The 122,634-nt window shown below is 45.5% G+C and overlaps 4 protein-coding genes across 12 annotated transcripts in view; 2 read left to right on the top strand and 2 right to left on the bottom strand.

Annotated features, from left to right (window-relative positions):
* Nucleotides 1-941, top strand: part of TNNI2 (troponin I2, fast skeletal type) — a 5,215-nt gene extending 4,274 nt beyond the window's left edge. The window contains exon 5 of the mRNA XM_090032472.1: nt 482-941. Coding sequence (XP_089888598.1) covers nt 482-577 — 96 coding nt within the window. The 3' untranslated portion in view covers nt 578-941. The remainder of the gene's footprint in view (nt 1-481) is intronic.
* A 5,561-nt stretch (nt 942-6,502) lies between these two features.
* On the top strand, nt 6,503-99,457 carry LSP1 (lymphocyte specific protein 1). 4 transcript variants are annotated; one of them, XM_090032481.1, is made up of 11 exons: nt 6,504-6,668; nt 61,020-61,172; nt 68,904-68,993; nt 76,870-77,110; nt 78,168-78,290; nt 82,122-82,165; nt 82,460-82,541; nt 83,018-83,155; nt 84,080-84,160; nt 85,107-85,218; nt 97,926-99,457. In XM_090032481.1, exons 1-10 carry the CDS (start codon nt 6,589-6,591, stop codon nt 85,191-85,193), a joined length of 1,119 nt encoding a protein of 372 aa, XP_089888607.1. In that variant the 5' UTR covers nt 6,504-6,588; the 3' UTR covers nt 85,194-85,218; nt 97,926-99,457. The 4 variants fall into 4 exon arrangements, with proteins under 4 accessions (XP_089888609.1, XP_089888607.1, XP_089888610.1 ...); XM_090032482.1 differs by lacking the exon at nt 6,504-6,668 and adding an exon at nt 38,380-38,647; XM_090032483.1 differs by lacking the exon at nt 61,020-61,172 and having other exon boundaries at nt 6,503-6,668.
* Nucleotides 15,879-39,499, bottom strand: LOC149871417 (endogenous retrovirus group 3 member 1 Env polyprotein-like). 5 transcript variants are annotated; one of them, XM_090032476.1, is made up of 4 exons: nt 39,060-39,499; nt 33,012-33,183; nt 32,816-32,927; nt 15,879-18,470 (listed from the first exon to the last, which is right to left on the bottom strand). In XM_090032476.1, the coding sequence occupies exon 4, from the start codon at nt 18,056-18,058 to the stop codon at nt 16,520-16,522; it is 1,539 nt and encodes a 512-aa protein (XP_089888602.1). In that variant the 5' UTR covers nt 18,059-18,470; nt 32,816-32,927; nt 33,012-33,183; nt 39,060-39,499; the 3' UTR covers nt 15,879-16,519. The 5 variants fall into 5 exon arrangements, with proteins under 5 accessions (XP_089888602.1, XP_089888603.1, XP_089888605.1 ...); XM_090032477.1 differs by having other exon boundaries at nt 15,879-18,493; XM_090032479.1 differs by lacking the exon at nt 33,012-33,183.
* Nucleotides 91,854-116,695, bottom strand: PRR33 (proline rich 33). Of its 2 annotated transcripts, none has more exons than XM_090032475.1 (3): nt 116,673-116,695; nt 116,195-116,295; nt 91,854-93,637 (listed from the first exon to the last, which is right to left on the bottom strand). In XM_090032475.1, exon 3 carries the CDS (start codon nt 93,626-93,628, stop codon nt 92,021-92,023), a length of 1,608 nt encoding a protein of 535 aa, XP_089888601.1. In that variant the 5' UTR covers nt 93,629-93,637; nt 116,195-116,295; nt 116,673-116,695; the 3' UTR covers nt 91,854-92,020. The 2 variants fall into 2 exon arrangements, with proteins under 2 accessions (XP_089888601.1, XP_089888600.1); XM_090032474.1 differs by lacking the exon at nt 116,673-116,695 and adding an exon at nt 116,378-116,407.
* Nucleotides 116,696-122,634: the final 5,939 nt, after the last annotated feature.

A 122,634-nucleotide genomic window follows, 5' to 3' on the forward strand; every position in this document is an offset into this window, starting at 1 on the left:
ATTACTTCCAGTGTGGACTAATGTGTTTAGCCCACTTATATTCCTCTTGATGGATAGGCTACTTCCAATCCAAAACTGTTGTTCAGTGTTGTTGTCCACTGCCAAGCAGCTGCCTGGTCCCACCTCAAAGATGGATGCATTGTAGCAGGGGGTGCCTCTGCATGTACAATATGGAAAGCACTCAGGGCTGAAAGGGTTGCATTTCGCCTCTGTGCTAAGAGCAAGCACAAGGCCTATACACCACTGAAGTATCACCAGTCTTCAAAGTTAGAGTTGTTGGGCATACGTCTTGAGTTAGCCTTCTGCACAGGGATGAATTCCTCTCTTTAAGAATGTGAGAAAAGCATGCTACCTGCCAAAGGGACTGCACTTCTTCTTTGCCCCACTGGGATGGAGGTTTGATTAAAGAATTGACAGTTGGTTTTGAGCACTGCATAGCACTCCAAGCACATTCACGTTTCCTTTTCTTTCTCATCTACAGGAGAAGGATCTGCGTGACGTGGGTGACTGGAGAAAGAACATTGAGGAGAAGTCTGGCATGGAGGGCCGGAAGAAGATGTTTGAGGCTGAATCCTAAGTCCCATGGAGCTGGTCACTGCAAACCTTCTGTCTATCCAACTTCCAAATTACTCCTCCTCCTTTCCTGCCACCTATATTATTTTTCCAGTCAGCTCATTAGTATCCTTGTTTAGGGCTAAATTTCCTGAGGCCACAGTCACTTTTCATAAAGCAATGCAAGATACAAGACCTACTTGCCATCCCACCCCCTACTGTTGCTATGGAAACAAGAGTCTTAAACCGCAAAATGTCTTAACTACATTCTGAAACAATGGTAGTGGCATGAACTCAAATCAAATGCAATTTAATCCAGCAATTTTGTAAGATCTGTTGTTTCAAAGTGATCTTAATGGTGTAAATAAAGCTTTGAAAGTATAGTTGAATTTTTACGCTTCGGAGAACCAGGCATGCCTTGACTTTGTGTCACATGGCCACTTATTTCTTGGAGAGGGTGGGGCTATGAAACTTTCTTGCAGAGATAATCAAATGATCAAGACACATACATTAAGGCCTTGGTGACTAGTGGGGCCATATCAGCAAGGTAGATCCTTGATGATTACCTAATGAGGAAGTAATTAGGCATTGTAACCTAACAGATAGAGCACCACACTGCAACGGATCTGGGTTCTGTTCCCAGGTCTGCCACTGGCCTGCTCTAATTGATCTCAGGCAAGTCACTGTGTCCGTCTGCAAAATTGCACTAATGCTACTTTTCCTCACCCTCTATAAGACACTGAGAAATCTGTGGCTGAACAAATGCTCTATATAAAGTGGATCAAAGGCAACTGAGATCCTTGTCTTGTATGTCAATCTGTCTGATATCAGAACTTGGCCCATGGTGCATTCCCCCCTTGCATGCAGGTGAAGCATGAGCTGCATTTTGTTGTGTTTAATCCATCCAGGACAGAAGCAACTCCCTGATTTCTAATCCCAGACTCTCTGTCATTGAATATAGCTACCAGACAACAAACAACAGGAGAGTCACCTTAAATTAAGTGGTGATCTTACACTAACGAGGTGGTTAGCTTTGTTAGTCTGAAGTTTATGCCTCTCGCAGCACTCTTCCTCCCCCTCCTCCCCTCCTTTCCCTCCTACTGGTAGCTATATTCAATGAGATGGCAGTAACTTAGTGAAATTGCAGCTGAGGTGGGTAGGAACTGAAAAAAACACCTTTTATATTGAATGTAAATGAAGGTATTGATTGAAATCAAGAGTAGATTCCTAGACCACTAAGAACAGCAGTCCTAGGAGGCAATACCTGGGCATTTTCATCTAAAAAGAAAAACTTGAATATCCCTCCTCTCATATAGAGCCCTTCCTCTGAGGATTTCGAAGTGTTTTCTAAACATTCAAATATTCAACCTCACAGCAGCCCATTTTCCAAAGGTACACACAGATTTTCAGTGCTATAGCCAAGGCATCATAAGAAATCTGTAGCAAGGCCATCAAGCTCGGGTAGTCTTTATAACCCTAACTGGAAGAGCATGCCAATAATTTGTTGCTGGGTGTCCAGAACCAGAACAAAATCCTACTGTTTGGCTAGGGCTGCCCATCCTGATAAACAACACAAAGGAATAGTGTAAGCTAAACTAGTCTTCTTCTGCAGTCCCTTGCAGTCGAGGATGATTATCTTCCATGACTGTCTTATCTGTGTGTCTGATACTGTGTTAGACAGGCTGTTTAGGGCACCTTTTCTATCCCCCTCTCAAGCTGGGGTGAGCAGAGTGGATCCTGAGGAGGGCTGCTCAGTCACAGTTACAGCTGCTGAACTGAACTCCTGTCTCATCCAAGTGCTAGACAACTTTGTTGTAGCTGCCGCCTTCATTCTAGTTCATGACTAGGAGCTTCCAGACCTCACAATCCTGCTCCTGTTGCCATTAGCTGGTCACCAGATGGTTTGAGTAATGTGCTGGCATGGAAGACATCTGTACATGACTTCTTTTGTTGTGGAGAAGCTGGTGCACACCAACTTCTGCATGGCTCTTGACAGAATGGGACCTTGGTCCAATGGCAAGGAGGCCAAGACAACTGGGGCTCTTGTTCTGCTGCAGCCTTCATCCACCTTCACAGCCACTGAGATTCTAACATCTTCTTCCACCTGCTCTGCCACTGGGGACTTGTAGACCCATAGCTTGGGGATGGGCGGGCTTAATATAATGGTGACCTGTACTCTACTCACCATGTCATAGGATATATGTGGCTTTTCAAGAGGGAAACCATTGCCATCTGCTGTCCTCACCACATCCTGGTAGTGCTGCTGCTGGTGCTTGGTGCATGACTGCTTATTCATCAGAGTTCCTCCTGCTAATTTCACAGCTAACCATCCTTGAAGGTCATTCCACTATCCACCACCTGTGGACGTGCTGGGTAGCAGCCCTACAGGCGAAACTAGTATCTGGGCTCTGTATCTGACAGGAGCACGAACTGAAGCCATCTTTTTTTCTCACTTGAGGAGCAATTCATCTCTGTGAAGAGAGCCAGGGGCCTTATTTTTGCTTTATCTGGGGGACTTAAGTGGCCCCCCGTGTATGCTGAATTTCACCCTCAAGAACTACACAACACTTGTAGCCAAAAACAGTGGACACTGAGCTCTTTAGAAAATCTGGTCCCTAACTGCAGCTGAAACAGCACGCTAAGGTGCCAGCGCCTGAGGCAGTTTTATGAGAACTGAACTCAGCTAACCACCAGGAGGTGACAGCTTTCAGGTGTTACTAACACAATGGATTAGATTTGACCTGGTGACTTCATGAAAAGGTTTATTTAGTCTCTTCTGATCAATCGCCTGAGCCAATTTATAAGGCACCTGTTGAACCAAACTGCAGTTTGACACATATGTAAGCTAGGAAAGGCAAAATAATACTCCAAGCATTCCACTTGCAGTAGGAATCTGTATAAGACAACTCAATTAATTCAAGGCCTGATCAAAGAACCATGTGCTCATTAAGGCTTGCAACTAGGGAAAAAAACAGGTTTTACCACTACCCAAATGATGGCAGCACCCTGAGAATATAGCACCAAGCACCAGGCAGGGGCATTGCTTCAATATTGGTTTGGAAGGCAGAGTGACACCAGTTGAGTAGTGAGTCCTCTTCAGAGAGAAGATATAGCTGGTCTTGTGTTGTTATGACAAGAGCAGTCTGAGGATTTCGAGAGATCCAGAAATCAGCTATATTCAGCCAACCCCCTTTTCTGGCTGGGTGCCCCTCTTGGCTGTACTGGGCAGCAAACACTGGCAGGTTTCTAGCAGCAACTAACTGCGGTTAGGTAAAGGGTGCTCAATGCCTCTGTCTCATGAAGCATAGAGAGACACAGATCAAGATCGCTTTATGGACCTGAGTCATTTGATGAGCCACAGCCTCAGCTACTGTTAACTGGTATAGATCGACTGGCATTTATGGGCCAATGCTGATTTAGGCCAGGTGGAAATCCATCCTGTGCATTCCCAGCCAGAGATCCTAGAGTAGTATAGCCACCAGTATGGAACAAGAAGAAGGGGGAACCCTAAGGAGCAGTTATTTTATTATCAGAATCAACCCCACAGCAGACAAGAAGGTTTGCATGCATCCTCTGCCTATACAGCTACAGTATTTGTCTTGTTAAATTGCTTGCTGTCATGGTGAAAAACTATGGTGAGAAGGGTGCATGGTGGGGAGGTCTAGGAGCTTCTTTGCCAGGACAGTGTCTTGGGACACTTCTCCAGACCCCCAGAGTATGAATTGCCCTTGGAGAATCCAGGGTGCTTGCTAGAGCCTTAGTACATGGCGTCTGCTTTGCACTTGCTTGTATCATGTACCACAGTCAATAAACATCACGCATGTCACTAGTGTGTCCACAGGGCTCCTGACTTGAGCCTTCCATTTACAAGAGGCCTTCCAGAGATACCCGAGGAGGGTGGAGATATTTTCTAAGTTGTTATATATTCCTATGTTAGAGGGAAGGTGCTCAAGCTCTGTTGCCGTTGCACAGTCCCCCATCAACCATCACCTCTCACTTTCAGGGCAAATGGCAGAAAGAATGAAGTGAGCTGCCTTAGATGAAGCCCTAGTTGTGGCCTTCTCCTGCACCCTGTTAGTTCCTCTGCAGAATGGGCCTTAGTGACTGCCATGTGGCTTGAGCTGTTTTGCAGCTGCAGGGCAGGATGCTTCTTGCACAAGCAGTGCTCAGAAATAGTGCAGGATATTTATGCACAGAGAGAAGCCACAGGAAGGAAAAGGGTGTGGTGTGAGCTACCAGTGCTGCCCCATCACTTCTTCCTCAGAAGCAGCTTAACCTGGCATGTCCCCTCCAAAAATCTGTTCCACTTTTCCCCCTTGCAGAGATTGAACTCGGGGCCCACATCCAGTGGGGAGAGTCAGCTCGGCCGCCTGGAATGTCCCGTCACTCCATCTCTGGCAGTGGCCTGGTCTTGGTTTTGTGGAGATGATGTTTGGGCAAGAGGGATGTCAAGAACCTGGCACAGCCAGCCTCTTTTTTGGAAGCTGTTCTTGCTGCTCCAAGGAATGAGGCAGTGAGGGTTTTCTTCCCCTTTTCCACTCCTTGTTGGGTCTGGGGGCTGGGCTGTCTCCTAGGTTCTGGAAAGAGCACAAGCTGAACTTCTCTCTCATCCTTTTGCCGCTTCAGCTAAGTACAGCTGCCACATGGTCTGAATCCCAAACAGCTTCTGGACAGATACCAGAGTTTTTTGTCTTCCCATTGCTAGAGGTTCTGGGTTGTATCCCAGACCATGTGGAACGAGAAGGGAGGGTTCAGGTTGTCCTTTGTTGTTGCTTATGGAGGACAATGGAGATCAGCATCCTAAGACTTCTGATTCCCTATCCCTCTCCTCCCAGGGAGTCTCTTCTGAAGAGCTTGGAAGATGGCTACTCAGATAGGAGAATGACAGGGAGGAGACAAGAAGGCCTTGCTGTAGGCATTGAGATCCATTGGAAGGAGACTCACTCTGATGCAGGGGAGGTAGGGGCCACTTAAGATGTGCCCGTTGCCTTGAAGGTTTGAACTTACTGAACTTGAACCTCTGGGTGGCAACTGCCAATTCTCCTTGCAAGCCATCACAGGGCTTGATCACTCACAGTGTTATTATCTGAACCCTGTGGGATGCATGCAGAATGTCCCAGGCAACCATGTCTCCCTCCAGCAACATTTTGACTGCAAACAGAAATTTGGTTCAGGTTCCTCATCCCTAGTGGTCAGTCCCAGAGTCACGCCAGAGCCATTTGGTTTATTTCTTTACCTGTCCACAAGATCGAAAGCAGAGGTACTCCCAGTTTCAGTTAGCCTTGGCTCTATTGGAGAGAAGGTATCATCTGTGCTTGTTGAAGAAAAATCCTGACATGGACTTTCAGGACCACAAGGAACAAAACTGCTCAGTGGCTTCTGTACATTGTCCAGGTTCCTTTTTTAAATAATCCTTCCTCTTTTGGTGAGTGCACCACACAAACAAGCACATCCACCTAGCACTATTGCCCCTTTGCTGGTAACCAGAATTTGCAAGCCAAAGCAGGAAGCTGTTGGGCAGGGAAGCAGGAGCAGGCAGTGTACAAGGGCTGTAAGAGAGCATGGTTATAGCTTTGGAAAACCTGTGCTTCTGCAGTGGCAACCGGGGCAAAAATTAGAGCAGCCTTCAGGGCATCCTTCACCTGTGGCAGGGGCATAAGAGGAAATGCTGCAGTCTCATCGTAGCACAGTGCCCACTGCACTGCAAATAGCTGTGATCTCTTATAAGACATCTTTCTGTACTCCCAGCCACTGTGAGCTGCTATTGCCCCACACTTCCTTTCTGTCTTGGGCCACCACTTCCAGATTTTGAGACAGAGGACTATGGCAAATACTTAGAAATTATCTAAGGGTGAAAAAAAATAATCTTGCATCTCCTCCCCCACCCGCACTCCCTCAGCCCCATGAGGCTTCCGGCACGGCTCGTTTCTGTGCTAGTACAGGAAGAGTGATGTGAAAGTGAGCCCACACACCAAACACTTGCAGAGCTGTCTGCAGGGCTCCTCCATTCTGCAAGGTTGTTAACAAGGAAAAGCAATGTCAGACTCTGAGGAGTGCCAGGGAGGTCCCGAGGGCGAGGACCAGGTGGGGGAAGAGCCCCTGACAGAGCCTGAAAGGTAAGGCCCTTGGGACTGGCTGAGGTTCCCTTCACATTTTGGTGTTTAACCCTAGGGTGGCTACAGGACGACCGGGGAAGTTGGGGTGGGGGACAAAAGCAAGGTGGAAATAGTTGTGGCTCCATGAGGCCAAGACAAGGGTATGTTAAAGGGCACTTTAGTCGAACATACATGAGGAGAGGGAAACACTGGAAGGGACCTGTCCTTGGGAGCTCTGGAAAGATCCTGACTGGTCTTATCAGCTCTGGCCTCACTCATTGACACAGCCATGGGGTCAGGATCTTTAGTGTTCCCACCACTTTGATCTTTGGCATCATAAACATCCTGGGACAAACAGGAGAACAGAAAACTTTTCCTCCGGTGCTTCTGGGGACTCCCATAGCAGGGGCCTGGCTTGTTGTAAAGAGATGAACTTAAAAGTCAGGTGTCCTGCGGGCTGTGTGGGTGTCCAGTGTCAGGGGATGTGGTGGCTTTTAGGTGCTGGGTGGCTCTTGCATCCAGTTTTCCAGCTCCCTGTGGAAATTTTTTGGCACAATGGAGCATGACAGCTGCTTAGACTGCATGCTGTTGGTGAGGGGGAGTTCCACGTTTCCCTCCATCATTCCCCCTAAAGTGTTTTGACTCTGTATTCATATTGCCCATACATTGAGTACAGGCAGCACCTCTTGGGGTCCAGTTAGGCATGGGAGACCTATGGGACAAGTGGCAAAAGACCTGGGGAAACATGTCCTTTCTTGAGGGCATGATCCACAGACCGAAGGTCAGAGGGAAAGTCCCTCGTTGCTACTTCATACCGTGACCATACCTTGCCATTTTTGTCACTCTTAGAATGACTGCTGGTACATGTATCTGTAAATGCAGTTTAACAGCTCTCACATGTGGTTTGAAGGGGGTGGGAGGAGAGATGGTAAATTCTGCAATTTCACAGAAACCATTTTTTTCTTGTCCATCTGAATTAGACTGGTAACTTTTCAGAGCAGAGATGATGTCTTTCAGGGGTTTGCCCACACTCTGCTCATTTAACCCCTCTGGTGGCTTTATTGACAGTGACTTTCAACATTGGAACTTCAGCTCCAAATCAGAATCAGTAGTCTCCCTTGTGGATTTAAGGATTAAATCCATTAGCAAAAAAAAATTAGCAAGGGTGAAGTTACACATTACATTTGGCCCATCCTAAAATTTAATTCAATGGTTAAACACCCACACGATCTAGAGTCATCAGGAAATCTAGGGTCATCTGGCTACAGGGTTTCAGCTCTGGTGTGTCTAAAGATAAAAGAAGTAATTATATTATTCACCAGATTCCATCCAATTTATATTTAAAATATCTTACCCTTGCCACACAAAACTTATATGACAGTCAGTAAAATTTCCAGTTGTAATATCTGAGGATTTTGGGGTGATAGGGAAAGCAGGGCTCTTGTTTGATTTGTGCTTTGTCATATCCCATGATTAAAGGGTAAATGCTCCCAAAGCAGGTGCATCTGGGCTGCACTGATATCCTTGTAGATTGGTGTGCTGCTGTTGCCTGGAAGCACCTGGGAACAGGTAAATGGTTGCAAAAGATAATCTAGGTGACAGCTGTAGGCAGTTATTCAGGCAATGGAACAACCTTGGTTTTAAGCTTAATTAGCAGCTGGAAAGAACATGAAGCTCCTGCAGGGTGTTTTCTGATCTTTTGACATACACCAACAGATTCTCCACACCACGGTACCTCTGCTATGTCTACATCACCCAGAGCAGGTCTTGCAAAGCAATGGGGACTTTGTGGCCTCGCTCTTTCAATAGCTGAGTTAGCTTTCTTCCTCCACAAAACTCTCGGCCCTCTCTCCCCTACGGGGAGTAAGAACAAGCAAAGGTATGTCTCCCACACAAGATCATTGGGCTGGCCCTGCAAACTACAGGTTCCCCATTCTTTTCTCTCTTCCACATTTTTGGTTTGTGTAGGTAGGTCTGTCTGGTTGGGATGCTTGGCGCGAGTATTTTGCCAAGCAGAGTAATACTGATTTCTCCTGTGTCCCTGATCAAGGCTTTGAAATGATTGAAGAGGCTAGCTGCTGCTACTTCTGCCCCCACCCCGCCAAGTGCTTCACCATGACATTAATACGTGCTGGGCCTTGTTTTGCAAATGTAAGCAGTGCATTGAGGATAATCATGTGGTGTAGACCTGATTAGTTCATGTTTTGCTTCACTGAGCCTCAGGGCCTTGGGCTAAGGCCTTTCAGGCTGACTGGAGGCTCAAGCATTTTTTCCTAAAGTATTTTGGCCTCTTTGCTGCCTGGTATGGCTAAAGCTGCTCAAATATTACAGATAAGAATGCTACAAACTGCTCAAATCCAGAGTTTTGGTTTAAAAAAAAATGGGAAGCAAACTGAGTAAAATGGCAGAACTCCTTCTCACCCTGGTTGAATTTATTTATTTATTTATTTATTGGCGAAACTTTTTTAAATTTCAAAATTTTAAGGGAGAGAAAAGGGGAAGGGAGTTTTTAATTTTGCTTGTTAAATATTAGAAGAGAATGTTGCCTTCTCCCTCTCTCCCTGAAACTGCTGAATAGGTTCAATTCAATTATCCTGGTGTTACCTGTACTTTACCAAATTCTGACACCTTAGCATGAACCAAAGTCTCACTGGACTTTCCTACCAGAATATTGGAAGAAGGAGTTTGCTCACGATCTGGGGTGTTTCTTTTCCTATGCGGTGGTCAGGACTGCTAGCTCAGTTCCTTGGTTGTTCTCCCTGTATATAGTTCAAGCAAAAGATAGGTAAGGTTCTTTGGGTAGATGTGATATCTTCAGTTAGACTAACTTACTTGGAAAAATGTTCTTTGCAAGTTTTCTGGCACAAGCATTCTTCTTCAGGCATAGGGAGTCTTTGCTGTTGTTCTGAGATCTCCAAGATGAAAGAAGCTAAAAGTGTTACAGGACTCTGTCAATAGGTGGAAATTAAGAGAACAATGGGTAGAGTAGGGGGGCCGGTAAAGGGGAAATAATGCCAAAGGTAAGTTCTCCAAGGTAGAAGAAGCAATCAAGACTTGTCATAGCAATGATATCTTTTATTAGATAAACAAGATTTTCACAAAAAAATTATTTAATTGCAAGCTTTCAGGCACAAACACCCTTTACCAGGCATTGGAGAAAAGATGGTAAAAGTTCTCCTGAGTAGAAATGAAAGTTCATATTTCATAGGATTTCAAAAGGTAGAAGAGGCAGTCTGTGGAAAAACCCACCACTGATCAAGTTACAGCAGTGTTCCTAAGACAATTCATCAGGGCAAAGGGTGGGGACAGAGCCAAAGAGCATGGAGAGAGAGGCTTAGAATGGTTGACTATGGGCCTTATTACATGGTAATTTGGGAGCAACTCCTGGAGCTCTTAATACTCAGACAATCCAGTGGTTAATACCTTAAAGTAGTTTTAAGCACTCATTATACAGCTGAAAGTTATGCCACTCGGGGCAGGATTGTCTCTGATTTGTACTACCCAGCTCCTGCTCCATTAATATGGGCTGCCCAAGCTGAAATCCTCCAGCATCCCAAGATCTCTCATACCCCCACCCATACAGCAGGCATAGAAGCCTGTCTTGGCTCACCAGCCCTGTAGTGACAACTCAGAACTAGAGCTCCTAGTTCTGCCCCTGCTTGCCAGGCCACTAGGCTAGGGACAGACATTAAAAAAACCTGAGCCTGAATTGGTCCAATCTTTGCAGGTTAGTCTAACCTGGCTAGGCTGAAACAGTTTGTAACCACACAGACATCTGCTCTGGACTGAAGAAATGCAGGCACATGCCTGGAGTGGCTTGGGCTAGAAGCTGGGAGGGGGGACACTAGAGCAGCCCTCCCTTCCCTTCCACAATAGTGGAGGGGGGAGGGGGGACATGACCAGGCCAAGCCAGGCCCTGGCACAATGCTGTGATTAGGGAGGGTGTTCAGTACTGTTCCTGACCAGTGAGGGAGCCAGCAAGGAGTTCACAGTTTTTAGCACCCTATCAAGAAAACAAAAGCCTCTCATTTGTTCAAGCTCTTCTGAAACAACTTTTTCCAAGGAAGGAATGCAGGGAGATTACCAGCTGACCTGTTGTTTAGCTCCAAAAAGCCCTAAGTGGACATGGACATCTCTCATCATTAGCTAGTATACCACATGCTGGCTATGGTCCATGCTTGGGAAGGGGAGAATCCCTCCTTGAGCAGGTGGTAAGGCAGAAGGGGGAAGCCAGGCAGATACTGATGTGCCTGCAAGTCTCTGCAGGAGCTCCAGCTAGGGAGCAGAAGGTCAGGGCCAGCCTAGCTCTCTGGAGCAGAGAGCCCCACCCAGGCCTGCAAAGCATCTGGGATGCTGGGGGACTCTGGTTTAACTTAAACCAGGAAGGGATCTGGGACAGACATTGCATAAAACAGTTTGATCCAAATCAGTGAAGTCTGATACTACATTCAGCCAGGTTTATCTCAAACTGGTTTCAGCAATTTTCTAACTGGTTTATGTGCACTGAACATCTGTTCTGTTACAGGTTAAAACCAGTTTCTGATCACTTAAACTGGTTTATGTGTAATGCCTGTCCTAGCCTTAGTGGCAAGTCACACCTGTGCAGGTGGAAGATAGTCAGAGAAGGTTTCTAGACTAAGCATGTGACTACTCCAAACTCCAAGCTAGCACTAACACTAACACCCGCAAATATTTACGCAGCTCACAGCATAAGGTATAACAAGACTGTAAATGACAAACTGACTTGAGGTGAGGGTGGGGCTGAGTTGGGTCATGGAGGAAGAGCATTAGTTAGAAAACTGACTACTGGTTCCCTTATTAGCAACATGAGGCTCGTTTAATGCTTCCAAACATGCTGTCCAGCAAGGTTGCTACTGGAACTCTGCATCTCCTCTTGGAGATGGTCATATAAATAAAGCTGGTGTTGAATCACCCTGCCTATCTGCTTCCTGAAGTGCTACCAGTACAGAGGTACCAAAGCCTCCTCTAGACTAGCAAAATATAGACCCCAGGCCAGCAGCTCCAGAAGCCTGAGTGTTGATGGGAGTTAGGCAGCATTTGATGACACAGCGACGTGTCCTGAGAGCCCTGCTGTTCCTGCCAGCTGCAGGGAACTAGAAGTGGCTTTTGTGGTCAGAGCGACACTGGGGCAGTACAACCCATGCAATTTCATGGGGCCCCCATTGTACGCTGGTTATGTTAGGTGCTCATACTCCATACTTATTATGGTTTGTTGTGGAGGCCAGACACCAAAACTTTGCATGGGGCCCCCCAAATATAAAGGTGCCCATTGTTTGTGTTGTGAGATGGAAGGAAGGAGGTAGGGGTCCACATAAACTATCATTAGTCTGTGTATGTGTAACTTTCCTGTTTATGCTATGCCCTAGTCACCAAAGAGTTTTTTATTGCATTTCCATGGTCATGGCAGGGCAGGGGGACTTGCTACCCCAGGAGGATGGCCTGTGCAATCAGTGGTTAGGAACCTATGTTTTGGGGAGGGCACAGCTTATATAAACAAAGTCTTCCAAGGGCTGTTCTCTCTCAGCAATACCCTGTAACCACATTGTGGCAGTGTGTATGATGACCCTCTCCCCATTGCTGCCTAAGTGTACAGAGAGCTTTACGCAGCCTGCATCCTAAAGGGCATTTTCATGTGTGTAGGAATGTGGTATGCAAGGTAGGTGCTCCTCTTGTTAGGGAGTCACAGGGTGAGAAAATAGCTCCTTACAGACACAATTAGCCATGCTGCCTCATCCTCCCATGCCCCCTTCCTTCCCTGGCCTCCTGTTCCTGGTACTGCAGGGAGTCCTGTGCTGCCCATGTATGGTCACTGGCTCAGGATGGCTTTGCTGTGCCAGCAAGCCCTGTCCCTTCTTTTACCACATCCATCCCCAGCTGCCTTGAATTCTCCAGATCCCGTAGAGGAGACTTGGAGAGTCCTCAGGAAGATTACTGCTGTTGCTAAGTTTACCCAATGCTGGAAGGAGCTTGTCTGAGAAAACTGATACTTGGTGAGGTTTTGCTGGACTACTTAGCACTGAATTCTTGGGGAGGGGGCGGAGGAGCATGTGGTCCATGCTCAAAGGGACTGTTCAAAATATAACTCAACTCACTCAACCCTGAGCTGTTCCATCAAAGAAAAGGGCTGAGGTGCGGGGAAAGAATAGGTTCCAGTTGAATGAACCAGAAAAGCAGCTGGAAAATACTCTGACCTTGGCAAAGGAATAGGGAAGATGCCAACAGTCGGAGAATAGTCCTCTGAAATTGAGTTACCTTATTTGAAGGTCGCCGGGGGGATGGACTAGAGTGGTGGCCTGCTCTTGCTTCTTTCTGGTTTAAAAAAGGCCAGGAGATGTGTATGTGTTCTGAAGGAGAAGATTGTCTAAATCTTCTGTCTTGCTTCATATTCCACAGTAGGAACTCAGGCCTCATCTGAGATGGGACACTATTTTGACAAAATAATGAGCTAAAAGATGATATAATACTGGACTGGAGGGAGTGAAAGCCAGTTCATTGATAAGAGGTGGGGATTTGTTGGTAGGTAAAATCTTAGCAAGGGGTGTTTTGCCATTGATTTCAGTGGATTTTGCCTTTTGCTGTCTGTTTCTGGTGAAACCTAACGAATGTCAATGATTCATTTTGAATAAAGGAAATCTCTAAAGATGTAAATGCCTTGTTCCACTTGGCATTGCCAGGAGATGCACCTAGATCTTTCCTCAGGAACAGTAAAGAAAACCCAGAGGAGAACAGACTTTTGGGGTATTTTTATGGGAATGAACCACCTTTCTTCCTTTAAAGCAAATATCAATGTGGGTCCTTTCTATGCATCCCAAAGAAACAGAAAAGCATCACTGTAATCTATGGACAGACCTCCTTTAATATATAGACTAAGCCATTTGTTAAACAATGAGCAATAATCATTCTAAATTAAAATTAAATTAAATTTAGCAGATCCCAGCCAGGGCTCATGTTGAGGAGGTGAAAGAAATGGAAACATCTATCTTCCAGAAGATGGGATAACATTTAGAAGGCTTCATTTTAAAATGTTTTTTTCCTATGGATGAAAACTATTGAGACTTGAATGCAGGAATCTACTGAGAGGCAGGCTGAGACCCAGAAGGGTTTGTGTCATGGGTATACTAGATAGGAATCCAACGTTCAGGCAGCAAGACCCTGCAGGCCCAATTGAACATATACATCCCTGTTCTGAATCCAGGCAGAAAATAACAGGGTAAAACCAAGCAGGATGCACTGACGTTGGCAGTCTTAAGTCTGAATCCATCCATCCAGGGCTGGAAAAAAGATGCAATGGGACTCATTTTACGTCCACATCTCAGCAAGCTCTTTCTGCTGAGAGATGGGCTGAGGCCCAGTGTAAACTCATTTCATATGTGGGTGGGGAATCCAATACCAGGCTCCAGGACTGCTAAGGTACCTGTTTTACTTACTATGGCCTAAGAGCCTGGTGTCTCTGCAAACATATGGTCCTATCCTACGTGCGAGGAGGTGGGAAATATTCCTAAATTCTGTGGATTTCATATTCAGTGGTTTGAAGAACTTTCCACCCCCTCTCCTCCCACTGTTGTTCTTTAGAGATGTACAGTATAATCTGAACCCTCTGAGTTTAGCCTGCAGGCAGTTTACTGTGTTCCCTGGGTTTGCCATGTTCCTGAAACCTGGTGATAATTGCAATTCTGCCACCTTTGTCAGGAAAAAGAGGTGATATCCCCATCAACCACCAGCAAAAAGGGGATCATGGTCTCCCAACTACCAGCTGCAGAGGTGGATCTGGTTTTCCAAGTCAAGAAGCAGCTCTGGCCCTAGCATGGCATAGCTTCAGCCACTTTTGCTCCTTTGAACTGCATCAGGCAATGGTCCAGGGGCTGCTGGGACAAGAAGGGAGTCAGCTAAGCTGGGGCCCACCTAGGATGCCAGGGCTCCTCTCTCTCTATCTCTCTCTCCCTCTCCCTTCCCCGCCCTCTCCATAAATGCTTGCAGCTGGACTGCAAACAATTTCCTAGTACATACATCATCTTCCGTTTTAGCAGCTGTGGGTCACAGCGATGCTCTTTTCCCATCACACTGTCTAATAAAATGAAGCCTCGGAAGGAAGAGGGGAGGGTGAGAACACAGACAAAGTGAGGTGGCTTGATGGGAAAAATGAGGAGCAAAGCTAGGCCCAAACCAAACCCTGGATCCCGGTGCCAGGACTCTGTAGTTTCAGTTTCCTCTTGAGGAGGGATGAGGAGTTAAGAGGCAAAGCACTGGCAAAAGCTGGGTTGCTGCCCCGTGCATGGAACGTGCTAGGTAGAAAGTAGCAGAGCTATCATGGCTTGCAGGCTGCAAAGGTAGCGCCAGACCTGGGGACAGCTGAATAGTCATGGTGGTATTCTGTGGATGAAACGAGAACACGCAGTGCTGTGATATTTCACACGCTGCTAAATGGTTGTGGCTTTGCTCAGGCAAGGTGGGAGTTGAAAAAGCCTTGCACAAATGATCACAGAGTTTAGACACGTATCGGAAAAACTGTGCTGACAATGGATAGAAACCTGCCCTAGCACCAAACTATAGGGCGTGGTGGCTGCTGGCTTGGAAACATCCTACAAAATGGGAGAGCTACCACCTGCTCTAATCCCCATCAGAAAAGCACCGGAGCTGTGCACAGTGCCCACAAGAGGGCATGCTCTCCTCACGCTTCTTTTACAAGGCAGGACCAGCCCCGGAGCTAAGACGAAAAAAAGTTGATACTTCAAGGCAAGGGCATTTTTGTGGGGGAAGTGGAAGTTTTAGCCCATGTAAAGCAAAGACTGTCCTTCTGGCCCAAAGGCCAATCTCCAAGAAGCTTTAATTTATGGCAGCAGTGGCTCTGCCCATTGCTCTCATGGTTTAAGCACAGATGCAAGACCAGGAGATCTCTGGGTTTTGTTTTCAGTTCTGCTACTTGCTGGCCATGTCACCTTGGTCAAGTCACGCAATCATGCTGTGCCTCAGGTTTCTCATTGTTAAAACGGGGCCAACACTGCTCCCAGGGGTGCTGTGAGCCTAGTTCATGTTTGTAAAGCACTGATCCTCAGCTTGAAGGGGTGAGGATCACCCCTTCTGGCTTCATGTGTTCTTTGTAGTTTATGATCCGTTGTGCTGCAGACTTCCATAACCCCCCATGTTGCCTCAGAATATGCCCGTGGTCCTGATGTAAAAATCATGGTTCGTTTCTTTGGAGGCTCATTGAATAATAATCCTTAGGCACACATTGTTGGTGAGACAAAAGGTATATATTTGCAAATAGGGTCAGAGAGAGAAGACAAAAGATCAAAACCCTCTGCCCCCGGGCACAATCATTAGCAGGCTTTTATCCCCTCTCTTCTGGCACGTGTACAGAAGCAGGAACTCTTACAACTCATTTCCGGTTCATACAAACATGCATGTGAATATGTCAGATCATGCATCCCATGTGTATTATTATTAACTACTTAAGTATGCGGGGCGGATAGGCTTAATATGTATTAGGTTATTGCGCTTGCCCAGAAAGCACTCGAGGTTATGAAGGGTTTAACTTCAAGGCTAAGATTGCAATTATTCTTATCTTAGCCTAAGAATGTGGGAGCCATGAAAGAAAGTGTGATTTAGTGTAACAAAGAGATAGTAAATTTGCAGAACAAAGAGAGAGTGATACCTTAGTACAAAGAGCTCTTGGAGTTTTTCCTTCAGTTTCCAACCCCCCCTTCCCTCTCTCATTAAGGAGACAAGGAGGGCTGGCAGCCGTGCTTATTCAGAGGACAACACTATTGATGGGAGCTAACAGCTATTGATAATGCATTTTTAATAATATTTCTAACAATATTCCCCCCTCAAGATGCTTTCTGATCTTTACTTCATTTGGGCATATCAAGATAATTACGAGGAATTTTTCTGAGGACCATGACTTTTGCTACAGTCTGTGCTTTTAGAGGGACTGCTGCGACCTGCATTCCTTCTACCGTGGTGGTTATCAATCTAGTAAGACAAGGAATGAGACAAGGGATAAAAATCAAACCAGTTAGAGCACACAAAAGCACAAACCCTACTTTTTTCCACCAGAGTCCTCCAAATAATTGAAACCACCAGTCCTTATTCCATGTGGTTTCCCACGTTTGTATTGGTACATGGGCTATTTTCCTAATCTCTTTGGCAATCTCTAAGACCGCTTTCCCGTTGTCATCTATTTGGAGGCAACAATTAGAAAGGTTGAGCTTTCCGCAGACTCCGCCATCCTCTGCAAGTAAATAGTCTAAGGCCATCCGATTTTGGTATATGGCTGCTCTCATCTGAGAACTCTGTCGGGCCAATAACTCGAGAGCAGTGGCGGTCTGGTTAGTAATTACTTCCAAGACTGCCTGCAACCGGATGATTCTATTCAGCATATATATTGGTGTCCGGTATCCCCAACTCCCATCATTAGCCCATGTGGCTGGTCCATAATACTCAATAATCCTCTGAGGAGGCCACTCATCCTCCTTCCACTTTTGGGAGCTACCCTGTGTCAAACTTACATCAATACTTCTCTTGGCCCTTTTCCAATCATCATACAAAGAGACTCCCAGCTTATTTCCAACCTCAGACGGTAACAAAAAGAAAGCTGGTACAATTACTCCCATATAGCAAGTTCCTGTCCACCCCTGTGGTAGTATTGTATAGGCCCGTCGTCCACAAATCCAATAGTATCCTCTTAAGGCCCTATTTTCTTTATTGGTGGCATTTGGAGGGGCCCAACCATAGGGCATCTCGGGAAACCCCAAGCCTCCTTCTGGACCCAAAGGACCAGCAACTGCGTGGCCTCCTTTCATGGAACATTCCCATACCCCATCTTGGTTCTTGTCTGTACAATCTGTCCGATCATCACTTCGATTTGTGGCACTCCAATACTTATTAAACCACACAATTGTTCCATTAGGATGCTGCCACACTAGCCGATTATACCCTGGGCTATTGGGGTAATAAAGCCGTTCTAATTTTGTAAGGTTCATCCACCTTACTTTTAAAGTCCATATGCAATGGCTGTGTCCCAACCTCTTTCCTGTACCATTATTACTGATGCAATACTCTCCCAACGCCACTTGGGAAAGTTCCCAACTGTGGTTCTCATCCCATTTTTGACTAGTACTTTTAACATCTGCCTTACTACTTACTAGCCATTTCGGGGCCAAAGGAAAAGCCCTCCAAGGCCACTGGCCTCCGGCCTCCCGAAGCCCCCCACAGGCCCAGCAGTTGGTAAGATTAAAAGTACCTGCAATTCTTTCCATCATGTCAACATACAAATTTGTCCCTGGGGAAACAATTGGGGAAAGCGGGGGCATAGGCCAGTGGCTAAGGCTACGCAATCCTGCTTCTTTCATTATGCAGATAACAACAAGGCACATTAAGATTCCCACCATATTTTCCCTTTTATGAGATCAAACACAGCCTAAATGTTTTCCTTTTACTTTCTAGTCTAATTTTTTTGAACTTTGATTCAGCCGTCTCAGGCGCACTTGGAGATCACCAGTAGGTTCACAGCTCCACTTGCTGGCTTTTTGTTCCGAAGACGACTCAGCTTCTGGAGTGAGTTCGTCTTGGGAGTTGATGTCCTCTGATGCTTGTGGATGTCGTTTCACACGGGTATGGTGTATCCAACGGTCATGGCCAGCAATCTTTACAGCGGTGTGGGTTGTTAGAAGTACCTGGAAAGGGCCACTCCACCTCTCAGTCAGAGGTTCCTTTTTCCACCGCTGCACCGAGACCCAGTCTCCCGGGGAGAAGTCATGTACCGGTACGTCTAAAGGCAGGCGCTGAAAGGAGGCTGCATACCTGTGAAGAGAAAACAAGACAGACTGCAAAGCAATAACGTACATATGAAGCTCACTATTATCTAATTCAAAAGTTACATTTTCTCGCATCCCAGGAGGTAAGACTCGAGGGGGCTTGCCAAACATAATTTCATATGGGGTCAATTTAAGGCCCCGTCGGGGAGTGTTTCGAATGCAAGTAAGAGCGAGCGGCAATGCTTGAGGCCACTTAAGACGTGTTTCAATACAGATTTTGGTGAGCAAAGTCTTTAAAGTCCTATTTATGCGTTCCACTTGTCCTGAACTCTGTGGTCTCCATGGTGTGTGTAATTTCCAAGTAACCTTGAGAGTTTGCGCGACTTCTTGAACCACCTTTCCCACGAAGTGTTGTCCTTGATCCGACTCAATGGACTCAGGCAGGGAATACCGGGGAATGATCTCCTGCAACAAATACTTCACTACTGTAGCTGCAGTGGCAGTCCTGGTGGGCCAGGCCTCGACCCAACCAGAGAGCTGGTCTACCATGACAAGTAAAAACCCGTGATGTCCGGACCGTGGGAGCTCGGCAAAATCAATCTGCCATGCCTGTCTGCTGCCCAGGGTCTACCTCCCATTGGCACAGGGGGTTTCCTTCGGGGGTTTACTTTCTGGCATGTGATGCACTTGGTAGCAATGCGCTGAGCTTCTACATATAGCCCTGGAGCTACTGCTTGGCGGATCACTAGATCACCCATGGCCAAACCTCCCATATGGGTTCTTGCATGGAGCTGTTGCAGCACCTCCCGAAGCAATGACCTGGGTATCATGACTTTCCCTCCTGGTACTATCCACCACCCCTGGGAGTTCTTTTCTGCACAAGCTCTTTGTGCAAATTTATCTTCTTCAGGGGAATACTGTGGGACTAAATCTTGGATGTCTGGCCATATGGCATGGGACATGGCCTGCTTGGATACCTCCTCCGCTTCTCCCCCAATAAATGCAGCTTCCTTTGCTGCTGAAACAGCCTTTGCATTTCCAAGCTTATGCTTTTCCTCAGCAGCCTTCCCATGGGCCCGCACATGAATGACTGCTACCTCTTTAGGCTGGTGGAGTGCCTCTAGTAGCTTGATAATCTGGGGGCCATTAGCAATTTTATTCCCAGAGGCCGTAATGAAACCCCTTTCTTTCCACAATAGTCCGTGTGCATGGACTGTAGAAAAAGCATAGCGAGAGTCAGTGTATATATTAACCCGCTGGTCTGTCCCCAGCTGTAACGCTCGGGTGAGCGCAGTGAGTTCTGCGGCCTGTGCCGACCATGAGCTTGGCAATGACTCCCTCCATACTACCTTATCCAAGGTTACCACTGCACATCCTGTTCGTCTTTTTCCATTGATGACAGAGCTGGAGCCGTCTACGAAGTATTCAACATCTGGGTCCTCAATTGGGTCCTCAGCAAGATCAGGTCGCACCTGCGTAGTTTGATTCAGGACCTCAAGGCAGTCATGCGTCGGTTTCCCTGGCTCCGGCAGCAAGGTTGCAGGGTTTAAGGCTGTAGTATGTTTGAAAGTAAGTCCTGGATTAGAGAGCAAAAATATCTCATACCGTGATTGTCTGGAGGGGTTAAGAAATTTCCCTCCCTCAGTCCCTAGGATCTGGGGAACTCCATGAGGAGTGAGTATTTCCATATCCGCACCCATGACTATCTTCTGGGCTTCTTCAACAACCACTGCTGTGGCTGCCACAGCCCGAAGACAGGCTGGCCACCCGAGTGCAACTGGATCTAGAACCTTTGAGTAATATCCCATGGGTCTCCAGGTCGGGCCCGATGGCTGTGTCAGCACCCCTGATGCAACCCCTCGATTCTCATGAACATACAGTCGATATGGCTTTTTACTGTTTGGAATGGCCAGGGCAGGGGGCTGGGTTAATGCTGCTTTAAGCAGATCAAAGGCATGCTGCATTTCTTTATTCCATTTCCATTTAGTGAGACTCTCCTTAGTCAGTGAGTCATACAGTGGTCTAGCCTTCCCACCATAATCTGGTATCCATAGTCGACAGAACCCAGTTAGCCCTAGGAATGCCCGCAGCTCCTTGGGTGACTTAGGTGGGGTTAGACCTTGGATTGCCTGTATGCGATCTGCACTCAGGGCTCTGACTCCTTTTGAGAGCTTATATCCCAAAAATGTGACTTCAGGCTGACATATCTGGGCTTTCTCTCTAGAAACTTTATATCCTTTTTCCCCCAGAGTGTTTAGGAGTGACCTGGTGGCTTCCTCGCAGAGCTGCAAGTTTGGGCTTGCAACTAGCAGGTCATCCACATACTGGAGGAGAGTCACTGCGGGGTGTGATCCCTTCCACTCCTCCAAGTCCTTCTGAAGGGCAAGTCCGAAAATATGAGGGGCTGCTACGAATCCTTGTGGGAGAACTGTCCACATGAGTTGGGCTTTATGGAAGGTGTCTGGATCCTCCCATTCAAAAGCAAACAATTTTTGACTCTCTCGGTGAAGGGGAATAGAGAAGAAAGCATCTTTCAAATCTAGCACTGAAAATATTTCAGCTTCCCCCGGTACTTGTGTCAAAATCGTGTGAGGGTTCGGGACTACAGGATGGTCTGAAAGGACCTTCTTATTTACTGCCCGTAGGTCTTGGGCCAGTCTGTATGAGACCCCATCTGCCTTCGGCACTCCAAGGATGGGGGTGTTATAGGGTGAAGACCCTTCCACTAGCCATCCGTACCTCTTGTATTTCTCTATTAACGGCTTGAGTCCAGCTCTGGTCGCTCGGCTGAGTGGGTACTGCTTTACCCGAACGGGCCCCTCCCCATCCTTGAGTACGATCCTTACCGGGGAGACGAACTTAGCTCGCGCAGGGGTTCCATCAGCCCATACCGAGGGGGTCTACTCCGGTCATGTGATCTTCTGGACTTACTGCAGGGCATCGGTCCTCCAGGAGAGCCATCTGATAGTTCGAGCTCTGCTTGACAGGTAGCTGGACCACCATCTGATCGTCTCTGAAAAAGATCTCAGCTTGCAATTTTGTGAGTAAGTCCCGCCCAAGGAGTGCAACCGGGCAACTTGGAGAATACACAAAGGAGTGCTCAAGCAAATGATCCCCCACTTTGGTGAGGAGTGGTTTACAAACAGGGAGTCGGGATTGTGTTCCCTCAATCCCTTCTACAAGTACATGCTGGTCACTAGTTCCTGCACAGGGGGGTTTTTCTGGAATCATTGAAAATGTAGCCCCAGTATCCACCAAGGCTTCAAAGTTTTTGCCACCAACCCTAATGGTTACCATGGGATCTTCTCGGGCTCCAACCCGAAGGGTAGTGGTCTTAGATCCCTGTCCCCTTCATTCTGAATCCTCACCCTTGTCTTCTGCCCGCATGAGGTGACCTCTCGGTTCCCTCTCTCTCTTCTCCTTCAGCTTCGGGCATTCCCTTTTCCAGTGTCCTTTCTCTTTGCAATAAGCACAAACGTCTGCTCCCACTCTTTCTCCTTTCCCCTTCTGCATCCCAGCCTTTCCAGAGTTCCCTCCAGTTATAGCAGCTGCTAGTGCTGCCATCTGTCGCTGAGCCTTTTTATCCTCCTTGCGCTCCTGCACTTGCTCACGATTCCCATACACCTTATATGCAATTTCCACCAGCTCTGAAATCGGTTTCCCAGCACCTCCCTCAGTTTTCTGTAACTTCTTACGGATATCAGCAGCAGATTGACCAATAAACATAAGATTTACCATGCGCTGGTTATCTGGGGCTTCTGGATCCAGATCCGAAAACCTGCGAAACGCCTCATACAGCCTCCCAAGGAAAGCTGAGGGATCCTCCTCTTTTCCCTGTCTCACTTCATACAACTTAGACAGATTGGTAACCCGAGGCACTGCCTTTCCCATTGCTTCCACTATAATTCCCAGATACCGTGCACTCAGCTCTCTGCCTTCGGCAGTGTGATTGTCCCATCTCGGCTCTTCTACAGGGAAGGTATCATGCAGAGTACGACCAGCAGCACCCTCTGACTCAACTCTGGCTGTCGCAATACGCTCTGCTGTACCTAACACTAATCTCCTCTCCTCCGGGGTTAGGAGGGTCTGGAGCATCATCTGGACATCAGCCCAAGTGGGTCGATGAGTCTGCCCAATAGATCGAAACAAATCCCTCATCTTTTCAGGGTCTTCACGAAAAGAGGGGCTCTGATTTTTCCAGTTAAATAAATCTGAAGTGCTAAATGGGGTGTAGACAAAAGTTGCAGTGCCTCCTTCTCCAATAACCTCTCGCATCGGACAGTTCAACACCGGCTGTGACTCTACAGGCTTGCGCAAATAATAACCCTTATTTCCTGATTCAGATGAGGCACTTGGCTGAGGCTCACGCTCTAACTCATTAGGTATGCCTTGGTACTTCGGTGGTGGTCTCTCTAAGGGAGGGGGCGGTGGTGCAGAAGGACTGGATGCCGAGGAGGCGTCTGACTCATCTTCGCTACCCGACAGGGCAACCGGAGCACGGGTCCGGTACTCAGCCAATTCAGAATCCCCCCCCTCATTAGACTCAGGAAGTACAGGCGCCCCCCCCCCGAGTCTTTTTCTTAACAAGCATCACATGAGACTTTACTAAGTAATTCTTAATCCAAGGTGGCTGATTTTGAACCACCCACAACCAACAATCAATATAAGGAAACTGATTCCAATACCCATTTTGCATAACAATTTCATGGATAGCTATCACTTCTTTTAGCACAAAGGATCCTTTCGGGGTCCAGTGGACCCCAAATGTTGGCCACTCGAGTTGACAAAACTTAGTTAAATCACCTTTTTTCATTTTTACTCCGTAATCGGCCGGCTTTGCAAATTTATTAAAATGACGTAATAAGCACTTTAGAGGGGTATCCGTGTTTTCTACACGGGAGCTAACCGTACCCACTTTGCCCACAAAAGTGCACCCAAGGCACACCAAATACCAAAAAGTCCCTTACAGCAGATGATTTACCATGAGAACATGCACACCTCCTGCTCCGGACCCAGAACCAAATTGGGCAAAGGGAATTCGTATACTCACTCAGATACCCCAGAGATCTCGATCCAAATCCAAAAATGTGTACCTGGAGACTCCAAAAAAACCCAAAATTTGCATAGGAGCCCTTAGTGTTCCGGATGTCCCGGCTCACGCCTCAAGCCCCCCCTCAGGGCGAGCCAAAAAGAAAGGCTCGGCGCGCAACCCCCCCGGGGGGGCAGAGACGATGCGCCGACGAACTCCGGAGTCAACCAAAGAAAGCCCCACGTTGGGCGCCAAATTCTGATGTAAAAATCATGGTTCGTTTCTTTGGAGGCTCATTGAATAATAATCCTTAGGCACACATTGTTGGTGAGACAAAAGGTATATATTTGCAAATAGGGTCAGAGAGAGAAGACAAAAGATCAAAACCCTCTGCCCCCGGGCACAATCATTAGCAGGCTTTTATCCCCTCTCTTCTGGCACGTGTACAGAAGCAGGAACTCTTACAACTCATTTCCGGTTCATACAAACATGCATGTGAATACGTCAGATCATGCATCCCATGTGTATTATTATTAACTACTTAAGTATGCGGGGCGGATAGGCTTAATATGTATTAGGTTATTGCGCTTGCCCAGAAAGCACTCGAGGTTATGAAGGGTTTAACTTCAAGGCTAAGATTGCAATTATTCTTATCTTAGCCTAAGAATGTGGGAGCCATGAAAGAAAGTGTGATTTAGTGTAACAAAGAGATAGTAAATTTGCAGAACAAAGAGAAAGTGATACCTTAGTACAAAGAGCTCTTGGAGTTTTTCCTTCAGTTTCCAACCCCCCCTTCCCTCTCTCATTAAGGAGACAAGGAGGGCTGGCAGCCGTGCTTATTCAGAGGACAACACTATTGATGGGAACTAACAGCTATTGATAATGCATTTTTAATAATATTTCTAACAGTCCTGCCAGCAGATTCCCAAAAGCTGAATGCGCTTCCTTTTGTCATAACCGAAACATCAGGATTTATCACAGCTGCCTGCCAGGAGCACTGGTGGTGCCTCACTTTCTCAGCTAGATCTGGCAATGATGTGGCAACTAAGGGGCTAAAATGTGCCTTTCCCCCTGCATATGTTCCTTGAGATTCTGGTCCCACGGGGTCCCAACATTTCTGGCCCTCAGTCTTGACCCTCCGCTAATCCAAGGCCTCCCACCCCTCGTGGCCAAACCTTTGTTCCTGTAATTCCCACCTCCCAGCTTTGCCAGTGCATTCATAACAATTCTGTCTGATGACTCTGCATCGGGGTTCCTACCTCCAAAGTGTGGCACAAGCACTGGGTAATGTTTAAATAATTATGCTTAATTTAGGTGCCCTACTTTTCCTAGCAGGTGCTTCAGTGAACAGCTAAGGAGCTGAAACAGTCACCTTCAATACTAGCCTGCAAAGATGCATGATAGTTCATTATCAGGGCTGACACCAAGTTTTTCTTAAACTGCTGTGGCTTATTTTGGGCCTGTTCTGTGGGGAACTAAAGGACTTCAGTGGAAAGGTGTAACCAGCAGAGTTGATGCCCAGGGAAAACCCTGTGGGAGACTGGGAGGGGGTGAAGGGAAAGGCACCTGGCTTCTGAGAGTGAGAGGGGCATGGTTTGCAGAGCAGGGGGTGCATGGTTGCAGAGGGAGGGGATGGGCTCCAATAATAGGGGCATGGCACCACAGTCTTACTCATACTGGGAACTCCTAGCAGTCCCTGGCAGAGTTGCTGCTGCTGCCACCACCACCATATGCTCTCCCTGAAGCCAATGGTACTTGCATTCTTCAGCCCCAGGAGGCTGCGGGGCTGGAAGCATGGCATGCCATGCTGTCACTGTGTGCGGTAACAGGGGCTGGCCTCTAGACAGCTCAGAATTCATCAGTCTCCTCAGCCAGGCTAATCCCCCGCACCTGGGCACCCCCCCACCCATGGGCTGCCATCTCCTTTGCTTGTTCCTCCTGCACCTGCCTTCCACCTCAGGGCACGCGACCTCCCAAAAACACTTGGCCTAAGAGGAAAATGTGTTGGTGGCAAGAGCTTGGAGCAGGCTGCTCCTTCCTCTGAAGCTCACCACGGTCTGTCACGTGAATAGCAGCGGGTGGGTCCTCCACTCTTCTGCCACTTGGAGGCTTGGTCTGATGTTTTCCAAGGAGCCAGTGGGTGGTAGGTGACCAGATCCCAATGAAGTTCAGAGGGATTTGGGTACCTGACCTTGCAGGTCCTTCCGACATTCCCCACCTTTTGGTAGTAATGGATCCCATGCTCTGAAAGAGCCATGTGGGTCCAAGTCTCATCTGCTCCACAGCTCTGCTTGGTGCAGACACAGAATGCCCAAGCCAAGATGGTTTGGGGCCTGTCTTGTACAGGTTGCTTGGGTATGACAACTGTTTTTACTTGCAGCCATCTGCCACCAACCCCTGCAGGCTTTCTGAGCAGTTGCAGGTAGAGGAAGGGCCTGGCCAGGCCTCCTTCCCTGTGGGTAATCCTTTGGCAAACCTTGTGGCCCCAAAGTCACTGACAGGGGTGGTATAGGGTTGAGAACATATGGCTTATGCCGCGTATGAGAAGCATTTCCAAGGGGACTTTATCATGACTTCCGGTTTCCTGTACACCAGCTCCCATCAAGGAACAGTAGGGTAGCTAGGACATCGGCTCTCTATCTTGGAGAGAGTAGCAGCTTCTGTTTGGCCTGAGCTCTACCCTCAGAAAGGGGCTCTAAGCTCTGGGAATGGTGCCTTCCACCAGGATTGAACCCCATGTTTTCAGCTGCCTTCTACCTAGCCACATTTCCAGCTTTTAATCCACCCTTCCTCAGAATTTCTCTTTTTCCTTAACTCTCATCTGCCCTTTCCTGCATTTGGCAAGCGAAATCAGTGTGACCCTTAAGGAACCTCAACATTGTAAAGTGACATACTGCAAATCTCTGTTGCCTTTCATTTTTCATTTTTGCATGCAGCCCTCTGTGTTTTCTGCAGCATGAGCTTCCCCATGCAGCAGGGCCCAGTAGAAGCCTGCTAGGATTCCAGCAGCACTAGTCACAACCCCAGCAGCATGAGCTTCCTCATAGTGGCACTCTGTTATGGCCAGACCTCTCTGTTTTTTGAGAACAATGGAGGCTGTTCTCATGTCATGCAAGGGGAGGGTTCTGCTTTCCCTGAAAATAACTGACATACACGCTTTGACTTCAAAGAGCTTTGGCCTGGATCTCTGTGCCATTGGCCATTGTGAGCCCGTCGCTCTCCTAAAAGGATCCCATGTCCCACCCTGCTGAAAATGTGCTGGTTTTTAGTGTACTCCCTCAATATCAGTTGCCTGGGGGAAGGGGCTCTTGCATCCTTGTCCTCTTAGAAACATGCCAAGAGCCTGAAATAATGGGGATGACTGGCTGTTTCTCAGGAACATACTGGGGTGGATGTGACATAGTACGAATGGGATACGGAGGTTTACTCTACCTAATGTCTCAAGCCATCCACATGTACCATTGCTGTAGCTGGAGATGCCAAGCCAGTAGCTTGCTCTAGACAAATGTACCTAGTCTATGGGTCACAGCCTTGCATGCTAAGTGCTGCTGGTATGTTTTGAGGTAAAACTCCTTGGATGGACAAGGGTGTAGGAAGTCAGTACTATTAGTGTTAGCATTACAGTAGAATCAAGAGGCCCCATCACAGGTCAGTAGCCCCTTATGCTGGGCACTGTATAAGAGACTACATCCATCCCAAGTAGCCTGGTATCTCAATATACAAGGCAGTCAAAGAATGGGGGAGAGGCTATATTATCCAGGTGAGGGACAGCAGCTCCTAAACTCCAGGTAATTTGCCAGGATCACCAAAGAAGGGAGGTGTTTTGCTGGACTTGAACCCAGGTCCTCTAAACCTCTTCACGTCAACTTAACCAAAGACCAGCTTCTCTCTCGCCTCTTTTTCTCACCCCAACCCCCCGCCTCCCCAAAGCCTTGACTTTGCCTACGTTCTGTGCGGGATGGCAACTGGGAAACAGCTCTGTGGTGGACCCAGCAGTGAATGGGTTAACTATTCTTGCCTGGAATCTGAGTGTATTTTCTTTGCCAGTGTATCCATCTTAATACACACCAGATGTGCGAGACAGCCGCCTGAGTGTCTTAATCCTAGGCTTCAGCAGTCTGAGTTGTCTCTCTTGCAAGAGGCAGGTCCACTCCAGACTCATTGGGGATTTCATCTAGTGCAAAGCAGGGGCAGTGTGGCTGGCAGCTTCCCTCCCCCACAGGAAAAAGTTTGCAAAGGTCCTGACTGCTGAATATTTTTTTTTAGAAAGGCTTTTTACTAAGATAAGAAGTTGGGTCTGGGGGTGGGATGGTAACAGTTGTTGACTCAGCAGTAACAGGGTTGTGGGGAGCAAGAAACAACTATTCTGGACTAGAAAGGATCAATGTCAGCATTACGGAGATGTGTACACTGAACCCAATTCACAGCTGGGGCGAACCTAAGGAGTTCTGACTTCAGGGCAGTTGTATCAGGTTATCAGATAAGAATCTAGCTTTCTAACTCTCATAACCAGCCTGGGATTGTCAGGAAAAAGAGAAAAATCTCTGAGCCAAGGGTCATAATTAATAAAGTCAATGGATTTTTGCACTAGCTGAAGATGGCCCAAAACAACAGCCAGACCTGACCATTCCTTGGTGAGTTGAATTATCTGAATGTTGCATCTGTGACTATAAGCTGGCATAAATCAGTGATGCCTTTGGAAGCTATGCCAATTTATACCAGCTGAATATTTGGTCCTCTTCCCTAACAGCCCTGATTTACCTCCTGACAAATGCACGCTTTGCTGCTGGCATATTCTCGCATAATCCATGAAGCTTTCCCCCTCTCTGCTTTAAATGCGAGTTGTTTGCTGTTGCTAAATAGGCAGTATGTGTGATTCCTCTTATCAGGCACATGCCAGATGGCATGGAAAATATGATCTGCTCTCTCTCGCTCCCTGTACATGAGAAGGAGAGCAAGCACTGCTATGCTACAAAAGCCCCTTCCACTGCAGTCAGAGATGATGACAACTACTTCAAAGCCACTAACATGGGCAAACTGTAAGTTGCTGACAAACTTTAAACAATCCACAACTTCTGACCCATTAGAAAAGGGGAAGCCCTGCTCCAGCTTAACTGTGCGGGGTTACCAGGCTAGCAAAAGTTGTCTGCTGCTTAAATTTTCCAGTAGCCCCTATCCCACCCCGCTGCCTCATCAGGCCCACATTGTGACCCTTTTTTCACAGGAAGAGCTCTGATGAGGAAAGAGAAATAACTGGGGCTGGGAGACGATATGTTTCAGTTCATCTCCACCATGCCTGTTCCCCACTTCTTTTTGACTGAGGTATGGCTCGTTATGCTTGCTTCCTCTAAGAGCATCAGCTCCTTTCTGAATATCTACCTCTTGCTGCTTTTCTCAGGGTCTGCAGAGCACATGAACAGGCCCTTTCTCTCCGAGTTCCTGGGCTCCTTTGTCTCCTGTAAGCTCCAAGCTGTTCCAGTTTGATTGCAGACTTGGGCGCTTTTCAACTGGGGCCTGTTTCAAAGCCCACAAGGAGTCAGCAAAGAGACTCCCACCGACTGCATATCTTGCTTGGTTTGTCACACATGCTTGGCTTGTCCATGCCCGCTTCCTCTGTTAGAAGTCAATGCGTCTCTCTCTTTCTGTCCTTAATTTTTGTGGGAAGCCTCATTTCTCATTGGCGTCGCCAGCCCTTCTTGCTGAGTTCCCATCATGTCCCATGACACAGTGAGCAGGAGTTTCAGGCCAAGTTATAGTCTGAAACAGGCTGTAGTTCACACTGGCCATATCTATATCACGAAGGGACCACATTGGAGAGCACTGCAGCAAGGCACGGCATGCCTGCTCTTCATAGGCTACACCCTGACACAGATGCAACGTAGCCTCTTTAGAGCAGTGATGGGTGCATGCCAGAAATTGCTCCCAAGATAGTGAGCTTATTAGCACGTTCCCAGAGTAGCTCTCCAACAGCCATATTACCTCAGTCTTGGGATGTAGCGCTCGCTGAGTGGGTGAACTGTGCTGCTCTGTGGTGCCCCCAGCATGGTCTCTTGAGGATTCAGAGGTGCTCTCAAGGGTTCTGGGCTTGATGCCTCACATAGGTGGTCCTACTGGTCCTTCCTGGCTTTCAAACCCATGGTTCTCCATCTTAGAGTAACTGGCACTATTATATTAGCCCTGGTTTCCCTTGGTGGGTTTTAACTTGCTCCAGGAAGGGGAATGGAAAATGGAGGGGAAATTTTCACCGCCATGTCAAAGCTTAATGCTTCTGGGCCTGCAGCTGGAGCTCAGCAGTTTCACGGAGGCTTTCACTCCAGTATGGAGGAGCTCACAACTGGAATGAATTTGCTGGTCTCAGCAGATGCATGCGCATGTCTCTTACATGGATGCCTTTTGATAGGGTAAGGTCAGGGATCATCTGGATCTGCCTACAAGAGTGAAAAGGCTGAGGGTGTCTTTTTTGATGACCTGCACTCAGTAGCCAAGTTTCTCTGCCATTGTGGAAAAAAGGGGCAACAAATACATTCTCTTGCTCGCTTTTCTAATTCCCACCCTACCAAATTTATCTCATTTAAGGGTGAGGTTTGTAATATGTACATGGATTTGGATGTTCAATTCCTGTTTGTTTTCATGGAAATTGGTTGCCCACGTCTTCAGCAGCTTTGTAAACCTCAGTCTTGGACAGTTCTCTGGGCTGTTGTCCAAGGACTGTCTTCACTGTGGTCAGCCTAGATGGCAACCCTCTTCCTTCTGGCTTTTTGGCCCCACTGTTCTAATCCCATTCAGTGGTCTGGAGTAAGTCCCCTCAGAGCCACTGGCTTTCCTTATTGTCCGGTCATGACTCTCCAGGAGATTCTGGAGAATGTCTAATCTAGAGTTAGTGTTTTGCCTTCCTGTCTGTTTCCCATCCACCCCATTGATTTAATTGAGTATATTTATATAGCAAACACCTGGATGACTAAGGTACTGTGCAGTGTCTATGAAGTATTACAGAACAGCCCCCATTCCAGCCATGCTGGGGCAACTCACATGTGCTTGCGTGATCACTGACATAGGTGCTGTCTCTGATTATATGCACATAAAACACCTAGCACAGTGGGACCCTGGTCTCAGTGAGGGCCTTTGTAATGTAAATGATAATGGTCATATCATCTGTCTCAGATTCATAGAGAAGTAAGGATGGAAGGGATCTTTAGAGGTCATCTGGTCCAACCCCCTGCCTAAGGCAGGATCATCTCTAGCCAGACCATTGTATACAAATCCACTATCTAGCCTATTAGCAAGACTACAGTCAGCAATGACAAAACCACAAGACATAACTCCCTAACCTGCTACAGGTGAAGCAGGGGGACCATGGCAGCCAACACCCTGCTGCTGTAAAGGTTGTTAATATATGCACCAGAGATCCCAGGAAGAGGGGCATGGCCCCAGATAGTTAGGAAGGCAAAATCCCCCCACAATCCATGCCAATCTGACCATGGGGTAAAATTCCTTCCTGACCCCAAATATGGTGATTGGTCTGACCCTGACTGGAGGGGCAAGACCCTGTAGCCAGGAACCTCCGGCTTTAAGTCCCAGCAAGAAGCATTCATGCACCCCAGTCAAAATCCTTAAGCTTGGCTGCAGCCAACACCCAGTGGTTCTAGAAAAGCTTAAAAAAGAGGAAAAAAAAACCCCTCTCTGATGCAGGAGGGGAAAGAAATTCCTTCCTGGCCCTGCTCCTTTTCCCCCACTGCTCACTCTCCTACAACATCTTCTTTTGTCTGTCACCCTGAACTTATACAACCTGTCTGGCCTCTTCGGTTGGGGAAAGGAGACAGGTCTTGCCCTGTAGGAATGCTTTGGGCCAGAAGAGGACAGGTTCTTCCTGCAGTTTTGGGGAGCAAAGGGAAGCAGGCCAGGACTGGGAGGAAGGAGCAGAGGCCATTCCTTCTGACCCTGGCTGTCTTTCCTGCCTGGTTCCCTGTTTTTATTTCATGATAATAAAACAAATCTTGGCACCCAGGCTGTGCTGTTCAGATACACTTACAAAAAATATTGTGTAGTGTTTGCTGACTGCCTGGGCCCTTGTTACAGAGTGATGTTTCCTCCTCTGTTCTCATATATTGGCCTAGATGTGAACCATCCTGTTGACTATAGCTCCCCACCCCTGAGGCTGGTCCTGTTCCTCTCCCTTGTTCTGTCACACAGGAGGCCTAGTTACCTACTTTTGGAGCAGGGGGCTTTACTACATGACCTTTTGAGGCCCCTTCCAGCCCTGTTTTCTGTGGCACTAATGACTCTTTGTGAGCATCTCTTAGGTGCTTCCTCCTGTCTCCCTGGTGCTATTCCTGTCATGTGGACTCTGCAAAACCTTGCAACTGACTGATCCTGCCTGCAGCACCACTCTGCAAGTGCCTGTGGGATACATGGGTTTTTTGCCTTGGGAGCTTCCTCTGTCATGTTTAACCCAACTGAAGCCAGAAGAAGGTTAGCCTGGCAAAAGGTTGCAGGATTGTGTGCTTTTCCAGTCATTGTCCTCTCCGTGGCCTTGGCCCATCACAGCTGTGGCATGCGTTCCCATTTGCTGTGATGGGCTCTCAGTCTGGCCCTTCGCAAGTTCTTTCAATTCCCAGCTTCTCTTGCCTCTCTGTCTCCCCCTTGCCATAAAAATGATAAAACTGCTGCGCACTTTGATTTAGAGTCATGTATAACTCAAGGCATGTAACATGCCTGTGAGCTAGGTAAGCAATTTTATTTCTATTTTACATCAGAGGAAATGGAAGGAGCAGGGTAGTTAAGTGATTCGTTCTGCCCAGCAAGTAGAAGAGTCAAGACTATCATTCAATTTCCCAACTCCAAATCATCTCCTCTAACAAGCGGACCACACTTCCCCCCGCCCTTCTCAGTCTCCCACATTCACACCTACCTATCCATCTGTTGGCTCTTCTCTTTCTTATGAGAAAAAAAAATCACGTAAGCCCTAAAATATTCTCACAGTACAAGCCACCCTCTTCTAAAATCCTGACTCTGCATTTGATGAGTCTATTTGATGAAGTCTTGGTGAAATGAAATGGGACATATTCATTGGGATTCTGATGCGATGGAAACATGCATAACCGATGCATTCCTCACATGCTAGTTGTCAGTCCATTAGAACAGCATTCCAGTTAACATGTCCCCTCTTATTTAGCCACACCTGAACATGGCTGAGCATGCATTTAAGAAATAATCCTAAAGACCAACTTCTGTTAGACTTTCCTGAAGGTATGGTTTGTGCTTTGTCTGTGCGTGTGTAAGAGTGTAAGGCTAGGACGAGTAGAATGGGCTTGATGGTGGTTTATATAGAGAGGATGATGCTAGGTAGGAAAGATGGCACCTACCTGCCATGTTATCACCGCCATGCTTCTTGAGGTTGGTTCTGTTAAATGATGCAGTACCATGGTTTGCTAGTTGGATGGTGTGTAAGCGATCCCTTCAGGATGGGTCCCCGTGCTGGAATATTGCAGATAGGTTAATTCTAATCCTTTCTGATGGGAGGATTCCTGAAAGTGTCCTTCTTCAGTTGGGCTGCCTTACCTAGACATGAGCAAGTGGTGTCACTCATGTGGATTGCCAGTGTACAGGGAATCTGAGAAGGGAACCAAGATATCCAGTGCAAGTAGAATATTTGAGCTGGTATCCAACATAAGAACCAAGGGTCCTGTTGAAGATGCAATTTGGAGGATAATTCCTTATTCAGGGGGCAGTTCTACAAGGAAAAGGAGTCAGTGCAGTAAACAAGGAGGTGAGACACAAGATTGAGGAGCTTTTTAAAAAAATGAGCCATGGGAAGGAAAAGTATCACAGAAGATATCTTCCAATCTATCATGAAGGAACACAACAAATGAGCCACCGTCCCTGTCCATCTAAATGAAGCACTTTTCAGTTCATCCGTCTGTTTTCTAGTCCTGCTAAAGCACACTATGCTACTTCACTGGTAATGCCACACAGGCTGAAAGTCACTACCATCCTCCACAGCCCTGGAAGTGATCCAAAGTGTATTGAAGCCAATGGAAACACTCCCCTTAGCGTGATGGGCAAGGCAGAGTGCAGATGATCTTACTGGGGGAAGGCTTTGTCATCTCACAGAGTTTGGCATCTTCATAGGTCTGCATGATAGAAAACGTCTCAAGAACGTTCTGCAAGTGCTGGACCCAGTCCTGCTAGAGGTAGAGCACCCTCTACTCCCTTCTGTTAAAATCTCAAGAAGCAGAAGGTACTCAGGCTCTTCAAGGACCAGGCTCAGGGTTGTCACTAGACATGTTACTGGCCTAGCTGGAGCCAAGCCAGGGCTGTGGCTTCTGGGTACAGGTACAGACAGTCGTGGATAGAAAGGGCATTTAAAGCAACTGGACCCTGCTAAAAACTCTGGTGCGAGGTAGGTCACATAGCATGGAAAACCACTCTTCTGGTGATTGGTGTGTAGGATGCACATAAAGGGAGAGACTCCTTGTAACTATGCTGAGGGGGCACAGGGGAAGGGACCTGGGATGAAGTCGACCCTAAACAACTAAAAGCCAGGGCAGCCAAATTATGTGGCTTATGCCCAACATGGTCCCTGACAATGACTTTTTAATTGAAGTGGTGTTGGAACAAGTCACTGGCTGCATTTCTTTGCTAGAGTCTTGGTATTTTGGGGGTTTTTTTGCTAGACATATTTTAGCTTCCTGATGATTTTGCAACCAGTGCTACATAGCAAAGTGATTGTGTAATTAATGAGAATTGGTGCAGCCCTATCTCACTGGGACTCCTTCCCTCCTTCCCACAGCAAGAGAATTGAGTCACTTCCTCCCTACGCATCTCACCTTCACTTTTTGTCTGGAGCTGAAGAGCAACTTTCTCCTCCTGGCATTGCAAGCACGTGTCTTAAAGGGGGCTACAGAGCAACAGACTGCCCACTGGCCTTGAGCTTCTTCTGCAGGGAGGCAGTACCTTCAGCACTCTTTAATTCTGATTGTAAAATTGCAGCAGGAAAATTTATCCCATTAGCGCTGCAATTTTTTTATTTGGTTACCATGGCTGTTCCTGAGGCTTGTCCCTGCAGTGGACTGTGGGTATCTGCATGGCTGATGCTAACCCCTAGCTGCCCTTGAATGCCTGGTATAAATCACGCTGAAACAGCTGTGCTCCATCACAGATTAAAAAGTAGGGAAGTGGAGAGAGGAAATGAAAGACCACCCCCCCCAGTCCTACCCCTTTAGCAGTAAGGGCTTTCCCTGCTTCCCAAGGATCAAACCATTTTCAGCTGCAAAGAGAGGCAGAAGGGCAGTAAGTGGGGATCTCACTAGGCTCAGCTGCTATGATTTTTTTTTTTTTTTTTGGTTGACATTCAGATACAATTCAGCAGGGGCATTTCAACTGTATCTGGAGGAGCAAATCGGCGCCAATGCCATGATGAGCATTTGTGCTCCAGCAAGAGGAGTTGGGATGCAGGCGTTTAAATAGGAGCACTCCCCTCACTCAAATCCCCTGGATCCTGCAGGCCCCTCCCTGGTTTGGAGGAAGCCCTTCCTTCCCTCAATCTCCATTCATGCTGTGACAGAGATGGAAGAGGGGGTAGAGATAGCAATTGGCCTGTGCTCTGCGGGCAGTATGCAGGGGGCTTGGCAGGTACCTGGGAATTCCCTTCCCCCAAGGAATGCAGTGAGAAGTGAAACCCCTGCCCTGTCACACACCTTTGACTCACCCTCTCTTTGTTCCACAGGGTTTTAGCCTCTGCCCATCTTATCAGTAAAACAGCTTACCCCCCTGACTTTTCCGCGGTGCTAAATGCCCTGCTGGACTGGGAAAGCCGTCAGCCAGACGCAGCAAGCACCCTTGCCAATCCTCCAGGGTGTTGTGGGTTGTGTGTGGGCTGAGGGCAAGCGGTACATATAGAAGGGCTCTGGACTCTACATCAGTGATTCGCAACGAGGGTGTCAGGATCCTTTCAAGGGATCCATGTAATGTTAGCACTGTGAAGTCTGCAAGCATGATTCACAAGATAAACCCAGAGATTCCCAATAGAAATCCCTAGGTGTGGTCTTTCTGCGTTCTTTGCAGTCCTCATGATCCTGCAACAGAAAAACTTCTCTGTTTTTTTGCTGGGGAAAAAAAAAAAGAGTGGAAACTAAGGGCTGCTATTTTCTGAGGGGTGCTGCAGATCTATCTGGGGGTGTCACAAGTCTACAAAGGTTGAGAACCACTGCTCTTCACAGACCTGTCCAGTGTCCACAGTCCCAGAGCTCAACTTGACTGGACGTTTTGCTTTTGTTCTGAGCTAAAGGTTTGCTGTGAGCCCAGTGGAGCCTAGCTCATCTGGCAAGAAAGTGGTTCTGCAGATTTACAACAGCTGAGGATCTAGCCTCTCAGACGGGGCTAGGTGATGGCACTGCCTGTCACCACCCCATGGTGAGCCCATGCTAGCCTCCCCAGTACTACCAAAGCCTCAGCTTTCACATTCCTCCCTGAATTTCCTCTGGATTGTGTGGCATCTCTGGCTATAATAAGAGCCCTGTGACCATGAGGCTGCAACAGTAGTCGGCAGCAGTTGTCATTGGTAATGCCATGAGCATTAGCTTCCTTCCTGACTATTTTTTCCCCATCTGTGTTCCCCCTGGCCCTTTACACACCCACACCTAGAACCACATTGTGTGGACTGTCTGTGCCTGGTCCTACCCTCCCTGAAGGTGACAGCAGTTGAGAGGTCCTAGTAAAGTCTTTGGCAAGTTGGGTCTGACTTCCATAGATGCCCTTCCCTTGCCAACATGACACCATGTGCTCAAGTGTAAGCGTGTAGCAGGCCCAATGAAGTCAATGGGTATTTTCATGTGCATCATGTGTTGGCAGTAGCATGGTTGGAATCATTATCTTTTTGAACATAACAGCCCTGTTTTGGTTGCTTTACTACATTATGGTGTTTGGGTCATCAATTATACCAGAACAGGATAGCTATGCTTTGGCTACTTTTACTATATTTCTTATCATTTATAATTCCTTAAAGAAGAAGAATAACAAAGAAACCTATTTTTCAACATTTTACGTCTTTGCAGTTTTGTTTAAACCTACTCTCTCGATAGATATTCCTTCATTTATTACAGGGACAATTGGCAACCATCTGCATGCCAAGCGACAGAGTTACGGTAAACAGCTCGGCATTACTGATGATCACATGCAAATAAGTGACGGACTGAGAGAGTAAAGTGAAAATTTCAGATCACATGAAACCTGATCATAATCGTAATGCCTTGAAGTTCTCACTAGTGAGGCAAATGGTAACAGTCCCATTGAACAGATGGGAAAGCTGAGGTAACAACTTGGCCACCAAGTAAATGTAAAAGTTGGGATTAGACTTCACCACTTCTTGGCTCCTTGGCTCAGTCCATTAGACCAGTGGGAGCTACCCTTTTTGGCAAGCTTGCCATAAATTAGCCCCACACTCTCTCCAAATGCCACTCCTATCCTCTTCCTCTGCTTAATTTGCTGCTCTGCTTTCTGCCCAGCCCTGTGCTCCCTGCTTGATCTCCTGCTTTACTTTCTGCTTCCTGCCCTATCTACCAATGTGCTTCCTATTCTGTACCCGTCTGCTGTGTGCCACACATGGAAACTGCTCGCTCCACCTTTGGCACCGGTGGCACAGGTTAGCCAACTCTGCACTAGACAATACTCCTCCTTTTCTTTCAGGGATACTGGTTGTAGCCGTGTTTGTCTAAGGGCATAGCCAGATAAAACTCTTGGGGTAGAAGTGATATCTTTCAAATATTTTATTGGTTTAAGAAAAGACATCATCTCTACCCCAAGGGTTTTGTCTGCCTCTTTTTCTTTGCCTTTTCGTGGCATCTAGAGGCTTGAGCCCAAGAACTGTCCCTGCCTACAAAGAGAGAGAATCCCTGCCCCAAAGAGTCTGCAGTCAAAATGGACAAGGGAGGATGGGAGAGGAAACAGAGGTCAGAGTCATTCACCATGTCGAGGCAGCAATGGCACAAGAACATAGGTCCTGTGATCCCTAGTCCAGGGTCATGTCTATTAGACCACAGAGGCTTTCTGCCATAGCAGAGGAAGTAATAATAATGCCAGCCCTTCATCCACTACTTGGCAAAGTCAGTCAGTTTCATTATCTGCATTTCACAGATGAAGAAACTGAGGCAGAGTTGCAGTGACTTGTCCAAGATCATTTTAGCAGGTCAGTGGCTGAGACTATAACCCAGGTCATCCTAACCCAGCACAGTAGCAGCTCTCTCACCTCCTCACAGTCTACCCTGTCACATGCAAATTGTTTCCATTAAATTTTCGGTGTCGATACAGCACTTTTAACCACTGTATTCCTATGGCAGAATGCAGACTCTCTTTGCAAATTGGCCAGTCTCATAATTTACTTGCATGGGCAAATTCATGTACTGGGGGTCAGATTCTCAGCTGGAGGAGCTACATTGACTTGCCTGGATTGAAGCTGATTTACATCGGGTCCCAATCTCAAGCTAGCTCTGTAGCTGTAAAGCCACGGTGTGCTATCTTTCCAGCTTTTTGAGCAAGCGCCTCTAATCTGGTTTTGTGTCCCTGAGTGGCTTTTGTTCCTAATTTGTGCAATTAGGAAAGAATTGGTTAATAGGGAAAGAAACAGACCAGAAAGTGAAGAAGACAGACAACAAATAGGGAATGGGGAAGTAGAGGAAAAGAAAAGAAAGCAAAGCATAAGATTGAAGGAGAGTTAAGAAGGAAGAGACTGAAACAGATATCAATATATAAGAATAGTCTATTGCTTGTAGAGCTCAAGGCTTCACACTGAGCTCACTCAGCAATCAGATGCATGCAGGGAGGGGACCTTGCTTGCCTCTAACTACAAAGCTTCTCTCTGAAAGATTTTTTTCTCTGACATTTCCACTAGGCTGAGAAGGAGGAGGTAGAGGTGGAGGAGACAAGAGGGGGGTGGAACAGGGGGGCTTAGGGAAACAAAAGGAAACCAGCTGCAGAACTTCCTGAAGAGAGAGAGAGGGGAGAGGGAGAGAGAACTAACAGGATTATTTATATTTTAAAAAAAAGAAGCAAAAGAGAAAAGGGAAGGGTGGGGGAAAGTGAGGAAAAGAAGGTTTAGCAGCTAGGATCTGTGAGCCTGCCCTGAGTTCAACCTCTCCCACCATGACCAGTGCAATCCTGAGGAGGAATTCCAGTAAACAGGGCTTAGAAAACCTCTTAAGGTAAGTCTTTACCTGCCTAGCCCAGGCTGAGTGAAGGCAGGGAGGAGGGGTTCTTTGTTACACGGAGCTCAGTTCATTAACTCTCCACCATAGATATTTAGCTAATTCCAAACACCACGGGCTGTTTATTTCCCAGAGGGGCATTTGCTCATACCATGGGGAGAAGAGTAATATTGTTCTGTTGCACAGTGTGTGTGTGTGTGTGTGTGTGTGTGTGTGTGTGCACATATATTTAAATCAGTTGAATGCATTAGTGAGCAGGGCTCTGAGGCAGACAGAACATATTGGAAGCCAGGAAAAGAAATGAAATTCAAATAATAAAATAAGGAAGGCAGATTTGAACTTACTGGTAGTGGCTTTCACAAAAGCACATAGCAAAAATAGCTTAACGCGACTGTATTGCGATACTTACCTGAACCTGCTGGTTTGAACTGTTGGCTCAGAGAGTTTGTGGATGTGCGTGCCTCTCGACTGGAGGAGAGGGACTTTGCCTAGCAAAGTTTTCTTGTGACTCATGTTATGGGCAATTCATGTGCAGCTGCAGGTCCGTAGAGGGTCAGCTCCTCTGCTGCTATAAAGTCAGCCTGGATCTACTGATTTCCTCTTCACAGCAATGCTGATATACACCCACTGAGTGTCTTGGGCTGTAATCCTAGGGTAGTTCATTGGGCAGCCTCAACGTGCTGGGTTCCTTTTTGTTGCTAAATGCTGAGCCCAAAACTGTCCAGAGAGGATCACTACACTGTACGCTCCACATGTTTACTGGAGATGGGATTTCCCTTCTCTGCTGACATGCTGCTTTTTAATGTGAACTGGAAATGCCAGTTTAGCTCTTTGCTCTTTGCCTCAGTGTTCCAGCTCCCCAGTAGCTACTGGAACTAGAGAGGCTTTTTATACCCCATGCCGGAGGATGTGGCAAGCTCACATTTGACAGGGGAAATGTATTACTCTGTCATCGCTAAGTTTGACTTGGTGTGAAGAAGGGGAAATAGAACGAGTTGGAGATGAAAGTTAGGTGCTTTAGTGCTCCTTGCATAACATCTGACTTCGCCAGAGGATGCTAAGCCCAAGGTCTGGGTTGGAGGAGGCCATCTGGAGCATGCGGTTTTGGGAAGCTGGGATTCCTGTTCCCAGGCTCCATTCAGCTTCAGCATTTTCACATACAGTAATGCAGCCTTCAGCTTCTCCTCAGAAGGGTTTCTCACTCTATAGGTGCAAAGGGAATTATACAGATTAAAACTTCCTTCACCCACCCACTCTTCAGCCCAATCCAGTATGTGTTGGCATCAATAGAAAGACTCCGGGTGACTTCATCAGGCATTGAATCAGTCCCTGGGAGAGATGGGAGGATGTTCGACTCTCTTTTGACCCCTTGCTGGTGTTCCCACTGGCCGGATCCAAGGCGGCCACTCCATTTTTGGAAATATCCAGTCAGAATGATGCTGCTTGAGACTGGGTTGAAAGGTTTAGGAAACTGCAAGTGAAATAAAACTGCTGAACGAATTTCAGTAAGTTGACAAATAATGGTATAGGACATGGGACTAAGAGAACTGGTGAGGATTGGGTGGGGCTGATGATGGCAATGCAAGTAAGAGGACAGATACCCTGTCTGTCTTCCCCAAAACACAAATCTGGAGTGAAACTTTTTGCAGGAAATCAAAGTAATGAGCATGGTGCAAATCATAGATGGACAGAGAAGTGTAGAGAGAGTCTCATATGCCTCCATGCCTGGATTCAGTACAAGGGCCCTGATTCAGTATAGCATACCTGGAGGTATATTCTTTTATTACCTGTTCAAAGCTCCTTTTAATACCAATAGGGATTACAGGTGCCAACTGGGAAGAGGACTTGCCTACTATAATTGTACTAGGATAGAGAGTTTTTAGGAATTATACAGATTAAAACTGCAGTTGAGTTGGGTCGTTTGTAAATTTATGTTGAATTCGGTTTAAGTTTAGGTGTTTATTCTATGGGTGGCAATGGGGTGGGGGGAGTGATGAATTTCACTGCTAGTTACATCCACATAACCCACGGAAGACCAGAGAAATCAATAGGGTTGCACAGTATGGATAAACTTTGGTCCCTGCACTGGTGTGCTTTTCTTTATATGCAGTGAAACCCTCTAGGAAGGAGGTCAACTTCTCCACAGGACAGTGCCGGCCTAAGTTTCACCATGAGTAAAATTGCTGATTGCACGTTGCTAGCCAACTAAACAATCCCAGGCCTTCTTTTTGCAACTGTTTTCTGGGGCTAATATGGCATTATCTCATTTAGGTTTGTGAGGTGCTTGGAGATGCCTTGCCTCAAGACATTGCGCCAGTGCAAAGGATGATTGTTATTCTCCTGCTTTCCACTATGAATGGAGATACCAGGCTCACTGTAATCACACTGGCTGCACTGCAGCCGTGTCCAAAGTATATGTGCCTTTTGGCTGTCAAATTTAGAAGAGGTGATATCGGTACAGAGTCACATTGGTGGCAATACAGTGTGAGTGCTAGTGATGTCAGTTTGATGCAGGCACTGTTGGACTGCTAAGCTCTTTCCCACCCTGCTTACTTGAGGCAAGGGTTGCTGAAAGCTTCCTCCTGTGTACTCCTGACACTAGGGCACTTTATCTTTGTTCAATCAAGTGACCCCCAGGCAGCTTGCCAGATGCCTCAGATTTGCACCTCATTTGCTGAAAATAATTAGATTGCATGCATCCTCATTTTTAGGAGGGAGGCATAGCCTGTGGGAGTTGCTGCTTCTACTAAAATGCTGCATATGAATTCAAGCAGCCCAGTGGTACTGTGCAGGGCAGGAGTGTGTGTGTGTGTGGGTGTGTGGGTGGGATGGGGGAGGGGAGGGGAGTTTGGACCAGTAGAGAGAAGGTCAGCCTTGCACTGGCTTTAGAGTCCTCCAGAGACTAGGCTGCATTTGGGGCTCTCATTGCCCGCTGCCCCGGGTCCCACACAACCTCTTTACAGCCATGTTCCTGTGTGGAGTTGCACCTAGGATGAAAGGTCATATGTAATGTATGTATAACTTAATGTGCCAAATATATTCAGCAGTCCTTGGTGAATTACTCTTCTCTAGGCATCATTTAATACCTCCCAGAATGAAGTAAAGTACAGGAACAGTGATATTTCCAAATTATACAAGAAAACTTTTTTCCCACTACACTGGTTTGAGGACCTTGTCCAAAGCACCCTGATGTCAACACAGTGCCTTTTGAATTCCATGGGTTTTGACTGAAGCCTTTTTGTGCTTTTTGGCCTGATTGCCTATGTGAAGATGAGTGCTCTCTGAGAACACCGACTGGCTGCTGTTCCTTGAGAATCGTGGACCCCATCCCTCTACAGCCTAGACATGGATTGTACAGTAAACCCTTCCTGCTCCTTTCTGTCCACCCACAGAAAGAGTGAATGGTAGCTTAGCATGAAAATGCTTGACAACAGCATGCCTCTTACATCAGAAAGGTTGGGGGCTGAGCTAACAGAGTGCAAGGATGCACCTTGCAATGGCAGGGAATGCACATCACGAGGGACTGTGTAATTACCTAGAAGGACATCAGGAAGGAATGAGCAACCTCTCTTTGGAGCTCCCACTGTGGAGCAGGGGTCTCCATCAGGCAAAACATTTTGAAAGAGCATCCATCAGACATCAGGCTTCTTTGTTCTGCTCACAATAAGTTCCCGGTGATAATACCAAGCCCTTCTGCAAGGTCTTATGTTTTGAAATCACTCTCCAAACATTAACTAGTTTATCTTTCTTCCTGACTCACTATATCTTTTTCCTTGCTCTTCTAATGCATTCCTATAAATAAGATAGGCAGCTATTGCCAGTCATTCCAATTCATTCATCAGCCACCCCTGCTGGAAGTTTACCCCCCATGCGTTTATTGAACCTTGTGTGTTTTGCAACAGAATATTGCGATTTAATTGACCCACAAATCAACCTCTTTGTAAATTTGTATGTGCTTCTGTTTTGAGCTTCTTAAAAATGCTTTTTTCATTGATGCAGCTTCCGCTACTTCCAGAATAGAAGCAGTGTCCTTGAGATGATTTCATATAATCAGATTTCCTTACTCACTTGATTCATTATTGTAGTTGGCTGGGTGTGTGTGTGAGAGTGTGTGTGTGTGTAAAAGAAGTTAACCCTTTTATAGAAATTCATATGAGTTTTCTCCCTTCTCTTTGTGGATGGACTCCAAAACTGATGTTTGAAAAGACAGTACTCTGGAACACGAACAGTTTCTGTTCTGTTTGTATATTGCCTAGCACAATGTGATCCTAGTCTATAACAGGGCAGTAAGCTATACTGCTGAATGAACAAAAAATGGTGATCATCATGTTCAAGTCATCAGAATCTGAAATAACAATTTCATCACAGGAATTGGGGCAGGGGGCAGGTGAAGACTTTCAGTGGAGGGAGAACTTGAAGATATTTCTTTGACTATGCAAAATGATTACTCTCAGTCTCTTATCAGTCAGCAGAATCATTAGTATGGAAAACCGATGCATGGTTTAAACCAGGCTTATTCTATGGGTCAAACATAGATGAAGCCTTCATATGGAACTACAGCCTGAGGAAACTGCATGTCCTTCATGCACTGTAGAAGTGGTATGTCCTATATACAATACTCCATCTTAATCTGAGTCACCTTGTTCCCAGCATTGGCAGGCTCCGTGTCTTGTGCCTCTTCCTAAAGTTGAGGGACTTTTTGTTGTAGAAACCCGGGAACCAATTCAGCCCCTGCCATGTGGTCTAAATTCTCTTAGTTTGGGGGGCATTTTCCTCCAAATCTCCTGGGAGGTGGTGTTTTTTATTGCTCCTGTGTGGAGCGTTTGGTTTGATGAAGGCTCAGGCTGCTTTGTGTTCTTCCCCACCCTCTTAAATTGCCTTACTTTCCTTCCTAAGTTTCCTAGAGCTTCCTACGTTTCCCAGAGCTCACAATAGTTTGTCTAGATGGGAGAAACCTGCCCTGAATTTCTTTTCCATTAGAATAATGAGCTGTCCAGGCAGGAGCGGAGATCAGTGTATCCTAAGGGCTGGAAAGTGGCTGGAGCGGGCATGCAATTTTGGCCTGGGGAGGGAAATGACATTAGGAAGGGGATCTGGGGTTGTAGCTTTCCAGGGAGTGTCGTTGTGGTGCCTGGGTTGTCATAGTAGCAAGAGGGGAAAAGAGTTGAGCCTATTGCACCTAAAGAGACTCGAAACAAGGAGGTGAATAATAAGAATTGGTCTTCCTCAATATTGTAAACCAGTATTTAAGCAATAATCCTTTCTGTTAGTGGGTATAGGCCAACGGAGGCCAGAGTTACTCACCCTGGGAGCCACATCCGTTCTTCCACCGAAGTTCAAGAGCCAGAGAGCGGAGGGTGCTGCGTAACCCAGAGTGGAGGTGATCCCCTCCCCCACCAAGCCGAGCCACTCTGGCTTTCCCCATGGGCAGTGTGCCCTGGGGTAGGTGGCATGGCTGCAGCCCCCCACCCTAGCAGCCTAGCACTTGAGCTGGCAGTCCCAAAGGGAAGAGGGTGAGCTTGGGGCATGCTCCCCACAGGGAAAGCCAGAGTGGCAGGAGGTGCTGGGCTGCACTGTCCCCCGGAGCCACCTTGGGGAGAAGTGGGCAGGGCTTTGGCCAATTTGCAGAGAGCCTCGGTTTGGCCACCACTGGTCTAGGTACTCAATTGATAGGGAAGGGAGGAGGAGAACTTGTAGTGCGGAAGTGGGACAGATGAAAGCAGGTGTCTGTTGGACTGAAAAGGGAGCTAGGAAGAGGGAGGGGAAGCAGTCTGAGGCAGCAGAGCTACTGCAGTGGGCAGGAGACAAGTGAAGGGGTACAGCTGCTTGGGCGCGCGCCCAGAGGAAGAGATCAGCTGTTGCTGTGGGAGGCTCAGATTCCTTTCCAGGGAGACGTCATAGGAAGGAGGCATTGCAGCCGAGTGCCATTGACTGAGGGTAACTACAGTTATTCACAAGGGTTAAAGTAGCCACCTTCTTGCCTTGCCTCACTTTCCCACCACCAGTCTGAAGACCCACAGTGGTGTTCGGTACACTTCTGGTTCCTCCCTGGTTGTGTGATTTGCCCCCCCACACACATTCCCCATTTACACTATAACTTTCTGTTGCCACTTGTTTAGAGCATAGCTGACTGGCAACTTAGCAAGTTCAGTGAGGCAGAGGAATAAGCAGGCAGCAGTGGGAATGAATGTCCATATGCCATTTGTTGGGGCAGGGGTGCGAGATCAGCTTTCCACCAGGACTCAGCGGGGCTTGCAGGACACCAGCAGGCCTGGTGTGCTGGGCTGATGATGGATTGTACAGCCCTGGATGGCCCCATCCAGGGAGTTGTCCCAGCTCTACCTCCACTTTAGTGCTGTATTGTATGCAGGCAGCACTGCTGTGTTCAGAGCCATGTGTCAATATTAGGCCTGCAAACCTCATTGTTTAGGTGGGAGGGCTGGATGTTGTCTGGGAAGCCGATAGCCCTTCCTGTCTGCCATTGTCTGGTTGTGCAATGCATATGTCTCTCTCATTGCCCGTCCCTGGATAGGAAGCTGTGAAAACAAGAAGGGGGTGGCAGTCTGCAATGCAGTCCAGCTCTGGAGCTAATGCGCTCAGATACATGTTCTAGCACTGAGCTGTCTCTTGGCCTTGAACAAAACCTGGCCTTATGGTAACTGGGCATTGTTTCAGGCTGAGGAAATTAGTTCGCCTCCTCCTCAACTCCGAATAAGAGTGGGAAGAAAGGCAGAGCTGATATAGAAAATCTGCTCCGCAGAATTGTCTGTCTGCATCTTTGTACCTACCCATCAACCTACCTGCCTTGCCTACCTTACTGCTCTTGTCCAACACCTTTTATCCAAGGACCTCATAAAAGCACTTGGCATCTGTGAATGAGTTAATCTTGGCAATACCACTGGGAGGCAGGTAAGTATAATTCATTCCCATTTCACCCATGGAGGCACAGACCAATTAAGCCACTTGGCAAAGCTCACCCAGTGAACCAGCAGCTGAGCCAGGAATTAGATCCCACAGCCTTGACTCCCATGAAGCTGTCTTCCTCCCCAGAACAGATAAATACACAAGTGCTTGTAGTGTGCCGATAAGTGGATTTGGAGCATGAAGCCAGATGCTCGCAAGCAGAGTTGTCCTGGTCTGTGGCCTGCACCTCACACCCACCTCCTCAGAGGCTTGCGTGCAGTGCCTCTGCTCTGTGCAGTGTGTGCTCATCCTCGGCTTTGCAAGGCAGCCACCCCCTTCTCTGGAGCCTCTCTACATGCATAAGATCTCCACGTCCCACTCTTCCGGTCCACCTGTCTCCCTGAAGTGTGGTGACTAATTCTCCTTTCTCCAGAGCAAGAATGCGAGCTGTCCCCCCTGAATACCTTATGGATTCATTCCCAGAATTTCCTCGTGCTATGGATGGTTATATCAGAAGCTCCACAGCTGCCCTGTGTCTAGCATTAACTATAATGTTACTCTTCCATAAAGAGAGGTGCTTCCTACAGAGTGGAAGCAGGAAAAATGGTGATAGATAGGGTTGGGAGCAGAAAGTAGAGCAACAGATCAAGCAGGAAGCATGGGGCAAGGAGAAGAAAAGAGAGCAACCAATAGGGCAAGGGAACAAAGCTGAATAACTGAGCAGGCAAGGGAAGGGGATCACTTGGAGAGGATGTGGGGTTTACCTGGTGATATACCTGCCAGGAAGGTTGGCCCCCACCAGTTTAGACTGTACATGCTTTGGAGCTGTCACTGTCTCATGTAGTATGTGTACACTACCAGGAGACCCCAACTGTGGCTGCATGACTGTGATACAAATCATAATAGTAACATGGAAAGAAAACCTTACATCACACAGATCTGAGGTGCACATTCTCATGCCTGATCTGCATTCCCCTCTTCCACACCTTGGTCTGTGCTGTAGGTGGCAAGTTTTCAGGGGAATTAGATAGCACTGGGTGTTGGAAAATGAGTGAGTTCTGAACTCCGGCCCAGTGACTGGAATCTCATATCTCTGCTCCACTGTGCTATAAAAAGCAACAGGCCTGATTTTGATCTCTGACACCAGTATTAAACTAGTGTAACAGTATCATCAACTGCTGTATGGTCAATCAGGCTTTGTATACCATGAGAAAACCAAGGCAAAATCGTAGAAATCGTGGTGGGGAGGACATGGGAGCAAGTCCCATTCCACCCTCCACCCACCCAAAATTAATTCTCTTTGTTTTGTGAAGTAGTCAGAACCATCCTGACAAGCTCTTACCTCAGAAATGTCTTTCCTAGTTTATAAGGTGGAAATCTATCCTGCCTTCTACAAGTCTTTCCTAGCAAAAGATTAGAATCATCTTAATTCTCTGTCTCTCATCCTCTAACAAGTGAAACCAATACCACAGCATTTCTAAGAAGTTCTGAATTCTAGGACATTTGATCTAAAAGGACTTAAGATCCAACACTTTTCCAAAGGACCTAGACTTCATGACATAAATGGTAATGAATGGGTTTTCCTTCTACTGCCTGCTGAACATAAGGAAATGCATAGGGGCCAAAAGAGTTTGTTATCTAGAACAAGCCTATGCAAATATCTGTGCTCTATAACACATCCTATTACACCACAGTGCTAATCAAGCTCTGTATCATAGCAGCCATGAAGTGCAGAGAGACTTCATAAACCACAATGCCTACAGCATTAACCAAAGTCTGTCTGCTAGAATCCATATGTTACTATGGTTCTGCAATATCATGGTATTATTTGTTTCAGGTCTAAAAATCTCATTAGGTTCTTGAAAAGCAAGTTTGGGTTTTTTTTTGTGATATCTTTTATGGACCAACTAAATAATTGTGAGAACTGGTGGATATGCTGCTGGGCACCATTTGCTCTTCTTTAGGGCTTGGACCTATACAGTTGGTCCAAGATATCACAAAAAATCCTTGCCTCTTAGGGCACCTGTATGCACCAAGGGTTTTATCCTCATTAAATTAAATAGGTTTATAAAATTTAAACTTGTTTATTTTGGAACGTTGTGTCTGTGTTTATACATGCTAGATGTTCAAATGAGTTAATCCTTGCAGCATCGCATCTGTATTTACACGCACTAGGTTTTTAAATGAATTAAGCCAGGTCCCCGGCTCACCCCGCAGGAGAGTGGGACAGTCCAGCACTGCCCCCCTGGCCAGGACCTCCCACCCACCCTGTGCCCATGTCCTGTCACGCAGCTGTGCAAGCAGGGAGCCAGTAAACCACACAAGAAAAAACAAGCAAAAGCAATTCAAAAGTAAAAGCAATTCCAAGGGGTGAACTACAAAAAAGTTGCAGTGCCATGTGGTGGACAAAAAAGCTCATTAGATATCTTTGAGTGCCTTTGTATGCAACAAATCCATGGACGCAACGCTTTAATTCCCGGTGAGCCAAACTAAACTACGTCAGAGGAGTTTTAATTTAATGCACAAGACCTTCAAAGTATTGGGAAATCCCACTTGTGCAAACAGACATGCAATTGCAGCACATGAAAGGGCAAAAATCGTAGCATGTACATGAGCCCTTAGACATTTCCTGGACCATCACAGTTACAACACAACTCCAACTCTATTACATTAGGTTTCCAGAAATTGGACCTCTTTTTCCCCAGTGTTGCTTATACTGGGTGTATGTTAAAGTCATGTGCTGCAGTGAAAGGTACGTTCTTATCAGCTGCTATTGCTTCAGGGCTACTGAGTCAAGAAACCAATGTCAACCTCCTACTCAGGACAGTGACCACAGGTTTAAAGTTCCTCTTTGAGATAAGGAACCCAGTACTGTTGCCAGTAGAATGATTTTGGAATAGCAACACAGGTAGGGGGCCCTGCTGGCAGTATTTGCATCAGACTATCGAGCTATGTCTAAAGAGCACTCAGGAAAGTACCTGCAAAACATACATGGTGTCTGCAATTGGAGTGATTTTTAAAATGCTCTTGCTTGCTGCCTCCCAGACTGAGCTAGGTGGATAAATCCAAAGCATAGAGTACCGTAATATTCATGAGCATCTCCCGCCGGGAAGGAAATCCAATCCAGATTGCTAAATGCTCCCTATCTGTTTTTGGCTTTTTGCACAGATGTTGTCTGAATTGATGTGCAATTCCAGTGCCCTGCAGAGCAAGTTCTGAGTTTAAAAGATCGCCATAGTGAGCTACATTCTCTTGCATCTGAGCCACTCCCACTGGCTTCAGAAAGCAGAATGTGGCCTAATGCATCAGAAAGAAATACTGGAGTCTCTCCATGGTTAATTCTGAAGGGAGCTTTGCCATCAAAGCCCCGTGCTGGAGAGAGAGACAGACAGAGGGAGGGAGAGAGAAATCTAAACTGATCAGCAGGGCTGGGGTCTTTCCCCCAAGGGCTGCTCCTGCCAGTCATTGTCAGCACTCTGAAATATGTTTCGTTTTGCCTCAGATGTTTATGAAACATGCAAATTACCAGCTCTGGGTTTCAACTGCCCATCATACCATGCACTGACAGGTCATCTTCTCAGAAGAATGGAATGAAACATAGCCCTGGCAAATCATTTTAAAAAAAAATCAATGCAGGGTTCAATGGTATTCATATACATAGCAGAATAATTTCTGCTGCTGCCAGAAATACTAGATGAAGTTCACTGACCTGTGGTACACAGGTCAGATGTGATTCTCATAGTAATCTGCTCTGGCCTGAAAACCTAGGAACCCAAAGGCAATATCTTCCCTGGACTCCCTGCCCCCCCCTCCCCAACCCCTTCTTTGTTGTGGCTTGTAATGTGATATCAGGGATAACAACCCCACGACTGCCATCTGTCCTGCCAAGTGGGAGACTTTCAACCAACCCAGGCTTTTGGGCCCTATCTGCATTTTGTAGATACAGATGACTATCCAGATATTCATGTGTTCATTCTAACAGAACCAATTGTATTAATCATTAGTACCTTACCATATTACTAGACAACAGAGTGTAGAGAATAGACTGCGTGTCACAACCCGGAGTTGTGAAAAGGAGAAAGGGTTTGCATCCAAGTTCCTCAATAGCTGCCCAACGAAGGGAGTGAAAGATGGTTTGATAAAAGCACAGTGCAGTGGCTAGCCTACCTCTAGGCTGAGCCAACACAGAGATGGTGTCTGTGGGGCTTGGACCGTCTGCAGAGTTTAGAGTCAACAGCTTCAGGACAGTGCTGGGTTTGTAGGCACTGATGCAACACTGTTAATATTAATACTTCCTTTCTCCCACTCTTTGACTGTCTTGTTCATTTATAGTGTAAGTTCTTTGGGGAATAAAATGAATAGATAATGCCTGACACAGTGGGGTTCCACACTGTTGTCTAGTAGTAGTATTATAATGTAACAATGAGGAACACAATTGGTTCTGTTAGGATGACAGTTTGAATATCTGGATAGTATCTACAAAATAGAGCTTGAAATCAAGCCAGACACTTTTCTTGTGAGACCTTATTTCATTAGGTTTCAGATTGATGTATCCCAAACTTGGTGTCTATGAACCAGCTGAACTTCCCACTTCTGAGAAGAACTGAGATGTGCTATGGAGCCCAAAAAAGAAGGATCATTTACAAAAATGAAGACAGTTTGTTAAGTTGTGTATAGTTTGGTTCACTTCCTATTCAGGAAGGTTTGAGCTATATCTTGTTTTCACTGAGGCTGCTTGGCTTACCCCTATCTGAACATACACTTCATTGTCCTTTGCTTTCTTTGTAAGCAAGTAATGAGCTCCACAGAGTTCCCAACACCAAATGTCAGCAGGGACTGGAATAATTCAAGGGGTATGTATGTGTGGAGCTCAGCCTTACCCTGTGGTCTGAATCCTGTAGACAAAGAGTGATTTCTAGGAGGGGCGGGGGAGCATGGCTAAGAGAGGCATGGCAGTGAAGCAATGTATGGGAAAACAGGCATGGCAGTGAAGCAGTGTATGAGAAGAAGCACAGACATCGTTTCTCCCCTCTGTGTTCTTCTAGTCTAAACTTTGTAGCATAAACTCCCAACTGAGCTCTGCAGCAGCTGAGGAATGAAACCAATGCACATGGGCAGCATCTTTATCTGCCCTTGAACAGGAAACTGATGCTTTTTGAACTGGGGGAGTGGGGGAGGTACAACCTTTTTGGTAGGCATGCTACAAATTAGCCCTATACCCTCCCTTCCCGAGGCCACCCCCTTCCCCTGCCAGATCGGCTGCTCTGCTTTCTGTCCCATGTCTTGTGCTCCTCTTCTGCTTCCTGTCTGATTTGCTGCTCTGTTTTCTGCTCCCTGCCCTACCTGCCCCTGTTTTGCCTGTTCTATCCTGGGTCGGCTATGTGCCACACACAGGGGCTGTACCACTTGTGGCACGCGTCACAGGTTGACTACCCCTGCTTTAGAGCTAGGATAAAGATTTCTTCCACTGAGGACTAGGTTGCAAGACAAACCTTCTGGAAGCACAGACTGAAAGGCACCCTCTTCCTGACCTGCACTGGAGCTGAGTCATGTTGCTCTTCCCAGGGAAATCCTGGGCTAGAATTAATTCATTGGGAAGGGGAAGATCTCACGTACAGGTCTATGGGATGTTTCCCTCCCTCCCTACTCTTTCTCTCCCTCCCCTTTCACCAAAAACAGATGACTGAGCAATGGGAGGATCCTGAAGAAGAGTCACAGGGTAGCCAGGTCCATCTCTAACAGCTTTGTTCAGGAGTCTACTTCCGTGGTATTTTTTCAGAGGTGTTCAGTATTGGTTTAGCTCTATTCCCATTGAAGTCCGTGGGACTTTTACTACCGACTTCAATGGGAGCAGAATGCTTTGGACAATATCAGTGACAGTGCAAAGCTGCTCAAATGAGGAGTTCCTGCTGTTACTGGCAGTCCATGCTCCCAAAGCCTCCTCCATTGCCTCCCACCTATCCTGGTCCTTGTACATGCTGGGGAGAATGACCTATATGCAGTAGGACCATGATGACACCTTCCTGGCACTTGCAGCCAGGGCTAGCTCAGGAGACAGGAATGCTAAATTCACATGTGTAGCAGTATTGGGCTCTGGCAGAGATCCTTGAAGTCTAGGCCCTCCTGGGAGGTTGTTCATTTTCCTTTCTGGAATTAACTTTAGTGCTGAGGGTTGGTTTTGTGCCAGCAAAACTTCCTTTTAGCTGTGAACCATGCAAAAGGCTCCCAGAGTCTGGTGGATTTGCTTTAAACACAGCAGAAGCTTTGCCAGAAATTCTCCTGCCTGGCAAATATCACTTCCTTGATTGAGGGTGAGGAATATGTCAAGAAGAAGATGACCTTTCTTGAAACCCTAGTTTGCTGGGAGTGGGCATTAACAGCCCTGATGCCTCAGAAGAGCAGAATTAGAGAATTAATGTGCATGCCTTTCACTATCAGTGGGACATAAAAGCAGGGAGTGGGGGAAATGAAACTTCACCTCTAAGCAGACCATAAATGCTGGGCAAATCAAGATCAGACATCAAGCATGGCATTTAGCCCAACTCAGACCTTGAGGTGTGAGCACCACTGGATTTTGGCAGAGTTCGAATCTTGAGCCTCCCTCTAGGTTTTAGCATTTTTCAGCGTTGTAGAAAGAGAGAGTTCCTTCTGCAAAGGTATTGGCAGTCAAAAATACAAGGGAATAACCTGCCTATGCTACGTGACAGAGTTTAGTACCCAGGACTAGTCTTGGTTTAGCATCTTGCTCACTGGACCACCCAATCCCTTCCGCTTCAGGATTTGCTCATTCAAATATGTTTTTTTAGTGTTGCTTGCATGGTTTGCTTTTTGACCCTCATCATGCAGATCTGCTTGCTGGCTGTCCTGAGAGGCAATAGGATGCTTTTGCTGGACGGGAACATACATCAACAATTCCATCCAGCTTTGGGAAAAAGAGAGTTAAAGCTGACATGAACTCATAGTTGGGGAGTGTTACTGCAGCCCACAAGAACCCCAAACTCTCTGTAAATGGCAATATGTGGTAGCTGGCGCATGATGATCATAGGAAGGGACAAGATCATCCCTTGAAGAGCGTATGTGCTGCAGAATAGCTCTGTAACCACCAGAACCCTGTGGGCTGCAGCAAAGGCTTTAGTCAGACTACTTGGAATGACTGCAATCCCTCCTCCAATCACTCCCTTCTTCGGTCCTTCTCTCTCAGCTTATTAGCTCCACGCACAGGGATCTATCATGTAACAATGCAGGCTCAGCCTTCTGTTCTCTTATCCACCCCATGGAAAGCGTGTGAGGAAGAAAATGGAGGGGGGAGGAAGGAGCCAGAGAATAGGGTGTGGTGGTGAAATCTTGGATTCTGCTCTGGAAGGGGAAGTCCATGTTCTCCCCTTGTCCCGCTATGAGAGAGCTCTGGGCAGGCAGGCAAAGGGAGGGATGTAGACTGTAGGTCAGATGTGGTAAACAGCTGTTGTAGCTGTAACAACTTTTTTTTTTGGCCCCAGTTCCCCAGGGGAGAGCACATCCAGTGGAGCTTTTAGGGAAGAATGGGGAAAGGACTAGACTCTGTCCCAGTCAGATAAAACATAGCCATTCCTGGGCCATGGAGTGTCTGGTCCATTCTAATATGCTTAACCATGCCTTTTGATGGGGTGGTGTCTGGGGCCCACTCACACTCGCTTCAGTCCCCTGCAAGGCAGCTTACAGTATAAGGAAGTTCAAAATCAGACCCATTGCATGAATGTGGGTGCCCAGATTTCCCTTTTCCTCCACCTCCTTTGCCTTTTTACAGTCACCATGAACTCCCCATCATGTGCTCAGGGTATGTTCACAGCTGTCTCTGCAGCAAAAAGTTAGGGTGTAACAAAAGTTAGGAGTTCAGAGCATAAGGGCAGACTGAGAAACATAAGGGCTGGAGCCAGAGGAGGGTGGGGTGTGCAACGGAAGAGATTTTACATTACCCCGTGACAGACTGCTTTTAAAGCAAACAAGCCCTCTGCGGTGGGGGGTATCATAAGAAATGAATATCAAATGGACTCTAACATCAGTGCAGTTTCTAGACCTATTGCATATTCATACATTAGTAACAGAGCATAGATTCCTGTCCCCTCATGCTTGCAAACTATAGATAGTGGGGAGGTGACAACTGTAGACAAGTTGGTTCCTCAAGAGCATTAACTCACCAGTGAAACAAATGTGGGTCTAGTTCCTCGTGCATAATGCTCTGCTTCTTCCAAAAGCTCCTGGATAGGATGACAATAGCAGTGCGTGGTGAGTGCAGTCAGTCTTGAGTTACATGGGTAGGGATAGAGCCTCCTTCTGTAGTATGCAGGTCTACTCTGCACCACCAACTACAGCTGGGTGTAAATTTTCCAGCACACAGTACATTTGCTGGAAAACACATCTGTGAAGTGACCAAAGCAATTCACCAAATCTGACGTGTTTGATCTGGAAACACAAGGAATGAAACGTTGGAAAAGCACGAACATTTTGTTTAATTGTTTTCAGAATCAAGCATTGTAAGTTTCTATGATCCTAACTTCCGGTTTTGAAATGGTGAGTGGGTTTCAGGATTGACTAAATCAGGACTTTTCAACCTTTTTTGGATCAGTGTACCCCTGGCAGCCAGACGCGAAGCAGTGTACTGACAGCAGTTGGACATGGAGTGGGGGGAGAAGGGGGTGGCACATGGTTGGACATGGAGCAGGGGTGGCAGTGTGCGGCTGAATGCCAAGCAGCAGCAGCTGCCACGTGGGCTTTACCCACTCCCCTGTGTCCAGCCAGGTGGGTGGCTCCTGCGCAGCAGCATGGGATGGTGTGTGGCAGCGCTCTATCCCTGCCTGCGCATACCCCCTAGGGCCTTCTCGCGTACCCCCGTTTGACAACCCTTGACCTAAATGTTCAAATAAATAAATAAAGCTATAAATGATGACATCACCCCAAAACTGAAATAAAACATTTAATTTTGGGTCAGACAAAGTATTTTAGATGATCCAAAATGAATAGTTATTGTTTGAATTTTACTGTGGAAAAAACAAATGTTTTCCTTTTGCATCAACCCGAAATGATTTTTTGGGGGATTTTTTTGTTTGCCTGCCAAAAAAAATCCATTACTCCCACGGCTCTACTGCTGCCAGCCCTCTGAATTGCTTAAGCACTGAAATTAATCCAGGCCGTTCCAAAGTTTTGGTAAAAAAGTGTACCCTTTAGAGGTTCTGTTTGTGACATCCGGGGAAACCACTGACTGGGGATCATCTGGGGCTCTCCTCTGTGGCCCTTATTCCCAAGGGAAGCATGACCGAGGCCTTCAGCGTGATGGCATTTCCCTACTGCTGGAAGGACTTCTGAGGCAATGGTGCTGCGCAATAGAAAGTTTCCATCTGCATATTTATGGCAAGCAGTCTATAGGGGTGTTTGGCGAGCTGTGATGCTGTTCAGTTGCCGTGCTGTTCAGTTGCCGGAGAGTCCTGTTTGCCGGGTTACAGGGCAAGCTTGCATAGTATCTTTTCATTGAACAGAGAAGTCGTATCAAACAGAGAAGTCATTTTAGCTCGTTTTCCCCGAAACAGTTGCTCTTGGTGTTACTGTCCTCTGCTCACATTCCACACAGCTGGTTCAGAAGATGTAGCGACAGAATAGCGAGCCGGTGAGGTCATGGAGAGAGAATTAGTCACATCCAACTGGGAAACGGAGAAGGCTACGAATCCAAGTTACTTGGCAATGGAGCAGACTGTCGCACCATTCCTACTGCAGCCCTTCTGAGATCCCCTAGAGTCCCGTTGTAATTCTTCCCAACTGGAGTCCCCTTGGCAGTGCCCGGGGAACTATAAAAATCCTACTTGCTTTGGCAAAAATGTGGTCCTTCCTCCTTATGACTGGGTCAGTCCAGGGCAGATGGGGTTAAGAGCCTTTCTGAATCGAAGACTCTATCAAGTGCTGTCACAAAAAGGGGGGGAGGTCATAGTGGAGTTTAATGAATGACTTCATTTATATATTGAAGGAAAAAAAAAAACAACACGGTGGCTTCCTGCCAGGAGCAGAGACAACTGTTTCTATGGGAACTGTGGCGAAAACAGTAAATATGAGTGTGAAATGAATAAAGACGGGATTTCGTAGGTCCCGTGTTACTGGTAGCTTCATGCTCTTTGTTCCTGCTTGCAGCAAGGTGGGGTGGAGGGAACTGGATGGGTGAAGGCAGGTGCAATTTAATTTATATAAGTTCATTTTTAAAAAGTTAGGTACTTTAAGAGCTGGGGTGTGACATGCAGGGGATGGCCCACCTCATGGGACAAGGAGAAATGAGGTCTGATGCATGCACTGTAACGTTGTGACAGGCAACGCCGCTCTCTGTGCATGTTCAGTTCTCCTTGGCAGCTCCTTGGAGGCTTTTGACATGTATTTTGTGTGCTTTAGTAGTGCAGAGGGATGCCAACGGATTTTGAATGGAGGTGAGTTTAGACACATTGTTGGCTAGGCTGAGAACATACAGAAAAAAAGGTTAGAAAACAAGCCAGTCAAAGAACCACAGAATAATCTGACCAAGATTTTCAAAGGCAACCATTGCTTTTGGGTGCCCAGCTGGAAACATGGCAATGGGGGCACTTGTCTGTGGAAAACACTGTGCAATAATTTACGCTGAGGCAGTGTGTTTAGGTAGCTAAGGCACCAGATGGTGAGTAAAAAGATTTTATTCCCTGTATTATACTCTACCAGTCGCTTGTATAACCTTGGACAGCTTGCCTCAGTTTCCTTTCCTCACCCTGTCTCTGCCTTGTTGGTTTAGACTGTAAGCTCTTTTTGGGGTAGGGAGAAACTCTCACAGTGGGACTGTCTAAACGCATATTGCACCATGCTTGTTAAAATTAGAGCTTATTGGAAAAAACTTCAGGGAACCATTTTCATTTGGAAAATGCAGTTCAATCTAATGGAAATATTTAATGAAACTGAGCCAATGTTGCCAATATTTCATTTGGGGGAGGGGGAGAGGAAAAATGATTCCAATACTGTAATATCCTGTTTTTACCTTTCACAATGGAACATTTTGAGGGTTTTTTTTAAATTTTGAAATGGTTTTTAATTTCCAAATATATATAGATTTTGTATTCTGTTGCTTAATGTAGACGGGTGTGTGTGTGTATACCTTTTGCATCCACTGAAACCCAAAAACTTATTACAAAAGGATGTATCTGTGTATGTGTGTGCACTAACAGAATATAAAATAAAAAGGCATAGCTGACATGAAACATTTCAGCTGATTTTGCTAAAAGAAAAATGAGGGTTGGGGGGTTTTTTTCCTCCAGAATTTTCTTTTTTGGAAACATTTTCAACTATTGGAGTTTTATACTGGATCAGAGTGAAAATATAATTTGATATCTCAAAATCCTGTGTAAAAACAAACTTCCATCTTTGCACAATCCTAGATACAATAATCTAAATCCTTCTATGAACGCTTACTTTGATTGAGGGACTTATTTTAGTTTAGCAGACACCTATTCCTTATTGATTTTCAGAGATGTAACTGGTCAGTTTTGTTCTCTGGGCAGCTCTGCACCCTCCCACACCTGCACCCTGAACCTTTTTTGCTGTGGCAGTGCAGGGGGAAGGACACAAAACAGCAGCAGTGGCACATGGTGCAGGAGCTGCTGCTGGAGGTTTATTGTGGCTGGGAGAGATGTCATGTCTTTTTTGGTGTCTACATGCATGTCCAGCAGCCAAAAAACCCACCAGTTTTTGGCGGCAGAAAAAGATGGCAACCCTCCCAGCAACAGCAAAACTTTGGCTGCTTCTTTTGCACTGCACACCCTTTGAATGGAGGTGAGTTTTTCACTGTCTCTTCTCTGCACGCTCCAGTGCTGCAGCTGGAGTTGCTGCATGGGGATGGAGGGGAGGATGGGCATCTCCCTAGCACCTCCCCCCACCCCTACGCACACCCTAGGCAGTGCCTGTGGCCCAGCCATCCTTACACTACTGTTGATTTGACTAAACTGAAATGGGCCTGGTTTAAACCATTTTTCCCATCCTGTCTTTTGAACTAGTTTAGTGAACTTTGCTTCAGATGGCAACTTCAGTTAGACAGGTACCAGGGTGTGTAGATACCAGCCCCATGTGAGTGTAGAGTACTGAGCCAAATGGGCTCTCGGGCATGATAAAAATCCTGTATCTCTTTGCTAAAAAATCAACACTTGGCTGAAAATAATTTGCAAAAGTATCTCCAGGGGGAGCTTGCTCCTTCTAATTCTGCTTTAAGTATGGAGCCCTTGCTAGCTTGGCAGGTTAGACTAAATGGGAGTCATCTTTGGCAGGAGTAGGCCTAGGTCAATGTTGCAATGAAGCAAAAATTTCGGAGAGCCCGCTGGGTTAGATGACTCAGGTCTTGCGCAATTACAGTTGTAATCTAGAGCCCTCTGGAAGTAGCAATCTTGCTGGCAAAGACTGGGCTGATGCTCTGCTGTGCTAAGGCCGCACATGTTGGGCCACTGAGGCATAGTCTGCTTTCATGGCTCGCTCCTCTCACACAGTGTTCAGCCTGGTGCTGAAGCCACGTGGAGGGGAGGAGCGGATGCTGTGCTAGAATTCATGTTATCACCAGTGTAGGAATGTTGCAGTGGCTTATCGTTTCCTCTGGGATCTGAACAGTCGTTCTGCTGACAGAGGGTTTATTATCTGCTGGTTGAGACATTGTGGGAGAAGCCAAGCCAGGATTTTCTTGTATGCATGGGAGGAAGGAAACAGTGCAGAGCAGAGCTGGAGACCTGCTGAGCGATAGTGTCTGGTACCCTTCTACGACATTCCCTGCACCATTGTAGCAAGAGAGCAGCCTGGCACCGACAGTCTGATTAAAAGGGAACAGTGTGGTTCATTAAGAAAACACATCAAGGTTTCCTCCACACACAGGGTCTTTCTGGGGGATTTTGGGATCTACGACCTTGGAGCTGGGTTTCTCACAGCACCAGTCAACCCCTCAGTGCCAGGGCCTGCCCTTTCTCAGAGTTGGTCTGTGTGTTTAGATGTAATATCTTACATTTTTTCAGAGTTAGTATTGTCAGAAGGTGTAGAGCTAATGGCACTGGGGACTGACATCTTGTCTTGGGCCTGAGCCCAGGGTAGAAACAGGAATTCGGCAGACCATGAAGGACCCCTCTACCAAGCCTCTGGACTATGCCCAGGAAGCGCACAATGAAGCACATTCTTCCCACTCATTCCTGCTCCCCATATGCCAAATCCCACAGATGAGGCAAAGAGCCCACTTAGAGTAACCCCCATCAGACATCAGTAAGTGCTCTTGAGAGAAAGGACCTAAGAACTGTGGTAGTTGCATGGATCAGGGATATGATAAGGTGGCTGCATTGCCTCATTTGAGAGGTCTGTGGAGCTCAGAGAAGCAGTGAATGGGGGTGGAGAGTCTGTGCCTCATGTTGATAATCCTGGTCACAATGAGGTGTTGGCATGGGAAAGCAATGAAGTCCCTTTAAAGTGCTTCAATGCAATGCTGAATTGGGGCTTTTATCCACTGAATGGCTACACAGCCATGCTGTTCTGCCAATGCACTTTAAAGCTAGGGACGGACATTCAAAAAGCCTGAGCCTGAATTGATTCAATCTTTGCAGGTTAGTCTAACCTGCATAGGTTGAACCAGTTTGCAACTGTAAAAACATTTCCTCTGGACTGAGGAAATACAGGCACATGCCTGCAGTGGTTCAGGTTAGAAGCTGGGGGGTGCTAGAGCAGCCCTCCCTTTCTTTCCATACTGCTGAACTGAGAGGGGGCGGAGGGGCATAGCCAGGTCCCAGTAGGATAATCTGATTAAGGAGGGGTGTAAATCCCCACCCTGCCTGCACCATCCCAGGCTTTTCCCTGCTCACTGGGTGAGAGTGTTACCAGCTCTGAGCCCCTGGCTAGTACTCTGAAGCAAAGAGGAGCAAGGGGAGGGGCATGCAGTGCATGCATCTGTTGATGATACTGAGCTTTTCAATCTCCCTCTCCCTACTTCTTCCTACTTTCTGCAAACCTAACAGGTGAGGGGGTGCTGATAACAAGAGTGTTTATCAGCCCATCAAGAAAACAAAAGCCTCTCTCATTAGTTCAAGCTCTTCTTAAACAGCTTTTTCCAAGGAAGGTGTGGAGGGACATTACCAGCTGATCTGTTGATTATCTCCAAAAAGACTTAAGTGTTCTGTCTGCCTCCCAGTGAAATTGAGGACATATAGATACCTCTTAGCATTAGCTAGCCTACCACATGCCTAGGTTCTGTGGGGCTGGGGTCTGTGCTATGGGAGATAGGAGGGGAGAGGATTCTTGCTTGTGTAGCAAGCAGCAAGAGGTGGAGGGTAGGGTAGACGGAAGCCAGGCAGACCCTGCTGTGCCTGCAGTCTCTCAAACCATGGAGCAGAGGGGAGGGGTCATCCTTGGTGTGAAGCAGAGAGCCCCTCCCAGCCCAGAGAGCATGCTGGGATGCTGGGGGAGTTTGGTTTATCTTAAACCAGGAAGGGATCTGGGACACACATTGCATACACTGGTTTGACCCAAATCAGTTAATTCTGATACTACATTCAACCAGGTTTATCTCAAACCAGTTTCAGCCATTTTGAAACTGGTTTATGTGTACTGAACTTCTACTCTGTTACAGGTTTAAAGCAGTTTTTGATCACTTAAACCAGTTTATGTCTAATGTTTGTCCCTAGCCTAACTGCCCTAGGAAAAAGAAGCCAGTTCAATTTCCCAGTCCATCTAATGCTACAACCTGTGGCTGAGGCTGCCAAAAAAGGGCATTGTTTGCCAAGATTTCAGCATGATGGGAAACTAGGCACCCCTGAGATGGCAATCACTGAATACTTTTTGCAAAAGTCTCAGGACAGATGTAGACTGGGTGGCACAGAGGACAGTGGTCAGATCAACAAAGCAGGACACTTGTCAGCTGTACCAGAGATGTTTGGAAGGTAGGGAGTGATGCCTTCTAAGCAGGGCTGATGCATAGGGGAGGCACCGGGTGGTCGCTGACCCCTGATTCCCCCCGCCACCACTGCCAACAGTACTGGAGGCATCTGTGGGAGCTCCTGCTTACTGCCGCTGCGCTCCTGCTGCCATACTCCTGCCACCGCCGTGCCCTTCCAGTCACCGGGGGCATGCGTTGTTCATGCTTCCAGGTGCTGCAAGAAGGATTACCCTGGAGCTTGGGGTTTCCCTTTACAGAAGTGTCTCTTTCTAGGAAACGGCAGTAAATGCTGCTGGGCTTAAAACGGGAATAGTTGGCAGTGGGAGTCCTGTTTAATGCTTCAGCAAACCACTGGGAAATGGAGGCTACTTGTTTGGATATGTGCTCCTGGGTATAAGCATAGTTTGCAGAAAGCTTTTTCATCTCACACACTGCAGTGTTATGTATCAACCTGAGCATTCAGGATGTTTTCCCTTCATTCCCATGTGTGTCCATGGAAGTGGGCGGACTGCCTAAAGATCGCGTTTTCCTTCTGGTTGGCAGGATGACAACACAGTGGAGTGTGGAGGATGAGGAGGAAGCAGCAAGGGAGCGACGCCGAAGGGAACGGGAAAAACAGCTCCGGTCCCAGGCAGAGGAGACCTTGAACAACACCAGCTCTTGCTCAGAGAATGAAGTGCCCTCAGAAGAAAACCAGTAAGAAGAGCTTGAGTATAATTCACTGTGTCAACATGCTCCATCCTATTGCTTGGGCAACCTACTCCGATGCAGCTGTTTAGTTCTGTCACCCACTAGCGATGACTTAGCCACATGCAGTGGCTGTTATGTTTTCCAACCACTGGCTACTGTGATTTGATTGATGGATAACCTAAATTGTGTCTAGAAGAGCTTGGGCTTTTAGTTGAGGCAGTGGAAGCTCATGCTGTAAAGGCCAGAAGTATAAATTCACTCCCAGGCTAGGGCAGAAATTACACATAAACTGGTATAAGTGATCAGAAACCGGTTCATATCCACAACACAGCAGAAGTTCAGTGTGCATAAACTGCTTTCAAAATGGCTGAAACTGATTTAAGATAAACCTGGATGGATGTAGTATCAGACTTAACTGATTTAGATTAAATTGGTTTATTGAACTTCTGTCCCAGATCCCCTGCAGATTCAAGTGAACTCACAAGCCACCAGCATCCCAGGATGGCTTTGTACCACCCGTGCAAGCTCCTCTTGCAGGATGGGTGGCCTAGCCTTGACCCAAGCTGTCTGTTCCAGCCAAGCAGGGAGGCATGCTCTAGCACCCCTGGCTTCTGCCCTGAGCCACTGCAGGCATGTGGCTGCATTTCCAGAATCAAAAGTGAATGTCTGTTCACTTACTGATTCAACCTACACAGCTTAGCCTAACCTGTAAAGTTTGAAACAACTCAGCCTTGGACTTTTTGACTGTCTGTACCTAGCCCCTGACACTGGCAACCCACTCAGGATAGCAGTTTCACTTTTTTAGTTGATAAATTGGGGCAGTTCTGTAAATGTTGAGCTAGTTCAATGATTGTCAGCCAGGATGCTTTGGCACCCTGGGGTGCCTTGAGAGCCTTCCAAAGGTGCTGTGGGATGCCACACAATGTTACCACTGTTATGTATGCCAACATGATTCATAAGATAATCCCAGAAATTTTGAATAGAAATTCGTAGCGTTAGAAATATTTTGCCCTGCTGTGGTCTTCCTGAGGTCTTTGCATCAGGAGTCCCACCCTATTATTTTTCTCTGGTTCAAAAATGCGTGAAAGCTATGAGCTGACATTTCTGAGGTGGGCCTTGAGTCTAAAAAAAGGTTGAGAACCACCGAGCCAGTTCATCTCACACTCTGCAGTGTGTTTTGCAAGGCTGTTTAGCACGTGATTAACTTTCAGCATGTAAATAGTTTCAGTGGACTGCTTGAAAGTTAAGCACTTGCCTACGTGTTTTGTAGGGTCATGGCTCAGATTAGTAGGAAAAATGAAGTTAGTAAAGAAAAGAGATTGGGAAATTGTGAACTCAAACGTTTTAACCAGCTCTATAAGGCCACAACCCCTCAAGCATAAATGCAGCTATTTAACTTTGCAACTGGGATGGCAATAAAGTTCAGAGCATAAATAAGATGTTGCAGGATGTGGTCCTGCTTTCATAGAAAAGCAACAGATTCAACAATCCATTATGGAAACATGGGGAAATGTTTTCATTTTCCTCAGGAAGATTCAAGTTTTTGTTGCATTTTTATGTTGACCAGTTTGAAAATTAATGAAAAGAAGATAAGGCAGCTGTGGGGAGAGCAGGGCAGGAAATAGGGAAAAAAAAGGACAAAGAGGGAAAAAAACAAACCAGGTGCTTTTTCTTGGGGATTATTGTGAAAGCTTGTCTGATACTTTGTTATATATAATACAGTTTGTTGACAGCTTTTGGCAATTCAAAAATAAAACAATCAGGCTGGGATTTTTTTGTCTGTTTAATGAAGGGAGACAGCCCTCTCATCCCTGACCCTGATAGGATCTTGTACCTTATCCTCATTTTTCATTAGTGTTGATAGATTTGCATTCTCTGCCCAGTCAAAATCACGGAGATTGATTTTACTGGGAATTTTAAGTGTGCTAAAAATGGATTGTGCTCTGAAGCCAAAAATGTCATGCCTGGGTGCCTAATGCTGGTATCTGGATAAATTTAAATGCCTAAATAAAAACTCTGTATTTGCCAAAAGGTGATAAACATCCTGCATTCCTTGTTGTGTTCATTAGGGTTTCTTGGTGTTGAGAATCTCTGAAAGTCAGGCCACTTATATTGAAGTTCATTAATGGGGATTAACAGACTAATTTCAGGCAGCCAAATGTGAAATGTTTGGCCTCAGTGACCAAGGACCATCTGAAAGCTTATGCTGAAGCAGGAGTCAGCAATAAGCAAAGTAACTCAGAGTAGCAGCATACAGGTCATGGTTCTTCCCAGGTAGTCAGACCATGCAACTTCTCTCATCTGCTAAAGGTAATCTTTTAGCTCAAGTTGTAGAGGCCTTTTTTTTAAATATCAAGAGGTTCTGAGCTCAGTTCTCCATTCAGGGTTGTTGTTTCAAAAGGAGATGGGGCACACAGGTTTAGAGAGACTGCTGGAAAATCTCTAGGTGTCTTTTCTATAAGAATGGGCCAAAATCAAAACCTCTTATCTATACACCTAGAAACCCTGGGGACATTGGATAACAGAATCTGTTCTCCCCTCAGACAGGGCTGGCCTGCTGGTCATCTTGGGCTCCTATACACATGTGCGGAGCCTCCTCCAATGCACTGGAAATCCAGCGCATTGGAACAGATTCAAATAATCAAGTCTGCGGGAGCATGGAAATTGATGTGCTCGAGCAGCCTTCCACGTTACATGTATCCGCATCCCTGCACCTCTCTGTCCTGAAAAAATGGCGGCAAGGCTCTTTGGGATAAAACACGTTCTATGAGATTTAGTTCAATGCGGCCTGCTGCCATTTTTTCAGTGTGGGGATCCTGATACACATGATGCGTGGGCACTTTTAATTAGCACAGCCAGGGTTGAATTTACTTTTTAGTGGAACCTAGGCAAACAAACTTGTGGGCCCCTACTTAATACTGTATATTTATATTACTTTTTTCACTCAATAATTATAATATGTAAAATAAGCACAACTGGGCCCCTTCTTCACTTTGGGCCCTAGGCATGTGCCTAGTTTGCCTATGAGTTAATTCGGTCTCAAGTGCAGCTCGCTAATTAAAACATCCAGTGCCATGTCCTGCAGCACATGTAAAAATGCCCCTTGACTTCTGGCCTGCATGGATGAACTTTATCCAGCCTCTCTGCTTTGCTGTACAATCATACTGCCAGCACTAAGCTGCTGTGCCGTGCCTTCTCTAACTATGTTTCCTTCTCTCCAGCCATTTCTTGACCCTTCTGCAGCTGCTGCTGGCCACCTGGGCTAGCTTGCTCAACTAGGGTCAACATACCATTAATCTTCCATAAGGCTTTGCTTTCTCCCTTATAAACACCCTCCCTCCCCCCCCAACTCCTTACAGTGACTCATTCATTCACTGCACTGCTGTTTCTGTAAACAGGCCCTCATCATTTCCTTGGAGTGCAGGGCTTTGTGCAGGCAAAAAAGAAAATATGGGTTCTGGGTACTCTTCCAAACAGCTGCAATACCTTCCCTGTAGATCTAGATGCTGGAGTGGTGCCAATCCATTTTTGTGCTGAGAGGCTGGAGTCCCCTATTTCTTGCTGTCACCTCATTTTATTTCTCCAACCCAATGATTTTTGGAATGGAGACCAGGCTGTGAAATCACAATTGCCCCAAAATCTGACCTTTAACATGTGCCCCAAGCACATCTTGGAAACACCAGAGGTCTGTAGTTGGTATTCTTGAGCACCATAGAGGGGGCAGGCAGATCTGGAAGTGCCCTATAGATCCCTGTAGATACAGAGGTGGGCATCCTAACACCCATGGAGCCATTGGATCCAGGCCACAGAGAGCTGGACCCATGCTGTGGTTGGGTGACAGGGAGAAGTGGCGGTGGCAGCTGGGTCATAGCTTGGACCTGAGCTGGGTCTTCTGCCCAAAAATATTGCTGGCTGCTGCTGTAGAAGCTTCCCCATGAAACAGAAATCTCCCTCTGGGAAGCAGAACTGGCTGAGGGAGGATTTTCGTGACAGGGAGTGACTGCAGTAGGCTGTGCTCGCAGAAAGGTCGCTAGGGCTAGGGACAGACATTACACATAAGCTGGCTTAAGTGATCAGAAACTGGCTTAATCCTGTAACAGAACAGACATTCAGTGCACATAAACCAGTTTCAAAATGGCTGAAACTGGTTTGAGATAAACCTGGTTGAATGTAGTATCAGACTTAACTGATTTGGCTCAAACTGGTTTATACAACGTCTGTTCCAGACCCCTTCTTGGTTTAAATTAAACCAGACTCCCCCAGCATCCCAGCATGCTCTCTGGTCCAGCCCAGCAAGGCTGGTCCTGCCCCTCTATTCCCCAGCCAGAGCAGGGACAGACAGGGGCAGGGGGCTGGTCAGGGAGGGGTTTAATTCCCCCCTCTCTATCCTACTGCCAGGGACCCAAGCCTAGTCTTCCAGGCACTCCCTCCTTGCTGCTGCAGCACCAGGCACCATGGCCCCTGAGGCAGAGGGGGACAGGGAAGAGAGTTAGTCTCTCCTCTACCCCCATTGACAGCTGGGTCTGCCCTTCATTGCCACTGTGCTCCCTGTTCCTCACCCCAGGGGCCCTGCCAGGAGCATGAGCCTCTTGCAGCGTGAGTCCCTTCTTGGCGGGGGCCACTCTGTGGAGCACGGCAGCACTGCAGGGGCTTGCAGGGCTCTGGGCCGCTTAGGACCCCAGTGATGCCATGCACAGCCTGCCGCAGCTCTGCCAGCCCTGCAGTGCAGTGTCCCTGCTGGGAAGGGGCTCGTGCTCCACATTATGACAGAGGCTGCTGCTCCCAACAAGGGCCCTTCCCCCCTTGCTGTAGCGGTGGGGCAGGGGCATGGCCAGATGCTGGCTGTCAGGGCCCCTTGGGGTGGGGGGGCAGGGAAAAACGTTATTCCTTCTCCCTCCATCATCCAGTGGAGGAGACAGGAAGGAGCCTATTCTGGCTCAGGGGCCATGGTGCCCCACTGCTGCTCTTCCAGCTTCTTGAATGTCTGTCCCTAGCCTAGGGGACCTGTGCTATTTGGTACAACCTAGGACAGTGCTGTTCTTTGCAAGTCAATCCTCTAGGAACAGGCACATATGCCTACCATCTCCAGGACTACCACAGTATAGTTGGCAACAGGCATTGGCAAGGCCATTCTCTCCTCCTTCCCATGGGATGCAACTGGTGGCCAGCAGCTCCTGAATAGTCATAGCGGAGGATGGATTAGGACCACAGTGAGCACTCTTGGCCCATGGCAAAGCTGCCCCTGTGACTGCGGGGATCAGTAGTTTGGAGAATGGTGTTCCCTACTTCTTCCTGCATCAATACCATCCTGCATAGTATCTCAAATGGGGCCTCTATATGATGCTGATAACACTAATAGTAATAAGTAATAGACCATTCACATCTGGGATATCACAGACTGACATTGCATCACTGAGTTGTGAATCAAAGTCAATGTGGAAAATATCAGAGCTCGATATGAAACTGTCACAAGGAATCTGAAACACAGAAAGAGCTTCTTAGCTCTAGAAATCTCTGGCTAAGCCACCTTAACTTTGGACAGGAATCAGTGCCCCCCTCCCCATTCCCCTCCCAGGCCACTAGTGAAGACTTGCAGTATTAGGACCTTTAATGTCTCATAAGCTACCAGCTGCTTCCACGTTTTTCATAAAGCACCAGCTGCAGGAGTCAAGTGAATATGAAAATTTCAACTTAAAAAAAGGGGATTTTTTTTTAGCCTTCACAGTATCAGAAGAAAACTTGAAAACATGACACAAGGGACATCCTCCCAGCTCAAAAGTCAGTAGGAAATGGAAAAAACCTCCTTTCCCATTTATTATTTATTGGCGATTTCATGGCTTAAAGCCAGCCTTGTGACTTGGAGGGGCCTGGCTTATAACTCCTTTACCTTTTGGAGTTGATCATCCTGTGTCTTAAGGCTCTCACGTGGGGTCATCAAAGACCTAGAGAATGGAGAAGCAGAGAAACAAAAAATGGGGCCAGACTCCCTCTGCAGCAGGCATATGTGAGATACAAAGGAGCTGCTCCTCCCTCTGGGTGGCTGTGTGCTGGGGTTTGATGTGCTTTTGTGTTCAGCCATGGCTGTGGCATTTAATCATAGCTTTGGAATGCTCTCTGTATACTCTTTGGGCAGGATGATAAGCTTTACAGCCTCTTGCCAGCGGGTTAAGAAGTGCTTTTTCCCTTCTCTTCTTTCTTCTTTAATGAATGAAAAGAGCTTTTCCCTCCATGGTAGAACCCCAGGACACTTTTCCTGAGATGAAGCTTCTCTTTCTTGGCTTTTCCCGCTACAACTCCTTCAAGGCTTTGTAGGAGGCAAAAGAAGTGCTTAGCTGTGCCATCTCAACAGTGGATGAGAAACTGCCAACAAGTGTGTTCTCAGGGGCACTTGAACATGCTGTTATGAATCCACATGGGAAAATGGCTATGTGAAAGTGACACCTATCGACATCTTGACTTCCACCACAGCAACATTCAACCCCTTTGAGTCAGGAACTGCTTAGTTTGCTGGTTAGCAGAAGGTTGAAATACTTGCTCTAATAGTGAAAGGTCAGTAAGGACCCCAAAGAGCCAAGCCAGGTTGTCTTCTGTCTCATACCCCACCACTTGCAGCTATTGTCCACAAACTGGTCCTTAATCCTTGCTGGGGGCAAGAAGGCACAGAGTGGAAGACTTGTAAATAAGTTTAATGCTGACATCATAGAAATCATAGAGAAGCAGGGTTGGAAAGGGTGTTGATGGGTCATCTAATCTAACCCCCTACCCGAGGCAGGATCATTCTTATCTAAACCATCCTATACAAATTCATAATTTAACCTCTTAGTAAAACTGTGAACCTCACAGGTAAAGCAAGGGAACCACAACAGCCAACCCCCTGCTTTTGTACAAGGTTATTAATATACCCTCAAGAGATCTCAGGTAGAGTGAATATACAGTGATGGTTTAAGGCTCTTAAAGTGTCTGAGCACCTCTGTATCCTCATGCAGCCCATAGTGGCTAGGGCAGCGCTATTGTCCCGTTACATGGGTGTGGAACTGAAGCCCAGAAAGAATGTCCCGTGTGCACGATCGGGCAAGAAATCTGTGGCAGAGTAGGGCATTGGACCCAAGTCTTGGACTAGGGCTTTCACTATTGGACCACCCTTCTTTTCTGATTTATCCTTCATCCATTGCCTTGCACATTTTGCTGTCATTTCCACCACTGCATGTGTGGGTGGTGAAGTACTTCTGACTTGGTCATGCGCTGCACTAATTTAAATGGTTCAGATGGACACTGTAGAGCAAAGGTAAACTAGGCTTCTAAGGTTTTGAGCTAGTTACTAAGGCAAACCTAGCCTGAAGGTTGCTCTACCTTACACCCAGTGTCTGTAGCAACAACAGTCAGCTTGGGATTGGTAGGAACAGAGAAGACTGGTCACCCTCCTTTTCACATCAGAAGTTGGGGGGAAGTGCAGGGTGACTACACTGTTTGAGTATCCCCCATCTACAAGAGGGAGGTTGAGAAAGCTTGGTGGTTTCCCCTTTTAATGGAGAATGATGCCTCCATTTAATAGAGAATGAATGCAGAGTGCAGGAGTGGCTCAGGCCCCAAAGCTATGACTGTCTGAGGACAACAACTGTTACTAGAGGGAGGTTGTGATTTCCAGTTTGGTGCTAAGAGAAGAACAAGGTCCAGCTTGATCACTGTATGCCAGCTTTCCCATTCCACTGTACACATCTTTCTTCTGCTGTGTTTCAGGTGTGATTTTAAGCCCTCTGGGACTTCAGAGCTGGAAGAGGATGAGGGATTCAGTGACTGGTCACAGAAGCTTGAGCAGCGCAAACAGAGGTGAGTAGTGGAAAGCACATGAGAGGAACTAACATGCCTAAAAGGGGCCAGAAAGCAGTGCCTGCTTGCAGTGGGGAAAGGAAAAGCAGTGAAGGGGCTCTTCTAGAGGAGGTGGTATCTAGCCGAGTCCAAGCCTAGAGCCTGATGGGTGACAGCTGTAGCATGAAGTCTTGAGCTTAGCCTGAACTGCAGGATGAACAAGTCAAGGCAAACCCTCTGCCAGCTATAAACTTGACTTATCCTGGAGAGAGAGGCTTTAACTACTCCCAAACTCTGGGGAAGCTTGGATCTAGATTTAGCTCCTGATTGTGTTAGACTGTCCTGTCATACACTTTCAGGAAGCAAGCATATATTAGCAGAGGCAAAAAGTATCTTTAAGCCACCTGGGCTGCTACAAGTGGTGAAATTGGCCTCCAGGCCTTGGAGCTTGCTTTCTGGTGCAAGCCAAAAATCAAGGTTTGCCACACCCCAGCCCAGCTTGCTTCTGGCTTCTCCCCTAACCCCAGGATTGTGGGAGAGAATAGACAGTGTTGAGTTATTAAAGACAACTCAACATAGTGCTTTCTTCTAGCATGCTGCTCAGACTCACTACACAGTATTGGAGGTGGGACTGAATGTGACTGGTCTCAATTCTATGCTGAGCTAAACTCAAACCTTTCACTGGGTTAACTTGATGCTTGATTCTCTAGCCTTTGTGATGCAGCTTTGTTGTTAATATGGCGTTGGTGTTGGAATTTCTGTCCTGAGATGGGCCCCTTTTCTCCAGAAGGCTGAAAAAGCTGCAGAGTTGATAATGCAACAAGGAGCTGAGAGAATTATAGTTTTAGCTATATATTTTTTCCAAACATTTCAACTCCCTTAAATCTGGAACTACTTTCTTCCCCTTTAAAACCTCCATCCTGAAGACACTTGCACATATGCTTAGCTTTGTTCACATGACCATTCCCCTTAAAGTCAAACAGATTTGTGAGATCATAGCCTTAATTACAAGTGGATCCTTTTCATCTCTAAACCTGCACCTCAGTCTTCCTTCCTGCAATGGCTTTTCCATATAAGACTGACTCTGCTCAGTGTGTGAGTACACAGATGTATGCCTTCCCCTTAGTGGAGAGCATTTTCTGTTCTTGGTGGTATTGCATGTTCTCCTTTTCTTCCTAGAAAATGCTCTCTGGTTGGAGAAACTTAGAGGGGCGCTGAACAGCAGCTGCGAGAGGGAAAATTGGAAACACCTGCAGCAGGTGATGCTCAGCTAGGGGGTGTTCCCAAATAGCTGTAGCAGGGAAGCATTTAAATCAAGTTAGTGTAGGCCTAGCAGCCTTTTAGTTGAAGTTGGTTAGATGCTATAGTAAAGGTGTAAATGCTACTGTTGTTGGCTTGTTTGGAGTAACTTATTATCTCTGATAAGGTTCTCTATGTGCTTGCAGTAAATTTCATTGTAGTCCTTCAGGGTATTGCTTTTCCCACTCAGCCTTTTGCAGCTTTGGACTGTCAGAGAGTTATTTGATACCCTAGAGTGAACATGCAGGTATGTTACACTCTGTAGCCATTGGACTTGCTGGGCCTGCTGAAGGAATATGGCTGTACTGGAAAGGAGTGTTTTCTTCTTTAAGTGCTGAGCTGTGGCTGGAATCTGTCCCCTTGTGATGAAGAAAGAAGTACTTTTCTTTTCTGTTTACATTGCACATGCATAAGTCTTTTGTAATGAACTGGTGAAGTCTTGTCTAATGACCTGCTCATAGAGAAGCTTCACTTGAAGGAAATGGATCTCCTTGTTTTTTGTCTTGGATCATATATTGCTCTAATGCTCTATATTACTTTAATTTTTCCTTTAGTTCTGGTATTGGTCTCTGGTCCTGGGGTGAGAGAAATTGATTTTTACTACTGCTGCAGCTTTGAAGTTTTAAATAGCTGCCTGTGATCTGTAGCTATGCCTTTGTAATAACACAGTGATGGTGGTCTCCGTAGAGCAGCTCTGCATGTAATAGAGATGTGCAGCTAGTCAAGTGTATTGGGTTTGATTGTGAGAATAGGACTGTACTTTCAGTACAGGCCTTACAGCCTGGGATAGTTGTAAAAAGAGTTATGGTAAAACCTTCAGAGTCTGTTGTGAGAGCACCAGTTGGGTGTCTAGTAGCTAGTGGCAAGTATGTTGGATGTGTATTGGACTGTGTGAAATGTTTCTCCACTTTGCAGAGTTTGTTGGGGAGTAGTGGCATCCTCCTCCATGGTGATGTAACATTGCTTTTAGGGGAGAAGGTGGCAGAGGGGTCTGCTGTGATTCACTGAAGCATGCTGCTATTTTGGCAGAGGCAACAGCAGAAATAGACAGCCTTGCTGCCTGTTTTATCAATAAACACGGAGCAGGGAAAGATGCTTTCTTAATAAAAACTCAGCACGGAGCTGCTGGCTGCTGATGACTCTGGTTGGAGGTAAGTGATTGTTGTCTTTGACCTGCGGCTGACTCCCTATCAAGAAGTCCCTAGCACTGGCATGGTGTTGTGAGAGTTACTTTGATTCTGAACACCTCTGCATCTACTTAGGACTTGGATATGCTAGGATGACTCTGTGGAAAGCTGCTGGAGTTGAGTGATCCACCTCGGGCTTTATCTAGGGCAAAGAGAGCATGCTGGTTAGTGCAGGATATGTTGGGAGCACTTAGTTCTGTGCAGCTGTCCTGCGACTTGAGTGCAAATCTGAGAGGTGTTGCTTTCTTCCCTTATTCATGTTAAAGCTATGCAATCTCAAATATAGGCTGTGATTTATCTTTTAATAGAGGAGTAAGAAAGAAAGGCCCGTGGGGTAAACATATTTATTGACCGCTCTCTCTTTCTCTCTAATACGGAAGTCTAATGTGTGGTCCATGGGCCCCTGGGGGTCTGCAGACTGTCTGAGGGGTTTGTGAAACATGACTATGATCAATCAAAAAAATGTGAATACCTGCACTTGCATTTCAGAGGGGTTTGCACCTCCATTCAATTTTTTTTTAGGGGTCTGTGAACAAAAGTTGGAAATCTCCACTCTGTCTTCCCTGCCAGGAGCACCTGTTAACTGGTCTCCTTTTAGCTCAGGTGGATAAGGCCTGTGTTTAGGTGTGCAGGGTCCAGTTATTCTGTACATGAGTGTATTGGATCTGAATATATTTTGAAAAGGGGCTTCTGAGGAATGTCATCTGTCCTGTAGTGAGAGCTACAGTAAGTGGCCTGCATGCTGCCCCTGGGAGAGGTGTTGATTTATTATCAGCTGCATTGCAACCACTTATGTGTTTACAGTCTAAAGGTGCTACCCAGCAGAGACAAGTCTTGTTCTTTATTTGTATAGTTCTTCCTACAGTGGGGTCTGACCTATGACTGAAGCTTTGTGCTCCTGCGATGCAAGCAACTCCTGTGTTCTTCCACAGTGCTCATCGCAACTGTGTGTGGGTGTCAGTACTGTGGCCAGGCGTGGGTGTTCAAATCCACTCTGGGGATGGGTTTCACTGGGAGAGATGGGGAAGTGCTGGGCTAGAGTTGCTCTCTGGGTACTTTATTTCCCTATTCTCATACCCTAAAGCTTCTGGAAAGTAAAATGACAGGCACTTGGTAGTATTCTCTTCCTCATTGACCTGGTGCACCTTCTTGGATTGTTATGGCAATACAAAGCTGCAAAAGGCTGTTATTTCACTTCAACTGGTGGAGAAACTCTGAAGGGCCAGGGATAAGGTGACAAGAAGAGTAGTGAATCTGACCTTGTAGCATAAGGTGCAGTGTGGGACTTCTGTTGGCCCTTCACATTGGCTGAGGACAGAAAGTCAAAAAGCCTGAGTGAATTGATTCAGTCTTTGCAGGTTAGTCTAACCTGCAAAGCATGAGCCAATTTGGAGGTGGATAGACATTTCCTTTTCATTCCAGAAATGCTGGCACATGCCTGCAGTGGCTCAGGCTAGAAGCCATGGGGGTGCTATAGCAGCCTTCTCTTTGTGTTGCAGTGCTGAGCTGAGTGGGGTGTGGCAAGGCCTGGGCAGGATGCACTAAATATTCCCCCCCCCCTCCCCCAGCTGCCTAGCAGAGAATGTTTATCATCCCTAACTCAGTGTTTGTTAACCCATTAAGAAAACAAAGCCTCTCTCCAAGCTCTTCTTAAACAGCTTTCCAAGGAAGGACATTAAGCTACCTGTTGATTTAGCTCTGAAAAGCCTGTCTGCCTTTGTCTCCCATAGTATGGACTGTAGCCAGCATGTGGTCTGCTAGCTAATGCTGAGGTGTCTGCATTAAGGCAGAAAGGTGGGGGGCGGGGGTGGGCAGAAATAATCCTTGCTCGGCAGGGAGAAGCCAGGCAGATGCTCTCTGCCTGCAAGTCTCTGCAGGAGCTGCAGCCAGGGAGCAGACAGGAGAGGTCACCCCTGTTGTTGAGCAGAGAGCCCTGTCCAGCTCAGAGAGGAATGTGGGGGAGCCTGGTGTATCTTAAACCAGAAAGGGGTCTGGGACAGACACTGTATAAACCGGTTTGACCCAAATCAGTTGAGTCTGATACTATATTCAACCAGGTTCATCTCAAACCAGTTTCAGCTATTTTCAAACTGGTTTATATATACTGAACATCTGTGTTTTTACAGGTTTAAGCCAGTTTCTGATCACTTAAACTGGTTTATGCGTAATGTCTGTCCCTAGCCATTGGGAGAAGTATCTTGGCAGAAGCCAGGCTACTGAGATCAGCAAAATATCACTGCAGTTAGTGGTTCCACATAGCAGGTACAAGGCAAGTCTTTGACTGGAGCCTGTTTATCTTTTACAGCTGTCTTGTCTTGCAGATATAGCATGTTCTGAGATGGCATAAATCTTGACTTTTCCATTCATGCTCTGCCACCTTGTGCTTCATGTGCTATCTATCTTGAAGGTATGGGGGGGTGGTAGAAGGGTGAGGTGCAGCAATATCTTCCATTTCTCCTAGATTATGAATAAATCTGCTACTTTAGCTCATGTGATAGTAGTGTGTACTTTTCTCAGCCAGAGGAACCAGGTGTTTTCATTGCAGCTGACCAGCCCTGGTTATGCAAGTAACAGGTTTTTTGTTTAGCAGCATTGTAGGAGAAGAACTTTGGTGGTGACAGTAGCATTCTCAGCCCTTTTACAAGCCAAAACAGGTTTAATTTCAATGAGCTGTTAAGCTGCTTGACTGGTGGTAGCTGCCTCCCTGAAAAAGATACCATGGAGAATGGCAAAGTGTTAAGGCCATAAACCGGCTTCCGCTGGGCCATTTGTGCCTCAGAGGAGAATCGGCAGAACTATTAACCAGGGTCATTTATGGATCTATTGAAGTGGCCTGGATGACAGGTGCTTCACACCTCTGCAGTGTCCAGAGGCTGGAACAACAGTTGTACCCTGTTAACACCTCTAAAAAATTAAGCTGTCTTGCTAAGTGTTTTGAAGTACTGCGTTCAGTGGGTGCCCTGGGCTTACCATTTAAAAATGGCCAGGCTTGGTAAGTACTTACTCTTGAGCAACAACTGTGTGAAATTATATTTCTGAATTTAAAAAAAAAAATTGTGGGGAGAAATATTGGGGGATGAGGAGCTCTGAAATCTCTTTACTTCCCTCTCTGTTTATTGTCCTGTTCTTCCAACAATGTAGTTGCCAGGGTCTGGCTGGATTTCTGTGCTGCTTTAGGTTGAATTGCCCTGGTTCTGTAAGCCTGTTGGCAGGGAATTGGGCGGATGGGAAGTTGACTGGATTAATGGGATTTTAAGAGAGCAAATAAGGCAGATGAAATGTGGGTAGAAGGGGCATGTGTGTGGAGAAATGGATGAATAATATGCAGATTTTGCTGAGAATGCAATAAGGTAGGAATCTCCCAAACTAAAGATTAATGTAAAACACGTACTCAGCCTCAAACTACCCAAATGTAGCTCAGAGTGACTGAGGGTCAGAAAGAAGCTATGGCACCAGTTTACCTGGGCAGGCAAACTCCAGCTGTGGAGAAAGGATCCACTAACTACATCTGAAGCCAGAATGCAGATGATGCTTTGTCTCCTGTCTGCTTTGCAGCTGAGATGGGAGGAGTGATTTTGCAGGAGAGAAGAATGAAGCCTTGTCCTGTCTGGTCTTCCTGCATACTCCTCTTTAAACCCAGCATCTTTTTCAGTGAGACTTTGTGTCTGACCTGAAAGGTGGGTGTTTGAAAGTGCTCCCTCTTGCAGTCTTTGCAATGCCAGCACCTAGTATTGGTACTTAACATAGAGGTCTCTGTCAAGGCTGCTTGCTGGCACTGCAGTTTCTGCTCAGAAGAGAAGTTGAGTTGTGTATTGAGTGTAATACCAGGAGCTCCCAGTCCTGCCATGGATTTTGGGCAAGGTCACTTCCCCTTTCTGCCTGTTTCCCTTCCTACTCCTTGGAGTTGTAGGCTCTTCAGGGTGGGGATTCCCTTTCATTATGTATGTACAGCACCTAGATCAGCAGGACCACAGTCTTAGCTGGTCTTTAATTTGCATTAATGCGGTGGTCTTTCTCCCTCTGGATGATGCATTTGTTTTTGGATGTCTCAGATCAAGTGAGTGATGAACAAGTATGTACATCACGGCCCATGGTGAAGGAGTCCCAGTACTGATGAGCTGCTTTTCCCTGGCTCGGGATGGTCCAGTGGTTAGGACTCTACACTAGGGCATGTCTACACTACCATCACAGCAGGGTGGTGCAGGCACAACTGAGCTAATAAGGTGTTTTGAGCACTATGTGGCAGTGCAGGTTGAAAAACCCACCTGAGAAGTGGAATACATTAGCCCATGCTGAGCCCTGTGATTTTAAACTGGTCCTTAAGATAGTTTGGGGAATGTCTGTGTGACTGCTGGGATTGCGTGGTAGGCATATACTTATACTTGGAGACCTGCATTCAGTTTGCTCTGTCACAGACTTTCTGCATGGCCATGACCAAGGCCCTTTAGCCTGCCTGTATCTCTGTGAAGTGGGGTGATAGTGCAGATGTGTTGATGCTAAACCATTAGAGAAATTTGAGGCACTGGGATACTATGGTGTTGTTGAGCCACACCTACCCATGAGAAGCTGAGAAATAGTGCTGCTTTCTCCTTCCTGGTTTGCTCCCTGCTGTTCTTGCCACATGGAAGAGAATGAGGGACTCTGGAAAGCAACATCCAGTTTGTCTTGGAGCAGGTGGTGATCATTTGTCAAGGCATTATTACTTGTTTGTATTATGGTAGCGCTGAGGGTGCCAAGTGAGATGGGGATCTTGCTGTGCTTGAAACTGCATGCAGTAAGTGAGAGTCCATGTGCTAAGTTCCAGACTTCCTGCACCTCGCAGTCTACATAGACCAGACAGTTGAAGGGAAAAGAAAGGAGGTGCTTTCTTTCACAGATGGAAAGTCACCCATGGTTTCCCAGAGGGCTGCAGCAGTGACAGAAAATTACCCTTGGTTTCTCTCCAGTGCTTTCATCCACTAGCAACACTTTGTTTAAACTAGCCCTGAAGTAATGTGGGTCTAAATGGGTCCTGTTCGAACTACTTTGATTCACCATTTTTGTTTGTTTTGTTTTTTGTAAATAAGCAGCCTCTTTACCTTTCCGAATGTGATTTCTCCTTTGACCACCTATAGAGAGAGTAGAAATCTTTGTTTAAAAAACAACCTTTTCCAAATAGTGTGCGTTTCAAGTCTCTCTCTCCCCCCCCCCCACTGTTTTCTTGATCAGCTTTACCAGCCACAAGTTCCTCATGAAAGTACAATTCATATACTTAGATGTTCTACCTTTTTAGTGCATCTGCATTTGCACAAAGGTTTTAAAATTCCAGTAAATCAATGCTAAAGAATCTAGGTTGTTAGAGAAACAAGTTAAATGCTTTTTTTTTCTCTGCTCTCCCCATCTCCAAACCACCTTGTTCTTTCCACATCCAGGTCCCCAAGGCAGTCCTATGAGGAAGAGGACAGTGGGCTGAGGGAAGCTGAGGTCAAGATGGAGCAGGTCCAGCTGGATCAGGAGAGCCCAGAAGAGGTCAACCAGGAGGAGAATGAGGAGCTGAAGCAGAAGCAGCTGGAGATGGAGGAGTATGGGCAGCTGTGTGAAGAAGAGCATGGCCAAGAGCAGCAGCAGCAGCAGGAGGAGGAGGAAGAGGAGGAGGAGCAGCAGCTGCAGGAGGTCAGATCTGAAACAATGTTGTGCAGATGCATCTCAGTGTTAGGAAGTACAGGAACGTAGGCTGTCATTTCCAGCCTTGCCTAGACTAGGGAAATATGAGCTGGTGTAACTGTTGATGAGGCACATGGGGAAGGGGGGCGCGTCCTAATGCAGATGTGCTACACTAGGTCAATAAGGGACTGTTATGTGATAATTTGTTCAAGGAAGTTACTGGGATGTGACATCCACTGCAAACTGCCCTTCCCTAAGGCAGTACATCTACTGTGGCGGCTTGCAGTGGAGTAGCTATACATGTAAAAGCACTGGCTGCGTATGATACAAGTGTGGTACTATTTTCATTTTGGCTGGAACCCCACCCCACCAAAATCAGCTGCTGCATATACCCGTGAGCTAGTTTCCACTAAGATATCTACTGAGGAGGTAGTTCTTCCATGTTGAATTATCTTTTCTCCTTGTGGGATGACTACTTGGCTCTTAAGGGGTGATCTCTTTTCTCCCTGCACTCAGGAGAACCTTGGCCTGATCTATTTGTGGATCTGGCCTTGTGGTCTAGGTTTGCCTCCCAGCCATAAATATGTTTGTGTATAGTTCCAGGTAAGGGGTGGTTTCTGTAAACAAGGGAGACAACGTTGGAACTTGTTCTGGGTGGATACCTGTTTGCAACGTTTCATTTTTAAGTGCTGCTTGTTTACGATGGACTGTGATGCCATGCTTCGTGGGATCCTTTGTATTAGAAGGCTGGTATAGTTTTGTATCCCTCCCAAATAGATGTGATTCCTTCCTGCTACCAGCCTTGGAGTGAGGAATAAGTGTTTCTCCTTCATGAGGGTTGGGAGAAAATGCTTGCAAGGTCTCCTTGCCAGTTCACTTTGTGTGAACTTGCACCTATAAAAATTCTGACTCTTTTTAAAAACAAAATCCAGGAAACTGATTTAGCTTTGTAGTACAGTGTGTGAATGCTCAAAGCATCTTTGTAAACTTTCACTTTACATGCTAGATTAGTAGGGAAAATAAATTTTTGTTGCAAGAATCATTTTAACCATCTCTCTGTATTCAGGATAAGAAGAGGAGGAGGAATGAAGAGGAAGACACTCCAGAGAAACGTCCAAAAGCCCCAAGTCCCTGCAATTTTGAAGAGGATGAAGAATGTTCTGGTCAATCTCCACCAAGTTCCACAAAGGTGTGTGCTGGGTGCAATCATGAGTGTATAAAATATACACTCATGTGTAGTTAACATCATCCTTTTTCTCCCCTTCATGCTTAGAGCTTCAGAAATGCAGGATATATTTCTCAGTTTTTCTATAGCCGTCTTATGTGACCTTGAGTCAGTCATGTAATTTCTCCACCTTAGTTTCTTTATCTACAAAATGGAGATACTGCTTTTCTCCCATCCTGTTTGCTGCGTTTACTTATTGTAATCTCTTTGGCATAGGGAATGCCCTTAACTCTATATGTGTTCAGGCCCTGGCAAAATAATGTCTTGGATCCATAAAGAATGAAGTTTTTTCTTTATAGAAGATGATTGCAATTAAGTGGATAATCTCATTTATACAAATGGGTGGAAAATGGAGTTTCCATGCCATGAAAAATTCTAGCACTTTAACGTTTGCTGCCATGCCAAATTGGAGCTGCGTCCATTTAGTGCAGCGAGGAGGAGAATGGAACTGCTAAAAAAACTGTTTCAAGGTCCCTGAAACACGTAGTCCATTTTTATTTTGACCTCGCTGTTAAAATAGTGGGAACAAAGTGAGTCAGTTTTTTTTTTTTTTTTTCACATTGCTATGGAACATGTTGACTTTTCCTATCAAAGTTTGTGTAGTTTTTTTTTTTAAATCAACATGTTCCTGTGAAACCTTTGTATTTTGATAACATTGACTTATCTGATGGAAACCTGCTTTCTCATTTTCAACTAGCTCTTCAGTTTTCCCTACTATATGTGTACACAGACCATTAAGTCGTCTTTTGTATTATGCTACTTTGCTATTGTGTGACCCCTAGTGCAGATATAAGGCTGGGCTATGAGGCAGTTGTGGTGGGATTTTTCATTCTTTGCAAACATTGACCTTGTTGACCATAGTCCAGGATAGGGGATAACAAGTGTTTAGAGTGCCATCCTGTTTCAAGATGAGGCTGGACAGACACCTTGCTGGGATCACTTGTTCTCAGTAGAATTCCTGCCCAGAACAGGGGGTTGGACTGTCTGATCTTTCGAGGTCCCTTTCAGCCTTTCATTTCTATGACTTCACCTTTGGGTAATGCTGAGAAATTGGGGTGGTCCATTAATCACCTACCGATTTTATTATGCTCTGTATGTGAGTCATTCTTGTTTAGCATTTCATGATTACTTCCTATTTATTCTGTTTATCAAACTTCCTGGAAGGGGTGAGTTTCATAATCTTTAGCTGTCAGACATGGTGCCCAAAATGGGATCCAGAGAAAGCTTCTGTTCTTTATATAGAAAAGATTAAAAATAGCTTTATTGCTCTGGAGGGGCTTGGTTATTTGGATGGTGGCTGCAGTGTATGCTGCTTATGATAAGCTGTGAGGCTGTGATGATCAAAGAGAAATATCCTCACTGTGCTGGGAGAAGGAAATGGGTAGCATAAGCAGAGCCCTTGTAATTGGAAGCAGAGTAGGGCCTGCACCAAGTGTTTCTGGAAGCCACTCCACCTTTTTGCAGAAACACTTGCACCTTCTTGAGCTTTCACGGGGAGCTGCTGCTGTGAATATTTTCAGTAAAGAAGTGGCTGAATATATAGTCTTTCTGAAGAGGTCTTTATGGCAGTGATGGAAGGTTATCAATAGGAGGCTGAATCTTTGTCCAAAAGCAAAGAAATCTTCCTTGGAGAGAGCTGGGATACTTCTATGGAGCTATCCAGCTGGGATAGTGTCTCCCTGGATAAATATTCCTGCGGACTAAACCACAGTACTCATTTTTGGAGTGGGACAGTGAAGAGGTGGTAGAGATTTCTTATGGATAGATGCAGAGGCCTTGGGTGGATGGAGTCATAGCATTCTGGGACTGGAAAAGATCTGATAGATGGGAAAGGCTGGACTGTGATATGAGAGAGAGAGAGAAGGGAGAAGAACCAAAGCAAAAAGGGTGGAAGAACAGCTGAAAGCATGAAGTTGACAGCTAAAGAAGGAAAGCCAGACCAGGTGAGGCTGTCTTGCCTCAGATTTCTGTTGTGGCCATGTTCCAGGAGGTCAGGCCAAGATGCTCATGGTCCCTTTCTGCTCTCAAAAATGTATAAAGCCCTTTTAAATGACTGAATTGCAGAACTTGTGTAGTATGAAGGCCTGAGTCTGGGGGGAGGCTTGGTGTTGAGGAATAAGTAAGTGAGCAGTGCAGAGTCTAATGAAAGCTGACGGTGCCACGCTGAAATGCAATGTCTGTAGTTCATTCTTGTAGTAGCTCCCTTTAAATGTGGACCAGGGCTTGATGCATTACCTGTTGGTGGGGTGGGGAGGACAAAAATAGCCATTTGTCCCCAGATAGCATCTGTCTCCCAAAAATAGCAAAATCAGGTGAGAACTGGTAGTATGTCACAACTGGTGGTGATTTGCCTTGAGTACCATCTTGGCTGCTACCTGAGCTGGGAATTAAATCTGAGAGCCTGACACTGCCCTGTCCCTCCTAGCCTTGTACATCTTTTACCATTCCAAATGGGTTAGTGTAGTATACAGTACCATTTGCTACCTGTTCTCGAGTTGCTCAGATGTTGTTAGCTATACAAGAACATGGCAGACCCCCATAGCGTGGTACATGCAGTTCTGATACCACTCTTCAGCTTCTCAGTGGTTGTTTTCACAGGCTGAGCTCATAAGGGAAGAAGCTTCCAGAGCAGAAAGTGGGCCCAGTATGAACTGCTCAGCAAGAGTTGCATTTTACAAGGAATGCGCCACACAAGCATTCTGTAAAGGCAGAGAAGCCATCCTAATAAATCTTAGCTGAGCATGGGTACAAACACCCCCTTCTAACCTCTCACATATTTCTACCCAGTTATTAAGCCAGTTCTCCTGGTGACTCTGTCTTGTCAGATCCTTCAGTGCTTGGTTAAAATTAGCATTGACCTCTGAAGGCATTTAAAAATTCTTCTGCTTTGCGGCATTTAGTTCTGGTCTCCCTCCATGGTAGCTGCCTGAAGCATATGTAGGTGTGCACTGGCTGAATCTCTGTTGGTCAAGTTGCTATTGCATTCCTGGTTTTGCAGAACTCAAATACTGTGTGTGTGTGTGTTCGTGTTCAAACTGCTACAGCTTGCATTCCTGCTTTTCTATGTGCTAAAACTGGTCTTTATTCTTCATCATCATAAGCAATTTGCTCATCAGTTCTCCCCTTGTTTGGGTTTCATATTTTGCTTCTGTCTTTTCTATACCTGACACTCCCATCCATCTCCTCTCCAAACACCTGTGGGTCCTGTAGAAGGCACACCCATGCAGCCCAGCCCTAGGGCCCCTAGCATAGTAGAATATGGTGGGACCGGAGAAGAGAATGGATGATCATGTTGCTGCTTGAGCTGGCAGCCAAGATGCCTATTAGCTTTTGTGTCTATCTGAGTTAGTGGCTTTTATGGCAAGAGACAAGAGGGTAGGTGAACATCAAAGAATGAGGTACAACTTCCAGAGTATGTTTGTAACTGGGTATGGACTAGAAGCAAGGGTTATGCCTTGCAGTCTCTCCTCTGGGTACTTTATTTATTACCTTCCTCAAGATGGAAAATTGCTAGGCTAGAAGGCTGAAATTTGGCTGGTCCCCATAAACTCCAGCACCTTTGCTTATCTATCTGTATTGCTGCTGATGGAGTGGCTTCCTCTTAACTGCAAAGTGGGGAGCTAGCTGAGCATTTGGGTGTTCTGTGTTTTAGACAGGAAGGTGAAGGGCATTTTTGAACCTGTCTAAGGTACCTTGGCTGGAGGTGGAGAATACTTGTTCTGACCTGTCAAGGGAGGGTCAGAGAGGGTCTCAGTAGAGCATGGAAAACTGACTACTCTAATTTTTCCTTGTTAGATCACAGACCGCACAGAATCCCTGAACCGCTCCATACAGAAAAGGTAACTGTCCTCTGGCAATTTTCTGCTGGGCTTTGTCTGTGGACATGGTCATCCCACAGATGCTCACATGAACCAAAGGCAACATCTGAACTGTATGTGCTCAAGGTCTCTGCTGCCTTGATGAAAGGGAATACTTTCCACTAGGTAACAGGATGCTTGATCATCTTTCTGAACTAAAATCTTGACCCAGGGGAGCCTAGTGGCTTTTACCATAAGAGGCTTGGGGAGGCTTCACTCTGGTAAACTTATCAGAGTAGTGTTTTATAACCCCCTTCTCTTCTATTCTCTTTCTAGCAACAGCATAAAGAAGACTCAGCCACCCCTTCCTGTTTCAAAGATTGATGACAGACTGGAGCAGTACACTCATGCCATTGAGGTAATTCTCCACAACACCTAGCTGAAGCTTTCTCTAGTCCCAGCTTCATGGAGCATCCCATGGAAGTACAGGCTACATCCTCTCAAGATAGCACTTTCACTTTATCCCTGTAGACACTGCTTTAACCACTACCTACAATAGTACTAGAAGAGATGGTTCTTACTGAATTTCCCATATGCTTGCCAGTGCTCTTCATCTCACTAGGAGAAGAGATCTTGTGCAGGTTTGAGCAGAGAAGAGACCTGCTTAAATGGCTCTTACCAGCCTGCAGTGGTGCAGTGTCTTTGCTTATGCCTCCATGTCCCTACGGTGGGCATGGATAACCTTCTTCTAGCTACTCTGTGTTTTCATTGGGCACACTTGATTCTGTAGGTTAATGTATTGAGTGGGGAATAATAGCCATCTGACTTACCTTAAGAACCTTTCATTTGCAGAAAAATCTCGATGTCTAATGCTTGGTTTTGCTTGTTTCCCAGACATCTGCTAAGACTCCGAAACCTGTCCGACAACCCTCCATTGACCTTCCTGCTGCCATGGTTGTTGCCAGCACGAAAAGCCTTTGGGAGACTGGAGAGGTCGCAGCTCAAGCTTCTCCTAAGACACCAGCCTGTAAGGTAAGACTGCTGGACCTTGTGCACCATGAAGAAAAGAGTTCTTTCTCCTATGTTAGGACTTCCCCCTGCATTTAGTGTCACAAGCTTTAGAAAGATACCTTATCCTGTTATATGGCTGGTTGGGCTTATTGAAATAAATTCGTTGCCTGTCTTACCTGGTAGTACTTTGGAGCCTTAACTCGAACTATGACATCAGAAGTAGTACATCTTAAATGATAATATCAACAGAATATGGTTCCTTCTCTCCTTTATTGTTGGGATGACTCTAAAACTTTCAGTGTTCACTTTCTACTTTCAGCACCTTGTTTAAGCCTTCTCTGTACCTAGGATTAAGCTACAACTGGGCAAACTCCAGAGAAAGAAAGTAATCTTCTTCCTAATTGAAACAGGAATAAATTTGCACTATTAAAAGTGGTGGTTTCCTATAGCTGCATAATCAGGAACTAACATGAGTTGGAGTGCTAACAGCTCCTAATCTCAAGGAAGGAGATAGTAGCCTCCTCGTTTTCCAAGGTCACACTCTTTCACACCATTTCTAGTTGGCTGCATTGTCTGGCTCTAAGCTAGCATAGTTTTGCAAAACCAGGGTTGCAAATGTATGGAGACCGGGGGGTGGAGGGGAGCGTTGTTATTGTGTGAAATTCTTTGAATGTTAGCAGTCATCTTAATAACACCATTCCCATCTCTTACAAAATTTATGCTTGGGCCTTTAAACTCAGTACAATGTTAAAGAGAAACTCATGTTCAGGATAGCTGAAAAAAGGGAGGGATCTCATTATGGGCTATGACATTTGGCCACTTCCCTGCCCAGCAGGACTGTCTGATCCTTCTGTCCATGCCCTTGATCTAAACTAGGCAGGTGACAGGAGTAAAAGTGGTGTTCATCAATGTTGATGGTTAAGGAAAAGCATCTTTGGTTTTCAGGACATTGTGGCTGGAGACATCGTGAGTAAACGAAGCCTTTGGGAACAGAAAGGTGGCCCAAAGCTTGAAGGCAATGCCAAGGTAAGATATTTGTTTTTCTTGGCATCTGCTTTCTAGTATAGAACAGAGACTTCTTCCTTGGGTGGGAGGGAACATGGAAAAAGGAGGAGGTCCATATGTTGGCAGGCAACATCAGTTTATGCCCCAAGGCAACCACAGGCCCAGGTCAAAGGGTTTCCTTCGTAACCTGCTGAGTCTTTCAGGACTATGAAGGGGGACAGGGCAGTAGGAAGGCACCTTGGGAGCTATTTTTTCTAAACTTCTCTCTATTCTAATAAGTGTCCCTACTAATGTAATGATTAGCCTAAGCCAAGATTTCAAATAGCGTTCTGGTGTGTGTTGCATCTGGATCCGACTCATAGTTCTGGCTCTTTTTTAATAGCCCTTAAAGTTTAAACAGTCTCTCTCTCTAGGGGAGAATAGTTAAAGACCTGGGTTTGGTTTCCTGTAAACTGCTATTGCTGGGCTGTTTGCCTTCTTCTGAGAAGAGTAGTGGCCTCTAGTGGTGCATGTACATAGGAAAAATTTGTATTTACCTTCTCCTCCCCCTCCCCCAGGTTCCAGATGATTACCTTGGTTCTATAGGACTTTCAACTGGAATACTGCTTTTGTTCTTGTTGAGCAAGCCTCCCCAACCATACCCTAAGCCACTTTGTAATCTGGGTGGATATGAGTTTTAAAGATATCCATCTTAGCTGATGGTCCCAAAGTGATTAACCTCCTTTTTGTCTAAGGACAGATGTAGGTGGTGGTGAAGGTGAAGGGGCAAATGCAAACCGAGACAAATGTGGGAATCTAAACAAATGTAGTGATGTCAGTGAGAATCTGGCTTGCTCCTCGGGTGTTGGTTAACTTGGCTCTCAATCCCTAACATGTATTTAGATATCTTTAATCATCTCTTAACCCTGGCGGAGAAGATGCAGCCAGAGAGATGTGCATTTGAGGAAAGATGCTAACTCTTTTTCAGAGCACTCCTGGGAAGAAGTACAAATTTGTATCAACTGGACATGGCCAGTACAAGAAGGTGTTGATAGATGATGCAACGGAACAATAGTGTACCCAGAGTACTAATTAACCAGGTAGGTGGGACATTGCCTCTTGACGTAGGAGAAACTTGGTCGTGTAGTTCCATACATTATGGGTAGATAGGTGAAGAAGGGGGCCTGGCTGGTAGGAAGGTACCCTGTAGTAGAAGCTGGGTTCCTACTTTTCAGTGAATATCTCTCTTTTGTCTTGGACAGGAGATGGTGGAATGTGGGTAGTTCTTTCTAGAGGCTGCAGGGAGTAGGATATCTGAGAACTTGCCTTGCTGACCAAAGTATTCATAAGGCAATGTTCTTTTCCTTAACCCAAGGAAGAATCTGGCTCGGTCAGATAAGGTGTTCTCCAATCCAGTCTCTTGGGCCTAGATTTCTCACTCTTTACAATGCAAGGACAGAGCTGGGATTTGCTGGACAGGCACATGGGAACTGGCAGTCCTCTTACCCATATCCTTATAAACTTTTAATTCAGTGACTTTTTTTCTATGTGGGCAGTGAAAAGACTACGCTGACTGCTGTGACCTTTGGATCAGACCCATAGGGAGGAAAAATAACTCCTTGAGAATGTGTGCATTGACTCTTGATAAACCAGGCAGTGGAAGAGACTCTCCGTTCACAGTGAAAGAAAGGATAGAGCTGCCTTTTGTCATCAGTACAGTTAGTTGCGGAGCATCCCTCTCTTTCAAGAGCTTGTTGCTTAGGTTAATAAGATATCCCTGTGTTATCTTAAGTGGATTATAGTAAAGGGCTTTAGTGGCAAGAAGGTGCTGGCATAGAGTGGTGCGATAGGGGCAGAGTAGTCAGAGTGCCAGACAGTGTGTGCAGATAAAAACAGCATGTGACTTTTTTTCCATAATAGCATTTATTTATTTTTTCCAAGCTTTATGTAGCTCTGTCTTCAGAAAACACTGCTTCTCTTCTTCCCTAGTTCACTTGGGATTACATTCCCTGGCTCGCTCGCTCTCTCTCTAAACAAGTTCTCAAGCATGCGGTATCTTTCTTTCCAGGACATGAGGAGGAAGAAAGCTCAGAAGGCCATCCTTGAGGACTTGCCATGTGTGTTTGTCATCTGGCAATGCAAACATAGGATACGGAGTCCTTCTGGCAACTTGATCCCCTCAGCCTTCTAACTGTCATCATTTCTAAAACTTGCCTCAACATGTTTGCTTTCAACATACCCCTTGCATCCTTTTATGTAGTCCCCTTTGCTAGATTTTACTTCTGTATACCAAGCCTGGCCTTGCTAAGCTTGGCTGTACCATACAGTAAACCATACTGGGGTATACTTGCCCTATCTGAGGTTATACTGTTAGTAAAAGGGTGCCTTCCTCTCCAGCCATAGAAAAACAAGCCTTTTTGAGCCAGATTTGGGAGAGGAATGATTCCAGTGGTAGGATGCTAACCAACTTCCTCCTTGAAGGAAGGGTAGGTGGTAGCTAGGCATTCCTTCAGATGGGAGCCAGTACTCTGAATGACCATGGTGTGGTGCTATTGTCCCATTGAATCTGAGCACTGAGGCATTTTCTTCTGGCTACAAACAGCAAAAGGGTTTAAATAGGTAGTCGGCTTTACTTCCACTTCCACTTACTTTGGTGGCTGACTGTTGTACTTTGAGATCCATCCAACTATTTTTCTTTTCTTCTTCATTCCCTGTCATTCCAGTTTTTGTTCACATTTCTACCTTATGGTCCAAGGAAGCATCCAGAACCCTATCATGTCACTTGTTAAGCACCTGAGGGTTTTCTATAAAGTGTTTTTAAATGCTGGGTTTTGAATGTTTCCCCATACTTTATCCCTTCTGACTTCTCTTTTGCAGGCTAATGGAGCAAGTGGTTATCTCTAAGTGTTGGCTTAGAGTTTTGCTGACTGGCTGTTACTGCTCCATGTACAGTTTAAATCAATGGCCCAAAATACAGTGAAGTAATCTGACAAATACTGTCATTATCTTCTCCCTTTCACACATCAGCCAACCCTGCTCAGAAAAATCTCAATGCACTGACGTACTGTGAAGTATCCTACCATAATGCCATCTAAATTTCTTCTGCCGCCTATGTCTGTTATCTCACTTCTCCCCTTGTGCCAAAAACAAACCTGGCCTTACCCAGTGTATCTGCTTCTGGCTTTGACTTGCTCCCTTTCCTTTTATTGTAAGGCTAAGCAATTCATTGTGACCTGCCTTAGTCTCCTTCCCATTAAGAAAATTGAGCTCCTAGTAAGCTAGGCTCCTGCTTATGCAGCAAGTTGTAAATGCAGTGAGGTGGGAGTCAAAGCAAGTGAACAAACTCATAAGCCACGCTAAATGCAGAGCACAGCAAGCACCTATTCTCTTCTCTCGTATACGAGCTGCTTGTTCACTGCTTTGCTGTTGCTATGGACAAAGTCATTTGAAACTCGGCAATTCCTGAAATGACGTTCTTTTGCCAAACTGGCCTGTCCTCCCCACTGTAATAATCGGTAGTTTTTTGCTTGACAGCAATAATCCGGAATCCATAAAAGGTAATTCAGGACCCCTGCATGTGCAAAACCAATGTTACAGTAGGGTTATTCTTACTATGCTGTAAATGTATATTCCTGTGATTATTTGTGTAGGTAGCTCTAGTGGGATTTTTTTTTTTTTTTAAAAGCAACCTTGTTTTGGCAACAGGAGGAGAGGGTACTATATACTAGCAGACAAAGGGGCTGCCACTGAACTCTTGACCACTGCTATAGGACACTGCAAATAACTGATGACCTCACAAAGCAGCTATGCTGAAGCAGGCTAAGTTAAAAATGGGGATGGGTTTTGGAAGCCTTCCTATGTGAAACTCTGTCTTGCTCGTCTTCAACCTTGTACTCCAAACTGACATGCTATATAATATACATATGTGCATGTTTAAGTGGTATAAATTGGGGGTCGTCAACTTTTCAGTAGGAGCTAGTCCCTCCCTTAGGTCTGAGGCGGTGGCAGCAGCAGCTGACAGAGGTGGCAGACTGGAGGAGGCAGCTGAGGAAGATGGCCTTTAGATGGCGCATTCTTGTACAAATGTGCTTGGCAGGCTGGATAAAATCTGTCTAGGTTGATCTGGCCTGTGGGCACATAGTTTGCTCGCTCCTAGAATAAATTATTTATTTTGTCATTTTGAAATGGATGCACCTGTCCAGAAATACCTAGGACTCTGCTAGTGAGTTTCTCTCTTGATAATCATAGTCGCCCCTGCGTATACTGACTGCAAAATCATGCTCAATATCATGCAAGATGGAAGAAAATGTAATTTCCTAGAGAGGGCAACTTCTTTGTGCTGAAGATGAATTAAAATAATTAATTAAACCAGTTCATTCATTAATTTCTCAAGTATTATCTAGAGATTTTAAGTCTCATCTAAACTGGACAGATTTGAATTATTCTAGAATAAAGTTAGTACAGCTCCTAGTATAGATGCGATTAATACTGGTTTAAAGGTGTTTTATGTGGGTAAGGTTCTTTCCTGAAGAGAAAAGGGGATAAGTTACTTCAGAACAAGGTGCTTTTATACTAGCCCACATTAAGGGCAGTTTATCTGTGTGCCTGCTAACAGTTATACTGATAGTCCTATATATTGGTTACCAAAAAATGCTACCCTAAATGAAACCATTGGTTTCCTATTGATGTACACGCCAGGCTTCAGGCGCAGTTGTGCAGACATTTCTGAATTATGTGCAACTAAGGGGCTGACTTGGGAGTTTTTCCAGTTGCTACTCTATTTTCAAACTACTGAAAACGAAATCTTATTTTGGTTTAGAGGACCTAAGGGAGTTAGATGCTATCTGAATCCCGTTGAAGTGCTGTGGAATTTGGTTCTCAAAACTCCCTTGTGCACCTTCTAAAAACATCAGGCTAAATGCACAAAGTTGTTCACTAAAGGAAAATGCCTCCATTCTCAGCCTAGATCAGGAAAGTCTTATCTGTAATAACCTGTCCTTCCATGTGACTGGGACTTCAACTTGCTGCCAATCTGTTTAGCAGAGCAGAGCTGTTAAAAAGAAACCAACAATACGGTTTACAGAAAAATTTGCTACCTCCCAGATTTTTTTTTTGAAGAACTCATACATAAACTTTAGGGTTTTCTCCTCTTTCTTCCTTTTGTTTTATTTTGCTCTGGGATAAGACGGGGTAGGAAAAGGATTAAAGAAGAGAATTGCATACTGAACCCCCCCCTGAAAATTTTGAAGATGAATTTTTTCAGTTTAAATATTTCTATCCAAAAAGTTTCCACAAAAGCAAAAATACTGCTTTTGAAATTCTACCCCTCTGTTTTAAACGGAAAAACTCTCACTAGCTCGATCCTGTGCAAGGAACAGAAAGTAAACACACCTATCAAATGTCCTTTTGGTGCTAAGCATGCCAATCCTATGTTAGCTATGTAGAAATATTCTTCCTTATGGCAACCACCTTCTCTGGGGAAGCTGAAATTCTTGAATGCTTTCTGTTTGAGCTCACTCTAAGCCTTGTGTCTATGGAGATGTAAACATTTAAAAGCAAAGCAGTCCACAAAACAAACCCACCCCAAAATAGCCAGAAAAAATGTTTGTTAATGATGCTTAAAATTCATAAAAGGAAAATAACACATGTAAAATCCAAATGGCTATGGACAAAAAGCAGTAGAAGAAATAGGAGTTGTTAAAGGAGCATCAGTCCTGGATTTGTAATTGTTTCCTACATTGCTAAGATCTGACTATCACCAAAAAAACCTAGGTCTCGCCAAGTTGTGCCTTGGCCATAGTGCACTATAGCTACTGCTGGAGTATTATTGAGGCTGGGTTAGGTTTGGGAGAAGGCTGAACTGCCCTGCCCTGGAAGATGTGATGTCTTCTGTGGAGGGAGTACATGCCTGTCTCCTGCATTGTCCAGCGCATGGAACTGAACCAAGGCTGCTTGCAGAAGGGTACTTGCTCAAAGGGTGCCCCAAATGCATGGAGTATCCTTGTTGCTAAGTAGTCCATCTTAAGGCAAAAGTGAGAACGGGTCCACTTGTTGCAGGTGGGCTATCCTGCTTGACCAACAGGAAGAATAGCAGCATTGCAATCTATATCAGCTGGTCACTATAATGAGCCATTCCTGTCAGCTGCCACCTATGACCTTTCAGCCAAATTCCTGAAGAAACCAAAGGAGCTATGTTTGAATAGCCTAGCTTTCCTTGTAGTCTGGTGTCTTGTCTAATAGTGGCTAACACTAGATACCTTGGAGGGAGAAGGAGAGCACAGAAGAATTGCTATTGCAGATGTGACCTTATGTCCATTTGTTCAGCCATCTTCAGCTGAATTGGTGGAAGGTGTGGGGAACTCTGCAGTAGGCAATTCTAGGAAAAACCTGACCCCAGAAGAAATGTTATCTTAATACCCAATAGGTAGAGGCTAACTTTATGCCTTGAAGCATGAGGCTTCCATCCCATCAGGACCTTCTGTCTTTTGTTGACTATAGATTATCTTGTTATCCCTTTCACTGTCTGGATTGGGTGCTTAGTGGGTAACAAATATTTAAGCCATCAGGAAAAATACAGGCTGTAACACTCTTATGATGTACCTGCAAATGGCAACAGGATGCAAAACTGACCCTCTGTCCCTTTGGCTATAGCAGTGGCAAGGTGGTGGAGCTGCTGTAGCTTGAGAATTCAGTCCCAGAGTTCCCTGCCTGAACCCAAAATTACAGTGCCAAATAAATGACAGACTCTAAGACATTTTATATGTGTGCAAGGGACTGCTTTTGGACAGCTCTGCAAACAACTTCTTTTAAGGAAGGCTTCAGTTTTGTGAGTGTGTGCACTTGCTTGCACATCCATCGCCCTTGCCCTCTTTATGTATTGGCCTATTTGCAGAGGTCAGCTGTGACTGGTGATGATTTTGTCCATTCTGACATGCCCATGTAGGGCCTGATTTCCACATGCTTGCTTCCAAAAGTGGTCAGTACCTATCTTCTGAAAACCTGGCCCTTAAAGTATCTCGAGCTGGACATCCAAAAACTGAAGTACGCAATTGCTAGTCCCTCCTATATTCTTCCCCAACAGGTGCTACTCAAATGCATTTGAAACTGAGACTATCTCTAAACATTACAAGAAAGAGCTCCCTATACTCCATAACCTAATATTTACTTGGAAGCAGACCTCGTTTATAAAACTGAAAACTAATGAAATGCAGCTTTCTGGACTCGGTAGTAGTAGAGAAGCATGCATCATAGCTCCATTCTGGCCCCTGACTATGCTTGACATGAAGGGAATTAATTTCTGTCTCTCGTTCCAAGTGAGCAGGAATTGAAGCCCTCATTAGCTGCTTCATTGAAGAAGCAATAAACTCAGTGGTTCAGGAGCTGTACTTTTAACAAGCTGGAACTACAGCCCAGGAGGAGACAACTTCTACATTTTAATGTAGTGCAGAGAGAGCTGCATTGCCACAACCTATCCTGTTTTCAGACTAGTGCCTCCTGTAATGCTGTAAGAAAAATTCCTAAGATCCCATCTCCTTCCTATAGGTAAACTTAAAAGTTACTACATGGGTGTTTTTTCTGCAGGTCTCTTCACTGCTTTCCTTTTTGGTCTCTGGTCTTCGTGTATGTGTCACTGTATTCTTTGTGGGTTCTGAACCCACAGTGGTGGAAGTTAAGTGCATTTCATATATGTATAACTCTAGGTATGCAGACATAGTAACCCCTAAAACCCTCAGGATAAGGTTGCTAGGTGTGAAGGATTTTATTTATTTCTTGCACGTGGCTCCATTCAGCAGAGAAGCCTGGTTATAAGATGCTTTCCTGTGCGGAGCTTGCCCTGAATCCTGGAGGACCCGCATGAGGGAGGGGTGAAGCACTAGTTGCCACGGTGGAATTCAGCTGGCTTCAGTTTACCTGCCACCCTGATGCAGTCCTGTTGAAGTTTTTGGGGTCTTCCTCGGGTGGCTTGCGGTGGAGCAGGCTGAGCTCAAACACAGTGGTGATCCTCGTCATTGGTTTGGAAGCCAGCTCCTTCAACTTCCGGGCATCAAAACGTGGTCTGTGAAGAAGAAGAGGCAAGCGGCACCGGAATGGAAATCCCTCCACCTTCCTCACCCCTTTGTCTTCGTCTTGCTGCTTTCTCATCTTGCTTGTCGTCATGTGATATAATATGGCATCCCACATCCTGGTGGCCCTTGGTTTAATGAGCTTGTCTTGGCTGGTGCTCCCTTGAGAGAGGTCTGACTTCTTTTTTCCTCCTTCCTCCTGTTTAGGCATGGCTGGCTCAGGTTCGGGGAACTTGGGTTCCTCTGGTTCCACTATCAAGTGCTTCTTAAGGCGAGACCAGCCTCTGAGACCAACTGTAGGGGGCTTAGACTTATCCACAGATGGTAGTGTCGGCTCAGCTCTGGGTAGAGGGCCAGCACTGGAAAAGACTGCAGTGGGCTGCGGTGGAATGATGTGTTCCTCCTTTGCTTCTGTGGAGGAAGCCCTGGTGGTGTCACTTGTCATCATGGCCACTGGGGCGTCTTGCGTCTGAGCTGCACTGGGAGGTGGTTGCTTTAGACTCTCACTGTGCGGCTCATGGAGTTTGGAAGCCTGCTCTGTGTTAGATTTTTCCATATCACTTTTGGGAGTTGCAGGTCTCTTGCATTGGGCATCTGGGGTCTTAGCCCTGGGGGAAGTGTCCCCACCGGGCTCTTTAGGAGTTGCAGGGCTGGGGGATTGGTAGGGGAGCTGTACAATCACAGAAGGAAGGATGGAGGGCTCTGACTTGGGAGGGGCAATTTGAGCCTCACCAGTGTTGAGAGAGACTGGTGTCTGTCCCAAGTGGCTTGTTTCTGGAGGGGTGGGCAAAGGCCTCTGCATTTCATCACTGAGGGGTTTAGGGACCTGGTCTGAGAGAGGAGTCTTAGGCCTGGGTGACTGTACACTATGGAAATACGTGTGCGCTTTGCTGACATGGGTAACCTCCACTGGAGCTTCTGTGATAATGGGTGTGACAGAGACGGGAGGCTCAGGGAAAACAAATACAGAATGTGTCTGGGGATGGGGAAGCTGGCTGGGCATGGCTGACTCTGGAGTACCTTGCCTGTGCACTGGGGATGGTGCTGGAGAGACCGTGAGCTTCAGATGTTCAGAGATGCTTCTTTGCTCTGTTACTGTGAACGTGAAGGGCTTGCTCTTCAGGAAAGGCGTTGGGACATGGTGGATGATGGGCTTGATCGAAAAGCGGGGAGGGAGGTTGATGGTGAGGTGGGTTGAGGTTTCTGGGGTCTTTACTAGGGAGGAGCGGTCGCTGTGTTCTAGGTCGGGGCTGGCTTCGCTCACCGGGGAGAGACTAGACTGGAACAACTTGGCTTGCTGTGGACCTAAGGTTGCTTTCTTTGCAGCTTTCTTCAAGAGTCTCTGGAGCCTAAGGTTGTCTTTTCCAGGTTTGGGTAGTATGGGTGGAGGTGGAGTCTGTGGGTGAAGTGAAGCTCGTTCATGAGGTGGTGTTACAGTGATCAGCATTTTAATCCCCTGGAAAAAAAATACAAAATTTTTATTTTTGGCAACCACGTGTTTAACTTTGTAGTGCTGTGCTGTCTGGGCCTGCCACTGGGATCAGGAAAATGGTGGCAAGCTTCAAGCTGTTGTCTACAAGGTCTCTAAGTCCCAAAGCCCTGAAGCATCCTAGTCAGGCTTGGACGCAGTGCTTTTATTTTGCAGTCCTTTCACACCCTATCCTCTCAAGCTGTCTAAATTGCTTTCCAGTGAACATGAAGACGCAGCAGGAGAATATGGATGGTCTGCCATTTAGGACTGTGATTCAGGATTTGAGATGTATTGATGGGAAGAATATTAGAAATCTGCTGAGTCAGCTTGCCCAGCAAGAGAGCTGGTTAGAAACCAGCATTTTCATGCTCTAGGAATTTGATGGGCTGAGATTTGGTTTTTGTTCAGATCTGGAACAACAAAAGTTGAAACTTCAGAAGGTCTGCCAAATGAGAATTCAAAACATCTTTATACTCGTATTTGATAAAGGAGCAGTGTCTATATGAATGTAGAACAAAATGTTTTGACGTTTTCCCTCCTTATAGTTGGCAAAATTGACACATCCCTGTGAAAGCTGGGATGTTTTCAACAAACTGCATATTTCAGTGCAAAACGGCCTTGTCAGACTTGTTTGGGTAGTTCTTTGCTTCAGGCACTAAACTGTTTCTTCATTCTTACTTCCACGATCCCTCAAGATAAATTAAGTCATTGCATTTACCTCTAGTTTAAATAATAAACAATTCTGTTTAATCAGCAGCCAAACCTGGCCCCTGGATCTGAGCTGTCTGAGATCTTGATCTGAACTTTGCAGCCAAATGTGTCCCTTTTGGAGCACATCCAGTCACTTCCACCGTTTAGTGCATACCCTTCACCCCTTGACTTCGTCTCATTACTGTCCTACTCTGCAGTGTCTGTATTGACCACCATGTCTAGGAGCAAAGCTTGCCCTTCATAAGGAATCGGGGCTGATTTAGAATAGGGGTTTCCAGGACAAGGGGCCACAAGAATAGTGATGCATGATACGTCTGAGGTATGGCACGTGGAATCTCCCAGCCTTGAGTGGGTAGGGAGCGAGAGTTACCACCTGGCTTATTTCATCCCTGGCACCAACCTTCTGTTCCTAAGTGTCACTGATCAAACTTTGCCTCCAGCTATCACTGTGCTCTTAACATGCTGATCTGGCTTAGCTAAGAAGTGCAGCATAAATCCATGAATCCTTCAGTTCCCAGTGTTGGGTAGTATCAGGTGTCCTGAAAGAAGTGCAGAGAGGGGAGTGAGGATAGGAGAGTGTGCTGGGACTATCAGTTGACATATTTTGATATCTGCTGTTCTAGCTTGTGCTGTGAGGTCCTAAAGTTGCTGGTCCCAGTCCTCAAGGGAGGAGGGAGGTGAGATGCATCTTGTATCGATATCTTTAGAGATTTGTCTACTTTACTGACTCAGTGCCCTTTGTGTAGAACAGATGTTTTCATTCAAGTGCACAGTGGTATAAAGTCTTGTGGGACTTGTACTTTGTTTGCTTTTTTTGCTACAGACACATCTTTCAAAGCTGTTCTTAGAGGGGAGAGGTAGAAAGGGGATGCTGTAGTTCTTTCTGCTAGATTTTTTTCTGTGTAGGTGGTGCAGCCCTGGGTGCCGCCTTTGGGGTGGTGAGGAGGTGCAAAAGCAGCTATTGCTGCAGCATTGATCAGCACTGCAGGAGCCAGGACTTCCTTGGGCACCCTGTCTATACCAGGCACAGAATTGTGCTGCCCTAGCTCTAAAGAGCTTGCCCAAGTACTCTGCCACCTAAATTTCAAGAGCTGTTCTCCAGCTGTTCAGTTAGAGCTCTTCTCTGGACTAGCACTAGGAGCACTGAAGGAGCAGGGTACTGGTGTGCCTAGTACATTATTGTTCTGTTCCATGATTAGGGTGGTACCTAGGCTCAACAGTATTTTTTCCCCTTTGCCTGCAAATGTGGAAAAACCTCATAGCACTTCTGGAGAAAGCCTTGAAAGGGCGTGAATTTGAATTTGATGCCAAGAGTTGGATGTTCCAAGTGGCTCAGTGGCTTCATTTTAAAGCAAAGGCCAGCATTAGGCCTAATTCTGTTCTTGGGCATTAGACTTTACTGACCTACAGATGACTATAGGATCCTCTCCTCGCCAGATGAATAACTCTGGGGGCACCCCTCTGAGCTTGCTCTCAGATCACACTGGAGAGGCACCCCTAGGACCGTCAGGCACATGTTATAGATTTATCTCTGATAGGCTTCATGTAAAGCTAGGTTCATGCATTTCCAGGAGGGGGCATGCATCCATTTAATTAGATCAGTATAGTTCCACCACTGGCACCCTACTGGTCTAAACAAAATGCTGTTTACATATAGGCAGTGAATGGGGCAGATGAGATTGGGAGGATATATTTTCAACATTAGCCATGCTTGTTCACTGGAATGTGTTAGCCCTGCTTTTCTATTAGCTTTCTGCAGGAACTCAAAGGTGAAATTGCAGACCTCTTGGCAGCAGGTGAGGCCACCTGGAGTTCTTTGAATGTGTTAACAAGCATGTGGACAAAGGAGATCCAGATATACTTTCAGATTTTCAGAAGATTTTGATGAGGTCCTTCACTAGAGGCTACTTAGTTTCCACAGGCTTGGAGTGAAGGCTCTTTTCTGAAAGGTGGTTAAAAGATAGGAAATGGTATAGGGCTAAATAGTCACTTTTCAGGATGGAGGAAGGACAGTGTTGACATGTGCAAGGCAATACATGTAGTGTGTATGTAAGTTGGATGTGGCTGGAAGGGGAAGGGAGAAAAGTATATTCCTTTATCACTTCCTTTTTCCTTTTAAATGACTGCCTTGCAATTCAGATGACTGCTCCCTGAGCACTTGGGTATTAAGACAATGAGTGAACAGAAATGCTTGATCTTTCTTCCATCGCCAAAAGAGACTTTCATGTTTCCTGGGAGCTCCATTCATCTCAGAGAAACCTGTATTTTTAGTAGAATAGGCTGTAAGCAGTCCTGGGATGGCTGCTTTCAGTCTCTGCCCTTGATACTGCTCTACTTTTTTCATAAAATGCTTGAACGTTCATTGGTGCAGGGACTATGATCCAGGTGTCTACTAGCTTAGCTTTCTCCAGTTCAGTTAATTTAAGTAGGAGGAGCTGCATTAAAGGGAGAAAGCTAAGAGAATAACCTGTAGACTGGGGATTTCTTTTGGGAAGTGGGTGTTGTGGATAGATTCGGATTCCCTAAGGAATATTCATAATAAAAGCCTCTGTTATAAGCTTTGACCACTTACATTGGAAATAGCGGAGGCTATGGGCGCAATAGCGGATCGCAGGATGTGAAGTGACAAAATATAAAGCTATCCAAAAGATGCATCAGTTGGGGTATTGCCAGAAGAGAGATGCAAGGAGTGTTGGAGGCTTGTACAACAGTGCTGGGAACATCTGTAATAAGGTGTATAATTCTGGCCCCTCGTTTAGTCAAAAAAAAGACTAACTCAGACTGGAGCAGGTAGAGAGAAGGGTGATCTGGGGAAGGGAGAACCTATCGGGATAAAAAAAAAAAAATGAAAAGAGCTTGGCTTATTTAGTTATAGAAGAACAACTTTGTCATTTTAACTCAACATCTTGGTGCAAGATCAAATGGGTATAAACTGGTCATGAATGAATATAGGCTTGAAGGTTTCTAACCATGCAAATAAAGTTCTGGAGCAACATCCATGAGAGAAGTGGGGACGTGCAACCTAATGTGGTGAAGTGAAACTGGATCAGCTTATGAAAGGATTTTATATAAAGTGGTTGCCTGGCAGAGCAGGGCACTAGGTGTGACTTGAGTGGTTCCTTCCAGTCCTATGTTTGGAAATCCTACACCTCACACTATTGGATGAAAAGGAACCACGACCAATACCAGAATATCTTTTTATTTTGTTTTTAATCTCCTCCCACTGAGAAACAATGAGCTCCTATACATATGTAGGGAGGCTTAACAGAGTCGGTTGGAGCATGGTAATGTATCGGCGCGAGCTTTGGTTAGTGCCCCGCCGTCATTTTTAGTGCAGGATCACTGATGCACGTGATGCTCTCGGCGCTTTAATTAAAGCAGTTCTCTGAGCCACTTCAAAGTGCCCTGCTCCTGGAGCATGTCTATAAATGCCCAGTGTGTCTGAGATTGATCAGAACTGCAGCCTTCTGCAAGTTCTTGTGATTGCCCCAAGACCACTTGAGTTTAATCACTTGTACTAGTTGAAGTAGTATATGTTAATGTTTTGTTTTTTCTTTTACAGCTGAGCTTGGTCCTAGCTCGATGCAACCCTCTGCTGATGTATCTTCTGCTACGAGGCAGATAATCTAAGGATGTTTTTCTCCTGCTCCTCCTTCTCCTCCCAAGCAGTTGACTTCAGGCTGTTTTGGAGCAGACAGTCCCCTCCTGGGTGCAGTGTTGCCCCAAGATGCTTTTAGTTGGATGAAAGGAATAAGATCAGCTGGCAAAATTGATCCATGTTTTAAATTTTCTATATGGTTCTCTTTGGCTGTTTGTATTTGGCTCCTCTGGGCTCTTCTGTTTCCGTGCTGGGGACTGGAGACTGTTCCTTTGGCATCCTTTTACCTTTTGAATGTATGAAGAGAACGCTCTACTAATTGGCCAAACCTAGTGGGGGTCCTGGTAACCACTAAGAAAGCTGAGTTATTCAAGCCTTTTGGGTTGGGGAGGGAGGAAGCTAAACAAAAATTTAATGCTTGAAGAAGAGCAGTAGCATAATGGAGTGTAGAGATGCTTCTCACCCATCAGACCCCTACTGCTGTGTAGCCCCAACAGTTTTGGAAATGCTGACCTATGTCAAAGGTATTTTAGAACCATCTGTCATCTTTAGGCTGAGGGAACCAAACCCCTGTTGTTTTTGCCATAGCTGTACCTGGGCCACTTCTGCTTTTGAATTTCAAGATGCAGAGGGAATCCTTGCCCTTCCCCTTTCCAAGGAGGACAAGGCTAAATTAGTCTAGTCCAGTCCAGGTTTTCTCAGTTTCCAGATGCAGACCATCCTTTCACTAACCAGTTGCAGGTACAAAACTTTCTGGACTCTGTCCATGTGAACTGTGGCCACTTAGCTATGGTTTAATTTTTTGTTATGAAGTATGTCTTGGTCCTTACTGAGGAGTTAAGGTTTCCTCTTCCAATTGGTTCATGTTTGATAGCACGCTCTCTCTCTTTTTTTTTTTTTTTTTTTTTTTTTAATTTTGAAGCTTAATGCTCCAGAGGAGCTGCGTCAAAAGTCCCTATGGAACTTCAAATCCAGGTGCGCTAACAAGTCTTATCCTGTTGGTTTGGGCTGAGGTGGTACGTGCATCTAGGAAACCATCAACTCTCCTAATTCTCTTCTGCTTGTTCCTTGAAGGTGTCTAGATAAAGGGTTGTTCTGGTGACTGTGGGGAGGTAGGAGCTTTCTATATGTACTAGAGAGACCTCTGGAGGACTAAAACTTAAATCTTTGAGAGAGTCACCAGGATTTGGCTTGCTCCTAGTCCTTGCAAATTTTAACTTGTATTTTGCAAACCCCTTCATGTCTCCTTCTACACAGTATTAGCACATCCCCAGTTCTCCTGTTAACATTCTTCCCCCATGCAAAGGGCTGGCCACCAACATACACTTGCAACTGGCTTTTTTGTTCTTCTAAGAAAGGGCTCTCTCCCAGGGGCCTGCTTCTCTCTTCATTTTTCCCTTCCTCCCTCAGTTTGCTTTCTGCTTTAATTTACTGTGTGTCTGGATTTATTTTTTTTGTAAGCAATTAATAAAACTTCTTAAGAAGATATGGTAACAGTTATGGCTCTGATGCATTTTACTGGTGTTCTGACCTTTGCGACAAAATCATGCGTTTCCAGACTCTTGATCCTCCCTCTTTAAGGAATGTGTTTTGGGAGTAAAATTTCTCTAGACTGTTTGAAATGAAGAAGGGGCTAGAGCTCACCAGGTGCTGGGCAGATCAAAAAGATTTTACTGTTTTGAACTGTTTGATAGGGATGTTCCATTCCGCTTGCAACGGGGACACTAGTGAGTAACTTGCACTCAATGATTGCTTTATCAGACCCACTACAATGGGTGGAAAAAAATCTGTGAGTAATCTGGAGAATAACTTTTCCCCAAAAAAGTAGTTGCTGCAGTGGAGCAGAATAATGAGCTCCCTCTGTCAATAAAGCTAATCAAAGTCAAGTTTCTCTGGTTGAGATCAGAAAGCTTTGTCCAGTGGTGTCATACACCTTTTGGTGTATTTGAGACCAAGCAGTTTGTTTGCTACAACTGTCTTGCTTCACAAGGAGCTGATACTCTTATAAAGGAGAGGATGAGATGAGTATAAGTATATGTGCTAGCTGCTGCTATTTGGAACCATTTAATGACAGTACTGGCAATCGTAGAAAATTAGGGTTGGAAGGGACCTCAGCAGGTCATCTAGTTCAACCCTCTGCTTGAAGCGGGACCATTCCCAACTAGATCATCCCAGCCAATATTTTGTCTGGCCAGGTCTTAAAAACCTGGAAGGATGGAGATTCTGCAACTTCTCTGGGTAGCCTGTTTCAGTGCTTTTACCCCACCTAGTGAGAGAGGTTTTTCATAATATCTAGCCTAAACCTCCCTCGCTGCAAGTTGAGACCATTGCTCCTTGTTCTGTCACCTGCCACCACTAAGAACAGTCTAGCTCCATCTTCTTTGGAACCACCTGTCAGGTAACTGAAGGCTGCTATTAAATCTCCTCTCAGTCTTTTCTTCTCCAGATGGAAAAACAAGCCCAAGCCTTTTGGTCAACTGAGCTACTGGTAGACCAGAGAATTTGGGGATGAGACCAGTGGTGGTAGGGGCCTACTGTAGAATATGGGAGGGTGGAAGTTGCTGTATTTCTTTATCCTATGCCGGCTCATTTCAGCTTTCATGTCTCTTACACTTACTGCTTTAGGGCTAGATTATGATTTGGAGAGCTATTGCTCTGTGAATTGCCCAGTTCCTGGCTGAATAATGGTGACACAATGTGACATTTGCTTGTCTGTTCCATAAAAATACCAACTGTTCCCTATCTAACTAGGTCAGCAGTCAGAAAAGCTTTTAAGGCTGCAAGCTGACCCAGTTAGGAGTGGGCACTAGCACCTAGGTGTTGCTGCCTCTTTCACAGTGGCAGCATAAGGAACATAAGCTGTTGTACCCACAGCTGCCTCTTCTCTGTGGAGGCAGGGGAAAGTGATTTCTGCCAAAGCCCCATGCCAATAAAGCCATGTGTCTCCAGGCTGGATCAAATGGTTCCAGTGGCTGTAGGTTGCTGACCCCTGAGCTCAAGGTACTTGTAGCCCTCTTCACTAGCACATGAAAACCTCACAGATGTTGGCTTATCCTTGAGCTCTTCTCTTGAATATCATGAGGAATAAAGGTATGAAGACATTAATTTACTAGGAAGTAAGAAAGGAACTTCCCTCTAGCAACATAGGAAGTTGATAACAGAGGAATGAAGATCTTTTGAGGTCTTATTCAGTGCCTTGACTGCAAGCCTATTCATCTGGCCCTTACTAAGCTTCAGGAAGTCCAAGAAACTTTCCATCCTGGGGCCTGATGACGTCTAGAAAGTCTTGAACCGAAGCTTGGATTTTCAGCCCCTTGAATTTGAGGTATCCTGAGATAAATTTCACACCTCTGGATTGCATAGCTGTTGACTTGTCCTTCAGATAGACAAGCATAGGTGCTCTTGGCACACCCTGGAATGGTATGTTGGAGCAGAGGGAGTCTGAATCCCTTCCCACCTCACTCCAAAGTGTTGGGGGGGAAATATATTTAAAGGGACAGATGCTTTTCAAATTAAAACAGAAATTGCTGCTAGGTGTTGCATTTCTACGAGTCTCTGTCTTTCCCTTTTAGTCTTTATCTACTATATCTATTAAAGTATAAATTTGGGGGTGGGAGGGGAACAAGGACTCTTTCTGGTTGGTGCTGTGCCTACCACAAGAGTGTTCCATTCCTGTAGGTGCTACCATGACAATAATAATAATTTATTCACTTTTTAAACTAAAAGATGCTTTGCAAGTTAAGCAAATGCAAAAGTGTCTAGTGCTTCTATGATCCCTCCCTGTCCACGTGGAGATGGGATAAATTAAAAAGGAAAATCTTAACTTCAAATTTCTCAGAAGGTATAAACATTGGGGGCTAAAGTCACAGGAAAAGTATCTGATGAAAGTAGTTAGAGTACCCCCAATTCACAGTGCTTGTTCTGCCTAAAAAAACAGGGCTTGGCTTTTACTAGCCTTATAATTTATAGATGTAAAAATAATTGGTGCTTCAGTCATCTGACTACACCTATATTTTGTGTGTGTGTAGACATGATTTCAGTGACCTCACTCGTGTGTGTGTGTGTGTGTGTGTGTGTGTGTGTGTGTGTGTGTGTGTGTGTGTGTGTGTGTGTGTGTGTACGTACATATGTATATAGTACACACACGAGTGAGGTCACTGAAATCATGTCTACATACTGGCAACTGTAATGGGCTGGGTGGAATGATATTGAGCATAGCCTGACTGCCCTTCCCCTACATGCCTGCTTCAAACTGTACACTTTTAAGGCCACTCTGGGAGTCATTCCCAGTGGCCACTCTAGCATGTCAGTGATTAAGAACTTGAGAAGGGATGCATCTGGGAAGCCTATGGAAGTAAGATGTGATTGGTAGCTTTTCAGCCAGGACACACTGCCCCTGCAGTGTAGATATGGCTTAAGACTCTGGTCTACAGTTCCTTAAAATCAATAGCCTCCTATTGACTTTCACTGGCTCTGGAACAGGCTCTTAGTGGATAGTCTGAAGCAGTTTCTTAGCTGATATTAATTGTGGGCGAGGAGATAGAATGAATCTCATCCTTATCTCTATTTTGTGTCCTTAGAAATAGAGACTAGTCAGTGTCTGAAAATCTAGGCCTGAATGCCAATTTTTTTGGTTTTTTTGGAAAATAATCGGTGGAATATCTATAAATAATCAAATAGTGCTTGATAAGTGGCTTGCCAGTCCTTGTAGCAAACATGCTGATATTTTACTTTTGTCCCTGGGAGATATCATATTTAGGAATGCTACACAAATGCTATTGAAACAAATGTCTGGTTGGTTGGTTGTGTTTTTCTTCCTATCTGTCTGTTTTGTTTTTGTTTTTGTTTTTTGTTTTTTTTTAAAGTAAAAATGGTCCTGATGCTGATAAATGCATATATCATAAAGATGAATGGGAACATTATGACAATCTTGTCTGATCTCCTGTATAACAACTTCATTGTGTGATGTCTTGTATAACATGGCTAAACAGCTTCACCCATTGATCCCTGCGTGGAGTTTGGTAATGATTGCCTGGATAACAGCAGCATGGTTAATCTAGATCACATGTTTTAGAATGGTGTGTAATCTGCATTTAAAGACCCCAAGTGATAGAGGGTTTGCAATCTAAACACACTTCATTTTCTTCTTCCCATTGCTCATTAGGTTAAATAAAAAGAAAATGTATCATTCTGCTGGTCTCTGACATGGATATGAGAGCAATTATGAATAACCGTTCTTGCCCTAAAATATAATCCAATGTTTTACTTGAACTTTTTAAATTTAAATAACTTTTAGGTTGTTCCCTGTATTTAAAAAAATTGCATAACTGCCCTTCTTAATTCTTTGTTCAGTAATACTGACAAAGTCTGTCTTCTGCCTTCTTTTTGACCTTTAAGAAAATCAGCAGCTATTCAATACTGGATTTGACCTCCTTGAAGTCTAATAGAGTTATGCCATTGCCTTCAATGAAAACTGGATCAGGCTAAGCATAAATGAAGCATCCCTTACAAGACTCATGTCTGATTTCTAGACCAAAGAGGTTTGAATAAATGCCAGATAAGTATGTGACCTTTCCATCAAGACTGCTGGAAGTTTGCCACTCACAGATGAGGTATTGAACTGTAAAAATATCCTTTGATGACTATTCCAGAGATGATCTTTCACCTTGCATGCTATGTTTCTGGCTTACAGAGGCCAACACTTTAGAAATTGAACCTAGAATGGTTGTTGAGTTAAATCGGAGTTCATCTTCGGCACCAGATTGGGGGTGACCAATTAAGAGATTAATTGGGCTAAATCCTCAGTTGCTATAATCAATGCAGATATTGTAATGAGACTTTGCACAGGTCCATGCTCTGGATTATGGATTTTAAGAGTGTGAGGAACCATTATAAACTTCTTAGCACAGAATCATAGATAAGTAGGACTGGAACAGACCTCCAGAGGTCATTTAGTTTAACCCCCTGCCTGAGGTAAGATCATTAATATCCAAGCCATCCTATATGCTCTAAAATCTAAACTGTACATAAGACTACCATCAGTCCTGACCCAACACAAGCCTAACCTGCCCCAAGTAAAGCCAGGGAACTGCAGCAGCCAACATGCTGCTTCTATGAAATGTTGTCAATATATTAGAAAACTAGATATAAAACTGGATGGATCATCAGGCTCAGAGGGTAGTAACTAATGGCTCAATGTCTAGCTGGCAGCCAGTATCAAGCAGAGTGTCCCAGGGGTCAGTCCTGGGGCTGCTATTGTTCAATATCTTCATTACCAACCTGGAAGAGGGCCTAGAGTGCACCCTTAGCAAGTTTGTGGATAACACCAAGCCAGGGGGAGTAGTAGATATGCTGGAGGGTAGGGCTAGGATTCAGGGAGACCTTGACAAACTGGAGGCTTGGACCAATATAAATCTCTAAGGGCAAGTGCAAAGTCTTGCACTTAGAATGGAAGAATCATGTGCACCAGTATAGGCTGGGGAGTGACTGGCTAAGCAACAGCTCTACAGAAAAGGGCCTCAGAGTTGCAGTGAACAGTAAGCTGAATATAAGTCAACAGTGTGTGCTTGTTGTGAAAAAGGCTAACAGTATACTGGGCTGCATTAGTAGAAGTGTTGCCAGCAGATTGAGGGAAGTGATTATTCCCCTTTATTCTGCACAGGTGAGGCTACAGCTGGAGTATTATGTCCAGTTTTGGGCCACCTGCTACAGAAAGGATGTAGACAAATTGGAGAGAGGCCAGTGGAGGGCAATGAAAAGGTGAGGGGGCTGGAGAACATCACTTGTGAGGAGAGGCTGAGGGAACTGGGTTTATTTAGCTTGGAGGAGAGAAGACTGAAAAGAGATTTAATAGCAGCCTTTAACTACCTGAAGGGCGGTTCCAAAGAGGATGGAGCTGGACTGTTCTCAGTGGTGGCAGATGACAGAACAAGGAGCAATGGCCCCAAGCTACAGATAGGGAAGCTTAGGCTGGATATCAGGAAGAACTTGCTCATGAGGAGCGTAGTAAAGCACTGGAACAGGTTACCCAGAGAGATTGTTGAACTTGCTAATGAGGGGGTTGAATCTCCAACCTTGAAGGTTTTTAAGACTGGGCTAGACAAAACCTTGGTTAGGATGATCTAGTTGGGGATGATCCTGCTTTTGAGCAGGGGGCTGGACTAGACATGACCTCCTGAGGTTCCTTCCAACCCTCAGCATCTATGATCCTAGGCAGAGGGCTGTGCCCTCTGCTACAGAGGAAGGTAAAACCCTTCACATTCCATACCAATCTGACCATGGGGTGAAATTCCTTCCTGATCCCATGTATGGTGATCAGTCTGGCCCCAAGCAGAGGACTAGCCAGGCACCCCCCAGCTTTGATTCCCAGGAGGAGTACTGGCATGCCCCAGTCAAAGTCCCTAGCCTTGTCCCTAGCCAACACCCAATGCCCTTCTACATGTCTCGGGGTGTTTTTAAGCCTTCCTTGGAGGCAAGGGCAAGCAGCAAAGCTCAGAAGCATGGGACATATCCTTACTAGAACATAGGCATAGCTGATCCTAGATCATCCCTGCCCAGTGGTTGTCCAACTTCTTCCTGAACACCTCCAGTGATGGAGAGTCCACAGCTGCCCTAGAAAGTCTATTCCACTGCCTCAGTAGTCTGACAGTGAAGAAGTTTTTCTGGATATCCAATCTAAACCTATTTTGTGGCAACTTTGAGCCATTGGTGTGTCCTTTCTGCAGCAAGAAAGAAAAGGTGCTTTATCTCTTCTTCATAGCATCCCTTCAGGTATTTGAAGACTGCTATCATGTACCCCTCTTACGTGCCTTTTCTGCAGGCATATTCAGTTGACCACCAGCATAAAAGGCACATAAAATTTAACACTATTATTTCAGTGCCAAACCCAATAATTTTGTAACGGCAAGGCTGTCCACCTTCTGAGTGGCTGGGAATGAATTGTATGGGTCCTCCTGCTGTACATGCACAGACTTGCCATACCATGGAAGCATTCCCTTTGCTGCACTGCATCAGGTCCTCTGATCCCTCCCAAGCCCCCTGGCCAGGCTCTCTCAGCCCTAGTGGCTGTGCCCCCAATCCTAGAGCTATGGAAACAGACAGGCAGTGAAACCTGGAGAAAAGAGGGGGTGCCCAGAGACTCCAGCAGCAATAGCGAAAAGCAAAGAGTGGCAGCACCCAGATCACAGGCCCCAGGGGCTGCAGTTTGATCACTCAGGGGCCACATGCAGCCCACGGGGTGCCACTTAGATATCTCTGAACTACAGCATATATTTTTTTTGGAAAGACATCCAATCTTGACTCCAAGTTCTGAGTAATGGAGAATTTACTGTAGCCAGTGGCTATCTGCCTTCATTATTAAACTGAATTTTTATTTCCAGTGTGAACTTGCTTTAACTTTCAGGTTCAGCTTTGAGTCATGGGATCTTTGTGACAAATTAGCACTCCTAGGCTGTGGCCAAATTGCTTAACATTCTTATCGGTATTGCCTGTCTCTCACTGTAAGGTGCATTTTTCTAGTCTGTGAATGAGTCTCATCACTCTATGAACTCTCTCCAGGTTTCCAACATCTGGAGTAATTGCCAACAATTTTTAACATGGTACATTTCACTATGTTGAATCCAGAAGCCACATAGTGGACAAATGAGGCTTCAAGCATGAGGCTGCCGTAATGATTGAAAATAAAAAAATAATCGAATGAACTGTCATTTATCATTGTTGCTTATCTTGGCTATTTCTAATCGCCACCTGGCTGCATCTAGTGTAACGTTGGCCTCAGTTACCAAAACGAATGGACAATCTGTGATTCCAGACCACCAGGGGCCAAACTTTATATTTGGTTCCTTTTGACTTCCATAGCTTCTGGTGACTTGCTGGTAAATTACTAACACATTGTATGGGAAGGGTATTTACAGTAGCAAATGAATCCAGGAGATCAGTGCCTCTAAAAAAAGAAAGCACCCCCTTGGATACGTGGAAAGTTCCATTAGTTATAATTAGCATGAAGAGGTGTTATCAGGTAACACTGTTGCATGTTCCTGGATTTGACTTAGTAAGATTTGGCATCTAAACTGTTGCAGAGATGAAAGTCAGGTGATGGTGACATGGTGCCAGGATGAATGTTCTAGAACAGTCACTGTTGGTGGGGAAGCCAATTTGGGCATTTTCTTGAAGCTGAGCTTTTAAGGGTTACTCTCCTTCTAAATTAACAGTGTAGAATGATCTTTACCTGTAAATCTGAATCTGTACTTTAGTTACCCTGTACTGAGAGACCCAGTTTTGGATTTTGGCACTAGCCCACTGATAAATGTGTATGACCTCAGAGAACTGGAAGGGTTGAGTTTGACCGATGTTCTTTAGTGAAGAAAGGCAAGTCTTGGATCTGCGGTACATAAGTCTGTGGTGGAGTCTCTGAATGTTCTAGCAGTGATCTCCTGTTTAACTCAAAGTCTAGGAGTGAGGCCCCTAGCATCACCTGGAGAGCTGGGCATTGGATATGTGTTGGGAAAGCTCCAGACAATGAAAGAGACCTTTGAAAGAAAGCAATGGATCCTGGCCAATGTGACAATGGGAAATGTTGAAGCAAGAGTTGGTCATTGAAAAAGTGACACATACTGGTGTAATACCAAGAGCTTCTAATAAAATAAAATACGGAAGTATGTCTTTTCGTCTACTTGAGCTCAGCCCTAAAGTCAACCAGGAGGCTAGCAACATCACCAACAAGGGCCCTTTTTGGATAAAAGCTGCATGACGAGGCTAATGAACAACCTCCTTCTTGGGCCTGTACAGACCAGGTGAGTTGTCAAAAGTTTGTTCGGTTAATCTTTTCTCCACATTTACTATGTATGCCATCCACTGTCACCAGTGACTTCCTTTTTATTTCCTGTTCTCATCCCAAGACTGGTTTTCTGAGGACTTTTCTGTTCCACAGTCTCTAAAATGCCTTCCACCTGGGTTTGTGCTTGGCCTTAATTGTGGCTTCTCCACAGCACTCTTTCTCTGTTCCTCAATATTCAGGTCATAGCTTCTTGGAAAGTGCTGTGTTTTTACTTCACATGCACTGACTGGCAATTCCATTACACAGTTATCAATACAGATGGTAGGCGAAACAGATTAACAGAGAAAAAAATGCAAGTGATCTTTTTTCTGTAATCTCCAAAATTCTGAACATAGTAAAGTCTCTCCAGCTTGGTTTTGAAGTGGGGTTATAGTGTTAGTGAAACATGCTAAGATGAAAACTCTGAAGACTGCAGTCCTCTCCATTTAGCCAGGAGTATTGCAACAATCCCAGTTTTGTTGCACTCTTGTACACTAAGAGGGCATGTCTACATATGCAATTAATGCAACTGAATAAACTCCAGTGCATTTTGAGCTGGAGTAAACTAATCCTGACATCACTATCTACACATACATTTAAGTGCAGTAACTTACTCCACCGTCAGATAGTACCTGTGTTTGATGGCACTGTAAATAAATCCATGCTGGCCCAATTGCTGCGCATGTGTAGATGGTGATGCTTTATTGTGCAATAGGTTAGTCTACTGCATGGTAAAGCACATATGTAAATAATCCCAGTTACTTCAAACCTGACATATGGGGACCTATTATAGGAGCAATGCAATATTTCATTTTACATGTTGATTCAACTGTTGACCTCTTTGAGTTGCACAGCTGGGGTAGAAATTATGGTGGTAGTTTTTTGTGCGAAACAAATTCACTAGGATTTTTAAGAAGAATGGCGATTCATTTTGGTAGCACTACTGCTGCCTTCTCACCTACTTCTATAAGTTAAAGACTTCATGTTCTTCTAGCAGCTCCATTTTCATCTTCTCCCCTTATCTATTCAGGTCCATATGATGACTGACTGTTGTCCCCATGGGACTGTATAGCAGTTGGGGATTGCCCGAGCATAACGTGGTCTGTTCATGCACCCTAAATGAGGGTGAGGAAGACAAGTGTAGGAGCTTAGGTCTGCCAGCTGCTTTACTACAAACAGACTGAGGGAATTCTCATCTTGTCTCTAGCTGCTTTGCGTCACTAGCAGAGCAGGACAAAGAAGCTGCAGGACAATAGGAAACCTGGTTCTGAATAGTCATACTGGTTTAAAATTTGTTGCCTGCTTATACCCAAAATCTTTACATGTGAAATGTATAGAAAAGAGTTATCTCTTGATAGTTGAGATGAGGTCTCCTCAACCTTTTGGCTTCCCAGCTCTATGGCAAATCAGGGAAAGTTTTATGACCCATCTGATTTACTTTTTGAGTAATATTTACCTGAGAAGGGCTTAGCCTCAGATAAGGATTGCTAGAAGACCACATAGTAACAGCTGGAGGAGAAGCATGGAAGCACAATTCCATCGAGACTGTAACTGCATCCCTTGCCCCAAGGTTCAACAGATGCACAAAGAATAGAGAGATGCTATCAGGATGCATGTAAGAACATATAATCTGTTTATTAGCAGATGACTTCTGTCAACTTCAGCCCCTTCCTTTTGTTGTCTTTATCACGCTTGTTCTGACAGATTGGTCCTGCTTCAAACCTGAACCACTGAGGCTGGGATGAGATGCCAACAAACTGGCAAACTCCTGTCCACCGGCTAAGACTTGGGCAGCAGAATCCAGAGCTTTGCTTGATGACCTCCGTTGTAACGGAGCACCTGGGTTGAATGGCTAGTCTTTACACATGAGCATAAACATGGAATTTTTGTATCCTGAAACCCTTCTGCATCTCTTGTACTTGAGTCTTTTGACAAAACCTAAAGGCTTTTCTACTGGATACAGAAAATGAAAGCATCCAATAACTTGAAAGGGCCCTTTTTGGATCTTTCTACCTGCCTTTATATGGTCACTCGCTTTCTCAGTATACAACACATCTGTCCTAAATGGTCTTAAGGAGTTTACATCTAAAGCAGGCAGACGAATCAAATTAGGATAAATATGGTAGCTATGGCAGCATAGTGAAGGGTAGGTAAGCTGGGCATGAGCCATTGCACTGGTTTAGAGTGGACACCAGAATGGAAGCTGCTGCCTCCATTGCTGGCCTGGCCACTGCTACCATACAGAAATTGCTTGTTGTGCCTCTGGGGAACAACACTAGTTAGAGGCAGATATTTGGCATGATGAAGCTGCCCCTCACTGCTCTTTCAGTGTGGCTGCATTTACATGGGATGTTTACTGCACAGTAGCTTGTTACTACTGTGTAGTAGTGTCGCAAAGCACAAACCATGATGTGACGCTGCTGCACAGTAGTAACGAGCTACTGCCCAGTGGTAATGATCTATTGCACAGTCAGCATCAACAGGAAGTCATGTGGGGATTCTACTATGCAGTATCTCCGGTTACTGCCTAGTCATTTAGTACTTGGGTATGCAAGTAGTAAATGACTGCACAGTAAGAACTGTGCAGTTAGTGTCTTGTGTAAACACAGCCTTTAAGTGGCAAGTACTGCACAACCATATCTGATGCAACACGCCTGTTAGTTCTCCCTTAAAGAACTGGTCCCTCTCAGTGTCTGAGGCAGAGGAGAAGGGTTCGCAGTGTAAAGAGACTTCTGGGACAGCCCATCCCCAAGAGTGGGATGGAAAGTAGATCAATGATTCTAAGCCCATTGTACCAGGTGAAAGTACTACAGGAGCTAATGGGAGATAAACCAACTACACACAGCCAGTTGTGAGCGGGCTGTTAAGAGTGAGTCTGAGTACAGTGATCGCTATTAAAAATTCAGGGGTCTTCTAGCACTTAGATTAGAGAAATAAATTTGAGGCCAGGAGGGGCCATTATACTCACCTAGTTTGACCTACTGAACAAAACAGATCAGTGGATCTCTTCCAGTAATAGGAAATAACTGGAATAATTATGTGCAATTTGTCCTGTCCCTCTCTCCAGTTTATTATATGGTCCTCATTTTAGCATCTGCTCTTCTACTGGCAACATTTCTCATATACTGACAAAGAGATTTTAGGAGTACATGTGGGGCATCCTGTTTAAACACTATTGATCATAACACCCTGTCACCACTATTACAGGGATGGGGTGGAGATGGGATGGATAGGATGAAGCATGGGTGACTGGAGCCATCTGAGTCAGGGGTCTCTCTGTGGCCAATTGCACTGGCCAAGAAGTGCAAGCGGCGCTCATAGAAGCAGCCACAGCACTCCCAGAAGTGCCAGCAGTGCTTTTCCTGGAGCCCCCGCTCCCTGGCCGGCACTTGCAGGGGGGGCACTGGTGCTCCCACCTGCATTCCCTGCCCACTGCCTAAGTGGGGAGTGCTGCCTGTCAGGGGGTGCACATACATCCCTGTACACCTGCTATGTGTCACCATTGGGGCGAAGACTGAGAGGAGCATTCTAGATGAGGGTTTTAAAGAAGGGCCCCTAGGAGATGGTATGAGAAACCTGTTGGCCAGTGCATGACTGGGATCATAGGATGAGGGCTGGGACAAGAGACCTACCTGGAGAAAAGCTTAGAAACCATGATAAGACTAGTAGAAAAAGTGCAAGATGAAATGCCTCTGTATTAATGCAAGGACCGGGAGGGGGAAAAAACCAGAATGAACAGAGTCCTAGTTTGTAAAGAAAATAATGACTTAATTGGAGTTCCAAAAAAGTTGATGGGATAGCTCTCACTATTGGAATATCAACACTGATGGTCATAGTTTTTGCCAGAAACATGCAGGGGGCTGTTGCAGGATTTGCTGTCTAAAGGCAGAGGTGGTGCCTCCTGGTGGCTCCTTTAATCCCATTTCTTCTTTTCTCTGGTTGATTCTGGTACTTGCCTGTCATGTCTTTGTTACTCAGTCACCACCCCTATGTTCAGGCCTCTCATTCTGACCCAGTCTTTGAGGGTCCTTCATGAAGTACAGCATCTTGCTTCTAGGCAACCTCATTGTCTCCTTCTGCCCCTTCAGCCATAACCTAAGCCTCCAGTTCCAAATGCAATGAGCAAAGCCTAGGCACAACTAATTATAGTTGGGGTGAGTCTCACCAGGCCTTCCCTAGACTTTCACTCAGTCCCACTGTCTTCTACCTGCTGTGGCCCTCCCGGGCCTAATCACAGTTCCCTTAGTCACTGGTACTGCTTCTTAGCTTTGTATAAGAAGTTCCTTTGGCTTATACAGCCTGGGCCAGGCTCTAGCTCCTACACTACTTCCCTCAGCTCCCAGCAGGGAGCTCTTGCCTCTAGCTCTGTGCAGATCAGCCTGACCCCTCTGCCACTGGCGCAGGGCTTATGTCTTCACAGCCTGCCTCTCCCAGTGTCTTAAACTTAAATGTGCAACCCTCACTTTCTCACTGTCTCAGTAACAGGACAGGGTTCCTGGTTACAGGGGCATTGCACTGTATGTCAAGAATGTATAGATATGCTGTAATGTCCAAAAGGAAGAGTAGTAGATCTATTGAGTGTATCTAGGCATTATGGTGTCAGTCAACAACAGGCTACCAAATCAGGAAGGGAAGGTGGATGAGCCATTGTTCTAGTATGTAACAAGAATACCGAAAATGTAAAATGCTGTCATCCCTTTACAGCTCAGCTTGTAAAGTAGGCTGTAGACTCAGTCTTTGTGGCAATACTCAGGTTGCTGGTTTGATTGTGGCATGAAGGAACAATTTTGGGGGTTGGACTAGATGACCCTTGTGGGTTCTTTGTCACCCAGTGACTCTGAGAGGCAATGCTATGTCTGTTGCCCTTCTAGGTTTGGTATTAAAAGAAAAGTAAAAGATAGATGAGAAATGGTTTTCCCACTCCAGACGATTGTTCAAGATTCCAAACCATTTTTGTCCCAAAGCTTGAGCGTAAGTTGATCTCGGAACATGCTAACCAACCAACTATAGTAAACAGGAATTTCTGATTTAGATTAATCAAAATTTTTTTATTTGATAATTTCCACTTCAGTTTTGACCCTTTCATTTTAACCTGTAGGGTTAGTTAACTAAAATTTCAAAATAATTAAAACAAGAAATGAAATTTTTGTTTTGAAAATATTAAAATGGCACATTTGAACAACTTCTAAATGTTTTAAAAAAAAAAAAAAAGCCCCCCCCCAAAACCAAAACTGGATTAGGAGGTTTGTAAAAACCACCTATATCGTGCAAACATTTTCACTCTTGGTAAACTGACATTTTCTGAAGAAAGAGAGCATTTTATCAGAAAATATCTGATTTGCACATATAGCTTTATATATGAATACACTGTTGTACAAAAGAAACAGGAAGACATTATACAGTATTTTTTATATCATGAGTTCATTCTTTCCTTTTAGAATCTCAGGTCATTAAAAATACACTTATTTTTCAGCCATTCTTTTCCCAGAACCGCATTATGGACCTGAACCTGTAAAACAGGGAACATTTCAAGACTCCAGGATTATAAATAGATTTTTTTTTCCAGTTATGCTTCTGCAGTATTAATACAGAGGATGAGAGTGACTGGTGAAGTGTGATTCAGTCTTTTAGCTCCTGTGGTCCATGGAAACACTGAATGCTGATTTTTACTTAAAATAATCCTGGATGTAATAATCTCATTGTCAAACCAAGGTGTGTTGTTGCAGTTTGTAAAGCTACACAGAGAAATATGAACGTGCAGCAAGTTTCAAACCACTGGATTTCTTCTGTGTTGAATGATTAGTTTCAGTGGTCAACCAAGAGGAGATGCATGAAGTTTGATTCCTTCTCTTTCACAAGCAAGCATGCTATGCTATATATTCCCTATGGGTATTCCAAAGCAGCTATCCTTGGTAGCACTCCCAATTACAAGGAAGTACAGACAATGATTTCTATAGGTTAATTGAATGGGTATTTTGCCCAGGTCTTTCTATACCAAGCACTGGCTCCCATTAAATGTTGAACATTGGTAGTGGGCTTCCTACCCTGGCAACAGGCTGCTATACAAAGATGTAGTAAACTCTCTGTAAAATTGGCAAATGCAGGATAATGTTTTTTGTCTAAATTGTCTGTGAATCAGACATACACACTTGAAACACACACACACACCTGTGTCTGATACTTATACGATGGAAGACCAGAATAAGCCATACTTACCACAAGTATACTTGCCATAACATCATTTAACTAAGTCTTATTGCTATCAACCTAAGAGCCAGGTCCTATCGTAAGATTAAACATGAATCCTCCTTCTCCTCCATTACTTGGTGAATTCTTTTACTAGAGAACAGGAGATAGAGGACAAGCTGTTGACAGAAAACTGTGCTTCCTCAGTGGCATAAGGGATAAGATGTATTGTAGGCAGTTCAAGAAGGATGCTAGATATGGAGACATGGTGGAAACAAGGAGGAAATGGGCAGGTAACAGAACTTGGATGATATGCAAAAGAGAGAGATGTTCAATGGGAGAAATACTACAGGTGATGTATGAGCCAGATGTGTGGAATCAAGACATGAAATGAGAAACAGGCACGTACTACATGCATAAAATATGAACCAGATGGGTGAAGCATTAAGGAAATATTCGACATAAAATAGTAGGATTATGAACCAGAACTAGCATATAAACCAGAGCTGATCTACAAAGAGAAGAACAGCAAGATACGCAAGGTACAGATGAGACCTGAACCAAAGACCAGATGATCGTGCAGCAAATGTGGAACACGTGAATTAGATAACCTATCCTTCAGAGAGACGATGCCTGGACACAATAGACTGTATGCAAAACAGGTATAGTATGGTAAGAGTGGAAAGCTAGTGCTTGGCTTGGAGATGCTATGAAAGTAGCATGAGATGAACACCTTAGATACCCAAAGAGGGGTTAATGAAGCTGGGTGTTGATGGGTGTAATATATCATCAATGTTTCAAGAAGGAAGATGACTGAAAGAGCAGATCCACCAAGAAGGAAAATGACTGATGGAGCAAATGAGCCATGTATGAAGCAGAGAAAGGATGAGTGCAACAGGCAGATGATGCAAAACCCACCCAGATCGTGTATGAAGCAGCTGTATTATTTATTTGGTTTACGGACAGGCCCAGACTTAATGTGTTTGGATACAATCACTGGAAGGCTGTTGTTTGAACCAGGTTGATTAGAATAAGTAGGCTGCATAGATCCTATTTTTCAGCTACTGGGAGCTATCTTCAAAGCCATAGGGCATAGATAGCACACATGTGCAGGAGGAAGTATAGTATTGAAATCTGATGTCTGAAGCAGAGAGGTGATTCAAAATACAAGGCAGAGAGAAACTCAGTTTTAGCTATCCATTCAGTGATCTAAATTGACAGCACACACTTGTCTGCCATGCAGAAGGAGATCTTTATGATTCAAGTGAGCTGAAAGGCACTTGCTGTCTTGCAGACAGCACATAGAAAGTACGAGGCACACAGAAGCTTCTTAATTTTGCATGGTTTGTTTTCAACAGATGGCTTAAGACGAATGGGTCAGATCTTCAACTGGCTGAAATAGTGGAGTTGCTCTGATTTACATAGGATTAAGATCTGCTCCATTGTAACACCAGTTTTTGTCTCTTGCACTTTGTTTCCCTCCCCCGCCGCATTCTACCTCCAAGTAAGGTACTAGTTTGAAAAACTAGAGAAGACAGAGGGAGGGCAGGCACTATACAGTTTAGTTTTGTGCATGGCTTTGCTAGTGCACTCCTTTCCTGAAGAACAGCTTGAGATGCAATGTCAGCAGTAAAGAGGGGATATAACAGTCAGACAGTTAGTGAAACAAGACTAGGAAATGCATTCCCTTATACATTGCCAAGCAGGTTACACTGTTAACATAAAAAGGACAAGAAAGCTCTATATTCCCTTCCATTATATCCAAGCTGCTCTTTCCAGCTCATCAGTTACAGTATTTCTTGGAGAAATGTCAGCTGTTAGAATGCATAGTGAAAACAACCTTGCTAAATCAACAAAAAATGCTTAATGAGGTTGAAAATGCAACGTAAAATTGCGTTCATTGCATTCGTGCTTTCAGTGGCTGAGAGGGGGAATAAAACCCCAGCACTACGTGGTCTTATACTTTGTGCATCTCTCTTCCCCATTTGCATGGGTTTTCCCAACCCAGTTCATGCACTAGTTACATTTCTTCTGTCTTTCCCTCCTGTGAATGAAATATGATAATAACGCAGAGGGCCACATGTGAATCCTTTGCACTTTGTAGCAATATCTCCCTTCCCTCCAGCAAATTAACAAGAGCCTTGTTTCAATATATTTTTGGAGGAGGGGAAATAAAAAAAATGACAGCCAAAGAATGAAAGCTCGAAAGGAGATTCTTGCTTTTGTACATTACCTGGTGAGCACTGAGCGATGGTTACAGGCTGCAGCTTGTTGCTCCCAGCGCCGTGTGCTTAGAAACCTGCCTGTGCATCCTTAGTTTGGACTCTTCCTTCCCTACAAATGAAAGGGAGGAGGGGAAGGAATTGATCTGAGATGCACGCCAAAAATAAAAGCTGCCCCACGGCTTCTGACCTACCAGCTTTCTCTGCTCTTACAGGCTCGTAGCAAAAGAAGCTGGTAAAGCCATCAGCCCCACTGGAGGGCATGCACTATGCTGCAGGGGATCCCTGCCAAGGGGAGATGGATGGGAGGGAGGGGATGGGGGAAGTAAAGCCTGATGGCATGAAAACAGTTGTGTTAGGCACTGTAAACCTCTACCGGCCAAGTGAAGGAACTGCAAGGACTGCTCTAATAACAGAGCAAATCTTGTATACTTTTCTCTGTGCCTGTTCTTTTACCACCAGGTCCTACTATTCCCCAGATTCTCTTACCTTGGCTCTTGATGTGGCCCTAGCAGCTGGTAGACCCCAGAAGCCATTTCTATCGCATGTCAGTGGTGTGCATGTATGCATGCACCATGTTTCTGACATGTTATACACTCACTGTTGTGACTCCTGTTAACTTCAAGAGAGTTCTTGCAGGTAGAAATGAAAGAAGTCCTAAGCCCAAAGGGTGCCAGCAGCTGCATTACCTTCATAAATCATAACTGCACCCAAGAGACAAAGGCACTGAAATCTTTAGAACGGCAATGGAAGGTCTCTCAGACTAGCCCAGGGAGTAATGGCTATTGCGGTAAGAATAACCATTTAAACGATAAAAATGATGGGCCGTTGATGACTCTAGTTAAATACTGCGTGCCAAAGAGCACCGTGTTTCTATGATAACCATGCTTCCACGCTTGCATAAAAGCCTATAGCTCTTTCCTTGGATACTCCTCTATAAATTTTGCTTGCCTGGTGGGGTTATAAATATAGAAACTTAAGCCTTTGGTTTTTTTCTCCAAACATGTCCCTCCCATTTTAGCATAATCTATGCAGTCCCTCCAGCTGTTCCTATACTTGGTATGCCCTTCCCCCCCCCCAGCCCTTCTCCTTCTTCCCCCGCCTTGCTTTTTCTCCTCCTGACATTGCAGGCCTAATGGCCAATCAGCTTCTCCAGAAGATCAAATGTCACTATAACTTGAGGGCTTAATCACCTTGAAAAGTCTGCAGATCCTGCAGCCTGTCCCATTCACCAGGGGGCTCGGCACTTCTCTTGGCTGCCTCCTCTCAGGTAAGAAGGATGTCAGGCAGGCGCTACTTCTGTGAATGAATGGAAAAGGGCAGCAGATTTGGGGGCTCAGTCTAAATGGTGGGGTCCAGGGCATGGAATGACTCTAGGACATGGATCCGATTGAACCTCATGACCCTTGCACTCAGGTGAAGGCCCCATGGAGGGAAACAATTGTATTATTTCTCCATCCTACTCGGAGGTGGATTTGTTGACATTGTTCCAGGCCTGGGAATGTCCGTGAAGCTGTGGATGGTCTGGGATATAATGGGGATTCATATGGACCATGGAAAAGTCCCCACCAAAGCCAAGGCCTTGTGAATGAGAACTGTATGACATGACACCTTCCATGACCTTGAGGTTCCCAGGAATGATAAATTATACAGTACAAAATGTGACCAAATCCCTCTGTAAAGCCTGAATGAATGGTTAAAGCACTGCCACCAGTTTTGTACCCTGCCCAAAGAGGTGGCAAACAGTTTAGACTGTGGGGAAAGGGGCAAATTGGGAAGAAATCCTGTATCTTGGCCATTCCAAGAGGGAAATCGAAGGGCAAGAGGAGGAGCTGGAGAAAGGATGAGTAGGCTAGTGGCTTAGATAAGCTAAGTATTAGGTCTTAGAAGAGAACTGGGAAGGGATGGAAGGAAAAATGATGTGAGCAAGTCAAGAAGACCCCTCCCTTCTTAAAAACAAAGAGCGAGAAAGAAAGTGTGTGTGTGTGTGTGTGTGTGTGTGTGTGTGTGTGTGTGTGTGTGTGTGTGTGTGTGTGTAAGAGAGAGAGAACTAAGATTCTTCTGTTATGCCAAGATGTTGTGAGCTCATGAAATATAGCAGGTATCTCTTTGAGATCTGACTGCTGGGCGTGTACTGCTATGTGTTGCTAAGGATGCTTTGAAGTCAAGATAGTCCAGAAATAGATTGTTGGGGGCAAGAAGGGTGGTGCAGAAAAAAAAGTTTTCTTTTGTGTGCTCTCTACTTTCTGCGCTCGCCCATAAGAGAATTCCAGCAAAGATGCTCGGACCTGGCCGGGGCTAAGTTATTCAGGTAATCACTTAAAGGGTTCCATGGTTATTTGGGTAAGTTCAAAAGAAACCTTAAAGCCATTTTAGATGCTGCAGAGGGTGAGCTAAGTTTCCAGCATCAAAGCATAGTGGCCATCTAACTGCCTGTAGCAGATGCCGTCTTGCGGATGGTAGCACACAAAGAAAGCAAGTGAAATAGCCGGTGATAAAGGAAATCTGTAAAAAACAAAAACAAAACAAAACCAAAAAACCTGTGAGCTCAGGCATAGCCTAAGATGCGTTTTCTCACTGTTTTTGCTCAATGAGTGAAGCTGCTTGATGACCATGAATTCCTCCAGACTCCCCCATGCCTCCTCCCTCCTTCTGAAGGCCATGTGGACTGTTATTACACAGATGGCTGTTTGGTGTGTGTTTCTCCTTAAGCAGCAGGACTTTAATTACCTCTGAAAGCTGTGGGGAGGGAGGGTGTCAGAGGGCAGGCACTGAGCACATACTCCATGCACTGGGCTGTAATTGAGGCCAATGGCAAGGCAGTCACAGCTGAACACAGCTGCATCATGCCCAGCTCTTGGGGTCAGAAGAGGATAAGCTTTGGTGGTACATGTCACTTTTTGCCCCAGTGCAGCAGTGTTGAATTCCAGGGCAAAAATAAACCCTAGTACAATCAAAAGATTTGCAAGCATTTTGGGGCGAGTAGATGTCCATATGATGAGCGATTAAAAGGGGTGGTTTGCCAGGAAAGAGGGGATTGCGATTTTGATTTCTCTTTCTTTTAATTCTTCTTCTTCCTAGCAAATCCTGCCTGGGAATCAAGTGGACTGGATGCCCTAGGAGTGCAAATAGCCAGGATTATGGTTGTTTAGGTTATAGGCTCCTAGAGGGCAGGAGCCATCATTTTTGCTCTGTATTTGTACAGCGCCTAGCACCATGGGATCCTGGCTCAGGGCTGTGGCTCCTAGGTGCTTCTGCAGTACAAATGGTGAATAATAACAACTGTGTGAGGTTTGGATAGGATGGGGTTTTCACTTTGCTTGTTGGTTTCTGGCACCAGTTATAGAATCACTTTATCTTCCAAACTAGTGAATAATTCGGAGAGGAACAATTCCGCTGGTAGGAGGGAGAGAAGGAAAAGTTTGTAGGAAATGCATCTGAAACTTCATTAGATGTGTCAGATGTACGGGGGCTCCTGCCAGGGCTCTGTGGGCAGCTGCTGCTTGATAGATTGTACCCAGCCATCTTGCCTGACAGCTATTCCTGCCAGGGCTAATCTTCGATGCATGTCCATTTTCTTTCTCCTCCTTTCTCTAATAATCTTACTACCTTGCATCCCTTGTATGGCAGGTCACATCTTGCTAAGAAGAGAAAATGATTGATGGCGGGGTTATTTTCATAGATGGCCTCCGAGGTGGAAGGGAGTGAATTCCATCGATCATCTGGCAGTTGGGTGCATTCTCAGCTGCTAAGACGCTCCCTTAGAAATGGCAACTCTGCTTCTTAAGCCAAGAACAGAACTGATGTGGACCAAATGGAATATATAGTTCAGAGCAAAAGACATAAGCAGACAGTTTACTAGGCAGAATCATGGTCTACTTGGTCAACTTTAATCTGATTAGGGATGGAATATTGACCTTTTTCATTGAACTCAGAACCATATCTGGCGCATCATTCATATACAGTATAAAATAAATATACTCGCTTAATTCTTCTGCTGGCTGAATGGTGAAGGAAGTACAGATATCTTAGAGCTCAGTTTCCTTAGGAAAGAAATATTGGGGCCTAAGAAAATAAAATAGAACCTGTTAGGAAACAATTTGGAATTTATGTTCTTGAAATCAAACTGTTACCTGACTTCTTGCTTTGATATAATTAGGTTTCAGAAGGCAGACTGCAAGTTGGACATGTTTTATTTCCAAATAATGGGTATTGTTACTAATTCCTTCTTCATGTGCACAAAGCTCAGGCAAAGATCAGGGCCCATTTTACTGGGCACTCTTCAAACAAAATAAAAGCTAGTTCCTGCCTCAAGCATCTAACAGTTTGCATATTTAGATGTGTCTGTTTTGTGAGATCTGTGATAATGTTGTCTTCATCGGTAGCCTGATCCAAAGCCAGTTGGAGTCTTTCCATTGACTTCAGCGCCTCAGATTAGGCTTTAGATTAGCTGCAGAAATTATTGCTGTTTATTGTTTGCTTTCTCTCTCTCTATTTTGTTGTAAGTGTGGGTTCATTTAGTCACTGTTTTAATTAACAAAGCAACTACACAGCTAAAATCGGTGAAACAATAGTCTTTCCTCAATATTATGAACACATCAGATGATTACAGTGCTTTGGCTACTGTTATTACCAATAGAAGTTTTGTGATTGACTTTAATGGAAACTGAATAAGGCTCTCACTTCTCAATGATTCCTTTGAGATCTATTAAGTGTTCAGTCATGCTGTCCTTTCTTAGGGAAGGCTAGCTTACCTGAAGGGGTAGCCTGGATGAGGGCAGCAGTATAAGACCATGAAGTGCCAGTTTCTGTTGATAAGATTAATGCACTTTATTGAACATTTGGCCTAAGGGCCATTTTCAAATGTTATGTCCAGGTCTAGTTGGGGGATTTTTTAAATCAATTCTGGCCCGTTGGTTTGTTCACAGTGTTTGTCATGTTCTTTGTCACTGTCATCATCTAATTTAATTATTTTTACCTAGTGCTCAGAGACCCCGTCAGAATTGAGGCCTCCTTGGGCTACGAACAGATACAAATATGCAGACCCTTCCCAGTAGAGCTTGCCATCTAGTCCTGTTTCATGGCGTGCTGATATGTGCCTTGCAGAATCCTGTTGGCTGGCACAGCCCTTGGGCTGTCAACAAGTATGGAAGTGTCTAGTACAACACCTGATATGCAGTGTTGTGGAGGCCAAATGGCAACTGGATGAGCTCATTCTGGGACTCATGAGAAGAAGGCCCATTTGTGTGGGGCCTCATTTAAAGACTTTTAAGGAGCTATGGAGCAGGCCCTTAAAGCAGGACAGTCTGGTACTGCACTGTATTTTTGCCTTCAACCTGGTCCTGAAAAAATTACTTTTATAAATGTGCGCTGAGAATTCGAAGGTTCTCTTTCAAGATGATCCACTAATGCAACTCTCACTCCCATGGAACCGAACATGTGAGAACAAAGGGAGCACTTAACTCAAAATCATTTGTTATGTTCAGATTTTAAAAAAAAGCAAAATTCAGAGACTAACCGAATGGAGGGATTGACCAAAATTCCCACAATCTCTTAGGACAAACATCTAGACTGGAAGAGGCTTATTGCAGGCTTTCACAGACTGCAATAAGCCAGAGTTTTCTCTGCGAGGACTCTACTTCCCCATACCATAAAATGGGGTAGTACTCTTAATAGAATCATAGAAAATGAGGGTTGGAAGGGACCTCAGGAGGTCATCTTCTCCAACCTCCTGCTCAAAGCTCGACCATCCCCAACTAGATCATCCCAGCTAGGGCTTTGCCAAGCCAGGCCTTAAAAACCTCCAAGGATAGAGAGAGTCTACTACCTTTCTAGCTAACCCATTTCAGTGCTTCACAACCCTTCTAGTGAGAAAATTCTTCCTAATATCCAACCTAAACTTCCTTTGCTGCAAGTTGAGACCATTGCAGCAAATAATAGCATAATAATAATAATAGCATACGAGCAAACAATGATTTATTTAAACCATGGTAATACCAAGAAGCCTGCACCAAAACTAAGGCCCCCATTTTTTCCAGACAGGATACAAATACATAGTGGGTGCATCTACACAAGACACTTACTGCGCAGTAGTTTAATAACACTACACAGTAGTGTGCCGGGCAAAATCCGGGCTAATACGCTACTGCACAGTGTTATTAGGCTACTGCACAGTAAGCGTCACTAAAAACCTGTGCCCTGGTGCTACTGTGCAGTAGTACGAGTCACTGCACGTTGATTTAGTACTTGGTTATCCAAGTACTAAACTTAATGCTCAGTAACTATGGCGCATTAATAAATGTGTAGACTCGCCCAGTAAGAAGCAGTTAAACAAAGGGTGGGAGAAAGGGAGTGTTATTGCCTCATTACACAGAAGAACAATTTAGCAACAGAAGTTCTGATTCAGGAAGCCTATAGCTGAGCTAGGAACTAGGAATCTCAACCCAGAACT

This window comes from Crocodylus siamensis, chromosome 2 (assembly GCF_052110815.1).
Source record: "Crocodylus siamensis isolate JL-2025a chromosome 2, ASM5211081v1, whole genome shotgun sequence".
NCBI classification, from domain to species: domain Eukaryota; kingdom Metazoa; phylum Chordata; order Crocodylia; family Crocodylidae; genus Crocodylus; species Crocodylus siamensis.

Excerpts from the sequence above, each read along its gene's own strand:
- PRR33 (XM_090032475.1), bottom strand. The coding sequence starts at position 93,628 with ATGCTGATCACTGTAACACCACCTCATGAACGAGCTTCACTTCACCCA.
- LOC149871417 (XM_090032480.1), bottom strand. The coding sequence starts at position 18,058 with ATGGTGGGAATCTTAATGTGCCTTGTTGTTATCTGCATAATGAAAGAA.
- LSP1 (XM_090032481.1), top strand. The coding sequence starts at position 6,589 with ATGTCAGACTCTGAGGAGTGCCAGGGAGGTCCCGAGGGCGAGGACCAG. Across the intron at positions 6,669-61,019 it reads CCCCTGACAGAGCCTGAAAG|GATGACAACACAGTGGAGTG; the intron begins GTAAGGCCCTTG and ends TCTGGTTGGCAG. Across the intron at positions 83,156-84,079 it reads CTAAGACACCAGCCTGTAAG|GACATTGTGGCTGGAGACAT; the intron begins GTAAGACTGCTG and ends TTTGGTTTTCAG.